The sequence below is a fragment of the Apostichopus japonicus genome, chromosome 17 (assembly GCF_037975245.1).
Source record: "Apostichopus japonicus isolate 1M-3 chromosome 17, ASM3797524v1, whole genome shotgun sequence".
NCBI classification, from domain to species: domain Eukaryota; kingdom Metazoa; phylum Echinodermata; class Holothuroidea; order Aspidochirotida; family Stichopodidae; genus Apostichopus; species Apostichopus japonicus.
Window position 1 is genome coordinate 35,558,260 of NC_092577.1, and position 119,449 is coordinate 35,677,708.

The 119,449-nt window shown below is 36.1% G+C and overlaps 6 protein-coding genes and 3 long non-coding RNA genes across 20 annotated transcripts; 4 read left to right on the plus strand and 5 right to left on the minus strand.

Moving 5' to 3' along the window:
• Positions 1–759: 759 nt before the first annotated feature.
• LOC139954762 (PR domain zinc finger protein 14-like) lies at positions 760–37,985 on the minus strand. Of its 2 annotated transcripts, XM_071954684.1 has the most exons (9): positions 37,782–37,985; positions 35,364–35,875; positions 32,671–32,802; positions 28,025–28,185; positions 27,094–27,255; positions 26,771–26,891; positions 25,804–26,033; positions 21,908–22,202; positions 760–2,989 (listed from the first exon to the last, which is right to left on the minus strand). In XM_071954684.1, the coding sequence occupies exons 1-9, from the start codon at positions 37,796–37,798 to the stop codon at positions 2,829–2,831; spliced, it is 1,791 nt and encodes a 596-aa protein (XP_071810785.1). In that variant the 5' UTR covers positions 37,799–37,985; the 3' UTR covers positions 760–2,828. The 2 variants fall into 2 exon arrangements, with proteins under 2 accessions (XP_071810785.1, XP_071810786.1); XM_071954685.1 differs by lacking the exon at positions 32,671–32,802.
• Positions 15,476–19,724, plus strand: LOC139984701 (uncharacterized). 2 transcript variants are annotated; one of them, XR_011799152.1, is made up of 3 exons: positions 15,476–16,495; positions 17,299–17,510; positions 19,439–19,724. It is a non-coding gene; the product is annotated as an uncharacterized lncRNA (long non-coding RNA). The 2 variants fall into 2 exon arrangements; XR_011799151.1 differs by having other exon boundaries at positions 15,477–16,495; positions 17,296–17,510.
• A 4,166-nt stretch (positions 37,986–42,151) lies between the features above and the next one.
• On the plus strand, positions 42,152–46,424 carry LOC139985223 (uncharacterized). Its single transcript, XR_011799361.1, has 4 exons — positions 42,152–42,301; positions 44,325–44,459; positions 45,207–45,307; positions 45,857–46,424. It is a non-coding gene; the product is annotated as an uncharacterized lncRNA (long non-coding RNA).
• Positions 46,425–52,429: 6,005 nt separating this feature from the next.
• Positions 52,430–55,987, minus strand: LOC139984685 (uncharacterized). 2 transcript variants are annotated; one of them, XM_071998694.1, is made up of 3 exons: positions 55,572–55,987; positions 54,817–55,025; positions 52,430–54,254 (listed from the first exon to the last, which is right to left on the minus strand). In XM_071998694.1, the coding sequence occupies exons 2-3, from the start codon at positions 54,968–54,970 to the stop codon at positions 53,146–53,148; spliced, it is 1,263 nt and encodes a 420-aa protein (XP_071854795.1). In that variant the 5' UTR covers positions 54,971–55,025; positions 55,572–55,987; the 3' UTR covers positions 52,430–53,145. The 2 variants fall into 2 exon arrangements, with proteins under 2 accessions (XP_071854795.1, XP_071854794.1); XM_071998693.1 differs by having other exon boundaries at positions 54,817–54,970; positions 55,572–55,986.
• Positions 55,988–61,359: 5,372 nt separating this feature from the next.
• LOC139984686 (uncharacterized) lies at positions 61,360–68,188 on the minus strand. Its single transcript, XM_071998695.1, has 2 exons — positions 65,326–68,188; positions 61,360–64,410 (listed from the first exon to the last, which is right to left on the minus strand). The coding sequence occupies exons 1-2, from the start codon at positions 65,648–65,650 to the stop codon at positions 63,938–63,940; spliced, it is 798 nt and encodes a 265-aa protein (XP_071854796.1). The 5' UTR covers positions 65,651–68,188; the 3' UTR covers positions 61,360–63,937.
• A 4,372-nt stretch (positions 68,189–72,560) lies between these two features.
• Positions 72,561–75,176, minus strand: LOC139984687 (uncharacterized). The gene is made up of 2 exons (XM_071998697.1): positions 74,630–75,176; positions 72,561–74,067 (listed from the first exon to the last, which is right to left on the minus strand). Exons 1-2 carry the CDS (start codon positions 74,781–74,783, stop codon positions 72,959–72,961), a joined length of 1,263 nt encoding a protein of 420 aa, XP_071854798.1. The 5' UTR covers positions 74,784–75,176; the 3' UTR covers positions 72,561–72,958.
• Positions 75,177–77,780: 2,604 nt separating this feature from the next.
• LOC139984668 (uncharacterized) lies at positions 77,781–119,029 on the plus strand. Of its 8 annotated transcripts, none has more exons than XM_071998669.1 (4): positions 77,781–78,595; positions 78,794–84,123; positions 84,969–85,160; positions 85,921–88,098. In XM_071998669.1, the coding sequence occupies exons 2-4, from the start codon at positions 84,018–84,020 to the stop codon at positions 87,024–87,026; spliced, it is 1,404 nt and encodes a 467-aa protein (XP_071854770.1). In that variant the 5' UTR covers positions 77,781–78,595; positions 78,794–84,017; the 3' UTR covers positions 87,027–88,098. The 8 variants fall into 8 exon arrangements, 7 of the variants coding, with proteins under 7 accessions (XP_071854770.1, XP_071854769.1, XP_071854768.1 ...); XM_071998668.1 differs by lacking the exon at positions 85,921–88,098 and adding an exon at positions 117,236–119,029 and having other exon boundaries at positions 77,782–78,595; positions 78,791–84,123; XM_071998667.1 differs by having other exon boundaries at positions 77,782–78,595; positions 78,791–84,123.
• LOC139984670 (uncharacterized) lies at positions 94,084–103,687 on the plus strand. Of its 2 annotated transcripts, XR_011799139.1 has the most exons (3): positions 94,537–94,672; positions 100,517–100,738; positions 101,518–103,687. XR_011799139.1 is itself a non-coding variant. In XM_071998676.1 (2 exons), exons 1-2 carry the CDS (start codon positions 94,510–94,512, stop codon positions 97,020–97,022), a joined length of 1,260 nt encoding a protein of 419 aa, XP_071854777.1. In that variant the 5' UTR covers positions 94,084–94,509; the 3' UTR covers positions 97,023–98,004. The 2 variants fall into 2 exon arrangements, 1 of the variants encoding a protein (XP_071854777.1); XM_071998676.1 differs by lacking the exons at positions 100,517–100,738; positions 101,518–103,687 and adding an exon at positions 95,926–98,004 and having other exon boundaries at positions 94,084–94,672.
• LOC139984672 (uncharacterized) lies at positions 103,060–109,324 on the minus strand. Its single transcript, XR_011799143.1, has 2 exons — positions 107,272–109,324; positions 103,060–105,986 (listed from the first exon to the last, which is right to left on the minus strand). It is a non-coding gene; the product is annotated as an uncharacterized lncRNA (long non-coding RNA).
• Positions 119,030–119,449: the final 420 nt, after the last annotated feature.

The following is a 119,449-nucleotide window of genomic DNA, read 5'->3' on the forward strand; positions in this document are numbered from 1 at the left end:
ATCATCATCATCATCATCATCATCATCATCATTATTATTATTGTTTTTTCCCCTTATATACCAGGATGTCCCTTAATTTTTTTGTTAAGAAAATTCATCCAAGATAGAGCCTGGGCACAAAAACCAAACACCTTGATCCACTACCAACCTCAGTCCCCTTAATGTAATCTATCAACCCTTCTGTCATTTAAATTCAAGTGAAACTTTATCTTCCGTCAACCAAATTATTCGATAAAGTCATGTCTTTCAAAACAGCGGTTCAATTATGAAGTCATTAGCAGCTTTCAAATTCGATATCTCCTAGGGATTTAGGCTTTTGTATTGGGGGGGGGGGGGGGGAGGAGAGAGGTAATGCAGTGAAACCACCAGTAATAGAAACAAAGAACCTCATGAATTTTTAGTATAGGCTGAAAACATTTGACTGCGGACCAGGTATTTGATTTTTTTCATTTCTAAATCTTTCAATAATACCGACAAGTGTCCTTAATTTAAAGGCATTGAAGACTCGCCTCAAACCGCGTGCCGCCCTCTGAAAATAAATTAACTTTCCGTTGCTTGCCGCAAGTGAAGTTTTTTTCTTGTCGCTACAAAATGCAGACAGTAATGAAACGTGATACCGTGTTATCTTTTATCTAGACCTGAGATGTCCATCGCTGCAATGTACACTGTGTTGTGGGTATTGACCGCAGCCTGTATGTATTGACTGTTCACTAGTGCCTAATTACCGACGGTAGCAAGCTGTGTGTGTATTTTCTGGGATCGATGGTGGTGTCTTACACTTCTGTTACACCTCATTCAAAACTAGGTCAGATTACCGGCATCAGACGTTTCTTTGTGCGCGAGTCTTCAATGCCTTTAAAGAGACGACTTTATTGACAGAGAAATCTTGGAATACATTCAGCACCAATTTCCTTGGTCAATTTGACTTTGATTCGTAACAGTTATTTGAATGTTATAAACAGATAATACTCTTACGTATGTCTCTTGAGTTATGTGTCAATTGCATCTGAGGAACTGACGTCATGGTTTCGGCGTTAAACTTAGTAGTCCAGTCACTTTAATTGATGATTCTGCCGTGTTTAAACGGTCATTTCTCGAATATTGACAAGCTTTTTGAAAACCTGGGCGGCAGTGCTTATTTTAACGATTTACAACAAATCAAAATTAATGCCGTGCCTTACTAAGTCTCCCCTTCAACTGCGTTTCAAACGGAGTCGAATTAAAGGTGTCACAATCTTTTGGTAATGCGCATATTTCACAACTACAGGAAAGCTTGGAAACGTTTATGATCATATTTAATGTTAGTTGACCAACATTATATCGAGAAAACTTAAATTATAGGAAGGCAATATTTTAATCAAAACGTAAGCCACGAATGGAAAAACATCTAATATGTATGAACTATATCTATTTTACATATTTTAATTAGTGCCGAATGATTCCATCCGTCTCGGGTTAAACACAGACTAGACAAATATTATTCAAACCCTTTCCCAATCGGCCGTTGCGTCGGGGAATTCGACGTTAGATCGTCGAATAGAATGTTAACCACATTGGAGGGTTGTCAAATTACGTTGCAGACGAAAATAAGTACCCCCCCCCCAAAAAAAAAAAGAGAGTTTTCAATTCATTATTTTGATTACAATATATATTATATATATCCTCATACGATTCCAATATCAAATCTTCAATTATATTTTCATCTCGATATTGAAAAAGATGAATCACAGTTTGAGAGACAGGTATATAGGGTTGTATTTGAGGTCGTTACGTTATATCCGTATGTCAAGTATATACCTCATATGATAAATCGGTTCTCTTATCTTATTTTCATCAAAGAACGAAATGAAAAATAAGAGGCGTATTTTTTTTTTGTAACAAGAGGTGACAACAGCTACCATACATGATGGAACTGTGAGCTTATTTTCTGTTATGTGAAACATTAGGTTTCTATGTTAAATAAATACACAATGTTTAAAGGCTTCATCCCCGTTACAAAACAAAAATTAGATAAATAGAAATACAGTATTCTTCATTGAAATTTGGCACTTGTTTATCCCTAAACAAATATTCACTGATCTGTTACAAGAGCTTGTAAACATCGTCATATATTAGCTTTTCCCCACCGTTTTTAATGAAATAATTATATGCACATATGGTTCAATTGTGATTTAGGTCTAATTAAATAAACATGTATAACCACATCTAAACTTAATGGCACAAACGAATCATGCAAAAGAAGTGAAGATCACATGAACATTCGTTTATTAAGTAGAAAAAGAATCAATAGCAAAATATATGCATATATATAAATATGTACCGTAATCGGTTATGAGTTGCAAAATCCAGAACAGTGAAGGAACTTCCAGCCTCCACCGGAATTCGAACCTGAGCCTCCCGCTCTAAATGCGAACGGCCTAACATACTATATCATTGCCCTTTGACCCAATGATTACATAAAATGCAGATCATTCCCCTTATAGACAAGATCGATTTCCACAAAAAAAGAAGAAGTGTTGATAGTCACACTGCATTTTCAGCAAATGAACACCCGATCAAATCGAGATTTGTGATTGGCTGGAAGTATATATGGTTTCTTTTTATAAAATATTCTTGCTGTACATCTTTACTAGAGAAGTAAGATTTCCATGATATATCTGACAAATAAATAAAATCTAACCTGGCTCCTTTAAGTTATTTTACCAAGAATGCTGCTCGAGGAAGACGGGACACGGACTGAACATTCTGATTGTCCAACTGTGCTTGTGTGTGTACACTCCACATATACATTAATCTGTCCGTTCGTCTGTCTATATAGCTATTTGTGTTTATTCCAATTTCTCGCTTTGAACCTCAAATGGCCTTCGATCAATATTTAACTGCGAACTTTCTGTGTAACTGGAACCGAGAATTCTGGATTGCAAAGTTGATGAAGCTACTTTCTTTGAATCGAAGTTAAAGGCGCTTTCCTCTTGATAATATACCAAACCTAAATATGACATATGAGAAAGAAAGATAAAAAATAATGCTCAAATTTGTATTGGCACCAGTGTGGTTTAAATAGCACCGAAACACTCATCATGAACTTCTGTTTACATATGAGTAGGAAAAGGGTTAGGACAGGGTATCGGATGAGGGGAGTGGAGGGGGGGGGGGTGGAGGAGTACGCGATAATAGATAGTGTATTCTCATTTTCAAACCATACGTAAAGAAAATGAAGGGTGCCAATGGGGGGGGGGGGCGGGGCGCTCCGTGACGTAATTGTCCCCTGGGTCTGATCTTGCTCTCGGCTACCCTGCGTCTATACCCGAAGGGGTCAGTTATATCACACATACTTTGTAAGCGTTACCCTTCATAAGAACGTTATAGCTTTTGAAATTACAAACTTATATCTCGTGTTGTAACATGTGAAGTATTTCATGTATATGGAAGATTTTGTAATCACTGTATGCAGCAAGTTAGCCATCGATGATGTCGTCGAAAATAGAAAGACACCTAAGATGTTGAAAGCAGCAATATTTGACTTAGTTTTGCTTATGCTGCGAGCTTTATTCCACAAGGCGACAACATCATGAATGTATTCCTGTCGGAAATTAAATCTATAAATATATATATATATTTCTGTTTTCGGTCTAGATATGAGAAAATGAAACTCATCGTTATTATTAACCACGGAAGATGGATTCGAGATGAATAGACAAGAGCAAGAGTTAATTAAAGAGCAACGGGAAATGATCAATATCGATATTGCACGTAAATTTTTCTTTGTGGATTTATCTCCAGACATTACATTACTTACTAACTTATACTGATCAATAGTAAGCTCAACATTTATTTCCATTTTTTTAATTATTAATTCGAAACTTTACGGTTATTTTCAATTTGCTTCTATACTGTTTTTAGACAGATAGTTGTGTGGTGACGTATCATTGTGACGTAACTCATTCGTAAAGAATATTTGCATAACATGAGCTTTTCAGGAAGAGAACGACATATGGTCAATGATGTAAAGAATAAAGCAAAATATAACCATTACAGGTGATATCTTGGGTTCGGATTTAACATGACTATGATAGATTATACTGTTGGTAATAGAAAATAAACATATACAGCTGTCAGTAACCAATTGATCAAAAATCAAGGTTCCCCTCTTAATTGTTTACTATTTAACGCCCATTGTTACAGGTGGAGGACAGATTCGGGTGTTGTCTATACATATTGTAATCAATAATAAATCCGAGTCCATTGAAAAGTCAACTTGACTCTGGGACTCGATTCCGAGTCTGGATTCGAGTCCTACAATTCTGCTGTTTGGAAAAGTCATTTTAAAACATGTGTGCCTTAGATCAGCATTTCAAAAAAAAAAAAAAAAAAAAAAAAAAAAAAAGGGTTTCAATACTGGTTACAATATTTTTTCTTAATGTTTAATAACATTTTGCTATTTTATAATGTTTCTGCTGTAATCTTTGTCACGTGTTGTCAACCCCGACATTTTCTCTTTCTTTCTTTCTTTCCTTAAGACAAAAAAAAAAGTTTGCGGTGAATTTTATTTTATATTACGGTTCGTGATTTTTCTAATATAGAAAAAAAAAGAAAATAGAATATGTATAAACTGAAAATAATAGATACAGAAGAGGAGAGAAATAAACCAAGAATATGTTTGTAGGAATTAATTTAAATTTCATGCCTGTAACGAAGGCCTCAAAATAGAGGACAAGCTTGGGTGAATCGAGGGAAGAAATGATTAATTTTTTTCAGCTCACGAGTAAGAAAGTATTTTCTGTATTAGAAAATCGAAAATAAAATGTGAAATCTAACAGCATTTTTTTAGACAAATCTCGCAGTGAATATTGAATATTGCCAAAGCACATATGAGTCAGTGATAAATCACTTGTATCTGAGTAAATTTGTTTCGACTAGGTTACTTATGAAGTATGTACTTGTATATTAAAGTACCGTAGTTTGTTGTGTTCAAGTGCAGCGCAAATGTCCTCTTCAATATAAATATCAAACAGAACACTATAGATATATATATATATATATATATATATATATATATATATATATATATATATATATATATATATATATATATATATAAATTTATATATTTAAGCCAAAACCACATTTTCCGAGGTCTTACACAAAGATACTTTTTTGTTTTACTTTCAGTCCTCACTCTCTCACTCATATCTTTATGTTGTATTTTACCTAACAAAAACAGCTGTATTTTACCATCCATTTTATTTTGCTTAAAGTTTGAGAAATGTTGCCAGAATTCTGTTGGGAGTCCTTTCAGTGCTTCCTATAACTAGGGGCCCCTGATGAGTAAAACAGCTTTCCAGACGGACATAACGCGGTTATCCATGCACCTTTCACGGTCTCTTTTAATAAAACTTACAACCCTCGCAATTATATCAAAGTTATTATCGTATGCCGTATCAGTTTCTTACTTTTCATCAACTTACAGCAGATCTACTATAAGACGGAAGATCGGACGTATATATTGGTTTCAAAGACACCGTATATGTACGAACCATTTCCCAATAGCCATCTATTTTAATGCATAATCGGCCTTCCATGATCCTTGAGGGAATCGTTGTTCCTTGTAAGTGCGGTAACTGTAGCCTCTATGACACCCGAGCGGCCTATATTTTTATCCTATCGAAGTTGTCTCCGTTAATTGGAATAAGGCCACTGTTGAAGTAGCTATCGGCGTTCCATGTGTTATATGACACAGCCATGCAAGAAATATTCCACTTCCCAAGTATTCAGTAAATGGCGGAATTATGCTCTGCCTTTGGTTATATCATTTGCACGTATAGTGTATACATGTACCAACTATTTAGCCTAACAGGGCTCTGATATTTACAAGGTTTACTAAGCCTGTATTCAGATACCTCTGCCGTGGGCCTAGTCTATCTGTGTTGTATCAGGGAGTTGTTTCCATAACAACACCCTGGTTGTATTGTACATTAAGCTTCTCATGGTCCCTACTCATATGTAGTGACAACTACAGGCCCGACGAGAAGAGGCGGGGGGGGGGGGGTAATACAATCAAGCAAGTAACTGTAATTATATTTGTAAAAAATTGGTTGAATTGATGTGTTTGTTGGAGCAAATGAACTCTTTTGTGCATAGGCTCTAATCAGGCGCGGCGGAACGGAAAAATTATTGGGGGGGCTAATTTGTGGAGACTATCTAAGCGGAGCGCCACCATCGGTTGGCGCGGAGCGTACAAGAAAATTTTGGTTTTTTTTCAAACCCCCAGATGGCCGGAAACGGCACTTCCCGAGTGTTTTATGCTGCGAATACCTAGCCCTAAAATATGGGTCTCAAGCCTGCAATTTCTTAGATTGAACGAGAAAGTCTGTAAAAACATTGTAATTTGTATATTCGATGGTGTTTAAAGAGAGTAGCTATTACTCGTAGTGTACTCGCAAAGACGTTTTGAGTGTAGTAAGGGCAGTTGCGGAGCTAGGGGTATTGGTCAGGGGGGGGGGGGGCAAGAATGGTCTGTAGGGCGCTTTCGACACTATCTAAGCGGAGCGCCACCACAGGTTGGCGCGGAGCGTACAGAAAATTTTTGAGTAAAGATACTCTATAGATTGCAGGAAATGACCCTTTCCGGGCCTTGCTAATTTGCAGATAAACGGAGAATAAATAGGTGTCGTCGCCATTTTGTCGGAAAATTACACCAACAGAATATGACAAATGTCAATAGGTAGATGAGAGCGCAATAAAATAGTCAATAATCGCGAATAAGTAAAAAGTAGTGAAAAGCTGAAAAGGGCGCCAGCAGTCCATTTGAGTCCGTCAGGAGGGAGGGGCATCTGCCCCCTGACTGTATGGACGCTCCGCCACTGAGTAAGGGGATGTTGGAGAACTGGCTGAAATGAGGCAAGTCATTGTCCTAAGACGAAGTTGTGTTGCGCTTACCGGTACTCACACTCACTGCTTCCACTTTTCACGGGGCGTGAAGACGCGGTTGGGGTGACAAAGTGGCCTATAGCCAGGGGACGGGCCGAGGGTCCCCCAGCATTTACTAAAATTATTACACCTATATAGTATACGTGTGCATCGGACAGATCGACAAGTATGCATTGAAAAATGGGCAGATGCACGTTTCGGAGCCTTGGTAAATATTGGGGGGGCTTATCATGCATTTGCCCCCTCAACTTTTTCAAGCCCCCCCGGTTCCGCCGCCACTGGCTCTAATTACTGCCTTTTTGGTGATGGTTGCGCGGCGATAGTAAGAGCTCTTCATGCCCCTTATACTTATAATCTACAATATTTCACCCCTGAATAGGTATTGGCATTGCATAACAATAAGCATTCAACTCGAGAAATTTAAAACCATTCTCATTTAAAGTAACCGAAAATAGCAATATCGAATATCTATATCTTGGCGTATTTCGTCCCCGTTCTGGCGTAGTGACGAATGTTCAAAATGTGAGTTTTGAGAAAACGCGCTCTAAAGATTTTCACATTTTGACTTTAGTATAGCGTAATTAAAAAAGGATCTTTTGTACCGAAAGTTGTCAATATTTTAAATATAACAAATAGAACTTTGAGTTCTCATGTTTGTTGCTGATCGAAAAATTTCTTACAAAGTAGTAATTTTAGTGTAAACATATTCGTCGTTAAGTCATGTCATTTTCAGTTAATTTTATACATTCATCACACATTCGTCACTATGCTAGAACTAAATTTGGAAGTTTCGTCCTGTCACAGACTTGTATTCGTTGTTTGTGTGTAGCAGCCATATGGTACACCGTGAATGTTCACTGTCCGGGGGAGAGGAAGGGGGGGGGGTAGGTGGAATAACCTTACGATAGAAGAAAATAATCGAAGGGGTGGTACATTGGTCTTATTAATTTTAAAAAGAACGTCCACGGTTTACTTTAATGTATAAAATAGACAAGGAATGGGTTATACGCAGGTATCAACATACGTGTTTTAGTATGTTTTTCTCGAGTGGCATGTATGGAGTCGGATATGACAAGGGGAGGTGGTATATAGGGCAAGGAGAGCCGGCTGTTGAATGGGTGGTATTTTGGTCTTATTAATTTTAAAAAGAACGCCCACGTTTTGTTGCAATGTATAAAATAGACAAGGAATTTGTATGGTTTATGGGCGGATGTAAGTGTTTTAGTATGTTTTTCTTGGGTGAAATGGAGGGTGTCGGATAGAGAGATGTTGAGGTAGGGAGGGCAAGGAGAGCCGGCTGCTGAAAGGGTGATATATTGGTCCTATTTATTTTAAAAGAACCCCCACCATTTTCTACAATGTATAAAATAGACAAGGTATATGATGAAATGTGAACACATGCAGTTGCAAAAATAATAGTTCCAGTGGCGTAATCTGTTAAGTCGGAACTCTTATAGAGCACACAGACTACGGAAAATTGTGTGCAATTTTTCATTTTCAAGTTAGTGTATTACGTGAAATGTCTCTGACAATAGTTTCTAAGTATCCTTCAAACGCTTTGGGAAGCTTTTCACTATACTATCCCCTTAAACGGAATGTGAAATTTTCTTACGCCCACAGGCACATTCATAATATCCAACCCAACAACTGTGCCATTGTTCAAGTGTTTCCAAGTTGTACTATAGTATGTTGTTCCTTCTTTTTATTTCCTTCCAGTATACATATAAAAAAATTCTTACGCTCACAGGCACATTTATAATATCCAACCCAACCTCGTGTGAATCCCCAGATTTAAAGAAGGAAACAACTGTGCCATTGTTCAAGTGTTTTCAAGTTGTAGTGTAGTATGTTGTTCCTTCTTTTTATTTCCTTCCAGTATACATATAAAATTTATAGAGAGGAGTCATATAATACCTCAACAAGAAGAATAACTCATATCAAAGTTGCTTTTTTTAAGATGATAGGATACCAAACAGTCCAAGAATAACTAATATAAAAGGGGAGAAAATGTCAAGATGATAGGATATCATATAAAATACATCTACTAATACAAAAGTTAATACATAAAACGATAAAACAAACAGACTTCAACAAACATTCTAAGTGCTCGAATGGAATGTATAAAGCAGCACGGTAAATAAATGAGTTGCTGTAAACTTACGTTCGGTATTTTGTGGGGATTACTTAGATTTCCGCTCGATTTGTGCAGGAGACTTTCTAGTACAGTATACAAAAGGTTATTTTGATCACTGTAAATCTTATTAGCCATTTTTGTAAACTCAGGTCTTGCAGCAGCATTTACTTTTTCTAAAAGTATATTGTATTCTAATTTAATATAGCTGATGTGTATTTAAGAAACTTCATTCTACTTTTCTTTGCTTTTTTTGCAATATAAAATGGTACCAGACAGGTACTGTATAGATCACATGTGCCAGGTTGTATAATATAATTGAAAACAGTTTCCTTAGCATTTTGGTTAAAGAAAGACACAACGCAAGCCACACTGTACTTTGTAATATACTTTTTAATACCTTGATGCTTTGCAAGAAAAGGTCAAACTGTCGTCGCTGTATACTCCCAGTACTCAGTTTTGGAGGTTCTAGCCACATCAGATCCCTCAATAATAATAATACGTTGCGACCTTGATAGAATGAGACCTTCATGTTATATGGTTTATTTTCAAAAACGAATTTCCTTTATTTATTTTTTTTTTGGAGGGGGGGGGGGGGGTTACGCAATGAAGTCTTGCGGTCACATGTTGGAACTATGTCATTTAAAGAACACTGAAAATGTCATTGGTCAGTTTCAACAGAGCTCTTATGAATTGTGCATGATACAGCAGTATCATCGGCATATTTTGTTATAGAAATGTGTGAGTTTGACCTAATTTCATCAGTATATATAGTAAATAATATAGCATATAATGGACCCCCCCCCCCCACCCCAAGGCACACCAACCTTTATTTCCAATATTTCCGATAACCATTTATCCAACCTTACTTGTCTGGGCCATCCTTGAAGAAATTGTGTCAGCCAATGAATAAGCCATGTTTCTTTGATAAATCGTAAAAGATGTTCATTAATTGATCTGGCAAGACAGTATTAAACGCACTTGAAAAGTCAAGAAAAAGACCCTTTGTTATAATTCTTTCCTTACAATCTTAATGAGACACAATATCATGGATTAATCAAACGTTTGATATGGATATGGACTCTTCAAGTGGCTTGAAACTTCCGTTCTGGAACAGCAAGTGCCTTCTCCTTTCTTATGTCAAGCAAGCTTTATGGGTTAATAATCCCAATGTATGGAAACCAGGGCTGAGGGTGTATCAGTTTGGTGATGTTCATTTGGTTTCTGTGTCCATGTTTTGACTTGGTTTATTTCTCCAAAAAGTCTGGTATAACTTTCCCTTATGACCCTGGACAGGCTCAGCATGTGGAAGAAAACATCCAAGATTCTCTCATTTCTAAATGGTGCTGTACAGATGTTCTACTAAGTCTGTCTAACGCCGCCACTCCCACCCCATCCCCCGACCCCCGCAACCCGACCTCCCCGTCCTTTGTAGCATATTCTCTATACTTAGTAGAAAAACTATGCTACTACCTTCCAAAGTTTCATGTAAAAGTGTGTGACCTATATCTATGTCACTAGGTATTACTTAGCCAGATAAAGGTAGTTATAAATTAGGCTAGACTAATGTTTATGAAGAGCAGAGCCGCCAATAGCTATGAAACTGAAGACTGAAGGAAGTCTAAAGTGGAAATGAGCTGGTGTTTTGATGTTTAACTTGTCATAATACTGGTACTTGTGTATTGGACTGTTAACATTTACATTGAGACTGTGACAGAAAACCAAGAGAATTAATGTATACTTCACCCTCCTCACTCCATCCCAAGTCTCACTATGACATCAAACATTGGCAAAAAGGTAGCTCCATGCCAATTTACTCCCGTACCGTGCAAGATAAAGGTCTTAGATATGTTCGGGATAAGTTCATCACAAGGATCTCCGTTATATAAGTTCATTACGATGGTTTGGATTCCTTCTATTTAATCCTAAGGTATTGTTAGGCTGACATTAAGAATGGCTTAAATTAATTAACCTTGGTCTAAGTATTGTGGTCTTGTCGGTCACAATTACAATTTGAGTGGTTTTTCATAATTTTTATACAAGATACATCCATGGTCATCATGCTCCTGACTTACACCATGGGTTTCCTCATTTACATAACTCTAATTAAATGTACCGACACTGTTGTTACACTGATTCAGTAGAGAAATAGCGTTACTGTATTGTCTATAGCTACTCGCGCAACAGGTATAAGCATCGAATGTATTGCAATCATAACACTAGGCTGCTATTCAGGTATACCATTGTTGACCCACTGGTCATTCCGTTTTCACGATTGAGGCTATCGTGTAGGAGATACTGCATTAATTAATAGATGAGGTGGAAATAATAAAGATATTACCTTCCCATAGTCCGGGTGCTTTCAAATGGATGTATGTTGGTTCTAAAATCAGTATGACATGGTTGTTATGTTCGACTTGTCCCAAAGGGTAATATTCGTCGTTATGCAAAAACGCAGAAACTTTGACAAATTGTGTAACTGAGTCTGAGTGGTCATAATGACGAAGTTAGAATTCGTCAGTATGTGAAAACGAGAATGCGCCTTAGATGGACATTCGTCAAAAACCAGTCAGAAATAACTAAGAAACTAGACATTTTTTGAACTTCTAACCCGGCTCAATCGATTCTTCACCCTCGAAATAGGTAAGAACATTATTTAACTCAATTTTGCCAAAAGTGCATATTTGTCACTACGCCAAAACGGGGACGATTTGCTTTGCTAATTATACAGAGCCTCCCTGGTTCCTGCTTAGTAATAATTCCTCGCATGTCGTTCAGAAGGGGGCCGGGGGCGAATATTTTTTCCCCAAACTGCACTGACACTGAAATTATTTCCTCGATTCTGATTGGCTCTCAGCGAGCACGTGATATTCTTTAGTATTCAACATGGATCCCTCAATACTGAGTCGATATCAGTATGATCAACACGAACAAATTCAAGATATTCACATTAGCAACTTTCCAAAACTTTTGGTAGGTATATATGGACGAAAGTATATAGTGTTCTTAACACAATGAAGCAACTATTCCCAACTACTGCGCCCATTATAGGCAGTCCTCGATCGTTTGTATACTCGCTCCGCTCTACACACAACACATGTAATGTAGCCTATTGTACTGTGTATAGTATACAACACAATGAAACACCGTGTATTTGTAATTGTATACATGTAGCCGATGTACATATGTACGAGGTGTTTGTGTACATTCGGAGTTGCGATACTTTTAGTTTTATAATCATAAATTCAAAATGTATTCAGTCAATGAATCATGATAGGCCTAGTCGAATATGTAGTAGCCATGAAGACGGCAAGCGAGTGTGTGCCAGCCAGTGAGTGTACACAAAAAAAGGCATTTGACGATATGTCTGTGTCTTTTGACTTGTTAACTAGTTGTAAATAGCCTTATAACCTATACGTACGGAAACCTATATATATTGGCTCGCTGAGAGCCAATAGGCAGCTTAAACTACTGGCACGCGTTTACATCGGCATGGTTACGAACAACCAAACACTGTCTTTACTGAACTGAAGTGACCCCACTCGCATCCCCAGTTCACTTGTATCGGACTTAGTCCATGCCGACTATTTCTGCTAAACTATAGTAATGAGAGATGCTACTTTTATAAATGGCTGCCAAAAAACTCTTTGCTATTCCCGTCAATATATTGCATTATTTTACAAGCATCGGGAGATGTCCTCAAAGTTAATAAATGTACATCTAGTGACAATTCAGAAGAGTGGGGTGTGCCTCAGTGGCGTAGGAAGGTACTTTTGAGTGTGGGGGGGGGGCTGAAGACTGATGGCCGGCCTGGGGGAGGGGTCTAAGGGGAGGGGGTGTCCCCCTCCCCTTTGGATTTTTTTTGCATTTCCAGGTGGCCTCAGATGCAATTTGGTGCAATATAGCACACTTCAACCCACCCACTCCATTTTGTATATAATTTTGCATTTTCACCTGGCCTTAGATGCAATTTGGTGCTCCAAATGAGATTTTTTTCTCATCTGGAAATGAAAAAGGGGTTTTCTGACTTGCGAAGCGGGGGGGGGGGGCGGAATGATACTTCCGCCCCTCCATATTTTTCACTGGGGGGGCTAGCGCCCCCAGCCCCCGGTTCCTACGCCCTTGGTGTGCCTTCAGTATCACAACCCCCCACCCCCGCTGCCATTTGTAGAACACCTCACAACTGAGAAGAGTAAAACTCCAAATACAAAATTAATAAATAAATTAATAAAAACAGAATAAAATGCATAATTTTACAGTTCGATCGATTTACGTGTGATGTATGTGTAAAATAAAGCACTGAAATGTATTAACATGTCTGCGAGGAGAGACAATGAGCCTTGTCAAAGTTGATAACATTTTTGCGAGGATAGAATAAAAAAAATAAAAAAATATTCACAACGATCGCTTGACAACAAAAAAATATGTTGACAATGGCGTCAATTTTTTCTCGTTATAACACCTTCACCGTAACTCGTGATATGTTATGTTTATATTATATACAAACCTTAACTGAATACTGTTTGGTATTTCGACGTAAGAAACGATAGGAAATGTCATGAATATTCAATAGCTGGTTAGGACTTTACCTGTATAGACGCCAAGTTTTCTGCTAGAAATCTTACATGTTGTTGGTTTAAAATATGATAAAGAAGAAAGCTATCAAAATTTCTCTAATGACTATATTAAGAATAATTAATCACGTGAGGTGTAAGCAAGGTAATTGTATTGGGCTTAAGGTTGGTCCGATGAATATTCATGAGGACAATTCGCCCCAGCCCTTCGATGTGGAAATGTTATCAACAAAAAAAAGCTGGCAGGCTGGAGGGAGAAACGAAAGATTTGCAAGAGGGGCTGGAATAGTCTGTCTGTTAGTCTGTTTGTTTGTTAGTCTGTGTGTATGTGTGTTTTGTTTTCTTTGGTTAACTGCAGCAAACATCTGCCACATCTGTATTCTGAGTTAAGATGTAGATTTCATATCATATGTTAATTTCATATCATATGTAAATTTCCAATCATATGTAAATTTCATATCATACTAACCAAGCCACGTCAAATTCACGCATCATTTGAAACCCGTCAATCGAACTAAGGGATATTTGAGTCTAAAACCATTTATAACTGCTCCTATCTATCGAGAATACAATGTCATGTGTTGAAGAAAATTTACTTAACATTTACTGGATATCCTTTCCAACAATTTATCGTGTATGCCGTTCCTTCAGTAAATTCGGAGAACTGAAGTTATCTTTGTTGTAGTATCTTTGTTGTCGCTTTCAAAATTGGTTTTAAATAGTAGTTTGCGGCTATAACAAAATATTTTCATGCAGATTCTATTCCCAATGAAATAGCCGCCAGATGAATAGAATTCCAATATGTCGATTTGTAGAAGAACGAAGGTTATATCAGGTCTGACATTCAGATGCCATATATATATATATATATATATATATATATATATATAACTTTACATATATATATATATATAAATATATATATATATACTAAACTATTATATATATATATATATATATATATATATATATATATATATTATACCTACAAGCAACAACGTAATACTCCTATAGGAGAAGTTTATAACCGCTATATACGCAATACATAATTGATTTTGCAGGGAAGCAGAATTCCTCGGAGGTTTATATTTGTGCCATACGCATTCAACCTTGGTTATGGTCTAAACAGCGTGTCAAATATACAGTCATATATTTTAAGGATACTTCTTAAAGTAGTAAGTATTTCTCCCTGAGGAAGAGGAGCTCGGGGGTACATAGACAATGACGAAAATTACCATTATTGCTGATATTTTTGTATAATATTTTTTTTACTTTTAAAAATATTTTTATTGGTATGTTATGTATAAAGGTTGTGGAATAAAAGAACAGAAAAGCCTAGGACATAATAATACTAAGATGGAGTGAGCGGTGGAGAAAGAGAGAGGAAGCGAGACAGAAAAACTGTCAAGCAAGATAAATATCGACAGATATGAAAATTGAGGAGCATAATAAAATGATAATATAAACGAAAAGATGGAAGGAGAGGTGTACACGATAAGAGCAACAACAAAAAAATAAATAAAAATTAAAGCTGAAGAAACAATAGTGAACCTAAAACAAGAAATAAACTAGGAAATTTCTGCATTGGTATCAAGGTTTAGTGTAGAGGAACCTTTACAAATTATGTGAAATCTGCATACAACTATATTGCTGGGTGATTACACTGTTGGATGGGTGGGGGAGGGGGGGGGTGGATTGATGAGGAGATGTGTGGAGAGCATGGGTTGTCTAAGGGTGAGAAAAAAATAGCTCACTTGATACTATTTGGTGCACACTGAAAAAATAAACTAGTCAATATTGCCACGGACTAACGTTAAATTAGTCTGTAACGTTAGTCAATGCACACGGACTAGCAAAAATCCTCGTTTCATCGCTGCTTCTTAGTTAGTTTACACTGACTAAGAAAAATATAATCGCAGCTTAGTCGGTGGCGACGGACTAAGGTATTTTAACCCATGGACTAAGAACGATACGGACACCCGATTTACGCCATAATCGTAGCTTAGTCGGTGTCGACAGACTAATGTATTTTAACCCAATTCGATTCACTTCAATTTGGAAACCGAGAGGCAACGGCGGCTTGCTGGGCTTGGCATAGTTTCATACGATCACTCTAAGCAACTTTCAACCGTAAATCACCCAAGAAGGTCTTTAGAAGAATGGAGGTATTAACTGCATCATCGGCCTACCTGTTATTCCTTTAATTTGAAGGTAAAATTAAAGTTAATTGTTAGGCCACTGGCACTAGTACTGTATTATGGTTAGTGTAACGCTACCGTTGTCACGTTGGCGTTTCGCAATACACAAGTGCAATGACAGTGAGTAGCCTATAGGCTTCTACTGGGTACTGCAGTGCATTCTCAACACTAAAGTGTGCATCCTAAACACCAATTAACAATGTGTTATGTGTGTATTGGGCTAGATTGAACAGTGGCACATAATCTTCTTATTTATTCCCAAACAAATGCTGGAACTATAAGGCTCAATAGTTTATTTGAAGTCTACACTCATTTTGTAAAGATTTCCTGTAATTTCCCATGTGAATCTAAATGGGTAGGCTTTGTGATATTGAATAAGCAAGGCTAGACCTTCAAACGTACAGTCACAGTAGGCTGAACAAATTATGTTGACTAGTCAACGGTATTATATGTTGCGAGCAGTCAGGATGCACGCTTCAGTTCTATTTAACCTTTTCATTTATCATTTTTTAGTATTTAATTTCCGGTCACGCCCAGGAAACAATTGCGACATTCCTTCACGGTCGACTTGCTTACTGTAAGAAGTATTAACCGTTTTTTCTCAGGAAAGCTTGATAGTCTGAAGTTATTATAACATGTGCTTTTAGTATACTGCCAAAAGAGTAAGTTGTTGTATTTGCATTGATATTTTATGTAGAAGTAACGGAAAATTGAGTATGTTTAGTTTGGTCTAATTGCACGTTTTTTTTTTCTGTCCAATGTAGTGCAGGGTTCACTTGCGCGAATTCAAATTATTCTGTTTATGTATATGTATATGCATCGATTCTTAGATTATGATGTTTTTTTGACATTTATTTGTAATTCAAGCATATCTGTTTAGTAGCAAAGTTTAAAGGTTAAGATTAATTAGTTTTCTCTTTTTGATCCTAGATTGAATGAAACTCACAGGCGTAAATAATAGATCAGATGATACAGTTTAACGCAGTTGCTAAAACTCTGGGTATTCTCTAGTCTTCGCCGGTCCATTATATACTTTAGTACTACTAGTAAGACTATATCAAAACAACCGAAGACAAACTTAGTGTAACAAAGTACTGATTCTCCTCTAGCCTAGGTCTAAACAGGCTTGTTATGTGAGCAAGCAAAATAACCACTAAAAACGATTAGGCCTATAAATAAGTTGGCTCAGTGCATTTCTGTTTCTAAAATTTTATATTTTTAAAGATCATAAAAACAAACAAAGATTTAGCCCATGTTTTATTATCTCTGTATTCTGGGCATTTGATTCTGGTTGCAATGGTGATGACACTCTCGTTCAAATTTTCAGCTTTATACAGTCTGCTTCAAACTTTGGGATTGTTTTTGAGACTATAGTGGAAGCAAATCTCACATAACTTTGTGGTGACAACTTTATTTTTTTTTTTTTTCAAATGATGAATACTTTGCTGTTTCTTTCTTCCAGCAGGAATTGAAAAGCCAAATATCTAAGTCAAGGGTGAGCTTTCCTGTGATGTACGACACCAGTGTGGAGGCAACAACAGAAGAGGAGAACTGTGTTATATATGGCTTAAAGACATGTTTTAAGATGATATATTGGTACCCTTCGCAGAACAAAAGAGTTTATCCAAGAGTCCAAAAAGCAAAGGAACAAGTACCATAGAGAAAAAAAATGGAAGAGTGAGTTTAACTATTGTACCCAACTGTTTAATGATATTTAAGATACTTTTCATAACCTGTTTTAAAAAAAAAACCAGTCTAGTATATCATTTACGTGCAAGCTTCATAGGTTTGGTCAAATTTTCACTGATCTGTAGAGCGGGAGTCCAGAGGGTTTGGTTAGCTGGGAAGGTAACCAATTGCCTGGTACATCACAATGTTCACAATGCATTCCTGTATATGAAACCTGATGACTGGCAAACCGACTGTGGTGGATGTGGCTGGGAGAGCAATTTTAAAGTCACCTAATAGCTAACCTAGAGCAGCTTTCATGGTAACCACATCAAAGTAAGAACAATGTGTCAGGTATGGCCCCAAGAGCAACAAATGGCCATTGCCAGTAATTATTGGTGGTGGGGTACCCCTGCCAGTGATCTATAATTGACCCCTCACGGCTGACCTAGGTCAGCTCATGAGTTAACCACTTGAAACCTACTGGAAAATGTTGGTTAGGACTTCAGATACAAGGGATGGGCATTGCCAGTAATTTTTATTGGTGGGGTACCCCTGCTAGTAGACCCCCAAAATGCCCATCCCCTCATTGACCTAGGTGAGCTCATGATTTGACCAGTTGAAACCTACAGGAAAATGATAGGTATCACTTCATATGTAAGGATGGGCATTTCCAGTATTTTATATTGGTGGGCCACCACTGCCAGAGTCCGCCCATCCCTTACATATAGAATCCTGTCAATAATTTTCCAGTAGTTTTCAACTGGTTAAATCATGAGCTGACCTAGATCAATGAGGGGGGGGGGGGGGGCTTTTTGGGGGTCTACTGGCAGGGGTACCCCACTAATATAAATTACTGGAAATGCCCATCCCTTACATATATATAGAGTCCTGCCAATCATTTTACAGTAGTTTTCAACTGGTTACCTCATGAGCTAATCTAGGTCAATGGGGGATGGGCATTTTGGGGGTCTACTGACAGGGTTACCCCACCAATGTAAATGACTGGAAATGCCCATCCCTTACATATGAAGTGATACCTATCATTTTCCAGTAATTTTTCAACTGGTTATCTCATGAGCTGACCTAAGTCAATGAGGGAATGGGCATTTTGGGGGTCTACTGGCAGGGGGTACCCCCCCCCCAATATAAATTACTGGAAATTCCCATCCCTTACATATGAAGTGATACCATTTTCCAGTAGTTTTCAACTGGTTACATCATGGGCTCATCTAGGTCAATGGGGGATGGGCATTTTGGGGGTCTACTGGCAGGGGTACCCCACCAATAAAAATTACTGGCAATGCCCATCAGTTGTATCTGAAGCCCTAACCAACATTTTCCAGTAGGTTTCAAGTGGTTACCTCATGAGCTGACCTAGGTCAGCCTTGAGGGGTCAATTATAGATCACTGGCAGGGGTACCCCACCACCAATAATTACTGGCAATGGCCATTTGTTGCTCTTGGGGCCATACCTGACATATTGTACTTACTTTGATGTGTTACCATGAAAACTGATCTAGGTTAGCTATCAGGTGACTTTAAAATTGCTCTCCCAGCCACACCCACCACAGTCGGTTTGCCAGTCGTCTGGTTTCATATACAGGAATGCACTGTGAACATTGTGATGTACAAGGCGATTGGTTACCTTCCCAGCTAACCAAACCCTCTGGGATCCCGGTCTATTGGGATCATTATTAACATGATTAACATAATTATTAAGCTTTGAGAAATAACTTGGTGTTATGCTGTGCAAAGCTAATAATAATTTGGTAAAGCTGCTATTCCTGGCTTATAATTTGAGGGACCTAGATTTAAATGTATACCTCCCAATATGTTATAAAATTTTAATGTAAATGTATGTTTATGATACTGTGAGTTATCATGTGCTATATCTGTATCTGTGCTTACACGTATATCATATTTTCTGTTCACAGGTCAATAATGGTGCAGATTTTGGCTTCCTGAAGACAAGTGGGAGGCCATTTGTAGTTAAGAGAAACACTCTTTGTTCGTGAAGACTTAACTGGTGTCGATTTGGGGTACCACTTTAAAACGAAAGTCATGAGGAACCCTTGCCCAAGACTCAACTTTGCATTATTGTGCAGTGCTATACTTTTGCGATTCATGTTTGATCCATTAACTTGTCTTAACTTTGTTGGAAAAAAAATCAGATTTTCAGATTTTATTTACAGTGATTTCTTCGCTATCTGTCGAAAGTCAGCCTTTTGTAGACATCAGAAGTTTTATCAGATATAAATACTGCCAGCGTACACATTATTTGTGTTTCTTCTGCTCTCTTTTCTTTCAGTGATACTAGTCAGTGAAACTAGTCGGGTTTAATTCTTTCAGTGAATCTAGTCAGTGCAACTAGTCATTCGATACCGACTAAGAAAGGTTAGTCGGGAGAGGCACCATCCTGACTAATGTAAAACCTGCTATAAACTAGTCGGTGGCTCATATAAATTAGTCGGTAAAGACCGACTAATGTCACCAACTAATGTAACTGACTAATAAACATTTACCGACTAAAAAAATGTTGATCGACTAAGCTGACGGACTAAGATGACCGACTAAGAAATCCAAATGACTAAGGTATAAATTAGTCGGTATAGCAACTGACTAAGGCTATGTTAGTCGGGAGAGGCACCAGATGGACTAACGTTTTGTTAGTCGGTGAACCAATTTAAGTTTTCAGTGCACAAGATATGTATACCTGTAAATCGTGTACGTTTATACAGTTACTGTTTCAAGTAAAAATCCAGTATAATAAATACATAGAAGTACATATTTATAAATATTCTATATCACAGTCACATATACCACTAAAAGTATCAAATTTGATCAAACTGCAAACAATGTGCGTTCCGATATTTTTCCAACGAAAATATCGAGGCTGGTTGGCGGATAATTATCTTTCAACAAACCCCTTTTTTTTATCATTTAAGAGACACGTGTCAGTGTACTTGTTCAGTTGTTCGTTATAATTTACTTCGGGCGGCCAGAACGGTGTCTCCCAGTTTATTACAACTATTCCATCCATAGTAAAAACGGTTCATACCATAATTAGAAAACTGGAAGCCTTCAACGTTTTCTTTTATGATGTCGTTCCCATCGGAATATTTTTTAATTATAAATATCCAGTGAGTTGTGATAACACGAAATCTCTCTCGTGATTTGCTTTTTGTTATCTAACAATGGGAAGATATTGAATCAATTATCTCTTAAAAAGTCCCAAGATGATATCAAAAATTTCAATGGATCGTGAAAGTGAGAAATTGAATTGATTTTTGTTGTTATGGGGGTTACTTTCAAGTGACCCATATATGTGATCTCGGGATACATAACATCATCAGCTATCTACCGGTTTGTTTAAGAGGATGAAGGTTTTGAATGCTATGAATGTTATAAATGCTATGAATGCTATAAATGCTATGAATGCTATTTTATAATTCAGGAATATTAAAAGTACAAACAAGAGAGTCCTACTAACGTTAATACAGCTATTTAAGATTTTCAATGTATTCAACTTTAATATATGTGATTTAATATATGTGATAAGTGATTTATGTCAATTTTATCACTTTAGTTATGTCAAAAACGCAGTGTTTGTATTACGCGCCGGTACTTTCTTGCCGTACGAGCAAAGCGCCACCAGTTGGATGAATGGCTTCAGTATATGTCACATGACGTCATTCTCCCTCTTCAATTTCTATGGTACAATCGCACTAAACTCGTTGTATACTGCACAATCTATTAAAACCTACATTTTAAGCAAAGCATGCACACACCTGCCAGTAGTAATAATGTTATTGACAGACTGCGGGCCACATAGACCTTTTACACGTGGTGTGACGTCATGTTATACAACTCACAAACATAATTGTAGATGAGGACAAGGTTCGTGTTTAAGAACGTACAATGTCTTAACCATTCAACAGCTGAAGGGGTACTTTGGACTAGCGAACAGGTTGTTCGCGATACTAAACATGGAAAAGTATACATTAGCCACTTCATCAGAGCAACGCAGCAGCCATGGCGATAACAAAAATATAACTGTATAATTTATAGCGCCGTCTCGGCACATAAACGGCAGCGTAATAGGAGGCCCACCTCTATTTGCATTATGCCGTTCTGATTAATACAATGCTTTTGCCCTTACAGGGTATTGCTGAAAATATTTATTAAATGGAGATTAGCAACACGAGCTCGGAATACTGAAAGTATTTAGGGGGCCTTACCACGGTAGACTTACGCAGCCTTTTTAAATATAACTATAGTGCAGTATGTGGGAGCTAAATACTAACGCTTATACATGTATTAGTATTTTATTAATTAGTTTTATTATATATATACATATATTTTAATATATATATATATATATACTATATATAACATGTACGTACCTGCAGTATGCGTTGTCACGTGAATCTTCAGCTCGTATGCCTGCCTGAAGCTTTTCCCACATCTGGTGCACACGTGCGCTTTGTCTCGGTTGTGTGTGCGTCTCACGTGACTGTCGTGCGCCGCGTGCGAGGCGAAGGCTTTTCCACAATGTCTACACTTAAAGGGTCTTTCTCCACTGTGTTGTCGTATGTGTGTGCGAAGGATGCTGGAAGCCGTAAATGCTTTACCACAATATACACATTTATATGGTCGCTCCCCTGTATGAACACGTAGGTGTTTATTCAGACTGGAAGACTGTAGGGAGAAATAGAGACAACTTGGAACAGAAGTGAATAATTTTGTTCTGTAAGCCAAAGACAGAACATGGCAATGAAAAACTGTTTTTTGTTTACATTACTTCTGCATGCCAAGTCCCATCATATTTCATATTTATGAATATTCATAACTATACTGATATAAACAACAACCAGTTGGGACAACTTCCTAGTACTAATACCACTCTATACTATCCATCATCATGCTTAAAAACACTAGTACTGACAGTTCCTAACCTTTATCTGATTCTAATGCTAATACCACTCTATACTGCCCTCCATCAGCATGCTTTAAAGCACCAGTACTGACAATACAAACAGTTCCTAACCTTTATCTGATTCTAATGCTAATAACACTCTATACTGTCCTCTTTCATCATGCTTAAAAGCACCAGTACTGACAGTACAAACAGTTCCTAACCTTGATCTGATTGTAATGCTAATAACACTCTATACTGTCCTCTATCGTCATGCTTAAAAGCACCAGTACTGACAGTACAAACAGTTCCTAACCTTGATCTGATTCTAATGCTAGTATCACTCTGTACTGTCCTCTATCGTCATGCTTCAAAGCACCAGTACTGACAGTACAAACTGTTCCTAACCTTGATCTGATTCTAATGCTAATATCACTCTGTACTGTCCTCTATCGTCATGCTTCAAAGCACCAGTACTGACAGTACAAACAGTTCCTATCCTTTATCTGATTATAATGCTAGTATAACTCTATACTGTCCTCCATCATCATGCTACGAAGCACTCGTAATGACAGTACAAACAGTTCCTTATAACTTTTGTTGTTGTTGATATAATCACGATATGCATACTGTCTGTGCGAGTGCTTTGAATCCGGGCTTGAAAGTACAATATAAACAATGGGTGTTAAAGAGGATTTGTCATATTGCTTTCAGGTATACTTGTAATAAATTAGAGAGATATATACATTAATTTTCATTTGTCCATATTCATTACCCCGTACCCTAGAAAGTAATAATACAATTTTCGTTACAGATTTTGTGGTATACTTTAAGTTCCTTCAACTTCCTTTATACATTTTGCAGTCATTAATAGCGACACCTCCGACCTCAACTTCTCCCCCGAAAAACAAATCTCCGATTTATGCAATGTCATTCAAAATGCCATTAAATGCCCTTTAAATGAACCAAGCCAGATATCTGACGGATGCGAAACATCATCACAATTATCACTGATAAAAGCAATGATGATTACTTTCAAATTGTTAAAATTTGGCTTTTTTTCGCACATATTTATTTCACTATCTCGACTATCTGAGTGCATAAATTACCCAGAGGTAACTAAACACATTCACAGAGATGTATTCAGGTTGTTCTACTAGCCTATAAATGTTTATTTCGAGTGTTTCTCCCTACTGATGAATTTTTAACCCAGCTTTGTATTTATAGATTCAGTGAGTCGAAATTTACCATCATTTTACTTACGAAAAATTAACGTTATTTCCTGTCATTCGTCTATATACATATATATTGTGTGAATTTGTGTCGTGAAGTGAATAAAAATAATTTAGTGGGTGAGAAACTGTAATTTATTTTATATTTTGGGACAGCCAGTTTATTTGTTTTCTTCTAATATACGTGGTGGACAAGTTTTTCCATACAATTCTTAAATAGTAGGCTAATTTCAACAATGTCGTTTATATATATATATATATATATATATATATATATATATATATATATATATATATATATATATATATATATATATATGTATATATATATATATATATATATATATATATATATATATATATATATATATATATATATATATATAAATAAATATATATATATATATATATATATATATCGTAGACATACTTCTTTTAAGTTCTTCTACTGTCTGTCATTTTGTCGATTGTTGAAACATCAATTTCACGTATATGGTTTTTACCCTAAACAGGTGACAATCAATTTTCTATAATGACTTTACCTTTTCCATCTGTTCTTCGTTTTTGGTTTGGCTCATAAATCATGTTTGACAGATAAAATGTAAACATTGTTTGAGAAGGCACTTAATTTCTGTCAAAATACACGTGTTTATTTTACGTCAACAAACCTATCATTTACTCAACTGCAAATTTGATGTGAGAAATGGTTACGCACTCAGTCTGGCTGTTTTAGCTCTGAATAGATTATTATATTTGTCCGTATGATACGCCAGACTGTTAAAAAAAACTAGTTTAGAGAAATACGGTTACCCTGGAGATGGTTGACATTTTGAAATCCAGTAAATCTATAAGGGACTTAGTTTGTGTTGAGACACAGACAAACTTTTACGGCCTACAGTACTGTATATGGAACATCATTACATTATCTACTTGGAAAAGGCTGACTGTCGATAAATGAAATGAAAATCTACTCTTATTTACAGAAAGAACTTAATTTCAACAAGTTCCCAAATGATGTATAATTAATAACAGAACCATGAATTTTACAAAATTAAAAAAAAAAATCGACATGCGAATTTCTTTCTCACGTGCGAGTTTACATTGGATATGTGCAGGTAGCATAATAAAAACGTCTGATATGTGTAGACTCTGCCAATAAATGTGACTTGAAGTGATGAGTATATACATAACTTGAACTATCCTCCAGCCCCCTACCCACCCCCACACCCCCCCAAATAAAAAGGAAGTGGCTGATAATAACGTAATACTTTTTTTAGTTTCCGCAACTTTTACCTTGAAAGACGCCCCCCAAAAAGCGATTTTTGAATAATTCATTTTGATTAGCAAATGAATAAAACAGTTTCATAAAACGCTTCAGAGATGTTTCTTTATTTCTTTAACATATTCGCATAAGGCCTCAACTACCATGTTATGTTGTTGGGAACTTAGGGAATCCCTTGTCGCTCTGCTGCAGAAACGTTACTTGAGTGAGGTGCAATCAGTACTTCCATGAATAGATAATGGTACTACAGGCACTGTTATTGCGTAAAATATATATGATCATGTACAATGTATATATTGTGAAAGGAAAGGTCAATAAATCCCCCGCGCATGCTTCCAACTAATATTTGGATAACAATGAAGGGAGAGGAGACGCATTCGTTCGCCTGATAACCCAAACCGCGTGCCGCCCTCTGAAAAAAAAGTTAACTTTCCTTGCTTGCAAATAAAGTTTTCTTCTTGTCGCTTCAAAATGCAGACAGTAATGCAATGTGATACCTTTTAATCTTTTATCTAGACCTGAGATGTTCATCGCTGCTATGTACACTGTGTTGTGGGTTTTGACCGTAGCTGTATGTATTGACTGTACGCTAGTGTCTAATTACCGACGGTAGCAAGCTGTGTGTGTACTTTCTGGGATCGATGGTGGTGTCTTACACTTCTGTTACACCTCATTTGAAACTAGGTCAGATTACCGGCATGAGACGTTTCTTTGTGCGCGAGTCTTCACACCCTTTAATTATCATGATTTTGTGATTATATCTACACAGACGTATAGTACTTATAGAAAACATTTCTAGAGTCACGCATCGGCTAGTCGTTCTTAATAATTGAATGCATTAAAGAGACTTTATATATATATTGGTCTCACCTGTGAAAAGCTTTTGCCGCATACAGAACATTTATGAGGGCGGTGTTTCTGATGAACGTGAAGAACATGGATTCTTAATCTGTCTCGTTTCTCGAATGAACGAGAACAGAAGTGACAAGGGTGATCCCGGTTACCCTGATCCACGCATCGAGTATATTTCAAATGTTTCTCCCTGTACTCTCGGTAAGCAAATACCTTACCGCATCGGTCACACGGGTACCCATCAGAATCTGTGTATACATGAAAGCAAAGCAACATCCAAGTTCATATACAATAAAAGGGCGAATCGCTTGTCACAATAAAGTAGGATCTGACCTGTAATATATATATTCAGTTTATTTAAATATCCTTCAATAATATATTTATTAGATCACATCCCTGCAGCTACAGAAAATGCTATGAAGTGTGTTGAATTGAATATCAGTTTTCATTTTCATGTTTCATAAAAGCTTAACAATTATATTTAAATGGAGACCTCAGTGATATAGCTAGCTAATGCAGGACCAACCTCAGTGCTCCACCTAACACCAACCTACTATTGTAGTACCACTTTACATTTTAAAATAATTTTAAACTGAGAACACCCATTGGCTATCAACTTCTTTTGACTCCCCAATCTAACCTCATCCCACCCACCCCTACTCATTGCCCATTTAGTTCACTTCACAGCTGAAAACACAAAAATATAATATCCCCACCCCCTACCCTTCACCTCTCACTTACTCAACTCATAGCCCATTGTGTGCTTCCATTTGGCACACGTATTAATTTAAGGCACAAGCTAAGATGAACACACATAGGCTATCAATCTTTTTCCAATGACAGACTTCGGCACCCACCCCACCCCACCCCCACCCCACCCCACCCCACCCCACCCCACCCCCACAACGCCTCTGAAAGCCTATGGTGGTAGAAGGAACCAACTTAAATGAGTTTTATTTTCAAAATGTCCAAAGACTTTACTTACTTGTGAGGCTGTCATCTTCATTGTAATCGCTACCTCCATGAGTGGTGGCGTCCTTTATTCCGACCGGTATCCCCATAAATTGAAGGTATGTGTCTCCATACCAAACTAGTAGTTCGGTCCCCTGTCGAAATAATTAGGAAAAGGAAACAGTTTTGAAAGAAATGGAAAAATAGAATAGATGGCGCTCTTGATCAATACCTATGTGACAGTTTCAAACTTGAGTGAAATAGAATGTGGACAGTTTCAAACATGCAAAATATGACTGATGTCATAATAAACTCCCATGGCAATGTGTGTAGAGAATGTTAAAGGTAGATTCTTACCCGTGGGATGTCTTTACAAACTTCGTAGTAAATAGCGCCACCTTCTTGTACTCCAATAAGATTCTGTTCTCGAGCGAATCTTGAACTGTTTATTAAGCTCATCCAATTACCACAGTCTCTCCGACCATCAATAAAGTGAGACAATTTACCTCTTTCAAATATCTTAAGAGGAAAAATTAAAGAAATTTACATTTCACTATTTTTACGCACAATGGTATCACAATTTTATATTTTCACAATATTATATTTTCTCCTTTAGAATTAGAACGTGTAGAATTAATACTTTGGTTAAACATCAGTATATAAGGAAGCTGCCAATAACACAACGTTTTAACGCCGAGAACATGATGGTCGTTATTTCTCGAGGGTATCACTCCTCCCCCTCTCTCTCCACTCCCACTCCTGGGTCACAATAAGGGAGTCGGTGCATTCGATAATTGTGGATATTGGCGTGGAATACGTACCCATATCACAACATATTTTATATGCTATATAATTAAGTAATTAAATTAAAGCCGAATTGGTCAAATTGCCTTTGTGTGTTTTACTCATGTGGGGAAAAACGTTTTGGAAAGAAATTAGTAGAGATTTCAAAATTAGTTGCAAAACCGATATTTTTGGAAAGTAAATTCTAAATCTTGGACATGGAGTATGGTCTTATGAACGCTATGCAAGGTAATCCAAATGACATCCTACGATTTTTCGAACAAATAATTATTTTTTTCTGTCCAATACCTCTGCCCCCTATTCTTCTCCTTACATTCACATTAACCCCCGATTCGCACCAACTTACTTGATGTACCACCTCTCCATTTTGGGACTAGGCCCCTATAGTCGTCAGTAAAGATTTAGTCTATATAGTAACTCATGGAGGTATTTTCAATTAAACATTAAATATGTGACGTGACGTTGTCACTGCACATAAACTTACTTCCCACATCCCGCTTGTGTCGTCACTGGCTTTGATTTCGCTCGGATGTACAATACGGCCTTTGTATGGTCCAAACCTCGTTCCCTTTGGTATAACTGTGAGTTCGCAAAACACGCTGCAGTGTACTGTGCCACATACGTTGGTTTTCAGTACAGCTAAGCCTGTCAATGATGTCAAAATATATTGTTACCTGCTATGTAATTTGTGGCAAACCGTGTAACTACAGAGACAGTGGCGGAGCTAGGGGTATTGGTCAGGAGGGGCGAGAATGGTCTGTAGGGGCGCTTTCGACACTATCTAAGCGGAGCGCCACCACAGGTTGGCGCGTAGCGTACAGAATTTTTTGAGTAAAGATACTCCCTAGATCGCCGGAAATGACCCTTTCCGGGCCTGGCTAATTTGCAGATAAACGAAGAATAAATAGGTGTCATCGCCAAATTACACCAAAAAAATGTGACAAATGTCAATATGTAGATGAGAGCGCAATAAAAAAGTCAATAATCGCGAATAAGTAAAAAGTGGTAAAGAGCTGAAAAGGGCGCCATCAGTCCATTTGAGTCCGTCAGGGGGGGGGGGATCCCCCCGACTGTATGGACGCTCCGCCACTGACGTGCACAATTAAAACTGAACATACCCTGCCGACATATTCTTGCGCTTGCAAAATTTCTTGGCAAGAGTCCGAGAGACTTTTTACTCAATCAAACTAAAAACAAGTTGTAAACATTGCATATTCAGACCTTCAAACAACACACCTTGGTCACCCATATTGACAATGTAATAAGAAGCTTGTGAAAAATGTTTAGCCTATCACTATAGTATACATAGTGCTAATGGAGGCCCCGGTGAGAATAAAAATTACACCACGTGGAAATCCGTATTTGAAATGACTCCAAAAATTCCTTGATTTGAAAACTTGTTTGGGAGGGGTAGTGAGGGGGGTATTCCACCTCAAACTATGAAGCATGTTGCACGGAACAAATTCTTTTATTAAAAAGGTTGCAGCCTGTGTATGGCATACTATCGAACTTTCTTAACTACAGAGAGGAAGGGCCTACATACGTAGATGCAACACGACAAACTGAGGAAAGAATCCTTTTGCAAATATTTAAGCTATGCACTTTTTTCGATTTCAAAGCATGCAAATGAATAACATAACGGTAGACATTGTGTCTTCAATTCTATACATGATCTATTAGCAACTTTGGTTTCGTTTTAATAACTGAATTCGTGGACGGTTCTTTGTTCAGCTTTGTGTAGAAAAATATTGAATAGCGTTGTTCTTGAACTGTGAATGGTATTAAGCAATATTGGTTACTGACTAATTTTCGACAAATGTATGTGTATAACGTTGTAGGTATGGAAACGTTAGATAAGTGTTTGGCCCCCAAGATTATTAAGTTGAGAAAACCGAGATTTGAAGGAAAGAAAGTAGGCTACTCATAAAAAGAGATGCCGCAATGCAACCACTTGCCTTAGAAGAATCCGTGTGCATACATGCCTTCAATCTTTCTTCACAAAACATACGAACTTAAAGGTAGTCAGTATAGGCCCCAAATTAGAGCACGCTTAAGTGGTAGAAGTTTTCAAAAGTATGACAAGAGGCTGAATGTCCCAGTGAAGAAAATTTCCTCGAAGGTTGTAATGAAAACAGTTTAAAAATTTTGACCACAGGTGATCATATTTTAATATCTAGCATACAGATCACTTTCTAGGTTTTAAGATTATTCAATGTTGTTGGACTTTCCGTCTTATTTTTGCTATTGGTAATAAGCTATACTGTATACACGGTATTAATTAAACAATGCATAATACAACTACGGCAAATTTCTGGAAAACCTTTCACGTTCATTCCTTCAGAGAGATGGGGTTTGCAATTGATGATTCTAAATTATAGAAACTGTCAACCATGATCTAATATTGGTATTCTTTTAGTTACCTCCTAACGCCACTATGACACAATCGCACCGATCTTCACCCCGAAATTTTACACAGTTTCTCAGTTTTACACTGGATATTCTTCCCAGATAGAACAAGATTGTTATTTCATTCACTTTAATTTGTTTATGCAACTGACAAATATCTCCGCTTCAAGACTAAACCGAAAGAAAAAATTCCTCTTAAAGTTTCCTTTCAAGTCTTGAACAAATATGTTTACGGAGTATAGCTAATTAATTTTGGTATGCATCTTTCGTTTTCGTTACAATGGAATGCATTGCAGCATAACAGAACCAGTTACGGTATACATGCACATTTGCCAAGTCAGCATGGCGCCTTTATATTGGTTTTCGGAGAGCTATTTTAGTCCACTGTTTGCTAGAACTATATATATCCTATTATCGGCTTTAAAATTTCATTTAAACCAAATAACAGAAACTTTAATTGTAAACGGTAAACAATCATTGACTTCAGTTCAAAATATTCGCAGAACGAGTCATAAAATTAGTTGTAAATTCAAAGGTTTGCAATAAATCAGAAAAGGGGTACATCATGGGTATACACACTGAACGACTGATGAGCAAAGACAGTGTTTTGTGTGAACCATGCAGAATATTAAATATTTCCTAGAGCATTATATACTGTATTGTCGAATTTATGGGTCTACAAGAAACTTAGCAGGTAAACCACAACATCTTCTCAAAAGAACCAAAATTCCAATCATTGCACAGAAAACTGAATTGGTTTGAAATATAAATAAATCATAACAATCAATCGCAAGTACATAATTAACAACAATTCCATTACAGAGATTTTCATGCTAGAAATTGTCAATGGTGGTTTCTAAATTTCTTGTGATTTGCTTGGCTAATAGCCCTTGTCATTGTCTGCAAGTATTTCTTGCAGGTATAGTTCTCAATGAACACAAAGATAACTATATGGTAACTAGTCTACGGCAAACTAACGCGCTCCAGAATTTGACAATGTTTTTGTTGTTGTATATACTAGCTACAGCATTCATCATTAGATTTTTTTTCTGCACGAGCCAATGATTGTCAGGGATCATTATAACTTAGTATTGTGGGTTCTTGTAGAGGTACCTGAAAGTGCATGTTTTCATGGAGGACTGTATACGCACTTTGAAACAGGCGATGAAGAAAGCTAACTTTGATAGTGCTCAAATTCAGACAAAAACTGACCGAAGTTTGCTTTCATATAGGACTACACCCACTCGCTGACAAAAGTTACACCAGCAAAGTTATTCTTTGGAAGAGAATTTCAAAATAGACTGTTCTTATGGAACCAGAATTTGGTGCCTCAATTGCTTCAAAACAAGCAACACGGATGTCCATACACCTATTCGATCTGTTTCTGTGGGGGATGAGGTTATGGTATTAGATTTTAGAGCATCCACAGGGAATGGGCTCAAGGTATTGTTGATGATGTTTGTCCATCGTATTCGATGATGACAGCTAATCTATTTATCTTCTAACTACGATTGAATTTCGCTGGTGGGCACGCCGATGGCTGATCAGACCAATCCTTGCAGGGAAACTTCTGTTGCATGGGTGACAGAAAAACTCAAATGACTCAGGTTGATTTGAACTGCGTAATTTACGCTGGGCTCTGTTTCCTTCTGCTCCCTGGATACGGCTGGTCTTATATGCATCAGTGCCGACATGATCAGACCGGCGCCAAAGGTTGCGATCATGTGCTACTTGCTCCCAGGAGTCAGTGGCTATGTTACAGCGATTCAGGTAAATCTTTAGAGAGTCCTTGTACCTCTTGTACTGTCCATTCAGAGAGCGCTTGTCACATTTAAGTTCGGATGAGAATAACTTCTTGGGCATTCTGTCGTCAGGTATACGGACCAAGTGACCAGCCCACCATAGTTGAGATTTCATTACTATTGCACAAATGCTGGGTAATTTTGCTCTCTGAAGTACTTCTGTATCAGGAACCTTCTGTTGCCATGTAATGTTGAAAATTTTCCTGAGGCAGGTTTGGTGAAATCGATCCATTTTTCTTATGTGACGAGAATACGGGGTCAAGTGGCAGAGCTATAGGTATTGGTCAGGAGGGGCGAGAATGGTCTGTAGGGGCGCTTTCGACACTATCTAAGCGGAGCGCCACCACAGGTTGGCGCGTAAGCGTACAGAATTTTTTTTGAGTAAAGATACTCCCTAGATCGCCGGAAATGACCCTTTCCGGGCCTGGCTAATTTGCAGATAACGAAGAATGAATAGGTGTCATCGCCAAATTACACCAAAAAATGTGACAAATGTCAATAGGTAGATGAGAGCGCAACAAAAAAGTCAAATAATCGCGAATAAGTAAAAAGTGGTAAAGAGCTGAAAAGGGCGCCAGTAGTCCATTTGAGTCCGTCAGGGGGGGCATCCGCCCCCCCTGACTGTATGGACGCTCCGCCACTGTACAAAGAAGAGCTAACGACTTTTTCTATACTCAGATTGTCATGGTTGTGTTACTTATTCTTCTTATACTTCTTATTGTCTTCAATCTGAAAACACGTGGATCTATATACTTTAATATATATATATATATATATATATATATATATATATATATATATATATACATATAAATATATATATATATATATATATATATATATATATATATATATATATATATATATATATATATATATATATATATATATAAATGATTTCGATCTTATTGGAATGTCTAACCTTCAGGCAAATCAGATACGGTGACGTCACACCACATGTTTCTGATCTTGACTTCATCTTCATCTTTCTCCTTCGATCCTGGTGAGATTGGAGACAAAGGTCCCTTTGTCTTGAAATGTAGGTTTCTGAAGGCTGCAAAGGATCATCAGATTTTTTTCCTTTAAATTCTAAATGGTCCAATCATTACAATGCTATCTTACTGTCAACTACAGAACACCATTCTGCTAACTGACACCGTATATTTAGAAAGTAACCTCTTTTATTTTATCTCGCAGTGTGAAATGTTGCAATTTAAATGTCATAAATTGAGTGGAAACATTAGCTGGTAATTAAAGAGATGAACTTCACTCTTGATTTGAAAGGACATTTTTTTCCTTTAATGTAGGTACAAATAGTATACAGAATAGCAAACAATATTTCATAATTACTAAATCAATATAGGCATCCTTAACGGATTTTGCAAAACGAAAGCGACAAAAAGTTAGAATTTAAGAAACAGGAAGAATATAAGCAGAATCACGTCTCAACTTTCTGCAGGCTACGTCGGCCATTTTGCTATAACGGTCGCAGTAGAGCTAAATTTGCTGCTCTTAAATACCTCCTCAGTTTTGCAATTAATGTCGAAAGAACCACAAGTCGTAAAGGGTCCGCTCGAAATAATAGACAAGAATCGTTTAGTTGTAAAAGCTGGTGAGTCTATTGACAGACACGTATAACCTAAGGATCATATACCTTTAGGCAAGGCTATTCAGAATGCATTAATAGGAACCATAGAATGCGAGCATGATATTCTTTATGCCCCGCGTGCAAACGTATTAGTAAGATAAAAGCCTACTGTAGCCTACACCTTTGCGATTGGATTTGGAAGCCGGTTTTCTTTGTAGATAGTATCAAAGAGTTAACAACTATCTGATAGAAAAACAGAGAACATAACTAGTCTATTTAGCGGTTGAATAAGTTGACACAAAAGTGACAAATTCGTAGACTTTAAGAGGTTTCCGAATTCTTTGGAAAAGTATTTTACTTCCAGATGTCGCTGACTTTAGTGCACGAAGGCTTTAAATTAACCAGAGCATTATTAGGCCTACAATATCTCATGTCACGAACAATCGGTTAAGGACGGGTGTTGTACTGTCCTTTCAAAGAGATTTTTCAATAGATGCCTTGTCTATTCCTATGTTTTGTTTCGTGCTGAAAATGGCTTACAAGTTGTTGATGCTTTTTTAGGTTATAAATCTATTTTGCTTTTTAGGTTATAAAGACGTGTCAGAACAGTTAAGTAGCAGAACACAGATAGCTAAGAGACGTTCTGCGAATTGTGTTAGGCTACAGAGGCCTAATGACCTCTAAGTGAATTCCATTTCGGATGGATTAGTGAGTAAGAAGATGAATGCATTGATGATGGTAGAGACTTGTAACAATCTTTAAGACTCATTTGTAAGGTTTCGGTCCTTTCAGATGATGATTATTTTACTGTTTTCGGGTTTTGACGATTTTGGTATATAGAGAGCTTGTTTATATTCCCCTCGTGTGAGGGCTGGGTTTGTTTATTATCAAGTCCGTTCTAGTAAATAAGTTTACGGTAAATAAACTATACATTGGATTATGTAATTACACCGTCACTTAATAGTGTATCAAACCTGCCACATTTTACGGTGTTATTTTCGTTCAAAAGTTTACACGTATAAGCGTTCTTTGAATGGTCCATGGTTATCTATGGTTCATGTCGCTACAGAAATCCACTCAATTCATGAAATTCATTCATAATATTACTACCGGAGCAGAAGGTGGATAATAATGGGGGGGGGGGCGGGGAGACTGGAAAACCGAGAAACCATTTTGCAACAGAACCGTGATATAATGTTACCGATTATTTCCGCAAATTGAGGGCCGAGTAACCTGCGAGAATACGCATGGCGCAGGTAGAACTATATCCATTCCCACATCTCCCACCCCCTCCCCATCCCTGCATCGGCATATGAAAGATTTGCAATCTGTCAAACGTAGCCTTATTTACCAATGATACTACGGTACCAGAAATATTTTGTAATAATGAGAACGCCAACATAAACATGGAAAATATGTCAGCAGCCTGCATAATTACTTATTCATTCATACTTAGTAAAGATTCCTAAATCCTATTGGTCCATTCAGGTCAGCTGATCGTGGTTAATCCTGTGAGTAACGCACGGTAAAATTACGGGGCATCACTTTAATAAATCTTTGGTTATATGTAACCAAAAATGTTTTGTTTTATGATTTTTCCCCCACACAAATGGTAGTGTATGAATGAACGGGGTTAATCAACGGTCTAGCGTGCGTTACTCACATGATTAATGCACTTCGGGTGTTAATGCTATCGCTGGATGCACTCGGGCTCCGCCCTCGTGCATCGCTTGCATTATCCCCCGATCGTGCATTAATCCTGTGAGTAACGCACGCTAGACCGTTGATTAACCCCTTACTGTCTGTCCCAACATCCACCCTAAGCATCAGCCCCCCCCCCCCCATCCCCTCCGCCCGACGGGAAATGGCTATTTACGTCACTGGTATTGGGCAAAACTAACTGCAATAAGCACTGTCGTAATAGATAATGTAAAAGTTTGTTCCAACAGGATGGTAAATTGATCTTATATCAAGCTATACTCAAAGAAGTTTCTTGTTGAATTTAAAAGTCTAAAAGAAGTACTTACATTCTCCTTTAAATCCAAGACACGACAGCGCAAAACCTGTCGTAAGGAAGGATTCAGAATGTCTCCTGTCTTCTGATTGGATAAACCTGTCCCGTTTGTAACCAAACAAGATCATATCTAGATCAGTCGAGCTGAAGTTATATCGGATCCGATTCGATTCACGTTCTTTGATTTCGATATCATCATTTGGGTGGATTTGTTGATATATTTTGAGCTTCTGTTTGGAGTTGAATTTTTCGCCCTCATTTGACTTCGGTAAATCTAACGGGGGACGGATGGTCCACGGAGAGAAGGGAATACGAGGGGTGGGGATCAGAAATGGATCCGGAAATGGTAGGCCGTTGTTCCAAGGAGGAAGAGAGGGTAACGGAATGGGGTTTAAAGTATTTGATACCAAACCAGCTCTCTCTGGATTTGGTGATTGTAAAAACTTTGTTTGTTTGATGTCAGCATTAGGCGTGCCTGGGCTGTTCAATTGAAAATGATGTTGCCAGATACCTTGTGTTGGAAATCTATGAAAAAGAAAAATGAAAAAAAAAATCAAAAATCAATTAATTCCTTCTATTATTTATAACGTACGTTGTTTACCCTGTGTTCTGGTAGCAGCTATTTACAATATAGTATTTGGTCATCAACTTGTACGGCACCCTCCAAAATTTGTTACACCAAATACTGAAAATTGTAGAAATAAATGAACTTCGGGAAAAAAAGGACTGGGAAATTATAAACAATGGACAAGAGCAGCGAAATTCTTGGCTAGAAAGTGATTCGAATCAATGACGTCAGGATTACAAACCATACTTTACAGATCAAAGTTCTATTGGAATCCTGTCCTACAGTTTACTGGGTTGTATCGCACGAACGTGTGACGTGAAACATTGTGACTCGGTATACAAACTACAGCAAAGCACTTATCAATTACAAACAAAAAGACAAACTAAAAAGGATATATTTTGTTAAAAAAATTAAATAATAAACATATATATATTTGATATTGGAAAAGAGATTATAGAAAAACTTTTCCTTAAATATTGATCTTAAAATATATATGTAAGGGAAAGTTTTCAGATTTTTTTTATCAAAGTTTTGGAGGCGTGTTAGTGCCCTTACAATTCCGCCCCCCCCCCCCCTGGCACCCAAAAGTTTAAACATGTATTTATTTATTTACTTTATTTATACTTTTTTCAGTGTTTTCTTTTTTTAAATTAAACACTTAACAATAAAATGAGATATTATCCAATATTAATCAAAACTATTTTTCGAAAAGTAATTCAAATAAAACCCTGAGTTAAACTTTAACTATTGATTAACATTCTTTGAGTATAAAGAAAATATTATTGTGTCTTGAATCAATTTTATGCCATTATTTATCTTCAGTTTTGTGGTAAACATATTCAGTAATATATTTGACATTAAAAAAAAACCAAGATTCACAAAACAGTTCATAAATTTGACTAGTGAAGTTTCTTTTTAAACACGATATAAGATAAGGTTGGAAAAGAGTAATCAAAAGATATATTTGATATTGGAGGGCGAATATTAATAATATTGAAATTTAAGGTGAAAAAGAAGGATCGGTTTGAAAATCAATATTTACTAAATAATTTTACACTTATATAGGTAATTCATGAAACAACCGTCAGATAAAGCTGGACCATACACTTATAGTATTAAAGATAATAATCTATAAATTTGTCAAAATTGTTGGAATTTTTGCAACTTTACGCAAAAAAGAAAAGGGTAGTTAACGTTTGATTATTTGGCAGCAAATCGTTGATTAAAATACGTGCACTGCTCCTTTAATGCACGATACGTCTGAGTGAAGCCTCAATATCTCTCATTCAGAGAAAAGATCGTTCGAGTTTGATTCTTAATTGATTTACGTTTGACCATTATTTGAATGTCTAGTATATTTGATAATGTGAGGATGTAATGGGGTGAGGTGTTGGAGGGGGGTGAGGGGATGAGGGGTGTAGATGGAGTATTGACGACATTTAATTTAAATTTACATTTTCATTTCTATTTGAAGAAGTCAGGGTAGCCAGATAGATTGTTTCTACAAGGGTTAATACGAAAGAGTTAAAGTAACCTGGCTACATTTTCTTAGTTAATCGTTATTGTAATAAAAAAAATGGAAAACGGATGTAACTTAATCAACAAAACAAAACTGACTCTGAAAAATACAAACAATTTGAAAAATGCCGACAAAATGATTATAGAATTTGTAAGATTAGGTAATGTAGGGATCACTAGACTCTTCAGTTGGAAGAGCACGGACGTATAATTACAGATAAGAATCCTTATCAGCCAAAAACAAATATTGCTCTTTTCAAACCCCAAAATTAGGAAATATTAATTTACGTGAAACAATTTTATCAGTGAGAATTACACAAAAGTTTCTGTAATTTGGTTACTAACCTTTGTAGGACGGCCATGGCGGTGACCAAAAGAAAGTAGACTCCTAAATTACAGAGAACAAAGTTTCATTAAAATGCTCTTGAAATATACTTCAAAGTTTTCAGTTTCCCTCTTTCTTGTGACGCAGACCATCTGATCAATCCGAGCACCTTGTTCCATTCACAACAAACTCTAAACTAAGAAGGCAGTTTCGGGATGTCTTTATCTTCTTTAATAAGATTTTCGAAAGGGAGTTTGATAAACAGTTCCTGCTCTTTACCTGGTTGAGTGGAAACAGTTTTAAACTTCTTTAGAGAGGTCCCTATTGTTATTCTCTAAGAGAGTAACACAGTAGTCGCTCATGAATTATTCATGATGCTTTAGGCTAACTAGAACTCTATTGGTCGAAGTGAAGTAACATTTTAGAGTAATACGAAATTCCTTCTGGAGATAATTAATATTAGTACAAACAATTTTTGTCTCCAATTTAGGTTCATTCTGCCGATAACTGGCTTAAAAACAACAACAATAACAACAACAACAAAACAACGCGAGGTATTATCAGGGTTTCGTTTTTAATATTAACATATGTTTTTTATTCTCTGGCATGATGTTTTTCGAAAATGTGGAGATGTAGAGTTTTCTTTTACTTCTTTATTGGAAGATTGCATACGAGTAAGTAAAATTATCTCATTTAAAATTAGTAACAACGGGTTAACTTGACCAAAGGAAAGTAACATATATGATAAAAACAGGTCTTTCTAAACAGCGAGTTCCATAACAACTCCCTGTTCTAAAAAATAGTAAAAAACTGTTATGGGGCAGGCGACTGAATACCGTTCCAACAATTGTTAATATATAACACATATTGGTACTAATAACCCAGTAATGAAAACAATAACAGAAGCATGCTTCCCGCTTCCTTTTTCAGTGCACGGTTCAAAGTGGCTTGCATGATATGGAATTGTTTGTAAGTTGAAACAGTTTTGGCTTACGTTTCTGAAGAATTCGTATCATTGGCTCAACATTTTTGAGGACATTGGGCCGAAAGCTGGTCCAGCAATGACGTTCTTGTATTTGCATATGGTTCTCGTGTGTGGGCATTATCCATTTTGAACATGAACACACCGCAGCCCTATAGTGCGAGGGTCTGGTTAGGCTAGGGTCTCTCTCGAATTCATATTCATTATTTCTTTTCATCTTGAAGGTGTGGTATGAAAGCAGTTTGAGAGCAGTGAAGCCAAATGCAAGTCGCAATTAAGTAACTGTTCACGTTTCTCGTATACCGTTTGCAAAGAAAACGTCACTCGATATCTCTGTGCTGTGTATTCATTTAAAAAGGTTTCTTAAAGAAACGCCCCCTATTTATATCCTTAAGTCATTCACAGACCCACCCTCCCCGCCCCCCCGTTGACCATCCGCACTACCGAGTCTAAACGAAACTGTTTACAAGTTTTATTTTCTAATATCGCCTAAGAGAATGACCAAATAACTGACAAGAAGCATTCGATTTAAATCCCACAAATAAATGGTTTCCTTTCTTCACCAATTGAGAGACTTTGTAGTTTCTTTCTTTCAATTATTAGACTTGTCATTCGTAATCCCCAGCCGTTTGATAACTCGAATTCAGCCCTCCGAAGTCGCTATATACAGATTGACAGATGTGTTATAGCATTGTAAACGACTTAACTCCTAAGTCAATTGACATTTCGTATTAAGACCGATGAAGTCCTAATTTACAAGAGTGAACATTTTCTTTGATCTTTCACGACTTGTCTTTACCAAACTCTTGTTCATTTACTCTCTCCTTCGAACTGAATACGGGAATAGAGGTAAAATCTTGTCCAAAATAAATCTTCGTTTAACTGGGAGGAATTAAAGCGACATCAGCAATTTCCAAACCAAACAGTGACACACAAGAAACACTCTTGGTGTGGTTTAACACACTCTTGGTGTGGGTAATTCTCATGGTGTGGTGCACACTCTTGGTGTGGTTCCCGTTCTTGGAGTGGTTTTACAATCTTGGTGTTGTTCACACTCTTGGTGTGGGGTATCTTGTTTTCGTTACATTTCTGGGGCTGCGATACAGCTATCTGTTCATACCTTCTTCTATATATTCTGTTACATCGATGTTTAGTATGCATATGTGCATGTTTGCATGGGCAGTCGTGTATGTTACCTATACTTATATTGTCCCAAAATAAACTGCACCGACCGAAACTGTAACATTGTTTCATATGCATATTTCTACACCACTTTCTCCCCTCCCCATCTCTCAAACGTGTGTTCCTCCCCCTACCCGTTCCCAACGTCTTTCCTGAAACAGTTCATTGTCTTCTTCCATCTCATTTATACTGTCTAATGATTTGGACGACTTAGATCATTTCGATAATTACTTCAGATTCACCGATCATACTGCTTTAAGTTGTGCACAGTTGTTCCCTATCATATAGCCCTCGTGTAGTATATTCGCCAAAACCAAACACTTTTCACAAATAAGTCACTCACCCTCTCTCTCTCTCTCATTCCCATCTGGTCCTTAGTAGAACAATCTTTCTTCCCAACACATAATTAACAGGTTTTATTTGTATAAAGTTTTTGCGGCAGGCTAATTCGATCTTTTCTGCTTTTGCAACATTTTTTTAAAAGTAATCCCACTTAGGCCTATTATAAGTAAACGAAGATTATAATGCTATGGATGTTCTTACAAACCATTTCTATATTAGAGATAAAATCTTTACAAGAAACGTGTAAACCCTTTTACACTGTTCACGCGTTGACACATGCATATGACTGATTGTGACAACACTGTGATGGTCAAAATCAAGAGTTGTCTCACCAGTAGTCATGACGGGAGGGGGGGGGGGTTGACAGGGTTACAGCAAGACCAGGTCCTTGGCCAGTTAGAGGGATCGGCGTTAAGAACAAAATGAAGAAAGATAAAGGCTACCAAGTGATTTAATTATCCTCGCGCCCAATCATAATCTGAATATTATAAACATTACCTATTTAAACGCATTATAAGTAATGTATGACTATGAGTTAAACTAGCTAGTTTAGCCATTTAATTAATGTGATGAGCCTTCGTCCGGCGATGATTAATCGCTTAATTATTCCTACTTCAAAAAGCAGAAAGTTGCTTAAAGGAATGCGGCTCGTCAGTTCACAAAACTCTATTAGTGCGGCCCACAGAACCTTATGATAGTAAAGGAAAACATAATTAATGTAGTGTAATTGTAAACAAAAATGTTAATAAGTAAATTTAAATATTTCTTGTACGGTTTCATTTTGCGGATGTGAGTGTTTTCTACTTTGTTATATGTTATACTAAATATTCAAGTAAGAGATGCTAAGTAAATGACATTATGTCTCATTAGAGTATCCGTAGACTACCTTTAGCGCTCTCGTTTTCATTCCAACACTTCATCAAATCTTTACAATTACCAGGATGTGTTGAATTCAATGGAATGAAGATTTCAATAAATTGCAACTAATTAGGTTTATTTACCAAATCCTTCTTCTTTTAATAAGGTTAGGGTGGTATATAGCTTCGGGAGTTGTAGAGAGCAAAAATATTCTCCGTTTTTCCAATTCCTTCTCGCTTGTTTTGATCTTTCTTCCTTTCAGATTGTGTGAAGATGAGAAAAGGGAACTTAAGTCCTCAGTGAATCTGCCTCATGGGCCAAAAAACAGAAACCTTGTTTGTGAAAACACTTAATTAGAAATGGGGATGTCTCAAATTGAAGAAAGATTCTCGACTGATTGATGACTAAGATAATGACGTCATCATTACGTCTTCTAATTTACTGAAGGTATCGTCGATGTTGTTTGTCTGTTCACAGTTAAATTACAAACTTTATCTTGTTCACATGATTGAGATACGGTTTTGGCAATGTGAGACTATTGAGTACATTGATACACCCGTTCAAAACATCACATGCGCTTATCTGGCGAGGGGCACAGAAGTGAAGTGGTACACTGTTATAATGCGGGGGGGGGGATGAGGGGGTGGGGAGGGATACTCGTACCTAATGAGGTTAGTTTATCTTTCGTATTAGAAGGTCGTGTATATAGAACTACCACAAAACAGTTTACGAAATGTGTCTTAACAGCTTTATCTATAAATACTATGATCAATCACCTATCTTTTACCTATTTATGGTATTTAAAAGATACCGTACGTACCGAAGTTAACCGATCAGGGGTTACTGCGCTAGCTCCATCCTCAGCGCACTAAATATTCATATATCATAGGGGGGGGGGGTTAACACTTATGTATTTCTTTATCCAGCTCCATCCTGAACGCACATTAAAGCCCACCCACATTATTTAAACCACGCCTATATCTCCAGTCTCAGCACACTCCTTATGTCATTCAAAGGTTTCCCCCGCCTTTTTATGTTAATTTCACCTCTCGCTAGCAGCAGCTTCCTTCGGCGACAATCGCAAGCAGGAGAAACAGTCATATACAACGAAGAAATGTGCAATTAACCATCTAATTATTGCAGACGACGATGTCAAATTCTTGCTAGAATAATGGGGTATGAGTAACCTTAAATTAGTGTTTAAATGTAAAGGTGAAATAACGGGATCATGTCGATTTTGTCATTTCTGCGATACAGTCAGTACGATATTGAAGTATAACCTAACGTTAGCTCTTACGTTGTTAGGCTAGGTTAGGCCAGATCCTTTCCCTGATGTAGTAAATACGCTGTACTACTAGCTGAGATAGTATAGGCTAGTATTTGTATACTAGTAAGTACCTTCACTTCAGGACTAAATCTAGACCTAAGTAAGTTTATGCCTGTACTGTGTGTCATACTCAAAGCAAGACCTTCCCTAATTCAAGGCCACCTCTAGTGACTAATTCTACCAAATGCGAGTAATTGTGGTGTACGGTAACTTCTGAGGGCACACCTAATCAAAGCCATGCATTAATAGTGAAATTATACATAGGCCTAAACCTCTTTGCGCTTGGGTCAGTACACTTTAGTGTAAGTTAGAGTTAGACCCTGTAGGCCTAGCTTGCCTTCACTTTTAAAGGGTGTGAAGACTCGCGCAAAAAGAAAAGTCTCATGCCGGTAATCTGACCTACTGTAGTTTCGAATGAGGTGTAACAGAATTGTTAGACACCACCATCGATTCTAATTTCTAGAATATACCCACACACAACTTGCTACGATCGGTAATTAGAGACTAGTGTACAGTCAGTACATACAGCTGCGGCCAATACACACAGCACAGTGTACAATCAATACAGCGATGGACATCTAAGGTCCAGCTAAAGAATAACAAGGTATCATGTTTTATTACTGTACTGTCTGCATTTTGTAGCGACACAAACAAATGTCACTCGCAAGCAACGGAGAGTTAACTTTCAGATGGCCGCACGCGGTTTGGGGCGAGTCTTCAATGCCTTTAAAAGACTAGGCCTAGGCTATGCTAGTGGTCTACATGGTTGGGAAATGGCTAATAGTGATTGCAGACACTGAAAGAAGAGATTGCTTAAAATTGCAAGTGATGCATTTATGGTGGTGGCCTAGACTAACCTCTGACTCTGAGTGTAAACTTACCCAGGCTATGCTATAAACAGTTAAGCTAGTAAATTTAGGTTATATGTATTGATAATGTGAAATTTAATTAGAAAGATGATAATTTTGTACTATTCATTTATGAAAACCAAGAAACTAGTGTACGGTTAATCTCAATCTGGACTATACTTCAATGTTAATTGGTCAGAAATCAGTGCCTTGGGGAGAGGAGGGGGGGGGGGGGAAGGGGGAGACTTGTGTGTCAAATATAAACAAGTTTTGGCTGAAATGTCAGTTAATTGGGTTAGGCCTTCCCATGCAATGATATAGGTTTAGCCTAGGCCTAGTCACATATCAGATTTATCCACATGAGAAATGTAAAAATGAAACACCACCTGACTAGGTCACAGCTTTGCACTCCCAATGATATAAGCCTCATACTATAACACAGACATAAGTTTTATTAATCTCATGTTGTTCTTATTCAAAAAATATACTACCCAGAGGTAGGTTTGAAGCACTGTCAGTGAGACTGTCAGATTATATTTCCATATTAGGCAGAGCAGATCATGACATTGGTGTAAATCTCAATGAACTAAACTGCCCATAACAAGGATTCCTTATGGCATTGATTTCTGAACATTAAAAAGGGACACCTTGTCACCTTTACAGTAAGGTATATTATGTTTCTATATAAAGCACATCAGATCATGAAATTGGTGTAAATCTCAATAAACTGAACTGCCCATAACAGGATTCCTTATGGCATTGATTTTCTGAAAATTCAAAAAGGGACACATTGATTTTCTGAAAATTCAAAAAGGGACACATATGTATATAGTTTTCATGGGAGAGAATGTTTATATAGATACAAACTGATAAGATATAAACATGGTTCAAAACTCAAAGAAAGACCATTAATGGAATTGATTCTGTTTTACTTTGAAAATATTTTGTAACAAATGTGACTGGCTTCTGTTAGGTTCAGAAATAAATAACTCTTTCTGTTATTATGTGTCATTTTGTGTGGCAGAAATGGAAGATTTTTCCCAAGAGGAGCTAACAGCCATGACAGAGTACAAGAAACACACAACCTTGAGCCTTCCAATACCGTACTTGCAAACTACATGGAAAATCTGTTGGCTGCAGTTTACTTAGCCCTATGATGGTAAGTGTTGTTCAATGTAATTGCAACTGAATACTGCTGAGTATTACTTTTAAGTAAAATATCTCTATACACAAGCTGAGCAACTAAAACAGTTTGTGGTGCAAAAAAACAAAGACATGCTTCATATTGCCTTATATTAAACTACAACTCATACCAAAATTGAGTTGCATGGTGATTGATACCATGCATAAGTTATGCTTGTAGAGGTCAATTGAGGTCACTGCGATCATTGCAATAACCCATATCTCATACGTCCATACACTTCCTCCTAAGTGTTAAAAGATATCGATTTATCTTTGCAAAAGATTGGTCACTTACTCTCTGCCAATTGTGGAAGCATAACTTGAAGTCACTGCAAAGTCATCAATTTTATATTAGATGAATTTTCTTGTGATAGTGAAATTCAGTTAAATTAAGGTGCATGTGTCTTAAAAATTTCAAACCAGAAAGGCCAAATCAGGACTGTACAACATATAACTGTACACAATTCTAAGCATTTCCTACATTCTGTGTTGTAGATGGCAGTCTCTGACTTCTAGTTTTAATTCTCTATGGTATAAACAAAGAGTGTGACCATGGCCTTCAGTAAGTGTTAGTTCTTTTTAAAATTGTTGTCATAGAGCAGTGAGATACCTTAGCTATCTCAGAATTGGGGGGGGGGGGGGGGGGTGGGTAAAGATGTAAACTTTCAGTGAATGTTATTTTACTGTATCAAATTTAAGCAATTTCACAAATCTTTTGTTGCAGATGAACTTGGCATTTTCTCTTTTAACTCTGTTGTTTTGGGGAATTTCAACATCGAAGGGTGCAAGGGTGCATCCTTGCAATCATTCATAGATGTAAAACAAGTAATTGTCATTTTTTAGATTTATCTACATAGAATTGCTGATAGCCCACTGATTAATGGTAAAGTGGAACCAGTTTAGATCTGTAAGGAAATTAAGGAAATTGAACAATTTATTTACTGAGATGTCAGCCAGAAACAACATGACTTTGCAAAGAATGGCAACAAATTGTCTATAACAAAGAGAAAATTGCTTTGACAGAGAACTTTCAGTGCTCCTACCTTTATCTACCGTAAAATGACAACAAAAACAATGTTGAACCAATATCACATCCTTTGGTTGGAGTGTAGGCTCAGTGCCTCAAATAACACTATTGACTCATTTTGCTCCAAGTGACTATCGTGTAATGCACATTTACACAATTGACCTTCGCCTATGATGCAATTGGTATGTCAAGTTCACGAACACATCTTACTTACATCTCCATTTTCTTGTTTGTCCAAAAGATCAGAGGAAACGACCGTGAAGAATGGTGATCTTTAATTAAACTTCTCTCCATTCAAGTTCGTTAACACACTATATAATACTTTAATTGTTTCATTCCTTTCCTAGATTTGTACAAACTGGATGAGGTGAAAAATGAGAAATTGAGACACGCTACCAAGTAATACAGCTTTGCAGTAGTAGAAAGATGTCTTTGGCTTCGATGATGCACATCAAGAATGTGATTGTAGCTGTTTATGGAGCAATTTGATTTTTTGCATTTCAATTCATCTCTCTGTCCACAATTGATAAGATCTGCTTGAACAACTTCAATGAAACTTGCATAGAGATGACCTGTGATGAAGAGACATGTGTAAGTGCTCAGGAATTTAATGTCAAAGGTCATTTAGGGGTCGGTTTAGTTAATCGTTTGGAAACGCTTTTTCCTGAGTCCACGGACGGACGTGTGGATGTATACAAAACGTGATCATAATTTTGGTCATTGGGGGTCGGAGTTTCAGAAATTTCATGCTCAAGGACACTTCGGTCTATTCTTTAACTATTTAACTGTTAGTTCAAAATCTTTTCAAATTAATCTTTCTTGTGATTATAATAAGCGAAAATTACCACTTTCTATTGGAGTTAAAATAATTTGCACAAGTATGCGAGGTCCAAGGAGGAGCTTGTGACTAAAACATTAATGGTATCGTTGGAAGCCTAGTTATTGTCTTGCAGACACGCTTGATGTTCGGTTTGCCAGTGCAAAGTGGTAAACTATAATGGTAATTAAATATAAAAAATAAATTTGGTAAAATGTCATCTTTATCAACAACAATGTGAACATAGGTCTTCTAAGACCTTCCTATCTAGTTTAAAGGTCAGTATAGGCCCCAAACTATAGCACGTTATAATTGCAAGAAGTTTTCAAGAAGTACTTTCCTGGAGGTCTTTACTCTACAATTGTTTTCAGACATTTTTAAGGAACACACAAGATGACTGAATGTCCCAGAGGACAATTTCCTGGAAGGTTGTAATAAAAACAGTTTAAGAATTGTGACCAGAGGTGACCATATATGAATATCTAGCATATTTGGGGCTAATACAGCATACCTTTAAAGAAAAGGAGCTACTGACACAGGGCTGAAGTTGTCATGACGATATCTCAAGAAAGGAAGCAGGGGCAAACCTCATATTTAGTGTGTAGACGTACCACATTGAGTACAGGAAGCCTAATGTTTTTGGTGTAGGTCAAAGGTCATTTTGGGACAACAGGTCAAATTGTGACAACCTTGTAAACATGCTATTGCAAGAATGAAAAGATCTCATATTTGGTTTGAAAATGTACCATATTACAGTTAAGGAGCCTATTATTGCTTTTGGTGGAGGTCAAAGGTCATTTGAAGTCAACAAATGCCAAACATTTTCTCCCCTCTTACCTGTCTCTCCACACTAAGACATCTTCCTTAACATAATCTCGTAAGGGAAGCTTGGACAGATCGCATATTTGGTAATTTGGTATGTAATTGTACCACACTGAGTACAAAAAGCCTTAATGTTGTGGGCGGAGGTCAATGGTCATTAGAGTTCACCAGGCGTCAGATTGTGAAACCATGCTTTACACAATATTTCAACAAGGACTGATGTCATATTTAGTATGTTGATGTATCTATCACATTAAGTACAAGAAGCTTGTTGTTGAGGTCAATGGTCATTTCAGGACAGCCTGTGTCATTGTGAATTTATTTTTTGTCACATCGCACTGCTTTTCACTGTATTACTAATATCAAGTATGTTGTACACCATCACTATACATTACGTCAGATTCATGCAGAAAATAGGTGAATGTTACATCATCAAAACCACTATGCATTTTTGCGTTCAAGTATAGGGTCCATTTCTTGTTTTTTAGTGAAACTGTTCAAGTCATTTTCAAGTTGTTTCCTTGTGCAAAAGTGCAGATCAAGGTCTTGGTATCCCTGTTACATTTCACAGTTGATGTTGAGCAATCAGTGCTTCAGCATGAGACGATGGTTATGTTGTAAATATGTCCTCAAAATTTTGATTTCAGTATTGCATTTCTTAAAGAAATTTATTTTTTAAATATTTGAGGTATTAATTAAACTATATTGCAAAAGTTCAAAAGTAATGGAGATGCAAATAAAGTTAGCTATCAGTAGCATTTAAATATGTTGTTTTATAATTTATGTTTTGCTTTTTCAAAATTTGAATGCATTGCAACTAAATGGAGAAAAGGGGGCATACCCAATAGTATTATAGTGGTGATTTAACCAGGAATGAGGTGGAAAATTCTTTAATATTAACCAGGATAATGGTGACATCAACTAGGAAATGTTGTTTAATTTAACCAGAAAGAGGTGGAACATTCTGTGATATTAACCAGGATAGTGTTAGCATCAACCAGGAAAAGTGTGGTAAATTTGACCAGGAAAGAGGTGGAACTTTTATGATATTAACCAGGATAGTATTAGCACCAACCAGGAAATGTTGGTTATTTAACCAGGAATGAGGTGAATACCCATTGATATTAACCAGGATAGTGTAAAAATCTCACCAGGAAATTTAACCAGGATCTTTCCTGGTTATTTCTACCAGGATTTTCTACCAGGAGGAAACCTGGTGAAAACAACCAGGATATGGAAGGTGGCATATAAACGCATTTAAAATTTCACCAGGTTGTTTTTAGAGTATAGATATTTGAGAGTGATGAAGGCTACCACTTTTAATTAGTACTGGTCCGATGTCGGTGTTAGGATTTTTAAGAAGAAAGTAAAATACAGGGGCATTTTACATGCCGTTCTTGTATTTTGACTAAATTCTTATTGTTCTTACTGTCTTAAATGATTATGCAATTATAAGGGTAAAAACAATCTTAAATTATTTTGGTCGAAGTAATCGCGATATACTGAGCTGCCCTGAGGTGGAGCTGGGTTTTAACCCCGAAAAACACCCTAAATGTGCATCACGGAAGCTGAAATAAATACATAGTGTATTTAATAGACTTGACAATAAATATGTAGTCCATTTAGGGTCATACATTATCTCAATAATTGTTAAAAAAAGCTTAAAATTGGTCAAATGTCGCATTTCTTATGATTCCACACTAAAATGCCGTATTGAGCTGCCTTGAGGTGGAGCTGGGTTTTAACCCCGAAAAACACCCTAAATGTGCATCACGTAAGCTGAAATAAATACATAGTGTATTTAATAGACTTGACAATAAATATGTAGTCCATTTAAGGTCATACATTATCTCAATAATTGTTAAAAAAAAGCTTAAAGTTGGTCAAATGTCGCATTTTTTATGATTCCACACTAAAATGCCGTATATTGAGCTGCCCTGAGGTGGAGCTGGGTTTCAACCCCGAAAAACACCCTAAATGTGCATCAATGAAGCTGAAATAAATACATAGTGTATTTAATAGACTTGACAATATATATGTAGTCCATTTAGGGTCATACATTATCTCAATAATTGTTAAAAAAGCTTAAATTTGGTCAAATGTCGCATTTTTTATGATTCCACACTAAAATGCCGTATATTGAGCTGCCCTGAGGTGGAGCTGGGTTTCAACCCCGAAAAACACCCTAAATGTGCATCAATGAAGCTGAAATAAATACATAGTGTATTTAATAGACTTGACAATAAGTATGTAGTCCATTTAGGGTCATACATTATCTCAATAATTGTTAAAAAAAAAAGCTTAAAGTTGGTCAAATGTCGCATTTTTTTTATGATTCCACACTAAAATGCCGTATTGAGCTGCCTTGAGGTGGAGCTGGGTTTCAACCCCGAAAAACACCCTAAATGTGCATCAATGAAGCTGAAATAAATACATAGTGTATTTAATAGACTTGACAATAAGTATGTAGTCCATTTAGGGTCATACATTATCTCAATAATTGTTAAAAAAAAAAGCTTAAATTTGGTCAAATGTCGCATTTTTTTATGATTCCACACTAAAATGCCGTATTGAGCTGCCTTGAGGTGGAGCTGGGTTTTAACCCCGAAAAACACCCTAAATGTGCATCAATGAAGATGAAATAAATAGATTGTGAATTTAATAGACTTGACAATTAATATGTAGTCCATTTAGGGTCATACATTATCTTAATAATTGTTCAAATATTTTCATCAATGTATTTTACAAAACTCAGGTCACAGTGAGACACCGTAGCACAGTTTCAAAAAGGGGCGCGGCTTAATACAATGGTTTCACATAATTGAACATCATTAAATGCACTGAGCTGGAGCTGTGCAAAGTTGTAACCCCTGATGAGTTAACCACAGCTGTAGTCCTATATATCGACACACAAATGATACCTCAATACCGCGGTTGTTTAGTATATTGCGGGCCTAGAAAGAATATGGTAATATATCGTATTAAAGAGATCTTACTCCTACTGTATGATCAAAGAAGGTTCATATCGTTTGTCTACTACGTCTGTCTACTGTCTGTCTACTGTCTGTCTACTGTCTGTCTACGTCTGTCTATTTCCCAGGCCCGTTGACCCTCGATCCACTTCGACATACATACAGCCCACATGCGTCCCACTCGTTTGTTCCACTACACTCTGTGGTGTGAAATGTCTTTTCAAGTAAATTAACCGTTATTGTATCCGGGTTCATCGTGACAGGGAGATTTTACTTTCTTATCTGTCTCTCATATAGATCGCTATTATGAACAGGTTATAAAAAAAGTCGAAGTGTTTGTTTGGAAAATGAAACAACAATGGGAATGAGCTATTCACAAACTATCCGATTACAATATTATTATATGTCGAGCACTTTTGTTATTTCATTGACTTTGAAGATATAAAAAAGCCTTTTCCTACTCTCACGTATAGTCTTTATTGGGAGAGATTGGTTGTGTATATTCAACATATTCCAAGACGCAGAATAAGGAACTATAATTTTAAACTTTAAACGTGTTCTACCATGGGAAGTCCTTCTCAATGGGTCGTTCATTTAGTCATGAACATTTATTAAATGTTAATGTTTTTTTGTCAAGAGTGGAAACATTACGAACGGACCTTCCTTATAAAAATGTGTTACGGTACTCGGTCAAGGCATATTTGTATGAACTTTAAATACGGAAACTATATTCATAAAACTATACAGAAAGCACTCCAACAATGAGCGCATGCGTAGTAATAAAAGTACGTACTTCCTGGTACAGAAATTACGATTCATCGGTGGCTCGATTTGTGCAATCGAAAGGGTACCACAAATTTGAAAATGTGAAGTATCAGGAGTTTTTCAGCGTTTCCTGTTTTAGTATCGAGTTTACGCTCAAACTTAGAACGTTTATTGTCATTTGATTTGATACAGATTTCGTCCATTCATATATATGAATGTGTCCACGATTTATAGAACTCGAATCCCCTTTATTATCACTCGTAGTTCAAATTCGTTCCGAATTCCCTTGTTTATGGCTGCAACATTGAAGATTTTTCTACTTAACGTTTCAACCTTTCGTCATTTCGACTTCATGGATACCTCTTTTTGTTGTTGTTGGTTGACGGGGGGGGGGGGGGGGTGGGGGGAGTGGGAATAAACTTGAAAATTAACTTAGAATGGATACAAAAAAGAAACTTTTGTTCCGGAGTGGTATCCAGAGATCAAGGGCTAATGGGCAATTTCCATTGCCATGATTATAAATCTTACATTCATAAAACTGGTTGTCTCCGTAGAAACCAAAGTTCCGGAATAATGGCAACCGTTTTCTGTTCGTTTTATATATAAAAGGTTTTCATTTTCGGTGTTCTGTCATTGCGCTATGAAGCCATAATTAAGACACCTTATACGGATATATATTTTGGTATTCTACGTAATTCTCTTATGGGATTCTATAATAGTCCATTGTGGTCTCCTAGGTCAGGTATACTTTCAGTCTCTCTACCCCTCATCAGTTGCGTACCTAAAATAGTTGGCACCCGCGGCGGGTCTTTCCTTTTCACCCGATCAGGGGATGCCGTCCTGGGAAAGGGGTCTAAGGGAAACTTTCTGTTTATGTAAAGTGGCTTAGATGCAAAATGGTGCATGTGTAATAAAAAAGATACATATAACTTAATAGGTAATCAAGCCGAACATTTCTACGGCTTATATATCATGCGCCTTGGGTATTATGATATGCATATGTAAGCGCGTGTGTTATAACACAATGACACGCGGTACGAACTCGTTGCTTTATAAAGCTCACTGTTTAAAATCATCACGTTGGTTGACCCATCAATGACATTACTCACAACGACTGTTTCCCAAGTGTATGGGTGAACGTGATTGATATCTTGTTATTGGAGGAGACAGCCCAAAAAGTGAAAGTCAAGAGATATATTTTCGAGCCGTTTCATGACCATACTCATGCCTCAGTTGCCTATGAAAGCATAAATGAAATCGGAGTATTTGCAATTAGCAATAAAACAGACCTTTCATTTAATAGTAAGACTTGTAAAAGGAATTTGCATGTTTAATTTCATTAGGAAGCTCATTCCAGAGTTTAAACACAACATATTTTCAGCACTATTTTACAGTGTCTATAGAAGTACGCCCGGTTACCTAGATAAGTTTATTCCTCCTGTATTGTACTAGAACACAAGTGAATTTCCAGCCCCTGTATACAGTATGTAATTTGATTTATGTACAAAGACAGAATAACATATATTCATTTGATGAGAAAGGTAAAGGTGTTCTCATTTTACTTGTTATTATGGATGCTTTAATATGTTTGAAACGGTGAAAAGCTGATTTCTACAATGCTATACAAATGAAAAGTGCAAACTTTTTAAAAACAATTGAGAAAACTACTTTAAAGAACACATTTTATGAAAATCAGCCATTTCACGAAGATTTACATTTAGAGAAGACAACTAATATAATTATTTAATTCAGTATTAATCTCTGAGAAATGGAATATCAAAATAAAATATATTATAACAGTAGGAAGTCGATAAACAAACACAAATGTCTTTATACACAAAAAACTGTAATTAGTAAACGCTTGTTGATCCCCTATTTTACCGTTCGTTTCTAACAATAAATGCACTTCTCATGTATGTATTTTAGATCCTCTTGCAAGCAGGAACTCGCGAAGAAGCCTCATTGGCTTATCAGAGCCGCAAGCTGACCGAAGTAATCTTCTACTAGCTTCATAACCAGGTACCTTTCAATTACTAATCTACTACAAAAACTATGCTGAGATTTCGTGGACCTATCCTCACCCTAAAAAGAAAATCAAATATACAATGTTAAGTTGTAAATGCGGAATCATTTTCACTTCGATAGCTTGACATAAATCTTCACGATTTCATCTTTCTGCTTCCTGTCTTTATATTGAGAGTTGAGACGAGTGATTATAATATCCGTATCGTAATTTCTTTTGTTTCTTTGTATTTCATCATTACACATTGAAATGCTGACCTCCCAACAGAGCCAATGCTAGACCAATCAACGGAAATATCATTGTAGTCATCATGTCGCTACCATGGCTGGGTATCAGTCTGTCAACATACGTATCTAGTTGTCTCCAAAATTCCTTTCTTTCATGTGTGTGCATCAAATTTAGATCCAATCGGAAATGATTCCAAACGGACCTGAAATCGCGAAAACTGGTAACTGTAAACACCACGACTACCCCGATCAAAACCTTGTAGAAGTAAATAGCGTCTATAAAGTACAATGTTATTTTATCATTGATACAACCAACTTCAGTACAATACCTGGAACATACACCAACGACATTACAAGGGGTGATACTCTCATTTGACATTGTGTTATTGAAATCACTCGAAGATTGATTTTCTGTTGTTGCAAAGTTCAGTGTTATGAGGACCGTAGTTCCGAAGGTTGCCCCAAACATTATAAAACTATACATTGGCAACAGAAACCTGCGGAGCTCCAAATAGTCCTGAAAGAAAATTTTGACTACCTCTAAACAAGGATCAACTTTGCCAATATTCTCCTGAATGAAACTGATGGTGATTTTCCTCAGTTCGTGCAACGCAACTGCCTGAAGATATATATAGTATCCCATTAACAACGCATAATTCATCCCCAAAGCGTCTAGAAAAAGCCAACCAATAGAAAGCCACGAATTACAGAGTTTTTGGAAACTGTCAAAATAAAGGATTCTGACCACTGTATGAATAAGCGACATCGATTGAAACAAAAATAACACTTTGAATTTCGGTATAGCTCCTCTCCTTGTAGACAGCAATTCCAATTTTCTAGTGAAGTGGATCTCGTCAAAAACATGCAACCAGGTTACATTCCGTCCGTCCTTCGGCAAATTGGTTAACTTCGACAAAGACGCAATAGTGCCGACAATACGCGGAGCGATCAGGCAGGGCCAGTAACATAACGCTGTTGCAACAAAGCGTAAGGAGTGGTGGGTGTATTTGGTGTTACATACCAAATGGACAACAGCTGCAAAAACATGTGTAATTGTTAGTAGCAAATTACACATGGCTGAAAACGAGCAGAACACTTTTCGTACCCATCTTGATTGCCCTAGAAGAGAGAAGATGTGGAGAAATACAAATTACGTGGATTTCCCACTTGGCAATGTATTAAACAAATATTTACACTATCACGATGAGTCAACAGTCTTTCAGTAAAGCATTGTTTAATTACGTGAGGCATTAAAAATGAGCATATTGCATTGAATGAGGACGTTGTTAGGAAGTTGTCAACTACCGTGCCTTGAACACCATTATTATTATTTGAATCTTCGCCGACCGGAACACGGTTTGGTCTATAACAGATCAAGTTCGAAAAGGAGTATTAAACATGGACACTGCTGTTACCTGAAAGTGGGTACTTTCTTAAATCGTATTGTGATAAGCGAACTCGAAGGATGACTCACAATAATAAACAAATTAAGCTTACAAATCTCAATTTTGCTTCAAATAGTTTACGATTACATATTCAGAGTTAAATTGTTTATATAGTGTACACAGAAAATCAAGAAGTGTTAAGTAATCTACGATATGCTCTGTGAAAATGATTTGACAAACTGAAGTACGTACATAACAAGAAACAAAAAGTAGACAATGTGTTTGTGTTTACTCACCGATAAATGGTAGTTTTAAAGACCTAGGTCTAGGTGTATCCCAACGAATTACACCAAATGCCCACATTACCAATACCATTAATGAAGTAACTGTGACTTTTCGGGGATCTCGTCCTTGGACTGTCAGGAGCGGTAATGCTTCCTCCATCGCCATCTTGATTAGTTGTGAGTTTATACCGAGAATGAAAAGTTACTGTGATCGTTGTATACTAGACCAATCAACGGAAATATAATTGTAATCATCATTTCCCATATGGCAAAGTATGAAACAAATATTTACATTATCGCGATGAGTCAACATTTTTCCAGGAAAACATTGTTGAATTACGTGAGGCATAAAAAATTAGGATACTGCATTGAATCAGGACGTTGTTAGGAAGTTATCAGCTACCGTGCCTTATTTGAATCTTTGCCGACCGAAACACGTTTTTGGTCTATTATAGATCAAGTTCGAAAAGGAAATCTGAAACATGGACTCTGCTGTTACCTGAAAGTTTAATCAAATCGTATCGTGATTAACGAACCCGAAGGATAACTCACAATAATAAAGGAATTCAACTTACAAATCTCAAGTTTGCTTCAAATAGTTTACGATTTTATATTCAGAGTTAATTGTTTATAGTGTGCACAGAAACCATTTTACTAACTAGTAGAAGAAGACTAATCTGCGATATGCTCTTTGAAAATGATTTGACAAACTGAAGTACGTACATAACAAAAAACAAAAAATAGACAATGTGTTTGTGTTTACTCACCGATGAATGGTAGTTTTAGAGACCTAGGTCCAGGTGTATCCCAACAAATTAAACCAAATGCACACATTACCATTACAATTAATGAAGTAACTGTGGCTTTGGGGGGATCTCTTGTTTGGCCTGTCTACCGCCATCTTAACTAGTTGTGAGTTTATACCTGGAATGAACATTTACGATGATCGCTGTATACTTATTCTACTAATTGAAACGCTTTAAGTGTCTTTTTTAAACATTCATAAAGGTTTGCTTCCTGTTTTATAGAAGTTTTTTGGGCTTTAAAACAACAGTCAAGTGAATAATTATATGGTTTATGAGTTAACACTTCAAAGAAAGCTGACATGTATACAGTTTTTGCGTGCGAAGCAATTATTAAAGGCATTGAAGACTCGCCCCAAACCGCGTGCCGCCCTCTGAAAAAGAGTTAACTTTCGGTTGCTTGCAAGTGAAGTTTTTTCTTGTCGCTACAAAGTGCAGACAGTAATTACACGCGAGACCTTGTTATCTTTTATCCGGACCTGAGATGTCCATCGCTGCTATGTACACTGTGTTGTGGGTATTGACCGTAGCTGCATGTATTGACTGTGTCTGATTTCCGACGGTAGCAAGCTGTGTGTGCATTTTCTGGGATCGATGGTGGTGTCTAACACTTCTGTTACACCTCATTCGAAACTAGGTTAGATAACCGGTATCAGACGTTTCTTTATACAAAGACAGTTCAGTTTGAAAACCCCTTACGAAGCGTGAAGGTACAAAGACACAACAATAAGTGAAACACGAGTAAAACCGCAGGACTTGCACAAAAAAAAAAAAAGAAAGCCGCTAATAAACTAGAATCGCTTCGTGTAGGATCTTCCGAAGTTTCATCGGTACCACAAGTTCGCAACTTAGGAGTATATTTCGATCAATCTGGCCTCATGGACGAGAGCATCAATCAAATATGCAAATCAGCTTCATTCGGATTATGGAAGATTGGTCGAATTCGCCGTCTTTTAAACCGTACCCTCACAGAACGCTTAGTACATGCTTTTACTACATCCCGTCTTGACTATTGTAATGCTCTTCTGAACGGTCTTTCTAAAACTGCACTTCATCCTCTACAGACTATCCAAAACGCAGCCGCTCGCATGATCACTCGTTCACGACGTCACGAACATATCACTTCTATCCTCTACGATCTACATTGGCTACCTATACACCAACGCATAACATTCAAAATTTTAATTACTGCATTTAAATGCATACACGGAATGGCACCGTCTTATCTGTCTAAGTTGATCACACCTCGGGTACCCAAACGCGCCCTTCGCTCTAAGCCGTTCACTCTCGTTCCTCGCAACACCAATAACAAGAAGCACTATGGCCCTACGGCATTCTCGGTCGCCGTACCTGATCTTTGGAACGAGCTTCCCCTCGGAATTCGTATGATCACGGACTTCACCTCCTTCAAATCACACCTAAAAACGCATCTCTTTCAAGAGCACTATACAGATGGTTTCTAGGATTTTTTAGATTTTATGTTGTTCTGTCGTGTTGGTTTTAAGGTTCTAACTTCAATTGGATTTTTCACTTTTTAGCATTCAAATTGTAGATTTTGTAGTCAATCTGTTTTATCACTTTATTCTTCACCAGTGGTTTTAATAGTTTTTCGATCTCATTTTCCTGTATATATCTGTAGATGGTATATGTATTTACTGTTTTTTGTATTTAATGTTTTATGTCATTGTATTTTCTAGATTGTTTGTAAAGCGCACAGATGCATCGCGCGTAGTGCGCTATATAAGATTTTATTTACATTACATTACATTACATCTAACTAGAACTGTATTTGCCTGTATATACGCAGTATTGTAGTGCGCGTGGAGTGCTTGTAGTGTTAGGAAGAACTTTTCGGTTGCTCATTGTGTTATTTATTGGGCGCTCAACAGACCATTGAGTATAGTCATGTAGGTACCTACAAAGTGAGGGCCATTGTGAGCGCCGTGGCATGCTCAGAATTAGTTGGCTACGCAGCTAGCTTCTAAGACAGCAAAATGAACAGAGACTATATGAAATATTTCAATTTACAGTCATGTAGGTATCGTTCAATTGGCCATTAATACCAATATTGTAGCGCTCGAGCACTAGAATAGTGAATATAGTTACACATGAGTCCTTGATAACATCTGTTGTCATGGGTCGCATTAAAGCAGTTTAATGTTCATCTCACGCCAGATAAGACAATTACGCAATGTAAAGCTCCATAACTGGCTTACGTTTCACATGTTGATATGCCGTACCTAATATCCACAGCGTTTTATCATTGCGCTATGAAGAAATAATTAAGACACCTTACACGGATATATAATTTGGTATTCTACGTAATTCTCTTATGGGATTCTATAATAGTCCATTGTGGTCTCCTAGGCCAGATACCACTTTCAGTCTCTCTACCCCTCATCAGTGGCGTACCTAGAATAGTTGGCACCTGTGGCGGATCTTTCCTTTTTCACCCGATCAGGGGATGCCGTCCTGGGAAAGGGGTCTAAGGTAAAACTGTTTGTTTATGTAAGGTGGATTAGATGCAAAATGGTGCACGTGTTAAAAAAAAGGGAAACATATAACTTAATCGGTACTCAAGCCGAACATTTCTACGGCTTATACATGCGCCTTGGGTATTATGATATGCATATGTAAGCGCGTGTGTTATAACACAATGACACGAGGTACGAACTCGTTGCTTTATAAAGCTCACTGTTTAAAATCATCAAGTTGGTCGACTCATCAATGACATTACTCAAGTCTAGGTGAACGTGATTGATGGCTTGCTTGTTATTAGAAGAGACAGCCCAAAAAGTGAAAGTCAAGAGGTAAACATTTTCGAGCCGTTTAATGACCACACTCATGCCTCAGTTGCCTATGAAATCAAAAATGAAATCGGAGTATTTGCAATTAGCAATAAACAGACCTTTAATATAATAGTAAGACTTGTAAACGAATTTGAATGTTTAATTTCATTAGTAAGCTCATTCCAGAGTTTAAACACAATATATTTCCTCAACATTTTACAGTGTCTATAGAAGTACGCCCGGTTACTTAGATAAGTTTATTCCTCCTGTATTGTACTTGGACACAAGTGAATTTCCAGGCCTGTATACAGTATGTAATTTGATTTATGTACAAAGACAGAATAACATATATTCATTTGATGAAAAAGGTAAAGGTGTTCTCATTATACTTGTTATTATGGATGCTTTGATATGTTTGAAACGATGAAAGCTGATTTCTACAATGCTATAAAAATGAAAAGTGTAACTTTTGCAATTAAGAAAAAAAAAACAATTAAGAAACTACTTTAAAGAACACGTCTTGAGAAAATCAACCATTTGAAGAAGATATACATTTAGAGTGGACAACTAATAAAATGATTTAGTTCAGTATTAATCTCAGAGAAATGAATTATCAAATAAATGATATAAGAACAGCAGGAAGTCGATAAACAAACACAAATGTCTTTATACACAAAAGACTTTAATTATCAAACGCTTGTTGATCCGTTATTTTATCGTTCGTTTTATAACAATATAATGCACTTGTCAACTTTAATTAAGTTTCATTACCGGGTAGATGTCAATTACTAATTTAAAACAAACAATATGCTGGGATTTTGTGGAATCTCCTCATAATAGAAAGGGAAAATCATTTTTTGAGAAATATACTATTAACAAGTGAAAAGAGTTTAAAAGAAAATCAAATATACAATATAAATGTTTGAATGAGGAAACATTTTAAATTCAATAGCTTGACATAAATCTTCACGAGTTCACCTTCCTGCTTCCTGTCTTTATATTGAGAGTGAAGACGAGTGATTATGATATCCGTATCGTAGTTTCCTTTACTTCTTAGTATTTCATCATTAAACATTGGAATGCTAACCTCCTAACAGAGCTGATGCTAGACCAATCAACGGAAATATAATTGTAATCATCATGTCGCTACCATGGCTGGGTTGCAGTCTGTCAACATACGTTTCTAGTTGTATCCAAAATTCTATATTTTCATGTTTGTGCATCAAATTTAGATCCAATCGGAAATGATTCCAAACGGACCTTATATCGCGAAAACTGGTAACTGTAAACACAACGACTACCCCGATCAAAACCCTGTAGAAGGAAATAGCGTCTGTAAAGTACAATGTTATTTTATCATTGATACAACCAACTTCAGTACAATACCTGGAACATACACCAACGACATTACAAGGGGTGATACTCTCATTTGACATTGTGTTATTGAAATCACTCGAAGATTGATTTTCTGTTGTTGCGAAGTTCATTGTTATGAGAACCGTAGTTCCGAAAGTTGTCCCAAACAAAACAAAACTACACATTGGCAACAGAAGCCTGCGGAGCTCCAAATAATCCTGAAAGAAATTTTTGACTACCTCTAAACATTGATCTACTTCGCCGATATTCTGCTTAATGAATGTGACGGTATTTTTCATCAGTTCCTGCAACGCAACTGTCTGAATGTATAGGAAGTGTCCCATTAAACATGCATAATGCATCCCCATAACGTCTAGAAAAAGCCAACCAATAGAGAGCCACGAAATACAGAGAGTTTGGAAACTGAAAAAATAAAGGATTCTGACCACTGTATAAATAAGCGACATCAATTGAAACATAAATAGCATTTTGAGTTTTGGTGTAGCTCGTTTCCTTTGAGACGACAGCAATTCCAATTTTCTAGTGAATTGGATCTCGTCAAAAACATGCAACCAGGTTACATTCCGTCCGTCCTTCGGCAAATTGGTTAACTTTGACAAAGACGCAATAGTGCCGACAATACGCGGAGCGATCAGGCAGGGCCAGTAGCATAACACTATTGCAACAAAGCGTAAGGATTGGTGTACGTATTGGGTGTTACATGCCAGATGGAGACCAGCTGCAAGAACTAGTGTTATTGTTAGTACCAAATTACACATGGCTGAAAACGAGCAGAACACTTTTCGTACCCATCTTGATTGCCCTAGAAGAGAAAAGATGTGGAGAAATACAAATTACGTGCATTTCCCACTTGGCAATGTATTAAACAAATATTTACACTATCACGATGAGTCAACAGTTTTTCAGGAAAACATTGTTTAATTACGTGAGGCATTAAAAATGAGCATACTGCATTGAATCAGGACATTGTTAATAATTCTTTTAAGCTACCGGGCCTTGAGCACCCTTCCGGGTGGATATGTGCGCGTTATACATCACCATTACTAGTATTTGAATCTTCTCCTACAGAAACACGTTTTTGCTCTATTATTGATCAAGCTCGAAAAGGAATCTTAAACATGGACTCTACTGTTACCTGAAAGTAGGTATTTAATCAAATCGTATCGTGATTAACAATGACTCACAATAATAAAGGAATTAAACTTACAAATCTCAAGTTTGCTTCAAATAGTTTACGATTATATATTCAGAGTTAATTGTTAATATGTAGTGTGCAAAGAAAAACTATTTTACTAAGAAGTAGAAGAAGACTTAAATAATCTGTGATAAGCTCTGTGAAAATGATTTGACAAACTGAATTACGTACATGTCAAGAAACAAAAATAGGAAATGTGTTTATGTTTACTTACCGATCAATGGTAGGTTTACAGGTCCACGTATTTTCCAACGAATTACACCCAAAAACCACATTATAATTACCATAAATGAAGTAACTGAGGCTTCAGGGGAATCTTGTCCTTGGCCTGTCTCGATCTGAAATGCGTCCAGTACCTCCATCTTAACTAGTTGTGAGTTTATACCTGGAATGAACATTTACGATGATCGCTGTATACTTATTCTACTAATTGAAACACTTAATGTCTTTTGTAACATTCATAAATGTTTGCTTTCAGTTTTACAGAAGTTTTTTGGCATTACAAGCAACAGTCAAGTAAATGATTTTGTGGTTTATCGGTTAACACTTAAAAGTAAGCTGACATGTGTACAGTTTGCGTGTACAGTAATTATTAAAGGTTGTTAAAAGCTCTCATACAAAGACCAGATTCTACTAATTGAAACGTCTTTTTTAAACGTTATAAATGTTTGCTTTGTGTTTTATATAAGTTTTTTTGGCATTACAAAGAACAGTCAAGTGCATAATTATATGGTTTAAAAGTAAGCTGACATGTATACGGTTTGCGTGCGAAGTAATTATTAAAGGCATTGAAGACTCGCCTCAAACCGCGTGCCGCCCTCTGAAAAAAAGTTAACTTTCGGTTGCTTGCAAGTGAAGTTGTCTTCTTGTCGATACAATATGCAGACAGTAATGAAACGTGATACCTTGTTATCTTTTATCTGGACCTGAGATGTCCATCACTGCTATGTACACTGTGTTGTGGGTATTGACTTTAGCTGTATGTATTGACTGTACACTAATGTCTAATTATCGACGGTAGCAAGCTGTGTCTGCAAGAGCGATTGGATGAAGCCCCAGATAGGAGGAATATTCTTATAGGCCATGGGCCGTGGCTCTGAATTCCTTCCAGAAAATGATTCCTGTTACGTCCGGAGTGGTATTACATGAAATATAGTCTGAGTTATAGATAATATGTCCTTAATAAAGAATCAAGTTGTTCTTTTGCTCAAAAGTGGCACATTAATATGTAATTCACAGATAAAATGTCAACTTTTCCAACATAAAGAAAAACATAAGAAAAACAGCGCCCTCACTTGATCAAAAATATTTAGTCTGTCTCCAGATAGAAACAGTTTACCCCCCAAAAATTCACATTTTGATGTGGAAACCTTTATAATTGTAAAGATTATGTATGGCACAACATTTCTAAAAGTTTGTATATAGGCATATGGCTATTGGAATAATATTTTTCAACTGTACTTGGTGTTTATTTGTGGTGGGGATAGGCCAGTTTGTTCATTGTTGAAATACACTATTTCTAGGCAATTAATGATCCAGTAATAACAAATGAGAGCAAGGAGTAGGCCAGCATGTATACATAACATGATTGAGGAGGGGGTCATTCTTGGTGAATATATAAGCACACTATTTCATATTCATTATAATCAAACTGGAGATTCCGATAGACTTTTTTAACAAACAAAGTATGTCTAAACAGCCCTAAAAAAGTGACAAACTCAGATATGTTCTTCTTTTATTTATCAACTGCAAATCTTTTCAACATGTTTAGAACACCAAAGTTCACAACAGACTTCTACATGTACAATGTTTTGTTACAAGCAGCGCTTCACCTAACTACCTTAACAAAAAAACTTTAAATCTCATTTGTAATATGCATTAAAACTGTTTGTTGATCATAACATTGCACATGAAACTTCTGTAGATAGTATCAGTAAGTTGTACTCTTATGAATACCCATGGTGAATGGGTGGCACTTACTCGTCAACAACAAGTTAAACGACTGTACACACAGGACCAATCCACAAAAATCGAGCCTCGTTTTGTTTTTTTTGTTTTTTTGCGGGTGGGGGGGGGGGGTGTTTGAGTGATCGCATAATCAATATTCAATAGGGTGTGGTGCACTGACTATGTCTTTGATTATTGTATGTTAAATTCCATTATGAAATGGTGTTCTGGAGACTGGTGTTAGCCAAGATTAAACTAACATGAAATAAAACAACAATTTGTGTGGAAATTTGCATCAAATTGAATAAACAATAACGTGAGATATTACTTCATCGGACCATTTCGAATCACATTATAGTCCTACACCTATTCCAACTGATACTGAAAGTTACAACAGAGTACAATTTGATTTTTTTTTCAAACTAAATGCATAGCCCCAACTCTTGACACTACTGAATTTGTTTTCTTCATGTTTGTCCTACAGATCCCTCTATTTCCTTACACATTATTTGAACATGTAACTAATGATGCACTATATTTAGTTTACACATTCCTGCATGTATTTACACATCTAACAATCACAGTTTTTGAGTTCACATTTTAAAAATGCTAGATTTTGAAATATTACTCCAAAGTCCAATTGATGTCTGATGTCATGCTGTGCCCAAATGTACCTCTCGGACAGCAATTCTAAGCTGTCTAGCTGTAAAGTACATGTCACTCGATGAAATGCCTTGACTTCTACGAAAACCTTTTTGTTCATGCTGCAAATCAGATTCACTACCACTTGAAGTGTCTAACTCGTTACTTGACTTTGTATCATCTTGTAGATTAACCAGGTTTACTGCTAGATCCTGAGCTTCTACAGTTCTGGAAATTACAACTTCACTTTCATAGCGTCGCGTTGGTCGCAAAAAATGAAGTTGTGGATAGGAGCCTTGGAGACGCTTTTTTAAGTTGTAGGATCTGTAACTTGAGGCATCAATCCCTTGAACTTCTTTAACCATTTTGATGAACTGGGCTCAGTGGGCTGTGAGTTTTGTCATCCTGATCGCACCCTGTTGTTTAAGAATCTGTTCATCAATGACATTGTGGCAAAACTTTGCATAAGACTCTGCATATAGAATATCTGTTGTTTCTTTTGGCCACTTCCGAGGGAGAAATCTGGTTGCGTTGCGAAAACAACTCGGATGGTATCTTGCCTCGGAATCAACAAGGTCTCTGCCACGCATTTGCAAAAGAAGGGATTCGTTACATGTCAGCTCAGCAGCCTTTCTGAGTTTCCCAGCATCTATTGTCCCGTAACGAGTCAGGGGCTCTCTTCGTCTCTTACAGGTCACCTTGTCCCTTATCCAGTGATCAGTGTGACAAATGATGCACGACACTGGAAGTATGTGTGGTCTGCCTGAAGAAGATGGTCCAGCTACGTTTGATCTTAGTGTTCGCTTCTTACAGACAGATTCAACATCGTCATTGTCATCATCAGTGGAATCATCTGTAACATTCAAACAAGAGAAAGATACAAATTAAATACAACTTTAAAAAAGTTTTAAAAATTTGCTCTGAATTCATTAACCTACACCATTTTACAACTTGAATTGACAAACCTAGCCCAGTTTATCTAAACTTGTTATAATGAATAACTTTTCTTTACAAATGAAAATTTGGGCATAGATTTGGGGCCCTTGTCTTATTTTATCAAATCATTGATATTGACCTCCACCCATATAAAAAATCAACCAAGTATTTGTACAAATGAAAAATTGGGCGTGGGTTTGGGGCCCTTGTCTCATTTTATCAAATCATTGAGCAATAATGAAATATCGACCTCCACCCATATAAAAAAATCAACCAAGTATTTGTACATATGAAAAATTGGGCGTGGGTTTGGGGCCCTCGTCTTATTTTATAAAACTCACAGAGCAATAATGAAATATTGATCTCCAGTCCACCCATATAAAAAAAAATCAACTAAGCGCAAATGGAAAATTGGGCGTGGGTTTGGGGCCCTCGTCTCATTTGATAAAATCATAGAGCAACTACTGAAGAAAGTCTAAAAGTTAAATATCAAACTCCCCCCCTCCCCCCCATGACAGGTACTTCTATTTGTTGAACACATGCCAAATTTAACTTAACACACACTAAATAGAGATTTTAATTGTAAATGTATCCCTGTTGTTTGTACATATCTAACCCTAACCCAAATAAATTCACGATTACATCAGGTTGATGCATTTTGCACAACAAAATGACAGCAGGACTAGGTTACAATACAATAACAAACCGTCAAGAACGAATGTAAAAACTTAAATAAAAGCACAACCACATTCCACAAAATGTCAGATTGACATTTCTAATTTCAGTTGGAAAATGGGTTCATACTCATAATATTATTTAAATGTTTGCTTACCATCTTTGGGCGGATTTTTAGCAAGCCTTTCTTCAGTCTTGTTGAGTTTATTCATCTGTGAATCTCTGGTATTGTAGCAATCACAATGATAGCCAATGCACGACTCACCATGCTCATGATCTTGAAAATCAGCTAAAGATTTTGAGCTCTCTATACAGTATTTTGAAGTGACATCTCTAGCTAATGCACCATAAATACCTGGTAAAACAATCCACCTTAAAACACAAACCTTGAATTTGGCAAAAGAGCTGTCAGAAAAGGATGAAATATTCGTTTTTGTCTGTGCACACACATGCATACAACATTTGAGTGTGGGAGCAGCCATGTTTGTGCAGTTAGTGTAACCATGGTGTAACCAGACCACAGATCAACAGCTGTGATTGGTCAATTAAGGTTTGACCTGGAAATACTGACCAATTAGATAAGCTCTTTTAAGAGCAATGGATAATTTCTTTTGTTAGTTTTTCTTAAATTCTGACTGTTTGTGCCAGTAGAACCAAAAAGAACAAGTCAATATTGATTCAGTACATATTTATACTAACTATTTCAGAGAAATTAACTTTCCCCACTGACCATGTGAACAAAAGTGCATCTAAATTTGCCATGGCCCATGGCCTATTAAGACTGCACGCGGACTGAAGTATGAGTACGGGAGTGTTCACACCAAGGGAATTAATTGCCCTTGCGAACTTGAAGTACGGGTGCTTTCTTAAGTGTCAACAAGGCCATTGTACCCAAGTTGCTGTTAAATGTTTTTAGACAGGAATGTGAGCACATCATTTCTGACAAGTGTTAAGCTAACTTCTTCACTGAAACTTTGATAGACTGTGACTAGGTCATGTTAATAATGTGTTTTTTCCAGAATATTAGACTGAATGTCCTCTACAAATGTGTATAAAGTTACAGGAATGTGACAGTAAGTTTCACTGCAACAAGTTTAACCGACATAAAAAATACCGTAACTAGCCGTCAGAATGGCTAGTGTAACCAATAAACATTTCTTCAAGTGGTATAATATTTCATATGTTATAAGCCAAAACAGTGTTAATTTAACCAAATGATATTGAACGGATACAGTATTGTCTCCAATTTATCATGAATGGCAGCAAAAGCAGTCATGGTTCCAGGATCATGAATGTCATTAAAGTATTATCAACATATCCTACTAATGTTTTTCATACTTTCCAAGGTAAATTCTATGTGTTTTAGCATGAATCAAGCCTTATGGGTTGTGTAAACGTTTAGAGTCACCTCCGAAACCAAAGAGACTGTAGGTACACAATATGTTTAATGTGAGATAATCATTTGCAATATGAGTGCTACAGTGAGAGACTTCAATCCAATGTTTACAACTGCTTTTTAGAGGCCCACATTTGCTTTACCTGACATTTACCTACCTTTTATGACAAAAAAACTATTGTATTCTGTGTTCTTTATTCATTCATTTGTTTCACTAGTTGTACGGGACGTATATGCTCTGCTACTTGGCATAAATGTATTTTTTTAATCAGTGTTTGATTAAAGATGTAATGAATATACATTGAGAGGGTTTACTTCTTTGTTATTAGCAAAAAAGGTTTTATAACAACTTGTTAACATTTTTGTCACCTTCGAAACACACGTAAAATGTTAACGTCACCTCCGAAACGCTTAAGTGGAAAATTGCCAACTTTTGCAAAAATGCATGGATTTTTGGGCAACTCACATTGGATTTTAGCCCTTTGTGAGAAGACTTTATTAAGGGTGTGTGACATGATCTCATCTTTTTCTAAAATAGATAATATGTAAAATTAAGAACAAAAATGCTTGATTTTCTAATAAATTGGTAATTAACATGGAAATATCTACAACAGTATTAAAAACTGTTAGCAAAATCAATTTCATTTTTAAGTTACATATGATCATAGTTAACTTGAAGATTACTTGAGTCAGTGTACTGCTTTAAGTTGTGTAAATATGTTTGCTTGAAAAAAAACCCATCTTTTTGTTTAAATTTCCTAGAATGCTACAGTCACCGAACAAATGACACTCATAAACGTATATGTTTAAGTTCCGAAAAGTTGAAATTCCAAACTATGAACCCTTTTACATGTGATGTTAGTAAAAATTTCAAGATATGTGGTATTTGAAATTTTAGCCCTCAGTATACAATTGTGACACCACTGATTTTGAAAATGACCATATATTTATATAAATAAATAAATAAATAAATAAATAAATAAATAAATATATATATATATATATATATATATATAGAGAGAGAGAGAGAGAGAGAGGTGGAGGTGGAGAGAGAGGTGGAGAGAGAGTTGGTTGGTTGGCGTCTATCTTGGCGCAGAGTGCTCTATGTCCATTGGACAGAGCGGAATATATGTTGATACTAGATGAGACTAGTGGAGTGTACTAGTGTTCCACTAGTCTCATCTAGTATCAACATATATTTATATATATATTTATACAAAACAGCAACGGGAACACTGGCCGCGTTATTCTAATCAAAAAGAAAAAGAAAAAAGGACAACAACCAAAACTGATAATGAAGCCGACAATGATGTGTACCGACAATGTTTATTATTTATGTTATAGATCCGAGAGAAGCAATATTTAATATGCAGCATATCCGTCTAGTGTCCTTAATTGAACTCCCCTATCCAGTCAAATGTTGAAACTTCTTCAATTGCTCTTACCAGCACATCATGATCTAAGAATTGTTAAACTAATCAGGCTATACAAACGTTGAAATAGGTCTATTTTAAAACATTTTAACAAATTGTTAACAAAAGTAGGCACACATGTCCACGGCAAACATTTGTTAACCAACTCAAAGATATAAAAAGTTGCAAGCTACTATTTTGGTTTGGTGGATACTCACTGACAGTTGCAGTTTGCTGGTTTGACTTATCTGTCTACCTGGTATCGTTTGGATGTATTGGTATAGGCTGGTGACAGATTTACAAGGATCCACTAAGAGGAGAGAATGCACTAACGCCTGTTGGTAGGAGGAACAAAGCGGAACGAATTGGCAGCTTGAAACTTGTCAAAATGAAACTCGGAAAACTGTTGAATTATGCAGATTAATTTTTGGCAGGTACAAACAGCACGGTCTACGAAATAGGAACTAACTAGTAAGGTCCGTTGCACCCAACTAAAGCTACTGTACAGTTCGTTGAGCATTTTGAATGAGTGGGCGTTATTGCCCTATATAGGCATTGTGAATCATTCGACGTGAAAAATGTTTGCTCTACACGTGAATATAAACCATGAAAAGCAAACAATTTTTTTCTTTATCATTCAGAGAGTATTCTACACTGTAAAGGTCATAAAAAATAATAAAAGCCCACGCGCAAATCACATGATATGAAGGGAGGAAGTAGCAGTAACTGGTCCGAAAGAGTCACATTCTACTAACAGCAGTCAACAAATAATACTGTAGTTGCGAGACGATCAAATGCAAATTTCTTGGGCTGAAATTACCTTTTCTTAACATACATTAACACTATGTTTGTTTCATTCCAGTCTAGATTCTCCAAGCGATTGGCTGGCATTACGTAATGTGTGTATATTATGTCGTTGCATGTTGCAATGTTGTATTATAATGTTGATATATGTTGTATTTGTGAATGATTGTTGGTAATTATACGTATGGTGATAGTGTAAACGGAGAAAAAACCGATACACTTCATTTGTCTCTGTGTGTTTATTATGTCGCTGCATTTAAATCATGGTTTATTATGACAAATAATAATGCTGATAGTGTAAATGACATGAATATAAAATATTGCATTTGTCTCCATGTGCGTCAAAGTGATATAGTTACATATGAACCAAATGAAACGACACACCGTTTGATTTCAAATAAAAATTTCATTTCATTCTTAGTCCATCTTATATTTGCCACAACTTATGGTCACTGCAATTATTCATGACATAGCCTGGTTAGGGAAGCTTGATGAGATTACGATGTGCCTTCCTGTTCTGCTAATACTGAAACAAGCCAGAACCTTTATAACAGCAGTGTTCGTAAGGGTTTATACGCCAATCAGGTCCATCAATGTGTTCCCATAAAGCATATGAAATTAACAATAAGAAAAGCGAAGGTTCATTCTGCCAATAACTTGGACCAGTGGTATGTGTATGTTGCCATAAGTCAACAGCTGGACTTCATCCATCTGCTATCAACCAATCACTCAGCAATACAGCGACGATATCCCTTCAGAAATATTCTGGTCCAAATCAGAGAGCAGTATTGCGCGTGAGGTGCAGCGGGCAATCTCGAGTGACAACAATGGCTTTAAAGGCCATCAACTTCCCGGAAAAGGTAATTCGTTCCTCCCCTCAAACATGCCAAATGAAAATATTACTCTGAAACTGAAGAAATTAGTTTTAGTTCCCACATTTCCATATCCACACACGATCAACAGTGTACACAACCACTTGCAATGCAACAGAAGCAATACATGCAGACAACTGCTGTGTGAGGTTCTACACACAAACTATACAACCAACACACAATTAGAAACACCCCTCTCTAAATCTAATGAGGCATGATCCTTTTTACTAGCATTTGGCCTAGGGTATCCCGCAGAATTATCCTTGAATTCATGACCTTACGTTAGACAGCTACAGTGCTACAGCTACAGACTAAGCCTAACGCTACATAAAAAATAATCGCAATATCCCTAAATAAATAGCAGTAGGCCTACCGAACAATTTCTGTGATTTACTCACGAACTTAGACCTAGCCCATGCTTCTCCATCCTCTTAAATTATTTCAAAATGCCTAATCACTTCGGTAAGCCATTCTGCTCCTTCGAAAAAAAAAACGTTGTTTTCCGCATACAAAAACGTTGTTTTCCGCTGACAAATTTGGTGTGCGGAAAGCACCGTTTTTTTGTCAGCGGAAAGTCAGTATTTAGGGATATTGCGAAGAATAACGGTACTCAATATAATCGTAGTTATAGCCTAATGTTACAAGTGCCTTTGGTGTAATGTATGTGATACTGATGGACCCTTACTCACAGTATAGTTAGTGTACAGTCGACCAGTACCTTGGGTCGATCACTACTACTACAATATATACAGTGTAGGCTAGTCCATAGGCTATGTTTTTGTAGGTATACTAATTCATTGTGACATTGGGTCAACGCCAGGTTCCGACAGATTATTATGTGGAGTAACTCCATAATACTCCACCCATGGATAGAAGCTCTCTAGGGCAGAGTCGCAACCAAGGGCTTGGACCAAGTCACACACATGCCCGGTCGTGAAATCCTTGGATATTCCACTCTATTTTAGGTTCTACCTTAGTCCTCCCACCGTTGGGGGATGATGCCGCCCCTTGTCGTAGTCAAGCCATAGTTGTACTGTTTAAATTAAATCGAAGCAGTCTATCACTGAATAATATCTTTATTTTCCGAGTGGAGACGTGGTCGAGTCATATTGAGAGACTCATCGACATCATTGATAATTTACATGTATGCACTTTGCAGAGTCACAGTGGTGTTTTTTATGTGGGGTATTTTGGAGTTGTGATGATATCATTGACAAGTAATTGATGATTATTGTCAACTAGGGTCTTTACCCCAAAGCTCTGAGCCTGAAGTGGAACGGCAGTTATAGTGAATCGATGGTGCCATTGATATGTGATGACATTGGTAAATACGAGTAAGAGTGTGACTATGCTGTCTCAGTAGTAACATGAAGGGCCGGTGTGCTCTAAAGTTGTACCAAATTTAAGCATGTGAATGTGATGGTACAAATGTAAAGTTACAAATTTTAATATTGGCACAGTTTCATCTATCATTTTCTATCAACAGAGGAATTTTAGGTCCCTAACAGCACTTTTATTCAAGATGATATTGATTTTGTGCCAGTAGGGTAATATGTCGAGGGGAAGCATATTTTGTCGAAAAAAATAAGGCCATCGATGTGCCATTTTGCAAGCCCAGATGTTAGGCCATATCAAAAGTAATGCTTGCCTGCATGGGCACTTTGTATATGACTGTTTTTTCATGAATTCATATATCCAACTTTTGTTTTCTTTTCCTATTTGCAGCTATTATAAGATTTGTTAAATTCCGCCAGAGTATGTCTCGGGAGAAGCTTCAGAGGTGGACACCCATGATCATGCTATGGAGGGGATTGAGCAGAGTGCATTATCAGAAGTCTGTGAGGTAGGTTATGGAATTTCTTATTACTTCTCAAGAGTCAAAATGTGTATCCTATGTATGTTTACAGTATGTACATTTGTTTGATGCGACTGATAAACATGATTAATAGGTCAATAATGATATGTTGAAATATTCTTGGTAGACTATAAATCACCAATGGTGAGTGTACATGGTCCTTATTGTTTTTAGTAGAGGGTGTGAATGTTATCTGATGTCAGCTTGAACGATGGTACAAACTGCACCATAGGTCATATGGGCTCCACATTTGGTGGTCCCAGAAAAACTTGGGCTCACAAATGTTGTGAGCCCTACAAATATTTAGGCCCTAACATTTTTTGGGCTTTGAAGGTATGAGCTTCTGTTACTTTGGTGCTCTATTATTCCTTGCCAGAGGGGTCTATGCGATCGCGCAGTGCATGTGTGACCGCGGCTTGCATTATCTGAATAATGGCAGTTTACTTACTGCACGTTAAATATCATTATATAGTCAAACTGTCAGCTCACGAACTCAGCGGATGAACGGTCTTGTTTATTGTTCTTGGTACTTTGTCGACACCCCCCCCCCCCCCCGTGTTCAAGCCCAGTGTGACTGCAGCGGCGTAGTTAGGCCACTGTACATACATTTCATACGTACTCACCCTAATATATAGCTAAAGTCCACCCAAAGACAGAATAACAAATAAAAACGTAAAGGTGTTCTCATTATACCTGTTATTATGGATGCTTTAATATATTTGAAACGGTGAAAAGCTGATTTCTACAAACAATGCTATAACAGTGAAAAGTGCAAACTTTTATTGAAACAATTCAGAAACTTCTTTAAAGAACACATTTTATGAAAATCAACCATTTGACAAAGATTTACATTTAGAGAAGACAACTAATAGAATGATTTAGCTCAGCATTAATCTCAGGGAAATGAATTATCAAATATAAGAAATTATAACAGCAGGAATTCGATAAACAAACACAAATGTTTTTATACACAAAAACTTAATTAGTAAACGCTTGTTGATCCCCTATTTAATCGTTCGTTTTGTAACAATAAATGCACTTCTCATGCATGTATGTATTTTAGATCCTCCTGCAAGCAGGAACTCGCGAAGAAGCCTCATTGGCTAATCAAAGCCGCAAGCTGACCGAAGTCATCTTTTACCAGTTTCATTACCAGGTACCTTTCAATTAATAATCTACAACAAACACTATGCTGAGATTTCGTGGACTCCACTCACCCTAAAAAGGAGAAATAAAATCATTTAAGAAGTATGCTATTAACAAAAGAATAGAGTTTAAAAGAAAATCAAATATACAATATAAATGTGTGAATGAGGAAACATTTTCACTTCAACAGCTTGCCATAAAACTTCACGATTTTATCTTCCTGCTTCCTGTCTTTCTATTGAGAGTTGAGACGAGTGATTATAATATCCGTATCGTAATTTCTTTTGTTTCTTTGTATTTCATCATTACACATTGAAATGCTGACCTCCCAACAGAGCTGATGCTAGACCAATCAACGGAAATATCATTGTAGTCATCATGTCGCTACCATGGCTGGGTATCAGTCTGTCAACATACGTTTCTAATTGTATCCAAAATTCCTTTCTTTCATGTGTGTGCATCAAATTTAGATCCAATCGGAAATGATTCCAAACGGACCTGATATCGCGAAAACTGGTAACTGCAAACACAACGACTACCCCAATCAAAACCCTGTAGAAGGAAATAGCGTCTGTAAAGTACAATGTTATTTTATCATTGATACAACCAACTTCAGTACAATACCTGGAACATACACCAACGACATTACAAGGGGTGATACTCTCATTTGACATTGTGTTATTGAAATCACTCGAAGATTGATTTTCTGTTGTTGCAAAGTTCAGTGTTATGAGGACCGTAGTTCCGAAGGTTGTCCCAAACATTATAAAACTACACATTGGCAACAGAAGCCTGCGGAGCTCCAAATAGTCCTGAAAGAAATTTTTGACTACCTCTAAACAAGGATCAACTTTGCCAATATTCTCCTTAATGAAACTGATGGTGATTTTCCTCAGTTCGTGCAACGCAACTGTCTGAAGATATATATAGTATCCCATTAACAACGCATAATTCATCCCCAAAGCGTCTAGAAAAAGCCAACCAATAGAAAGCCACGAATTACAGAGTTTTTGGAAACTGTCAAAATAAAGAATTCTGACCACTGTATGAATAAGCGACATCGATTGAAACAAAAATAACACTTTGAATTTCGGTATAGCTCCTCTCCTTGTAGACAGCAATTCCAATTTTCTAGTGAATTGGATCTCGTCAAAAACATGCAACCAGGTTACATTCCGTCCGTCCTTCGGCAAATTGGTTAACTTTGACAAAGACGCAATAGTGCCGACAATACGCGGAGCGATCAGGCAGGGCCAGTAACATAACACTATTGCAACAAAGCGCAAGGAGTGGTGGATGTATTTGGTGTTACATACCAAATGGAGAACAGCTGCAAGAACATGTGTAATTGTTAGTACCAAATTACAAATGGCTGACAACGAGCAGAACACTTTTCGTACCCATCTTGATTGCCCTAGATGAGAGAAGATGTGGAGAAATACAAATTAAGTGGATTTCCCACTTGGCACTGTATTAAACAATGATTTACACTATCACGATGAGTCAACAGTCTTTCAGTAAAGCATTGTTTAGTAACGTGAGGCATTAAAAATGAGCATATTGCATTGAATGAGGGCGTTGTTAGGAAGTTGTCAGCTACCGTGCCTTGAACACCATTATTATTATTTGAATCTTCGCCGACCGGAACACGGTTTGGTCTTTTACAGATTAAGTTCGAAAAGGAGTATTAAACATGGACACTGCTGTTACCTGAATGTGGGCACTTTCTTAAACCGTATTGTGATTAGCGAACTCGAAGGATGACTCACAATAATAAACAAATTAAGCTAACAAATCTCAATTTTGCTTCAAATAGTTTACGATTACATATTCAGAGTTAAATTGTTTATATAGTGTACACAGAAAATCAAGAAGTATTAAGTAATCTACGATATGCTCTTTGAAAATGATTTGACAAACTGAAGTACGTACATAACAAGAAACAAAAAATAGACGATGTGTTTGTGTTTACTCACCGATAAATGGTAGTTTTAAAGACCTAGGTCTAGGTGTATCCCAACGAATTACACCAAATGCCCACATTACCAATACCATTAATGAAGTAACTGTGACTTTTCGGGGATCTCGTCCTTGGACTGTCAGGATCGGTAATGCTTCCTCCATCGCCATCTAGATTAGTTGGGAGTTTATCCCGAGAATGAACAGTTACGGTGATCGTTGTATACTTATCCTCATGATTGAAACGCTTCATGACTTTTATAGACATTCATAATTGTATGCTTTCTGTTTTATAGAGAATGGGCATTACAAACAATTGTCAAGTAAACCATTTATATGGTTTAAAGTAAGATGACTTGTATACAATTTGCTTCCGTAGCAATTGTTAAACGTTGTTAGCACACTTGAAAACACAATTAAGTTTGAAAACCCCTTACGTAGCATGAAAGGTACAAATATACAACAATAAGTGAATCACGAAACGAAACCGCAGGATTTACATATGAAAAGCAAAGATGAAATTAATATAGTTACACATTGAGTCCTGTTGTCACGGGTCACGCTAAAAGTAGTTCAAATTTCATGTCATGCCAGATATTGACAACAACGCAAAGTAAATCTTTGGCATAACTTTAAACTGATTATGTCTAGGATGGTACACCGGCAAAAAACAACACATGATAATTGCGTTTGCACTATATTTAGATATTAAGAACTAAGCATCAACTGTCATAAGGCTGACCTTTAAAACTAATACAGTTACTGATGAAGCTTCCCTGAAAAACTTGTTCTAAGAACAGAACCGAAGTTCGTATCCATGTTTGTTTCAGAACCAAACTTAATTTGGTTTGACCAAGGAGGACCAAAATTGCAAATCTGCAAACCTAGCCAAAAAATGAAGGAAAACGTTATTGCTGTATTAATAATAAGACACGAATGGTGATTTAGAAAAAGTCCTAAACAGTTTAAGGAAGGGTTTATACACCAAAGCTTCAATTCAAAAGCATATAGCAACGTATTTTAGGGAGTACAGTCACATTCAGCCGCAATATAGTGAATTTCTCTTTATTCTGAGATGTAGTAACCATTGGAGACAGAACCAAAACAAGTTATGAGATCACGAGTGCATTCATGAGTGGGATTTTGACCAGTGATCTGATAACACGCTCGTCATTAACCCGTCATCTGAGTATGAGCATTTTATCCTATATGAACACAGTGTTAGTTAAGTCTTCAATTATATGTTTGTCCAGCAACATTACATTTTCAGTTGTTGGCGAGTGCAAAGTATCGCACGCCACAACCTTGCATACAAGTCAATCGATTTTATTGTACGAATGATGTGGAATACTTCAGCGCTTTGGTTCATTTCATTTATTCGAAGAAGCAGTTCCAATGTTAAACTCCTCAAGTTATATTTATAGGATAGAAAATGCTTAACTCGTCAGTTTGTAAAGGATAAATTTATATAATAAAATAGTAAGGAAAGTTGGCAATATATTGATGCGATGACAAATTGAAATGATTATGTTGATATTAAGTTCCACTTCTTTTTGTTTCGTTTCGTGTCGATTATTTGTTTTGCTGCAAAATTAAATAGTACAAGGGCACAAAGTAATAGATACTATTAACAGCAATGAAGTAAAGAGAAGTAAATTAAACTAAAACAAAAACTCTGACGGGCTTGTCGAAGAGTTTCTCTATCTGAAACATGAACCAAAAAGTCAGAAATTAATAGAGAAACAACGAGCAGAGGAACTAAAGAGAGAGAGAGAGAGAGAGAGAGAGAGAGAGAGACAGAGGAAATAAAGCAACCCAATACTTATGTTATGAGACATATCCCGACTTAAAGTTGCTGGATTTGCCACTCAATATCCCAGATGCAATACCAATCATGGGAATAAGAAAGGTGAGTTCACCTTGAGTTGATTTTGTTTGTTGAACATATTCATCCAACCACGTCAACTGACACAATGTTCGCGAACATTGTGTCGGTTGGCGTGGTTGGATGAATATGTTCAACAAACAGAAACAACTCTTTCCAAAAGTTACTATTTCTTGTTGAGTATCTAAAATATAGTTTTATTTTAAATCTGTTCCATATGGATTTAATGTTCATTCCGGTAGCGGCGCAATACGGTAACACGATGGTCACAATCCATACGTTACACACTAGAAGCGCGTTACCATTTTGTAGGAATTTTGATTTGTCACAAGTGTATTCACAAATATTGTACCGAATATCTCCAGGATCATGCGTAACGATCGTGGTCAGCGCTACATTTGAATGATTCGTGTATTTATGATTGTAGTTCCAGGTTAAGAATATTGAGAAACCAAACGCTGAGTTGAACAGAAGAAGATATAACCAAGGTATTATGTTCCTTATCTTCTCGTTAACGGTCACGTACGATAAATTAGCCGCGACATAAACTCTATAGTTTTTCTTGAGTGTCTAAGATCTACATTATTCCCTATATTATTTACTTTGTAATGCACGTGTATGGATAATTCTAACAAATCAATGAAGAAACTCGCTTTCACTTTGTAAGCTCTATTACCCAGGTTCATGACATATTGGTTGACATGTGTTCTTTCATACATCCCGTAATGTGGAAAGAGGAACTACATAAAACTACGTGCTGCTATGAGTCACATATCATGTCTTCGCTTGGACAAAAGGAGAGAATTAGAAACCAATGTTAGTTCTTACAACCGATCTGTAAATATTTTAAACTGCCCTTGTTTCTTGACCTTTACGTGGCAGAAGATATGCTCGACGTGTTATGGTGCAGCATAAAGCATCACTATGTTAAAATATGAATATCACACAATCGGGAACTTAATTGGGCTCTAATTTGAAGGGGCAGAAAACGTGTCGCGCGCAGGATTTCAATATTGTTTTATTTAGTGAATGGGAAGGCGGCTAGGAAAATGATAAAATCTACCGACCGATGTAGGTAATTGTTGAACTTATATAGCACTAAGGCTAGGAGCGAATGAAGGATTGATAAATGAAGTGTTGACGCCGTTTTGCATGTACTGGATCTGGAGGTATTACCCCAGAAAATACTTCAAATACTCTGCGGATATTTTACGTTCAGGGTATGACCTAAATACATTGAACTTCCTCTTATAATGTGTTTGACAGCTTCGACAAGCTATGACAGTGCTATAGCTATTAGTATATAAGTGATGCAGCATACTTCCTCCTATAAGCAACTAATAAAACGGTGATTACGAGGATTCGTTGACTGACAAACACGGAAGTTTCATTTGTGATTAATGTCAGTTAACACAAACGAGACTAGTTGATTTGCTCCGTGTACACAATCAGACAGTATAACACTGTTGGCTACGTGGGGACGTGTGAGGATTTGTTACACTGTTGGCAATGTGATTTTGAGTATTTGTAACACTGTTGGCAATGTGAGTGTGAGGATTTATAACACTGTTGGCAATGTGAGTTTCAGGATTTGTAACACTGTTGGCAATGTTAGTTTCAGGATTTGTAACACTGTTGGCATGTGAGTTTCAGGATTTGTAACACTGTTGGCAATGTTAGTTTCAGGATTTGTAACTTTCGTATTTGAAGAGTGATGTAAAGCGTTACCATTTCCATCAGCTCGCATCCATATATATAGGATTGTGTTCACGACATTATCTCTCGAATATTCCTTTGACGTGTTCGCCAATTCCAGTTTATTTCTAAGTTTAGAATTATATTTCTCCACTTAACGTTAACAATATCATGACCAACATTACGTTATACCGGTAGAGACGGCGTCTTCGATCTTAAATAAAATTAAATATTATTAAAATGAATATCGAAAAGAACCCTTTGTTGCGGAATGACAACCGAAATCCTCGCACTAGTCGGGAGTTTCCCTTATCGCTTGTGATGGTCATGTGGAGCCTTGGATTGATAGACTGGTCATCACCTAAACAGGATATTTTTGGCGATCATCCTTCTTTTGTAGCAGGTAAGGAATACTGCTTTTCAAATAACAGTAATTATAAGTGATATAGTTTTTGCTTTTAATCCATAACTTGTTTAGACATAATAAAACCATAGTTCCTACATGGAATTTTTGAGATAGTTTCTTAAGTTTGCATACAGTTGCCTGCAATAATTTTATATTAACGTCAAATGTTCTTCTTATTTTGATTTTACACAGCAGTCAACGGTAGTAAGTGGAAAAGACGCCTACTCTGTGTCACGTCACGATTGTATCTAACCCTCCTGTTGTCAGTTACTGCCTTGTGTGGATATAAATACCTTGACAAGTACTTCGGCGAGTCGAATCATTTCTTCCACTTTGCTTCTTATTTCATTACTTACTTGCCATTAATGGCTGCGCCTCAACTCATCTGTTTCTTGACAACTATTTGTAGATGGTTTCATAATAATAATAATTTCAGCGACGACAGAGAAGATTATTGGTGGAATGTTCTGAGCGAACCATCCGTTTCAAAACGTTTATATCCGTTCCACTTATCAAAATTACAACCTCCTAAACTCAAGTACCTATTATTCTTCTGTTCATGTGGGATAATTAATATAATTATGGAGACAATTCACTTTTGTATCTACACCAAACCCCCCAAAACCTTGAAAGATGACATATACCAGTCTGGAGAATTCGTTTCCACGATACTCAACATGTGGTTCTTCTCATTATTTTGTTATTTCTTATTCCTTCAACGCTTAGCATTGGAGAGTCATTTTGATCATCTATTATGGTTCGTCAGGAAACACGCAGGTTGCCTAGCTGACTGTCAAACGAAACTGAACGAATGCCTTAGTGACTTTCTCGGAATGAGGAGACTTATTCGACCCTGGATTACCTTTGTAATTTGCTCAACTTGTTTCGGTTTGGCGGTTTGTGTTGCTTGGAACTACAAAGTGATTGGTGAAGAAAAAGCGTACGTTGAAATGTTTACTATATCCGAGGTGAATTGTTCCACGACGAACTTTACAACAACAGCAAAGAGCGGTTTTGGTTACTTAAATGCACTTATATTCACAAATAAATTTACAGTCTTAATTTTGTCCCTTCTATCAGTGGGCGGAACAGACATCGTCAACATTTGGAAGAAATATCTCTTTTATGTCAACATATTATGTTCTCCGAATAACGAACGATTTTGGCGCAAGTTCTCAAAGCTAATGAGAAAATTAGAAGTGAACACGTCTGGAGATACTATTATTGATATGTTGCTACCTGTCCTATTGTTAGCGTTTGGTATACTCGGTATCGATAATTTTGACTTCTGATCCTTTGGTAATTTACATTCTTTAGTTCGTAACTATAAACACAAAACACTTGTAAAATTGCATTTTCCCGTACTATTATAGCAAAGTAGAATTTGTTCAACTTTTGTTAATCCCATGATTTTACATAGAACAATACGGCCGTTGGAAATTAATTTACCAATAACAAATTCAAAATTTAAGGAAATCTTTAATATTCTAAAGTAGAGATCGTCAGATAGTTAAGTTAAGTTGCCTACATCTTACTGCTTAATGCAATATGTTTTCGTAGAATGGAATCCTTAACCTGGGAAATTAATGAATGTTAAAACAATACGATGTTGTTGCATTTTCCCGTACTATTATAGCAAAGTAGAATTTGTTCAACTTTTGTTAATCCCATGATTTTACATAGAACAATACGGCCGTTGGAAATTAATTTACCAATAACAAATTCAAAATTTAAGGAAATCTTTAATATTCTAAAGTAGAGATCGTCAGATAGTTAAGTTAAGTTGCCTACATCTTACTGCTTAATGCAATATGTTTTCGTAGAATGGAATCCTTAACCTGGAAAATTAATGGATGTTAAAACAATACGATGTTGTTGCAGTACTTCTCCTTGTAATTCAATTTCGCTTGGAATGACGACATAATGAGACAAAAAATGATTTGTATTGCTTTCGCGAATTGATGTCGGTGTTGACGACGCCTAGTTATTATTCAGACAGATATATTTGCATATCTCTTTGGGTCGTAACAGCAATGTATATTTAGTCTATTAAGAAATGAATTTCATGTACAAAGTAATGTTAAAATGATGACTTTGTATATAATTTTTGCACAGTATAAGCCAAGTTTGTAAGAAAAGAAATTTACCCGGGTCAACACATAATATGCATCTGACTGACATCTTAAAAATGAAAAATGAAGCTTGTCAAAATTATGATATGGAGTGTGCTTCTTTATGGCCTGGAAGGTTGGACTCTGACTAAAGCAGATGAGAACCGGGTGCTTGCTGCCGAAATGTGGCTATGGAGAAGAATAATGAACATCAGCTGGAAAGAGAAAAGATCGAACAGGAGCATCCTGGAATAACTTGGTGTGAAGAGACAGTTGCTTGGTAAACAGAAAGCTCACTTACCTTGGCCACATCCTCAGAGGAAGCGGTAGTGCATTGACACTCCAAATAATAGAGGGGAAGGTAGAAGGAAAGAGGAAGGCTGGACGTCAAAAGAAGCAGTGGTATGACAACATCAAGGAATGGACAGGATTGAGCCTAGCGCAAGCTAAGCGTCTAGCTCAGAACAGAACTACCTGGAAGGAGGAGATAAGGAGATGCGTCAAACTGGTAGACAATCGTCAGTATTGACGGCGGCCGAAGAAGAAAAAGAAGAAGAAGACATCTTAACTCCGGCGTGTATTTCGTTTCGTGTAGTACAGGTAATTTTTAGTTTCCAATAATTCAACGATTCAAAGTTCAAGGAAACTATTTAGCACTCTGAAGCTTTCAAATTTGTAACGAGTGTTGTACTTTTGAGAGCACAGTTGTTAATTTCCACAGGTTTATGGAATTAATCTTACATTTAGGTGAGTCTAAAGTGTCAAAGAATGACGTTAGGCACAAAATAAAGTTTAATATGTTCCAGACCAGTACAAAGCACTTTTATCATTCTATATTGCATTTTCTACACCACTTTTAATGGCCCTTTAAATATCTGAAGCTCATCAATGAAAGTGTCGGCTCCATTCAGTCTAACACACATACCATCAAAGAAAGTGTCTGTACTATAAAGTCTAACACACAGACCATCAATGAAATATCTGCACCATAAAGTCTAACACACAGACCATCAATGAAAGTGTCTGGACTATAAATTCTAAGACACAGACCATCAATGAAAGTGTCTGGATCATAAAATCTAAGACACAGTCTACCATCAATGAAAGTGTCTGGACTATAAGTTCTAAGACACATACTATCAATGAAAGTGTCTGGACCATAAAGTCTAACACGCAGACCATCAATGAAAGTGTCTGTATACCATAAAGTCTAACACACAGACCATCAATGAAAGTGTCTGGACTATAAAGTCTAACACACAGACCATCAATGAAAGTGTCTGGACTATAAATTCTAACACACAGACCATCAATGAAATATCTGCACCATAAAGTCTAACACACAGACCATCAATGAAATATCTGCACCATAAAGTCTAACACACAGACCATCAATGTAAGTGTCTGGACTATAAGTTCTAAGACACAGACCATCAATGAAAGTGTCTGGACTATAATTTCTAAGACACAGACCATCAATGAAAGTGTCTGGACCATAAAGTGTAACACACAGACCATCAATGAAAGTACCTGGACTATAAAATGTAACGCACAGATGATTTGGTCAGTTCCCAACAACACAAAACACAACGAGAAAGTATAAGACCTTTATGGCTTCAACTAACATGTTTACTATGCATTACTCAGGACAAATGGTCTTGGATGTCGTCATCCAGGGTTACTATGTTGTTCCAAACAAGTTCAAGAACATGTTTTGGAAACTTTATTATAGTTTATGAATAAAATTAATTTGATATTTAAGCATGCACTGAGGAGCCGACGTCATCATCATAACTGACGTCTTAAAGGAACATTCCAGAGACTTAGCATACTTTTAAAGTGAATATCTTAAAAAGCTCGAAAGCTGTAGAACCATTGCTAGCACTAAATTTTCGTTTTGCTTAGACTATGATATATCTGGAATAAAGTGTTGCTTAAAGTCATCTTTTAAAATCTATAGTAGATTTGACACTTACGGGTAACACTTTACCTTACGAAAATACTATGTAACATACTTTCCGTCGATCTCAGTATATTGGGTACCTAATACGTTTTGCAATCACAAACCGAAATGCAAATTTGGAAGTGTCTGGAAGTGTCCAAAGAGTTTCCTTAAACTTGCCCATCTACCTGGGTTATCCTACACTGGCTTTACGATTGACTATTTAATGCGGTCCTTATATGTAAGAAGCAAATTAAATATGACTGAATGAATAAACAAGATAGTTCACTGTAGTACTATTTGTGATCGACGGACAGAATTCTGAATAAATACAAACAAAGTAACAAAATACTACTCTTTATCAGCATCATTTTACCATGGTTAACTATTGTTTTGTTGTAATTGTAACAACTCTTTCCAATTTAATTGTCGGAAATGTTAATGACGGTAGACCATCCAAACTGAAAGATTTCGCACTGTCAGAAAAGCGACGGAAAGGGGATTTATTAAAACCTCGATCTGTATTGTCCATGAACCAAAAAATAAATAAATTAATATATAAACCAGCGACATTTCTCTTCTTTGCAGAATTGGAAGAAAATTCATTTCCACTCAACACGTTAAACTTAAGCTCAATGAATTATTTGCGTCTTGATAAAGAACCCTTAGCACGAGAAATGAAATAGATATCTTGTGAATTGATTTAAGACCTAATGTTACACTGGGGTTGGTATGTCATAATCCAACAGAAAGGGGAAATATGTGAGCGCTAGCGACTATATATACTTCCCGAGTATAATGATATGAAGCATGACAACATATTTTAGTGATATGTTTTGCTATCTGATGGATGTCTTAACTCATATTGGAATTTGTACAAGGAAGAAACACGTTCATTATCGATTCCTAAATGTGTTAAGTTTAATTTAAATAAGATCACACTTTTCTTATTCTTCAATGCTCTAATACAAACCCAATCAGTTAAATGGTATATTAAGTACTTTTATATAAACCAAAGAAAACGAAATGTCAAAAGATATTTTTAAACAGATAGGAGAAGTAAACATAGTACATGGGGAAGAAACTGTTACTGTTTAGCACCCTCTATTATGTCATTTCGTCAACGATGTGTTCGTTTTCCGCTACTATTAGTGGTAATTTGATTGTTGCTTCATTTTTAATATGGATTATATATGATTTATGTATATTTTCATCGTGGCCACATTTACCTGAACCCGGAAAAGGCTTTTGTATTTAAAGAACATATTTCGTTGGTGAATGATTGGAGTAGTGCAATGATTCGTCACTAACGAAGAGGATAAGTTCCTCTTTCACTTTAATCTGTCAATTGAATATAAGGTTCACTATGCCACGTTCTCTGAGAAATGTTCTTGCTACGCAGCGAGAAAGCCCAAGCATCCAAAGACTGTGCATCCACAGTGAAATAAACATGCTTTGTTATGTTCTGTTTGGTAAGTCTTTCGTAACAGAAGCCAGCTTGCAGCAAATTAGTTTTTGTTTACGTTCTGTTGAAGTACTGACATAATATTTGTTATATCGAGATATATAACAGCGTCAGTCTGTAGGCTTCGTCTCCTCCAGTTTCCCTTAAAGGCTATCATGTGAGTATACTCGACCTACCTGTCATACAAACACATACCTATGATATTATTCGTAAAGCATCGACACTATATTAATAAAGAAGTGTCAACGCATATATACAATACAATAAAACAGCCTATTACAATGTTAAGCAACTCAATAATTTGCGAAGGCTATTAATAACAATAATATTATCTTTATATATTTCTATTTTGGAAAAGCATCTGTATTGCTGAAAGGTGTTCCTAAAGTTTCATGCTAGGATTACACAGGTGTGAGGATTTTCCTTTCTGTATAAATGCTATCACTAAATTACTGGGCTGATCTCTGCTCTTGGTAGAGTTGTTTGAAGGTAATTCGTTTCGGCTAGGAAACATCAATGTTACCGAGCCCCATGCTGTGTGGCGCGTGTCACGTGATGTGTGTGCGTGAGTGTGTATAAGAATCCTAGATGAGAGAAATGTTTAACTAGTCTACTTCCTTGTTCATTGTATATCCCTTTCACTTCCTGATTAGCCAATGTACATGGCACGGTCAGTTTGTACTGATGGATCAAATTACATTTACTTTTTTAGTAAGTATGTGTTATTACACGTCATGCAGAATGTATTTAATTATTAAGAATTAATTTATTTTCACCTCGGAAATCGCGAGACTACAAAACAAGTTGTAAATTAAATAGTTCTTCAAAGAATTAATTCCTGCTTTGGAACAGGAATGGAAAAGGCAGAGATGGATACCAACGGCGAAGGACATCTTTTCAATTCGAGACAATTTTCAGTAAACTATGATAATGAAGAGATCAGGAATGTGAACAACTGTTTAAAAGCTTTAATGTGGCTCCATGGCGTTGTGACTTGGCCGTTGTCTACAGGGACCACTTCTTCTCCCATGTTTGGTGATAACGGTAAATTTAAGTATTTTTTCTTTTAATGTAAAACGTTCACGTGACAAAGAAGGACTGAGAATAAGAAAACATTATCATTGAAAGAACTAATAAAGTAATGATCCGTTTGGTTTAATGTTAAGTGAAATATTAATAGTAAATGTTTATTTGTCATTTATTATCACTTTGGTAATCAGGTTAATGATATCATAGTTTAATTACCTCTATTAAAATACCAATATTGTCTAGGAATGATACAACATACGAAGAGAGGAGTGTGTGATCAACCCTCGCCTGTTATCAGGGAAAGTAAAACAAGGCAAAATATATAGATACAAACATTAATAAAGAATACATGTGTGTTTCCTCAATGAAGTTATACACTATCATAAAGCTATTTTAATATATTTTGGCTTCCTTCATCTGTGTTATGAACTACGTTCAAAATGATCGGTTAGCATAGTAATATGTCACTACCCGAAAGGTATCGGTAAACAGGTGTTACTGTAATGAACAAGGATGAGCATTCAGTTTTTTTAATAGAATATTATTAGAAATCAAGAAGATTATTCTTATGCATTTGTCTCAGAGCTCACGTGGTTTGGTGACTCATCGCCAAAAGAAAACATTTATGTTTTTATCAATTTAGTAATGTTTAGACGATAGGTGTTTGATTTCATGCTTCGTAATTTTATCCGAATGCAGCGTTGCCCGTCAAATGATAACACGAATATTTACTTTGTTTTAAACTTCCTCAGACAATTTTATTTTAATTTTCCAGATAAAAAGAGGTGGAAGGAACGATTAACGTTCATCTCCTCGTTGATCTCTCTCGTGATTTTAACATTTGCGTCTACGGTAGCTCTACTATTGTACTTATACTGTTATTTCGGAAAGATTGACCATTTCTTACGTTTTGTGTCATACCAATGCTACTGGCCATCACTGATGTCAGCCCAGATAATATGCTTGGCATCTTTAATCAAGAACCAGGTGGGAAAGCGAAGGAATATCTCATGGGTAAAAGTGTTTAGCGGAAAATGTTGTGCAAGGATAATGTCAACTTTTACATCCAATCCTGGGACGGTTCCTTTACCAAAGTTCTCGGCATTCCTGATCTTATACCTGTTAGTTCCAACAGTTCATTCCGCACTCAAGTTAACATTCTTTATGAAACTGAAGACAGAATGTCGAAATTTCCCACAATATCTTTGGTTAATTTCTGAAATTTCAGTTGCCTACTTTTTTTCAATGTTTTGCTACTTTTTATATTTGCATCGCATTAACCTTGAGCGTGAGAGCGAGGTTGCCTCGAAGTTCATCCAACAGCACGTTGGAGAGTTTGACGAATGTATTTCCACGGTAAAAACATTCTTCAGAGAATACTACCAGCTTAGAAAGATATTGTTACCATGGCTCAATTTCGTTATTTTCAATTCAACATTTGGACTGACTGTGTTTTTTACGTGGAATTTTAATGAAATCGTAATACCCTCAACTGCCACTTCTATGCCCATTACAGATTCGTATGTTCCTTTTCATCCCAATGAACGGGCAATGTGCAGTTACACGTGTGATCGGGAACACTTTTTGCATGAAGATAACTTTTTAGTCCTCTATAATTCATTCGTCTTATGGAGACATGTCATGATCGCCATTTTACCATACTACGCTGCAAATGCCTTGGACATCAAATACGTGTGGACAGATTTCAAAATGAAACTCAAATTCATGCATTCGAGAAGAGAGAGAATGTTCTGGAAGGATCTGTCTATTTATATTGATAGTTTACATCCCAATACAACAGTTGACACCATTAATAGTTTTATTTTCCCTATTATTGGGTTCGCATCTGGATTTTTAAGCGGAAAACAGCGAGACTTCTAGTCCGTTATAAAGTAGCAAAACCTTTATGTTCTTCGGTCTTGTTGATTTAGAGAAACATTTTCAGCAGAGAAAAACGTAATCTGTGCAAATCAAAGAAACCGCTAGCTTGATCGAATACAAACATTAATTAAGGATATGCTATTTACGTGTTAATGCATTCTACGGAACTGATTGTTTATAGCATGTCAACTTGTTGGGTACATCAATACCGGAATTATGACAAGAAACAACATTAGTTGTTTACATCGAGTTGGGTGTTTTCGTTTTAAGGTTTTGCCTACTAGCAAATGGTTTTTAATATTGCGATATATTTATATCAATAAATAAGCTAATTTATATGTTTCATTTCACTGTTTTAAGTTGAACTATAAACCAATGGATACTCATGAAAAAGTTATATATTTTTTGGTTTTAGATTCTCACTCCGTTATTAATGTCTATTTCGTGCGAACAGCCAAGAGGTTTATTTCTAAGAACTACAAAAATGTATTTCTCGTTTATGATACGAATCCATATATAGTATTCCTGAAAATGTCTGAAGGAATAGAACTTGTTTTTAATTATACTTTACTCTAACCTACCGTCGATCTTATTGTAACATTTTCAACACTTTCTCTGTGTCACTTATATCAGACAGTTTACTTTACTACTATATTACTGAAAGTTTTGCCGAAGGATGTTACATAGGAAATAACATTCGGGTTTCTACTACCTAGCTCAGAAGTTATAAGAGATATAAAAATCAGCATATGATGTTATCAGACGAATGAAAGTGGAAGTCTACCTAGACTAATTAGACTTAACTTTGTACCACAATAAGACAAGTCGTGTAAAAGGATAGCTTTAACGTGACACTGTATTTTGTTGTTACGGTGTGTGTGTTGGCAAGTATTGCGTCGTACAATACTTCGATCTATCAGGCCACTGCAGTTTAATCATTAATATATTGAACCCATAAAAACGGTAACAAGTTATGTTTTGTATTTCACTTTTGTTTTAGAATATTATGCTAACATCAACAAAGAAAAAGATGTTTTTATTAAAAAAATATGTAAATTAATGAATTACCCTCTCCCTTTATTCACCTTTTTTGTTTTCGGAGTATGCTGTTAAGAATCTCAGATTATTGATATTAGGGAAATAAAAGACCGAGATATTCGATGGCAAACAATGTAGAGCTCATATAGAAGAGTAAAATATACGACACTGTTAGTTAAAACTCATATCTCAATATCTTGTCCCTACCTTTTGACAAAGGTACGTTTGCAGTGATTGCAGTCTTTCCCCTGTGGTTAGAATTGCATTAAAATGAAACCCCTTTGTAGAAATGTTATTCTTCTTTGTGGATAAATAATTGATACATTAAGAAAAAAACAAAAATATAATTTCAGCTCACTTGTCATTCATGATAACATAATTGTATTCTGCTGTTTGTGAGATCATTTACAAATGTCGCCAAATTAAAAAAAAATCACATCAGAATAGAAATTCTTATTAGAATGCGATTTTAAATTAAATCAGTAAACAATAAAACAAAACATGATAAAAACTCTAGTAACTAAATTAGTCTTCACATTTAATCGTTTCAACTGTGTTTAAATGTAAAGGTCAACGCAAGAGCGATTTTTTTGCTCGCTGTGAGCAAACCTTACACGGTATGGAAGATACAGTGAACTATGATTGGAATCCCCAGTAAAGAAATAGACATGTGGGGATCAACACCAAGGGCTGCATATAGTTCAGATCACAGGGCTTGTAAAGTGGGCCCACTTTTTATACAATATTCAATAACAATAATAATCAATAACACATTCAGCAGTTATTTTTACAACGCTTAGGCGACCATAAATGTGGCAAAGGCAAGTGCAGCTTATGGAGTACTACTTACACGTCAGGTGGATTGCAGTTCCACATTTAACGCAAATTTGGAATCTTTTTAAGTTAGAAAGTCATTTTAGATGGGAACACCGTAGATTGCTCTTGGATGAAAGACCCACCTTAGTATGACCCTGTTGCTAAGCATCATTGCTTCAAATGCCATCGCCTTTATCCACTCGGCAAATGCACCGGCCCCATTGTAGCCAAAAATTTATTTGCTCTTTTCAAGTTTATCACTTACCAATCAGCTTCTGTTTAGCATAAGTTTAAGGATCTTCTTTTAAGGCAAAATAAAAATATTTAGATCAGTTAATGAGCATATAGTTATGTCACATCACAGTGAACCCACATAAAGTTTATTCTCAGCCTTGAAAGTGGTTTCCACTTAGTATACCGCATACCACTCCAAACAATGGTATCACAAACGTCGGAACGGTCGAGGACGCTTTATCGGTGCGAAGGTTTTTGACAAACTTTCTTATGTACTCATTGTCCTTTACGTTATCAGTAGAATACATCATATTGACTTTAATTTGAAAATCATCCCAAATGTATCGTAAATCCATTCCACCAACAACTACCAACCCCAAAAGAACAACCATAATTTTCTCTCCAACTACCATCAATTCAAACGGAATTAAGTGGTTCGTAGTTTCTGTTGTAGTTGAGTTTTCACCGCATTTAATCTCGCATATCCAGTTGTGGTTTTTCCAGGCCAGAGTTCCCATCTCTAATGGAGCCATTTCAGAAGCATTATCGCTGCTAGAAGAATTCGAACCCCAAGTCAAAAATACCGTAATTCCGAACGAGGTGCTAAAAATGATCACATTTAACAGGGGAAATAGCAACCTTCGGAGCTCCAAATATGTCTTAAATACGGATCGTACTCTCTTCAGACACTCGGATTGACTTTGACTGTTACTTTCAATGAAGAATAAGGTGCGCTTACTTTCAGCCTGTAACGCTTTACGATTCAAATATAGGAAGTAACAGAATGTACAATAGAAGTAAATGTTGGAGATATTTGATACGGTACAAATGTACTCAGTAAAATGACGGCAATCGGCATCCTGATTAAACAAACAATATATCTCTAAGACCGTATTAAAGATTGCTGTCCCATAAAATAACAAACATACGCCAATTTTTGGCAACTTACCGGTGCTTTGAAAGTTTCCATTGTAAAATTTTTGCCAAAAACTTGTTTCGCTAAACAAATTTGTCCATGTCAAATCCGTCGTCAAATTCTTTTGTCCATATCGATTTTGATAGTTAGCGAAAATGCTCAAAAATTGTACCGAGGTGATGACAGGCCAATAAAACAACACGAAGGATGTGTATCGTAAGAATTCTTTCCAATGGTGGAAAACACATTGAGTGTACCAGAACATAGTGAAAATCGAAGCAGAGATCAACAGGAGAATAGAACACATATAGGAAAAATACAATATTCGTTGTCGTCGCCGGTTAAGACCTACAAGATGGAAAAATATTAGAAAGTGATTCCAAATAAAACATAGCAAATAACCACATGTGTCCGTATGTAGGAATCAAATATTCGAAGGCGATGAACAGACGTCAGTTTTGGTATTCGCTTTATAATGGTACATTTGTTAACAAAATATATCTTATTGCATGGCAACTGTCAAGCTTTCAGGAAAGTCAATTCAAGTCATATTTAATCGAATAAAATCTCGAAAACATTATAAATTGTTTTGATATGATGGCTTTTCTTATAGTTTGAAATATATTCGTTTAAAGTTTAAAAAAAAAAAAAAAATATTTATTAAAAGACCATGACTAGTTCTCAAGTTTTCATCGGAATCTTGGCCACCAAAGCAACTGGAAGATCCAAATTATGTTTCGGTTTATTTGGATACAAGAAACTGACGGTGGCAATGGAAGTTTGACTTGATTTATACTTTTGTGGGTAACTTTCTATTCTTAATGACAGAAGTATTACAACTCGGTATCAGTTTGTTTGTTGTATGTGTGAGGTTTGGTTTGGTTAAGAGTTTGCTTACATATATTTGCGCCAGTTTCGAAATGAAAACTCCATCATCCAATATATACATGAACATATATTGTGTCTTCACTATCAAGCTTGACTCGAAGAGAGTAAGCTCTTTAAATTGAAATAACATTTTCGTTAGTATGAGGCTGGTGAAAACTTCTCAGCTTAATTTTCTTGAAACAACCGTAACCGTATTAATTTACCTCATCATTATTATACTTGAGTTCGTTTATGATTTACCTTCACTGCATATATATTTTGAACACAAACACATTAGAAAACTAATAATTTATTAGATATTTTAAATCATATATTCACAAACTATATTACGGTATATCACTATAACAACGATAGATTAACGCATATGGAAGGAATTAATGCAAAGGGACATAACTGAAAATGGAAGGAAATGGATTTATTATGCTGTATAAAGACTTCCCTTTTAAACAGGCAATTTGTGTAATATCACAGTAGAACATTCCATAGTTTACTTATAATGTATATGAACAACATGTATAGAGTGATACATAACTTCCGATATAAGCTTTCACTATGATATAGTTATATAGAATATGTACATAGATGGAACATTGTACAACACACTGAATCATACTTTAAGGGTCCCATATATTCGTTCAGTAAATACAGATCTTGAGACCTATACAATTTACTTAACGGAGGATTGTTCTATGTTTGTCATTTGAAAAGGTACAAGTTGCAACTTACAAATAGGAAGAGCGAATCATTGTAACTTACCTTTTAATCCGTTTCTATCAGCACCTGTACTCCAGGTTTTAACTGACGCAGACCTTTCGATTATACCCAAGTACCATGTCAGTATTCTCCACACAAATAGCCATCTCTTTTCATATCGAGTACCGTTACTTCCAAGGAGCGTTTTGTCCAGTAAGCTTTGGTTTTCCATCGCAAATACCTTCCTTCTCACCTCAACCTTGGTTTCCATGTCATAGCAAACCAACATCTACAATTGTGTGGAGATCTAAATAACTACTGAACATATATATCTAGCAGAACTTCATGTTCGATCCTATTTTCCTTTATTTAATAATTTAAGTAACGACACAGTATGCGTAAATAATGACGAATTCCCAATAGAGTGTACGATTTCAGTTTCACGTGCGGCATGTATGCAGTTTACTTTTCGCGACCTCTGTTTCGATCATAGTTTCTGTTGCAAGTAAATATCAAACGTTAATATAATTAAAGTGTAAACTAAGCTGAGGGCTCTATAAAGTTAACGATTTGAATATTTTTTTATTTTTTATAAAATCTTGCTGTATAGATTTACTACTGTGAATTGTCAAAATCAACCTTAGTAACCTGTTAATCACAGAATTTAATTTTAGACTTCGCATGTACATCAACCGACAATACGTCTTTTGAAATATGGCCATCCACCTCTACCCCCCCCCCCCCCAAAAACCACACATAAATAAAATCAAAAAATAACAAATAAAAACCAATAAAAGTTCTCTCTGTTTATAGTGATTTGGGTGACTCATTGACAGCATTTTGGGCTCAACTTCAGGTAAAGTATCCAGTGAGCATTGAAAAGAAATGTTACAATATGACGAAGGGTACACATTTTTAAGGAAAGTGAAGATGCGATTTTATTTCAGAGAGCAAAACAAAATCACCTTAAAACGTCCTGACACAATGAACCCTCTATGTATTCTGTTCCATAAATTCCATTGTTGAAATGATTTTAATTAAACAGAAGCAATGGATGATGCACGTCCGTTAAACTTAATAAAAGCCATGCATGATGAGATCATGTTGATTCTTATGTTGTTTCAGATCTAAGCAAAGTGTGGACATAACAATTCCCTGTTGTGGGAGACTATATTACTATGAGGTAATGTATCCAAATTGTTGATTGGTTGAATCACAACACACCTGCAGGAATATCACTATTAATTAACAGATTGCTCCAAAGAGCCAATTACAAGTGCAGCATAATTTCCAAGAAAGCACCGCCTATAGGCGTGCCGTCTAGAAATGAACACCTGCGTTCTAAAAACATCGTACAGTTCTAGAAGGATGAAAAGTAGGTCACAGAACAAAAGAAAACAGACAAGGATAAACACTCTACCACTTATATAGTACATCTAAGTACTATCTTCGAAGTGACTACAATGGAATTAACAAACGTTGCAGAATCAATTACATTATATGCCGTAAAATTCATCATAGTATTATTCATGACATTGTTCCTGGTAAATTTGTTTTGAATAAGGCAGCACATTATGTTTCTTATCTGTTCGTTAACTGTCACATACGATACTACATAAATTAGCCGCTACATGAAGTTTAGTTTTTCTTAAGCATCTAATATCTAAAATGTTCCCTGCATTATTTACTCTTTAATACACGAATGCCTATATCGAAAGTTTTTAAAGAATCGATGAATAAACTCGCCTTCACTTTGTAAGCTTACACAATAGATTGATTGACATGTGTTCTTCCATACATCCATAAGTGCAAAAGAGGAACTACATAAAACTACGTGCTGCAATGCTTCGGTACCGATACTTGACAGTTTTTTTGAAAGTTGATTTATGTCTTCAATTGGACAAAATATAAAAGCTACAAGTTATAAAAAATGAGAAACCACAGTAAGTTCTCACAACCTCTGTTAATATTTGAAAATGCCCTTGTTTTGTGACCGTTCCGTCGCATCAGAAATATTTGACTTGTTAAATTGCAGAATAATCAAACAATATATTATGTCTCTATTAAAATATGAATTAAGAGCATGTTTTATTCGGAATGGCTCCACTAACATTCGAACTGCTGAGTAGTGTCGCGAGCAGAATTTCCAAGGTGTTTTTGTGGGTGGATGAAGACAAGTGATGATTCTTAAATGCAATTACCAGAGGTGAATGAAGGGTTTTTAAAGGATGCTATAGAGCCGGGGGGGGGGGGGGGCGTTGAATCCGTTTCCCATGTAGTGGATCTGAGGGTACTCCCCCAGAAAATACTTCAAATGGTAATGGGAGTATTCGCAACTTTTATTTTCAGTGTATGACCTTAATACACAGAACTTCCACGTACAATGTGTTTCGACAACTTCACAAAACAACAAAACTTTTACGACTTTTAACTAAGGAAACTATATCCAATCGTCAACAACTGAAACACGGATACGATACTTTTTCATTTGTAACCTATGTCTGTTCACGCAAAGGAGACTTGTTGATTTGCTCTGTGTACACTATCAGACAGTATAACACTGTTCTCTACGAGGGGTGCGAGGATTTGTAACGCTGTTGACAATGTGAGTGTGAGGATTCATAACACTGTTGACAAAAAGAGTTTGAGGATTAGTACAGCTTTCTTATTTCAAGAGTAATGTTTAGGGTTACCATATCAGTCTACTTGCATTCATTTTTGTAGGATTGTGTTTACGACATTATCTCTCTTATAATCCTCTGACTTGTTCGCCAATTCTAGTTTATTTCTAATTTAAGAGGTACTTTTCTCCAATTAACGTTCACAATATTGTGACCAACACTACGATATTCCGGTAGAGACGGCGTCTTAATTCGATCTTAATAAAAATTGTTAAAAATGGATACGGAAAAGAACCCTTTTTTGCGGAATGACAACCACAAGCCACGCTCGAATCGGGAGTTTCCCTTATCGCTTATGATGGTTATGTGGAGCCTTGGATTGATAGACTGGTCATCACCTAAACAGGATATTCGTGGCGACCATCCTCCTTTCGTAGCAAGTAAGGAATGATACTTTTCAAATAACAGTAATTATAAGAAATATATTGTGTACTATCATTAGACTAACTTTAGTTAATCTACCTTATAATCTACCGTTTAGGAAATTTACCGTAGACGACGGATACTGAATTTTAAAAATTCTAAAATCTAAGCATTGGTTGTAACAAGTGCACGTGTCTTTGTTGTCATCAAGAAGCTAGCGCTGGTAGTCCATAGCAAGTGCTTTCCTCTCATAATTGTAGCTACTGTATACGTTCGTGCATGCGTAAATATTGAAATTCTCAAAACTATTATTTTTTGCATTCATTTATTTCATAGAAGGAAAGACTGGCAATGAAACTTACGGGATTTTATAGAAGGGATAACAAAACAACAATAATCGCAAGTGGCTTTTTACTAAACGTTTATTCCAAATGGGATCGTTTAGCGATAAATCTCTACACGGTCACAGCCGTAATGTCTGTTTAATTCAAGTTAAGAGCTAAAATTTATTACGGGAAATCCCGTCCTGGCAACTATTGACATGCGGGATTTGAAATCAAAATTGCGGCCATCGCGCACTTACAATATCTTCTCTTCTCTCGAATTTTGACTTTACGCGCAAAAGTATCTGATAGTATGACAAATGTTAGTGAAAGTTTTCATGGATGATAATATTCAAAAGCTGTTACAGTGTAGTGTCTAAATTAGTTTGTTGTGCATTCCGTGTTTTTCCTTTGCTTTAGTTTTTCATTCTTTCAGAAAGTACTATAAGAAAGAATTAAATAAGTAAATAAATGGCAGCGGTTCTTCCGAACAAATATTACATGGATATATTTAACATCGTTGTAAACAAGTTATAGTCCTCACTACAATTACTATTTTACTACTTTTTCTATAAAAGTACATCAAGTTAGATCAACAACTTCATTGATGAAGTAAGTGATAACCCATTGTTCAATTGTTCAATTACTCACATATCATTCCACCCCTACTTACCCCAACACACACACTTTTCCCTCCTCAAATAGTAATTTATACTTTGGCAACATATATGCAGTTTTATTTATATTCATGTATTCATTTTGATCTGTTTTCTTTTAATCTAGGCTTGGTTAGACATATGCTAATAAAAAATACTTCCTATGGAATACCCACTTTTGAAAAAGTTTGTCTTAAAGTTGCGATCAACATTGTGCTTTTTGCATGAAGTTTCCTGGAACATATTTATATTAACGTCAATTTGTTTTTCTTATTTGATTTTACTGGGAAGTCAACGGTAGTAGGTGGAAAAGACGGCTACTCTGTTTGACGTCACGATTGTATCTAACCCTCCTGCTGTCAGTTACTGCGTTGTGTGGATATAAATTCATTGACAAGTACTTCGGCGAGTCGAATCATTTCTTCCACTTTGCTTCTTATTTCATCACTTACTGGCCATTAATGGCTGTGCCTCAACTCATCTGTTTCTTGACAACTATTTGTAGATGGTTTCATAATAATAATAATAATTTCAGCGACGACAGAGAAGATCATTGGTGGAATGTTCTAAGCGAACCATCCGTTTCGAAACGGTTATATCCGTTCCACTTATCAAAATTACAACCTCCTAAACTCAAGTACCTCTTCCTCTTTTGTTTATGTGGGATAATTAATATAATTATGGAGACAATTCACTTTTGTATTTACACCAATCCCCCCCAATCCTTGAAAGATGGCATATACAAATCTGGAGAATTCGTTTCCACAATACTCAACATGTGGTTCTTCTCATTATTTTGTTATTTCTTATTCCTTCAACGCTTAGCATTGGAGAGTCATTTTGATAATCTAATATGGTTCGTCAGGAAACACACAGGTTGCCTAGTGGACTGTCAAATGAAGCTGAACGAATGCCTTAGTGATTTTATCGGAATGAGGAGACTTATTCGACCCTGGATTACCTTTGTAATTTGCTCAACTTGTTTCGGTTTGGCGGTTTGTGTAGCTTGGAACTACAAAGTGATTGGTGAAGAAAAAGCGTACGTTGAAATGTTTACTATATGCGAGGAAAATTGTTCCACGACGAGCTTAACAACACCACTGAAAGGTTTTGGTTACTTAGATGTACTTATATTCACAAATAAATTAACAGTCTTAATGTTGTCCCTTCTATCAGTGGGCGGAACAGACATTGTCTACATTTGGAAGAAATATACCTTTTATGTCAACATATTATGTTCTCCGAATAACGAACGGTTTTGGCGCAAGTTCTCAAAGCTAATGAGAAAATTAGAAGTGAACATTTCTGGAGATACTATTATTGATAAGTTGCTACCTGTCCTATTGCTAGCGTTTGGTATACTCGGTATTCATAACTTTGACTTCTGATTCTTGGTAATTTACATACGAAAAAGAAATTCATTCTTGAATTAGTTGCTTAAACTCAAATCTGGTCATTTGTATAATTGCATTTTTGCTACACTAATTTATACACAAAAGCAAAACAGAATTTGTTCAATTTACCAACAAATTCAAAATTTAAGAAAATCTTTTAATATTCTACAATAGAGATCGTCAGATAGTTAAAGCGAATGATACCTCATGTCGTTTATTTGCCTACGTCTTACTACCAAAATATGTTTTCATAAAATGGAAACCATGATATTGGAAATCAATGAATGCCTTAGCTATCTGATGCTGATGCAGTTCTTATCTTTGTAAGTCGATTTTTCGCTTGGAATGGCGACATGATGAAACAAAACTGATTTGTATTGCTTTCGCGAACTGATCTCTGTGTTGACGGGCCCAGCTATTATCCAGACGGATGTATTTGCATATCTCTTTTGGGTCGTAACAGCAATGTATTTTTAGTCTATGCATGGTAAATGTATTTATTGTTCCAAGTAATGTTATTTGAATGTTAAAACTATGATATTGTATATAATTTTAAACACAGAGTTAACCATTGTATATCTACGAAACACATTGAATTTATACACAATGAATTCATCGCGTCTTGATATAGTACTCTTATTACAAAATATAAAAAGATGTCCTGTAAATTAATTTAGAATTAATGCCATACTTGTTTTGGTATGTCAAATACGATTGACTTTTCCATATTTAATTGCGCTGGTTCTGTTTTGTGTGAATATATGCCAGAATTATCGAGACTGATCAACTTGTATGTATGCTAAAACTCCTACTGCAAAGTCTGAAATTGAAATACATTTTCATGGCCAGATTTAAAAATCATTAATGTTATACTTGACATGGTTGGACTTTATTATTTCTTAACTGCATTTTGTACACAATTAAGATTAAAGATTCTCCTCTTTGTTCAATTTGTAATAGAGAAAATGAAACGCTTGATCACTGTTTTTGGTTTTGTATATATGTAAACAAGTTTTGGCATAAAGCCTGTAATTGTTGTTTAAAGGACAACTTAGATATAAATATGTCAACTACTCAATTTGGATTTACAGATGACATTAAACACCCTATGAATTGTTTTATTCTGCAAGTTAAAAATGATATTTTCTTCTGTAAAGTAAACAACTTGGTACCAGATTTGATTACTTTTTATGCATGAAACCAGAGAAGGTTCAACGTTCTTAACTTTGGACAAGACAATGGTGGATCAGGTATGGCATGTGTGTCTGCCAATAGCTTGCCTTTTAACGGAGTAAACCTGTACATGGACAACAGTCAAATTCCATTGATAACCTGTATTTCATAACGATCTTAAGAAGTACGGGCAATGGGTGGAACGACTTAATCATATGAAGCATGACAATATATTTTAGTGATATGTTTTGCTATCTGATTGATGTCTTAACTCATATTGGAATTTGTACAAGGAAAAAACACGTTCATTATCGATTCCTAAATGTGTTAAGGTAGTTTAATTTAAATAAGATCACACTTTTCTTATTCTTCAATGCTCTAAAACAAACCCAATCAGTTAAATGGTATATTAAGTACTTTTATATAAACCAAAGAAAACGAAATGTCAAAAGATATTTTTAAACAGATAGGAGAAGTAAACATAGTGCATGGGGAAGAAACTGTTACTGTTTAGCAACCCTCTATTATGTCATTTCGTCAACGATGTGTTCGTTTTCCGCTACTATTAGTGGTAATTTGATTGTTGCTTCATTTTTAATATGGATTATATATGATTTATGTATATTTTCATCGTGGCCACATTTACCTGAACCCGGAAAAGGCTTTTGTATTTAAAGAACATATTTCGTTGGTGAATGATTTGAGTAGTGCAATGATTCGTCACTAACGAAGATGATAAGTTCCTCTTTCACTTTAATCTGTCAATTGAATATAAGGTTCACTATGTCACGTTCTCTGAGAAATGTTCTTGCCACGCAGCGAGAAAACCCAAACATGCTTTGTTATGTTCTGTTTGGTAAGTCTTTCGTTACAGAAGTCAGCTTGCAGCAAATTAGTTTTTGTTTACGTTCTGTTGAAGTACTGACATAATATTTGTTATATCGAGATATATAACAGTGTCATTCTGTAGGCTTCGTTTCCTCTAGTTTCCCTTACAGGCTATCAGGTGAGTTACTCGACCTACCTCTCATACAAACACATACCCATGATAGTATTCGTAAAGCATGGACACTATATTAATGTACAAGTGTCAATGCATATACAATACAACAAAACAGCATATTACAGTTTTACGCCACTCAATAATATGCAGATCAATAACAAATAATGTTATCTTTATATATTTCCATTTTGGAAAATCATCTGTGTTGCTGAAAGGTGTTCCTAAACTTACAGGGCCACACAGGTGTGAGGATTTCCAATTCTGTATAAATGCTATCACTAATTTGATAGACTGATTTCATACTCTTGGTATAATTGTTTGCAGGTAATTCTTTTCGGTTAGGGAAACAATTATGTTACCGAGCCTCATGCTTGAAAGCAACGGCTTGAAAATGGGGACATATAGGATAAGGGACGGCCACCGATTGAATTTGTTCAAATTGGATGAGAGCTTATTCCGCCTTTATCATTTTACCTGCGCTTTTTTTTTTTTTTAACAGGGGCACAAATTTCTTGTTACACAGGTTTTATGGTTAGCCTGCAGATCCTCGTTTTATGGGTCTAAGCATTTTATGCCTTAAAACAGGGTTTAAATTAAAGGTTCTATAGTCAGTAGTGATTTCGCGCTCGCGAATAACTTACTCTTACCAATATGTTCGTTAAAAATCGGTAGCTATTTATACTTGATTTTGGTGCTTCCTTTTCCGAGAAATCCTCGATCCACCACTACTGGTATTTGCCTAGATATTACGTCATAGCTGTGCAGTAACATTGTTATGTAAGAAACCTAGATGACTGAAAGTGTCAACCAGGATATATATATATATATATATATATATATTTCAATTCTATTTCAATTCAATAGATTAATATATGTGTGTGTGCGGGCGTGTGTGGGTGTATGCACGTGCGTTTGTTTTTCTATCTGACCGAGGACTTGAACAAAAGAATTCCAGGTCCTCGGTTGTGATTTCTAAAGAATCACCACGTCCTCGGAAGAATTTCTATTGTATGGGGTATTGTTAAGGTTAGGGTACGTGGATTTGAACAATGGAAAATACAATGGGGTCCTCGGTTGGAATGTAAAACCAACATGCGTGTGTGTGTGTGCGTGTACGCCCGTATCACGGTGCTTGTGTGGATGTGTGTGAGTGAAGGAATCCTATAGATAAGAGAAAGTTTCAACTAGTCTGCTTCCTTGTTCCTTGTATAAACCTTTCACTTCCTGATCAGCCAATATAAAGTTTGTTTCAGTTTCATATTGCAGATTTTAAGCATCGCGAGAATTTATAAACAAGTTGTATATTAAATAGTTCTTCACAGAATTAGTTCTTGCTTGTGAACAGAAATAGAAAAGGCAAAGATGGATACTAACAACGAAAGACATCTTCTTAATTCGAGTCCATTGTCGGTAAACTATGGTAATGGAGAGATGAGGAATGTGAACAACTGTTTAAAAGCTTTAATGTGGCTTCATGGCGTTGTGACTTGGCCGTTGTCTACAGGGACAATTTCTGCAATGTTTGATGATCACGGTAAATTTAAGGGTTTTTGTTTTATTTAAATGCAAAACTTTATGTTTACAAAAAAGGACCGAGAATTAGAAATACATAATCACTTAAGAAAATCATGATCCGCTTTGTTTCAATGTTAAGTAAAATACTTTCTAATCATATTAATAGAAATTGTTTGTTTGTCATTTATTATCATTTTGGTTATCCGATAAGTGATATCATAGTTTAATTGCCTCCCTTGAAACACCATTGTTGTCTAAAAATGATAAAATATAACATGAGAGCAGTGCTTGAAGTATGTCATCAACCCTCACCTGTTAAATCAGCAAACGTAAGACAAGAAAAATATGTATACACAAACTATGTATACAATATATATTTATATAATACAAACTTTGTACACAATATATATAATACAAACTTTGTGAGACAATACAAGTTAGACCCTCGAATTACGGATTTCGAGAATGGTGTTTCTTCAATGAAGTAATATGCCATTAGAAAGCTTTTTCCATATACGTTGGCTTTCTTCATCTGTATTATAAAGAAGGTACTTTTTCAAACGATTGGTTGACAAAGTAATATGTCACTGCCACAAAGTATCGGTAAACAGGTGTTACTAAGAAAAACGGGAACATTACGTTGTTTAAATGAATCTTATAAGAAATTAAAATGGATGGAATCTGATGTACTTGTTATTTAAATAAGAAATAAATAAGAAGAATATATAAGTGAGTAAAGTAAAGTTGCATGAATATTTATTTTGATCAAATTTCCTCAACTTTATTTTGATTTTCCAGGTAAAAAGAGGTGGAAGGAACGATTGACGTTCATCTCCTCGTTGATCTCTCTCGTGGTTTTAACATTTGCGTCTACGGTAGCCCTACTATTGTACTTATACTGTTATTTTGGAAGGATTGACCCTTTCTTACGTTTTGTGTCATACCAATGCTACTGGCCATCTCTGATGTCAGCCCTGATATTATGCTTGGCAGCTTTAATCAAGAACCAGGTTGGAAAGCGAAGGAACATCTCATGGGTAAAAGTGTTTAGCGTAAAATGTTGTGCAAGAATAATGTCCAGTTTTACACCCAAAACTGGGACGATTCCTCTTCCAAAGTGCTCGGCATTCCTGATCTTGTACCTGTTAGTTCCAACAGTTCATTCTGCACTCAAGTTAACATTCTTCATAACACTCGAGACGGAATGTCAAAATTGTCCAGAATATCTTTGGTTAATTTCTGAAATTTCAGTTGCCTACTTTTTTCAATGTTTTGCTACTTTTTATATTTGAATCGCATTCACCTTGAGCGTGAGAGCGAGGTTGCCTCGAAGTTCATCCAACAGCACGTTGGAGAGTTTGACGAATGTATTTCCACGGTTACAACATTCTTCAGAGAATACTACCAGCTTAGAAATATATTGGTACCATGGCTCAATTTCGTTATTTTCAATTCAACATTTGGACTGACTGTGTTTTTTACGTGGAATTTTAATGAAATCGTATTACCCTCATCTACCACTTCTGTGCCCATTACAGATTCGTATGTTCCTTCTCATCACAGTGAACGTGGAGTGTGCAGCTACACGTGTGATCGGGAACAATTTTTGCATGAAGATAACACTTTCGTCCTCTATAATTTAGTCGTGCTATGGAGACATGTCATGATCGCCATTTTACCTTACTACGCTGCAAATGCCTTGGACATCAAATACGTGTGGACTGATTTCAAAATGGAAGTCAAATTCATGTATTCGGGAGGAGAGAGAAAGTTCTGGAAGGATCTGACTAATTATATGGATACGTTACATCCCAATACAACAGCTGACACCATTGGTAGTTTTATTTTTCCCTTTAGTGGATTCGCATCTGCATTTTTAAGCGGAAAACAGCAAAACTTTTAATCCGTTATAAACAAGCAAAACCTTTATGTTCTTCGGTCTTGTTGATTAAGGGAAGAATTTTAAGCAAAGATGGACGTAATCCGTGGAAATCAAAGGAACCGCTAGCTTAATCGAATACAAAAATTAGTTCAGGATAAAATGCTTTTTACGTTTTAATGCATCCTACGGAACTGATTTTTTAAAGACATGTCAACCTGTTGGGTACATCAATACCGGAATTATGACAAGAAACAACATTAGTTGTTTACATCGAGTTGGGTGTTTTCGTCTTAAGGTTTTGCCTGCTAGCAAATGGTTTTTAATATTGCGATATATTTATATCAATAAATAAGCTAATTTATATGTTACATTTCACCGTTTTAAGTTGAACTATAAACCAATGGATACTCATGAAAAAGTTATATATTTTTTGGTTTTAGATTCTCACTACGTTACTAATGTCTATTTCGTGCGAACAGCCAAGAGGTTTATTTCTAAGAACTACAAAAATGTATTTCTCGTTTATGATACGAATCCATATATAGTATTCCTGAAAATATCTAAAGGAATAGAACTTGTTTTTAATTATACTTTACTCGAACCTACCGTCGATCTTAGGTTAACATTTTCAACACTTTCTCTGTGTCACTTATATCAGACAGTTAACTTTACTACTATATTACTGAAGGTTTTGCCGAAGGATGTTACATAGGAAATAACATTCGGGTTTCTACTACCTAGCTCAGAAGTTATAAGAGATATAAAAATCAGCATACGATGTTATCAGACGAATGAAAGTGGAAGTCTACCTAGACTAATTAGACTTAACTTTGTACCACAATAAGACAAGTCGTGTAAAAGGATAGCTTTAACGTGACACTGTATTTTTGTTGTTACGGTGTGTGTTGGCAAGTATTGCGTCGTACAATACTTCGATCTATCAGGCCACTGCAGTTTAATCATTAATATTTTGAACCATAAAACGGTAATAAGTTATGTTTTGTATTTCACTTTTGTTTTAGAATATGCTAACATCAACAAAGAAAAAGATGTTCTTATTAAAAAAAAAATATGTAAATTAATGAATTACCCTCTCCCTTTATTCACCTTTTTTGTTTTCGGAGTATGCTGTTAAAAATCTCAGATTATTGATATTAGGGAAATAAAAGACCGAGATATTCGATGGCAAACAATGTAGAGCTCATATAGAAGAGTAAAATATACGACACTGTTAGTTCAAAACTCCTATCTCAATATCTTGTTCCTACCTTTTTACAAAGGTACGTTTGCAGTGATTGCAGTCTTTCCCCTGTGGTTAGAATTGCATTAAAATAAAACCCCTTTGTAGAAATGTTATTCTTCTTTGTGGATAAATAATTGATACATTAAGAAAAAAACACAAATATAATTTCAGCTCACTTGTCATTCATGATAACATAATTGTATTCTGCTGTTTGTGAGATCATTTACAAAATGTCACCAAATTAAAACAAAAAAAAAATCACATCAGAATAGAAATTCTTATTAGGATGCGATTTTAAATTAAATCAGTAAACAATAAAAAAAAAACATGATAAAAAACTCTAGTAACTAAATTAGTCTTCACATTAAATCGTTTCAACTGTGTTTAAATGTAAAGGTCAACGCAAGAGCGATTTTTTTGCTCGCTGTGAGCAAACCTTACACGGTATGGAAGATACAGTGAACTATGATTGGAATCCCCAGTAAAGAAATAGACAAGTGGGGATCAACACCAAGGGCTGCATATAGTTCAGATCACAGGGCTTTTAAAGTGGGCCCACTTTTTATACAATATTCAATAACAATAATAATCAATAAAACACTCAGCAGTTATTTTTACAACGCTTAGGCGACCATAAATGTGGCAAAGGCAAGTGCAGCTTATGGAGTACTACTTACACGTCAGGTGGATTGCAGTTCCACATTTAACGCAAATTTGGAATCTTTTTAAGTTAGAAAGTCATTTTAGATGGGAACACCGTAGATTGCTCTTGGATGAAAGACCCACCTTAGTATGACCCGGTTGCTAAGCATCATTGCTTCAAATGCCATCGCCTTTATCCACTCGGCAAATGCACCGGCCCCATTGTAGCCAAAGATTTATTTGCTCTTGTCAAGTTTATCACTTACCAATCAGCTTCTGTTTAGCATAAGTTTAAGGATCTTCTTTTAAGGCAAAATAAAAATATTTAGATCAGTTAATGAGCATATAGTTATGTCACATCACAGTGAACCCATATAAAGTTTTATTCTCAGCCTTGAAAGTGGTTTCCACTTAGTATACCGCATACCACTCCAAACAATGGTATCACAAACGTCGGAACGGTCGAGGACGCTTTATCGGTGCGAAGATGTTTGACAAACTTTCTTATGTACTCAATGTCCTTTACGTTATCAGTAGAATACATCATATTGACTTTAATTTGAAAATCATTCCAAATGTATCGTAAATCCATTCCACCAACAACTACCAACCCCAAAAGAACAACCATAATTTTCTCTCCAACTACCATCAATTCAAACGGAATTAAGTGGTTCGTAGTTTCTGTTGTAGTTGAGTTTTCACCGCATTTAATCTCGCATATCCAGTTGTGGTTTATCCAGGCCGGAGTTCCCATCTCTAATGGAGCCATTTCAGAAGCATTATCGCTGCTAGAAGAATTCGATTCCCAAGTCAAAAATACCGTAATTCCGAACGAGGTGCTAAAAATGATCACATTTAACCAGGGAAATAACAACCTTCGGAGCTCTAAATATGTCTTAAATACGGATCGTACTCTCTTCAGACACTCGGATTGACTTTGACTGTTACTTTCAATGAAGAATAAGGTGCGCTTACCTTCAGCCTGTAACGCTTTACGATTCAAATATAGGAAGTAACAGAATGTACAATAGAAGTAGATGTTGGAGATATTTGATACGGTACAAATGTACTCAGTCAAATGACGGCATTCGGCATCCTGATTAAACAAACAATATATCTCTAAGACCGTATTAAAGATTGCTGTCCCATAAAATAACAAACATACGCCAATTTTCGGCAACATACCAAGGCTTTGAAAGTTTCCATTGTAAAATTTTTGCCAAAAACTTGTTTCGCTAAACAAATTTGTCCATGTCAAATCCGTCGTCAAATTCTTTTGTCCATATCGATTTTGAAAGTTAGCGAATATGCTCAAAAATTGTACCGAGGTGATGACAGGCCAATAAAACAGCACGTATGATGTGTATCGTAAGAATTCCTTCCAATTGTGGAAAACACATTGAGTGTACCAGAACATAGTGAAAATCGAAGCAGAGATCAACAGGAGAATAGAACACATATAGGAAAAATACAATATTCGTTGTCGTCGCCGGTTAAGACCTACAAGATGGAAAAATATTAGAAAGTGATTCCAAATAAAACATAGCAAATAACCACATGTGTCCGTATGTAGGAATCAAATATTCGAAGGCGATGAACAGACGTCAGTTTTGGTATTCGCTTTATAATGGTACATTTGTTAACAAAATATATCTTATTTCATGGCAACTGTCAAGCTTTCAGGAAAGTCAATTCAAGTCATATTTAATCGAATAAAATCTCGAAAACATTATAAATTGTTTTGATATGATGGCTTTTCTTAAAGTTTGAAATATATTCGTTTAAAGTTTAAAAAAAAAAAATTATTAAAAGACCAAGACTAGTTCTCAAGTTTTCATCGGAATCTTGGCCACCAAAGCAACTGAAAGATCCAAATTATGTTTCGGTTTATTTGGATACAAGAAACTGACGGTGGCAATGGAAATTTGACTTGATACATACTTTTGTGGGTAACTTTCTATTCTTAATGACAGAAGTATTACAACTCGGTATCAGTTTGTTTGTTGTATGTGTGAGGTTTGGTTTGGTTAACAGTTTGCTTACATATATTTGCGCCAGTTTCGAAATGAAACCTCCATTATCCAATGTATACATGAACATATATTGTGTCTTCACTATCAAGCTTGACTCGAAGAGAGTAAGCTCTTTAAATTGAAATAACATTTTCGTTATTATGAGGCTGGTGAAAACTTCTCAGCTTAATTTTCTTGAAACAACCGTAACCATATTAATTTATCTCATCATTATTATACTTGAGTTCGTTTATGATTTACCTTCACTGCATATATATTTTGAACACAAACACATTAGAAAACTAATAATTTATTAGATATTTTAAATCATATATTCACAAACTATAGTTTACCACTGTAACAGCGATAGATTAACGCAGATGGAAGGAATTAATGCAAAGGGACATAACTGAAAATGGAAGGAAATGGATTTATTATGCTGTCTAAAGACTTCCCTTTTAAACAGGCAATTTGTGTTATATCACAGTAGAATATTCCATAGTTTACTTATAATATATATGAACAACATGTATAGAGTGATACATAACTTCCGATATAAGCTTTCACTATGATATAGTTATATAGAAATATGTACATAGATGGAACATTGCACAACACACTGAATCATACTTTAAGGGTCCCAAATATTCGTTCAGTAAATACAGATCTTGAGACCGTTAACATTTACTTAACGGAGGATTGTTCTAAGTTTGTCATTTGAAAAGGTACAAGTTGCAACTTACAAATAGGAAGAGCGAATCATTGTAACTTACCGTTTAATACGTTTCTATCAGCACCTGTACTCCAGGTTTTAACTGACGCAGACCTTTCGATTATACCCAAGTACCATGTCAGTATTCTCCACACAAATAGCCATCTCTTTTCATATCGAGTACCGTTACTTCCCAGGAGCGTTTTGTCCAGTAAGCTTTGGTTTTCCATCGCAAATACCTTCATTCTCACCTCAACCTTGGCTTCCATTTCATAGCAAGCCAACATCTACAATTGTGTAGAGATCTAAATATCTACTGAGGCATATATATGTTGCATAACTTCATGTTCGATTCTATTTCCCTTTATTTTATTATATAAGTAACGACACAGTATGCGTAAATAATGACGAATTCCCAATAAAGTGCACGATTTCACTTTCACGTTAGGCATGTATGCAGTTTACTTATCGTGACCTCTGTTTCGATCATAGTTTCTGTTGCAAGTTGATATCAAACGTTAATATAATTAAAGTGTAAACTAAGCTGAGGGCTCTATAAAATTAAAGTGTAAACTTAGCTGAGGGCTATAAAGTTAACGATTTGAATATTTTTTTTATTTTTTATAAAATCTTGCTGTATAGATTTACTACAGTGAATTGTAACCTGTTAATCACATAATTTAATTTTAGACTTCGCATGTACATCAACCGACAATACGTCTTTTGAAATATGGCCATCCACTCTACCCCCCCCCCCCCAACCACACATAAATAAATAAAAAATAACAAATAAAAACCAATGAAAGTTCTCTCTGTTTATAGTGATTTGGGTGACTCATTGACAGCATTTTGGGCTCTACTTCAAGTAAAGTATCCAGTGAGCATTGAAAGGAAATGTTACAATATGACGAAGGGTACACATTTTTAAGGAAAGTGAAGATGCGATTTTATTTCAGAGAGCAAAACAAAATCACCTCAAAACGTCCTGACACAATGAACCCTCTATGTATTCTGTTCCATAAATTCCATTGTTGAAATGATTTTAATTAAACAGAAGCAATGGATGATGCACGTCCGTTAAACTTAATAAAAGCCATGCATGATGAGATCATGTTGATTCTTATGTTGTTTCAGATCTAAGCAAAGTGTGGACATAACAACTCCCTGTTGTGGGAGACTATATTACTATGAGGTATTGTATCCAAATTGTTGATTGGTTGAATCACAACACACCTGCAGGAATATTACTATTAATTAACAGATTGCATCAAAGAGCCAATTTCAAGTGCAGCATAATTTCCAAGAAAGCACCGCCTATAGGCGTGCCGTCTAGAAATGAACACCTGCGTTCTAAAAACATCGTACAGTTCTAGAAGGATGAAAAGTAGGTCACAGAACAAAAGAAAACAGACAAGGATAGACACTCTACCACTTATATAGTACATCTAAGTACTATCTTCGAAGTGACTACAATGGAAGTAACAAACGTCGCAGAATCAATTACATCATATGCCATAAAATTCATCATAGTATTATTCATGACATTGTTCCTGGTAAATTTGTTTTGAATAAGGCAGCACATTATGTTCCTTATCTGTTCGTTAACTGTCACATACGATACTACATAAATTAGCCGCGACATGAAGTTTAGTTTTTCTTAAGCATCTAATATCTAAAATGTTCCCTGTAATATTTACTCTTTAATACACGAATGCCTATATCGAAAGTTTTTAAAGAATCGATGAATAAACTCGCCTTCACTTTGTAAGCTTACACAATAGATTGATTGACATGTGTTCTTCCATACATCCATAAGTGCAAAAGAGGAACTACATAAAACTACGTGCTGCAATGCTTCGGTACCGATACTTGACAGTTTTTTTTAAAGTTGATTTATGTCTTCAATTGGACAAAATATAAAAGCTACAAGTTAGAAAAAATGAGAAACCACAGTAAGTTCTCACAACCTCTGTTAATATTTGAAAATGCCCTTGTTTTGTGACCTTTCCGTCGCATCATAAGTATTTGACTTGTTAAAGTGCAGAATAAAGCAAACATTATATTGTGTCTCTATTAAAATATGAATTAAGAGCATGTTTTATTCGGAATGGCTCCACTAACATCGAACTGCTGAGTAGTGACGCGAGCAGAATTTCCAAGGTGTTTTTGTGGGTGGATGAAGATAAGTGATGATTCTTAAATGCAATGACCAGAGGTGAATGAAGGGTTTTTAAAGGAGGCTATAGAGCTGGGGGGGGGGGGCGTTGAATCCGTTTCCCATGTAGTGGATCTGAGGGTACTCCCCCAGAAAATACTTCAAAGGGTAATGGGAGTATTCGCAACTTTTATTTTCAGTGTATGACCTTAATACACAGAACTTCCACGTACAATGTGTTTCGACAACTTCACAAAAACAACCAAACTTTTATGACTTTTAACTATGGAAACTATATCCAATCGTCAACAACTGAAACACGGATACGATACTTTTTCATTTGTAACCTATGTCTGTTCACGCAAAGGAGACTTGTTGATTTGCTCCGTGTACACTATCAGACAGTATAACACTGTTCGCTACGAGGGGTGCGAGGATTTGTAACGCTGTTGACAATGTGAGTGTGAGGATTCATAACACTGTTGACAAAAAGAGTTTGAGGATTAGTATAGCTTTCTTATTTCAAGAGTAATGTTTAGGGTTACCATATCAATCTACTTGCATCCATTTTTGTAGGATTGTGTTCACGACATTATCTCTCTAATAATCCTCTGACTTGTTCGCCAATTCTAGTTTATTTCTAATTTAAGAGGTATTTTTCTTCACTTAACGTTCACAATATTGTGACCAACACTACGTTATTCCGGTAGAGACGGCGTCTTAATTCGATCTTAATAAAAATTGTTAAAAATGGATACGGAAAAGAACCCTTTTTTGCGGAATGACAACCACAAGCCACGCTCGAATCGGGAGTTTCCCTTATCGCTTATGATGGTTATGTGGAGCCTTGGATTGATAGACTGGTCATCACCTAAACAGGATATTCGTGGCGACCATCCTCCTTTCGTAGCAGGTAAGGAATGATGCTTTTCAAATAACAGTAATTATAAGTAGTATGTTGTGTACTATCATTAGACTAACTTTAGTTAATCTACCTTATAATCTACCGTTAAGGAAATTTACCGTAGACGACGGATACTGAATTTTAAAAATTCTAAAATCTAAGCATTGGTTGTAACAAGTGCACGTGTCTTTGTTGTCATCAAGAAGCTAGCTCTGGTAGTCCATAGCAAGTGCTTTCCTCTCATAGTTGTAGCTACTGTATACGTTCGTGCATGCGTAAATACTGAAATTCTCAAAACTATTATTTTTGCATTCATTTATTTCATAGAAGGAAAGACTGGCAATGAAACTTACGGGATTTTATAGAAGGGATAACAAAACAACAATAATCGCAAGTGGCTTTTTACTAAACGTTTATTCCAAGTGGGGTCGTTTAGCGATAAATCTCTACACGGTCACAGCCGTAATGTCTGTTTAATTCAAGTTGAGAGCTAAAATTTATTACGGGAAATCCTGTCCTTGCAACTTTTGACATGCGGGATTTGAAATCAAAATTGCGGGCATCGCGCACTTACAATATCTTCTCTTCTCTCGAATTTTGACTTCACGCGCAAAAGTATCTGATAGTATGACAAATGCCAGTGAAAGGTGTCATGGATGATAATATTCAAAAGCTGTTACAGTATAGTGTCTAAATTAGTTTGTTGTGTATTCCGTGTTTTTCCTTTGAATTCCTGGCTACGCGCCTGGTTTTTCATTCTTTCAGAAAGTTCTATAAGAAAAGAATTAAATAAGTAAATAAATGGCAGCGGTGCGTCTGAACAAGCATAACATAGATATATTTAATGTCATTGTAAACAAGTTATAGTTTTCACTACAATTACTATTTTACTACTTTTACTATAAAAGTACATCAAGTTAGATCAACAACTTCATTGATGAAGTAAGTGATAACCCATTGTTCAATTGTTCAATTACTCACATATCATCCCACCCCTACTTACCCCAACACACACACTTTTCCCTCCTCAAATAGTAATTTATACTTTGGCAACATATATGCAGTTTTATTTATATTCATGTATTCATTTTGATCTGTTTTCTTTTAATCTAGGCTTGGTTAGACATATGCTAATAAAAAAATACTTCCTATGGAATACCGACTTTTGAAAAAGTTTGTCTTAAAGTTGCGATCAACATTGTGAAGCAAAATTTGCATGAAGTTTCCTGCAACATATTTATATTAACGTCAATTTGTTTTTCTTATTTGATTTTACTGGGAAGTCAACGGTAGTAGGTGGAAAAGACGGCTACTCTGTTTGACGTCACGATTGTATCTAACCCTCCTGCTGTCAGTTACTGCGTTGTGTGGATATAAATTCATTGACAAGTACTTCGGCGAGTCGAATCATTTCTTCCACTTTGCTTCTTATTTCATCACTTACTGGCCATTAATGGCTGTGCCTCAACTCATCTGTTTCTTGACAACTATTTGTAGATGGTTTCATAATAATAATAATTTCAGCGACGACAGAGAAGATCATTGGTGGAATGTTCTAAGCGAACCATCCGTTTCGAAACGGTTATATCCGTTCCACTTATCAAAATTACAACCTCCTAAACTGAAGTACCTCTTCCTCTTTTGTTTATGTGGGATAATTAATATAATTATGGAGACAATTCACTTTTGTATTTACACCAATCCCCCCCAATCCTTGAAAGATGGCATATACAAATCTGGAGAATTCGTTTCCACAATACTCAACATGTGGTTCTTCTCATTATTTTGTTATTTCTTATTCCTTCAACGCTTAGCATTGGAGAGTCATTTTGATTATCTAATATGGTTCGTCAGGAAACACACAGGTTGCCTAGTGGACTGTCAAATGAAGCTGAACGAATGCCTTAGTGACTTTATTGGAATGAGGAGACTTATTCGACCCTGGATTACCTTTGTAATTTGCTCAACTTGTTTCGGTTTGGCGGTTTGTGTAGCTTGGAACTACAAAGTGATTGGTGAAGAAAAAGCGTACGTTGAAATGTTTACTATATGCGAGGAAAATTGTTCCACGACGAGCTTAACAACACCACTGAAAGGTTTTGGTTACTTAGATGTACTTATATTCACAAATAAATTAACAGTCTTAATGTTGTCCCTTCTATCAGTGGGCGGAACAGACATTGTCTACATTTGGAAGAAATATACCTTTTATGTCAACATATTATGTTCTCCGAATAACGAACGGTTTTGGCGCAAGTTCTCAAAGCTAATGAGAAAATTAGAAGTGAACATTTCTGGAGATACTATTATTGATAAGTTGCTACCTGTCCTATTGCTAGCGTTTGGTATACTCGGTATTCATAACTTTGACTTCTGATTCTTGGTAATTTACATACGAAAAAGAAATTCATTCTTGAATTAGTTGCTTAAACTCAAATCTGGTCATTTGTATAATTGCATTTTTGCTACACTAATTTATACACAAAAGCAAAACAGAATTTGTTCAATTTACCAACAAATTCAAAATTTAAGAAAATCTTTTAATATTCTACAATAGAGATCGTCAGATAGTTAAAGCGAATGATACCTCATGTCGTTTATTTGCCTACGTCTTACTACCAAAATATGTTTTCATAAAATGGAAACCATGATATTGGAAATCAATGAATGCCTTAGCTATCTGATGCTGATGCAGTTCTTATCTTTGTAAGTCGATTTTTCGCTTGGAATGGCGACATGATGAAACAAAACTGATTTGTATTGCTTTCGCGAACTGATCTCTGTGTTGACGGGCCCAGCTATTATCCAGACGGATGTATTTGCATATCTCTTTTGGGTCGTAACAGCAATGTATTTTTAGTCTATGCATGGTAAATGTATTTATTGTTCCAAGTAATGTTATTTGAATGTTAAAACTATGATATTGTATATAATTTTAAACACAGAGTTAACCAAGTTTGTGAGAAAAAATTAAGTTTAATATGTTCGAAACCATTACAAAGCACTACTATCATTTTATATTGTATATCTACGAAACACATTGAACGTATACTCAATGAATTCATCGCGTCTTGATATAGTACTCTTATTACAAAATATAAAAAAAAAAGATGTCCTGTAAATTAATTTAGACTTAATGCCACACTTGGTTTGGTATGTCAAATACGATTGACTTTTCCAAATTTAATTGCGCTGGTTCTGTTTTGTGTGAATATATGCCAGAATTATCGAGACATATCAACTTGTATGTATGCTAAAACTCCTAAATGCATTAACCACTGCAAAGTCTGAAATTGAAATACATTTTCATGGCCAGATTTAAAAATCATTAAATGTTATACTTGACATGGTTGTACTTTATTATTTCTTAACTGCATTTTGTACACAATTAAGATTAAAGATTCTCCTCTTTGTTCAATTTGTAATAGAGAAAATGAAACGCTTGATCACTGTTTTTGGTTTTGTATATATGTAAACAAGTTTTGGCATAAAGCCTGTAATTGTTGTTTAAAGGACAACTTAGATATAAATATGTCAACTACTCAATTTTGGATTTACAGATGACATTAAACACCCTATGAATTGTTTTATTCTGCAAGTTAAAAATGATATTTTCTTCTGTAAAGTAAACAACTTGGTACCAGATTTGATTACTTTTTATGCATGAAACCAGAGAAGGTTCAACGTTCTTAACTTTGGACAAGACAATGGTGGATCAGGTATGGCATGTGTGTCTGCCAATAGCTTGCCTTTTAACGGAGTAAACCTGTACATGGACAACAGTCAAATTCCATTGATAACCTGTATTTCATAACGATCTTAAGAAGTACGGGCAATGGGTGGAACGACTTAATCATACGAAGCATGACAATATATTTTAGTGATATGTTTTGCTATCTGATGGATGTCTTAACTCATATTGGAATTTGTACAAGGAAAAAACACGTTCATTATCGATTCCTAAATGTGTTAAGGTAGTTTAATTTAAATAAGATCACACTTTTCTTATTCTTCAATGCTCTAAAACAAACCCAATAGGTTAAAGGGTATATTAAGTACTTTTATATAAACCAAAGAAAACGAAATGTCAAGAGATATTTTTAAACAGATAGGAGAAGTAAACATAGTACATGGGGAAGAAACTGTTACTGTTTAGCAACCCTCTATTATGTCATTTCGTCAACGATGTGTTCGTTTTCCGCTACTATTAGTGGTAATTTGATTGTTGCTTCATTTTTAATATGGATTATATATGATTTATATATATTTTCATCGTGGCCACATTTACCTGAACCCGGAAAAGGCTTTTGTATTTAAAGAACATATTTCGTTGGTGAATGATTTGAGTAGTGCAATGATTCGTCAGTAACGAAGAGGATAAGTTCCTCTTTCACTTTAATCTGTCAATTGAATATAAGGTTCACTATGTCACGTTCTCTGAGAAATGTTCTTGCCACGCAGCGAGAAAACCCAAACATGCTTTGTTATGTTCTGTTTGGTAAGTCTTTCGTTACGGAAGTCAGCTTGCAGCAAATTAGTTTTTGTTTACGTTCTGTTGAAGTACTGACATAATATTTGTTATATCGAGATATATTACAGTGTCATTCTGTAGGCTTCGGTTCCTCTAGTTTCCCTTACAGGCTATCAGGTGAGTTACTCGACCTACCTCTCATACAAACACATACCCATGATAGTATTCGTAAAGCATGGACACTATATTAATGTACAAGTGTCAACGCATATACAATACAACAAAAGAGCATATTACAGTTTTACGCCACTCAATAATATGCAGATCAATAACAAATAATGTTATCTTTATATATTTCCATTTTGGAAAATCATCTGTGTTGCTGAAAGGTGTTCCTAAACTTACAGGGCCACACAGGTGTGAGGATTTCCAATTCTGTATAAATGCTATCACTAATTTGATAGACTGATTTCATACTCTTGGTATAATTGTTTGCAGGTAATTCTTTTCGGTTAGGGAAACAATTATGTTACCGAGCCTCATGCTTGAAAGCAACGGCTTGAAAATGGGGACATATAGGATAAGGGACGGCCACCGATTGAATTTGTTCAAATTGGATGAGAGCTTATTCCGCCTTTATCATTTTACCTGCGCTTTTTTTGTTTTTGTTTTAACAGGGGCACAAATTTCTTGTTACACAGGTTTTATGGTTAGCCTGCAGATCCTCGTTTTATGAGTCTAAGCATTTTATGCCTTAAAACAGGGTTTAAATTAAAGGTTCTATAGTCAGTAGTGATTTCGCGCTCGCGAATAACTTACTCTTACCAATATGTTCGTTAAAAATCGGTAGCTATTTATACTTGATTTTGGTGCTTCCTTTTCCGAGAAATCCTCGATCCACCACTACTGGTATTTGCCTAGATATTACGTCATAGCTGTGCAGTAACATTGTTATGTAAGAAACCTAGATGACTGAAAGTGTCAACCAGGATATATATATATATATATATATATTTCAATTCTATTTCAATTCTATAGATTAATATATATGTGTGTGCGGGCGTGTGTGGGTGTATGCACGTGCGTTTGTTTTTCTATCTGACCGAGGACTTGAACAAAAGAATTCCAGGTCCTCGGTTGTGATTTCTAAAGAATCACCACGTCCTCGGAAGAATTTCTATTGTATGGGGTATTGTTAAGGTTAGGGTACGTGGATTTGAACAATGGAAAATACAATGGGGTCCTCGGTTGGAATGTAAAACCAACATGTGTGTGTGTGTGTGCGTGTACGCCCGTATCACGGTGCTTGTGTGGATGTGTGTGAGTGAAGGAATCCTATAGATAAGAGAAAGTTTCAACTAGTCTGCTTCCTTGTTCCTTGTATAAACCTTTCACTTCCTGATCAGCCAATATAAAGTTTGTGTCAGTTTCATATTGCAGATTTTAAGCATCGCGAGAATTTATAAACAAGTTGTATATTAAATAGTTCTTTACAGAATTAGTTCTTGCTTGTGAACAGAAATAGAAAAGGCAAAGATGGATACTAACAACGAAAGACATCTTCTTAATTCGAGTCCATTGTCGGTAAACTATGGTAATGGAGAGATGAGGAATGTGAACAACTGTTTAAAAGCTTTAATGTGGCTTCATGGCGTTGTGACTTGGCCGTTGTCTACAGGGACAATTTCTGCAATGTTTGATGATCACGGTAAATTTAAGGGTTTTTGTTTTATTTAAATGCAAAACTTTATGTTTACAAAGAAGGACCGAGAATTAGAAATACATAATCACTTAAAAAAATCATGATCCGCTTTGTTTCAATGTTAAGTAAAATACTTTCTAATCATATTAATAGAAATTGTTTGTTTGTCATTTATTATCATTTTGGTTATCCGATAAGTGATATCATAGTTTAATTGCCTCCCTTGGAACACCAATGTTGTCTAAAAATGATAAAATATAACATGAGAGCAGTGCTTGAAGTATGTCATCAACCCTCACCTGTTAAATCAGCAAAAGCAAGACAAGAAAAATATGTATACACAAACTATGTATACAATATATATATATTTATATAATACAAACTTTGTACACAATATATATAATACAAACTTTGTGAGATAATACAAGTTAAACCCTCGAATTACGGATTTCGAGAATGGTGTTTCTTCAATGAAGTAATATGCCATTAGAAAGCTTTTTTTCCATTTACGTTGGCTTTCTTCATCTGTATTATAAAGAAGGTACTTTTACAAACGATTGGTTGACAAAGTAATATGTCACTGCCACAAAGTATCGGTAAACAGGTATTACTGTAAGAAAAACGGGAACATTACGTTGTTTAAATGAATCTTATAAGAAATTAAAATGGATGGAATCTGATGTACTTGTTATTTAAATAAGAATTAAATAAGAAGAATATATAAGTGAGTAAAGTAAAGTTGCATGAATATTTATTTTGATCAAATTTCCTCAACTTTATTTTGATTTTCCAGATAAAAAGAGGTGGAAGGAACGATTGACGTTCATCTCCTCGTTGATCTCTCTCGTGGTTTTAACATTTACGTCTACGGTAGCTCTACTATTGTACTTATACTGTTATTTTGGAAAGATTGACCATTTCTTACGTTTTGTGTCGTACCAATGCTACTGGCCATCTCTGATGTCAGCCCTGATAATATGCTTGGCAGCTTTAATCAAGAACCAGGTTGGAAAGCGAAGGAAAATCTCATGGGTAAAAGTGTTTAGCGTAAAATGTTGTGCAAGAATAATGTCCAGTTTTACACCCAAAACTGGGACGATTCCTCTTCCAAAGTGCTCGGCATTCCTGATCTTGTACCTGTTAGTTCCAACAGTTCATTCTGCACTCAAGTTAACATTCTTCATAACACTCGAGACGGAATGTCAAAATTGTCCAGAATATCTTTGGTTAATTTCTGAAATTTCAGTTGCCTACTTTTTTTCAATGTTTTGCTACTTTTTATATTTGAATCGCATTCACCTTGAGCGTGAGAGCGAGATTGCCTCGAAGTTCATCCAACAGCACGTTGGAGAGTTTGACGAATGTATTTCCACGGTTACAACATTCTTCAGAGAATACTACCAGCTTAGAAATATATTGGTACCATGGCTCAATTTCGTTATTTTCAATTCAACATTTGGACTGACTGTGTTTTTTACGTGGAATTTTAATGAAATCGTATTACCCTCATCTACCACTTCTGTGCCCATTACAGATTCGTATGTTCCTTCTCATCACAGTGAACGTGGAGTGTGCAGCTACACGTGTGATCGGGAACAATTTTTGCATGAAGATAACACTTTCGTCCTCTATAATTTAGTCGTGTTATGGAGACATGTAATGATCGCCATTTTACCTTACTACGCTGCAAATGCCTTGGACATCAAATACGTGTGGACTGATTTCAAAATGGAAGTCAAATTCATGTATTCGGGAGGAGAGAGAAAGTTCTGGAAGGATCTGACTAATTATATGGATACGTTACATCCCAATACAACAGCTGACACCATTGGTAGTTTTATTTTTCCCTTTAGTGGATTCGCATCTGCATTTTTAAGCGGAAAACAGCAAAACTTTTAATCCGTTATAAACAAGCAAAACCTTTATGTTCTTCGGTCTTGTTGATTAAGGGAAGAATTTTAAGCAAAGATGGACGTAATCCGTGGAAATCAAAGGAACCGCTAGCTTAATCGAATACAAAAATTAGTTCAGGATAATATGCTATTTACGTTTTAATGCATCCTACGGAACTGATTTTTTAAAGACATGTCAACTTGTTGGGTACATCAATACCGGAATTATGACAAGAAACAACATTAGTTATTTTACATCGAGTTGGGTGTTTTCGTCTTAAGGTTTTGCCTGCTAGCAAATGGTATTTAATATAGCGACATAGATATATCAATAAATACGCTAAATTAGATGTTACATTTTACCGTTTTCAGTTGATATGTATACTCATGTATACTCATGAGAGAGTTATATATACTTTGGTTTTAGATTCTCACTCCGTTACTAATGTCTATTTCGTGCGAACAGCCAAGAAGTTTATTTTTAAGAACTACAAAAATGTATTTCTCGTTTATGATACGAATCCATATTTAGTATTCCTGAAAATATCTAAAGGAATAGAAATTGTTTTTAATTATACTTCACTCGTACCTTCCGTCGATCTTAGGTTAACATTTTCAACACTTTCTCTGTGTCAATCAGGCGCGTATCCAGGATTTTCTAACCCGGGGGGCGCGAATTACTATCTAAGCGGAGCGCCACCATCGGTTGGCGCGCAGCGTACAAGAAAATTTCTGATTTTGATACCCCCCAGATCACCGGAAATAGCACTTTCTCGGGCTTGAAAATGAGCAACCAGATGAACACTTTTGCCTGAGAACCAAGTATTTCCCAAAAGTTTTTTTTTTCCATCCATAACCTTTTTGAAGATTGTCACCAGTCACACATCATGTTCGACCTGATTGCATGTCCTATGGATCATTGCTTTTGTAGGTGATTGTACGTCACGGCCCACAATATCCGAAAGCCCCACTTTTGAAGGTTTTAAGCCCATTATTTGTTGAGAATTTGAAAATTCAGATTTCTCGTGAATAAAATCACTTGAAAACATACCCATAATGTTGGAAAAAATTCAATCTATGGACAAGCAATATAGATATATCGATATGTTGAACGC

Bases quoted from the DNA above. Each gene is read 5' to 3' on its own strand.
- LOC139984670 (XM_071998676.1), top strand. From the start codon at position 94,510: ATGGATACGGAAAAGAACCCTTTTTTGCGGAATGACAACCACAAGCCA. The intron at 94,673-95,925 runs GTAAGGAATGAT...TTTACTGGGAAG, and splicing joins CCATCCTCCTTTCGTAGCAA to TCAACGGTAGTAGGTGGAAA.
- LOC139954762 (XM_071954684.1), bottom strand. The intron at 27,256-28,024 runs GTAAGTTTATGT...TTTCCTCTTAAG, and splicing joins ACACAAGCGGGATGTGGGAA to ATATTTGAAAGAGGTAAATT. The intron at 22,203-25,803 runs GTGAGACCAATA...TTCTCCCTACAG, and splicing joins GCGGCAAAAGCTTTTCACAG to TCTTCCAGTCTGAATAAACA.
- LOC139984687 (XM_071998697.1), bottom strand. From the start codon at position 74,783: ATGGCGATGGAGGAAGCATTACCGATCCTGACAGTCCAAGGACGAGAT. The intron at 74,068-74,629 runs GTGAGTAAACAC...TCTCTCATCTAG, and splicing joins TTTAAAACTACCATTTATCG to GGCAATCAAGATGGGTACGA.
- LOC139984668 (XM_071998669.1), top strand. From the start codon at position 84,018: ATGCCACGTTCTCTGAGAAATGTTCTTGCTACGCAGCGAGAAAGCCCA. The intron at 84,124-84,968 runs GTAAGTCTTTCG...GCTTTGGAACAG, and splicing joins GCTTTGTTATGTTCTGTTTG to GAATGGAAAAGGCAGAGATG. The intron at 85,161-85,920 runs GTAAATTTAAGT...TTAATTTTCCAG, and splicing joins TCCCATGTTTGGTGATAACG to ATAAAAAGAGGTGGAAGGAA.
- LOC139984686 (XM_071998695.1), bottom strand. From the start codon at position 65,650: ATGGCTGCTCCCACACTCAAATGTTGTATGCATGTGTGTGCACAGACA. The intron at 64,411-65,325 runs GTAAGCAAACAT...TGAATGTTACAG, and splicing joins TAAAAATCCGCCCAAAGATG to ATGATTCCACTGATGATGAC.
- LOC139984685 (XM_071998694.1), bottom strand. From the start codon at position 54,970: ATGGCGATGGAGGAAGCATTACCGCTCCTGACAGTCCAAGGACGAGAT. The intron at 54,255-54,816 runs GTGAGTAAACAC...TCTCTCTTCTAG, and splicing joins TTTAAAACTACCATTTATCG to GGCAATCAAGATGGGTACGA.